Genomic DNA, 125,000 nt, shown 5'->3' with positions numbered 1-125,000 from the left:
GATATAAAACATTTATTTTTATGATTACAGTTATTGAAATTGATTCTGTATTAGGCAATTACTTAGTAATAACATAAAATGGTTAAGTTTCTGTCATTGTCTACGAAAGATTGACAATAGTAACTTTAAATCAATTGCTACATATTGAACATTTTCTCCGAAATATATATTTAACACTTGAATACAAGAAATATGAAATAATATAACAAATCTTTAGAAAATTCATGGCTCATAAAATACATATTGCTTCTGATTTTAAGAACAAATTATCCGAGTAAGAGTACTGAAGATTCATACGACTTACGTTAACTATAACACTTACACGATATGTAGAACATTATGAATGTCATAATATGCGGTAAAATATGCATAACCACAGACTGAATAAATATTTGCATTTGAATAACTACTGCATTAACCTCTCGTACGTTGAGAGAAAGCTAAGAATTTTTATGCAAATTACCTTCAGGTACTCTAGTGCTGGAGACACTATCGGTACCTCGGCGGTAGCCACAATCACCACTCTAAGAGATACCAATCATGCGCATCTCTAGGTTTATTTTTCACAGGCGATATTATTTGGAAAAGCTGATAAGGCAGCAGTGGTGTAATAACAAACAGGAACACTCAGAAGGAAGTGTGTCCTATTTGTTCCCTCATGATTTTGGCAGATTCAAGCCTTTATGAAAGTTCGCTTTAGCGGTCCACGCCATGAGGGCATCTAGAGCAGCCGCTGGCTATTGGGCGTTCCGAAGGAAGGTCACTGATTTGTTGGAGATGGGGTCAAAAAGGCTCAGGACGAGGGCAGGTCGCCTTGTCCTCAGGACGACCAAAATAAAAAGAGAGAGCTTTTGGGGGAATACTGGCATCGAACGAAGGACAAACACTGGGCATTCCTGATTCCTCTAAACATCGTTTCCAGATCAGGTTAACATTATTACCTTATCAGGAGGAATCTTCTCAGATTCTGGGGGAAAATAGCTATCGGAATTAGTGATGAAGGGGTGAAAGTGGTGCAGTTAGGCAAAAAAAAAAAAAAAAAAGTAATGCTATGAAGCTCGAAATCCCGTCGCAATTTACTTTATCAACAGGTGCACGAAACAAACTACAGATGTTCACGATAAACTGCCGGTAACTACAAAACCGATGTGAAAGTGAAGAGTTTCAACTCTACTACTAGCTGAGGTTCCTTCCATTAATCCTTCTCATGTATCAAAACTAAGAGTATCCTTTAGCAGACTATCACGAAACGTTTACATAGTTCAGAACAGCAATCCTGTGATATACGTTTTTCAAGTATGAGCAACAGGATCAGCAGCAAAATTTCTCTAGCATTTTATCGAAAACTGTTTTATACGAGCAAAGGTAAATACTCCGTTTATGTTCAATTCCTAAAAACTAAACACCCACTGAGCTCGTTAAAATGCATTTTATAACGAAACGAGATAACAGATATTGCTAAGCACAAATGATGCATGTATTATCATTAGAGTTTTAAACAAAAGTATCGGTCTACCGGTAAATAAGAGAAAAAAAACATGTTGTTGCAATAGTTCCAATAGATGCAAGAGCAACCATTTTGATACCAACCTCAAAATAGACACTACGGCAAATAACATATTCTGTGGCATTGTTTATAATAGTTACGCTGGCAAAAAAAAATATTTTGTACTGCAGCAATTGTAGCCGGCGTGTAATAAATAAACATTGTTTTGTCTAGGACGGAATTTTTTGCTACAAATTAATTTTTCCAATATTTTACGATGAACTGCTGCCTACGTCATTTCCTTTCGTGTCCCTCCAATGTCTTTTCAGTCAAGTTTCCAATTGCTATTCTCTCCTAGATTTCATGTCTAAATAAGCAAATAACCGCATCCTTGAACTTCTTCATCTGCGGCGCTGGTTAAAGTAACAGTTTTCATCTAGAATAAGCGGTCTCTTTATTAACCTTAGATTTGCGTTGCTCATTAGACGTGTTCCACGTGTCCCGTCAAAGGAAATGTCAGAGTTTGTCTCCATAATCTAGAAAGTAAAATTCGACAGATCATTTTTCAGATCAGTCGTTTCATCTCCATTTCTACCGCTGTAATTGACATATTTCGTTTGGTCTGAGATTTATTTCCCAGATTTGCTATAATCATCCTGCTCTTATTTCTATAATTCTCAGTTGGTTACTTAGAACACTGCACATATATATGCATATACATATACATACACACACACACAGATATATGTATATATATATATATATAATTAACAAATATATATATATGATTAACCATTACGAACATATTCCAAATTGCATCTCAGTCCACTGTATTAAGTACCGTATAAAGTTCAACTGATAACAATGAAAGAATCCTGGCTTTACAAAAGGCAAATTTTAAAAAATGTCATGTCCTTCAGTTAAAGTTAGATAATGAATGAATCTCACTGAAATTCACAAGAAAGCAAAAGTTGCCTGGTGTATGAAAGTGATTTACTGTATAATTAAACTTGATGTCATGTGACACAGAATAAAATCAGCTGGCCAATTAAAAGTCCGGCAATTCCAAGTGGAGATAAGAAATAGAAAATAAGATTCAGGTCAAAGGCCTAGCGCTGGGACCTATAAGGTCATGCAGCCCTGAAAGGAAAAATTAGAATAGAAAGGTTTGAAAGGTGTAACAGGAGGAAAAACCTCGCAGTTGCACTATGAAATAATTAGGAGAGGGTAGATACGAAGATGGCAAAAGGAGAATATGAATGGCGATACAGAAAAAGGAATGAAAGGGATTGCAGCTTGGGGCCGATGGGAAGCTGCAAAAAAGCATGAGTAATGCCTACAGTGCACTGCGTAAGGTGCACTGACAGCACTAACCCTTTAGGGGGAAGTAGAGAGAATGTAACAGACACAGCTGCAAAACTCAATGAGCTGTTTAGATTCAAATATTGATAACGCAAAAGATTTAAATGGAAATGGGAAAATAAAATAAGCTAATGGTCGTGGATAATATATACAAAAATAACAGCCAAGTTTAACCGGCCAACAAGATACTCGAATCATCCAGCGAGTCAGTTGATGAGCTTTTATAATTGGCGCAGCGACTGACACTTGATTTTGTCATTTGCATCAGATTACGATTTCGAAAGATGAATGTGACCGGTATCACCTGCGGTTATGAGTGCATGAGCTAAAATGCTGCAAATTTAACTACATTTAAATGCCCTCCTGTGAGTTAGAGACATCTGTAAAGATGAAATTGGGAAATTGCCCTTGAACACTACGTTCCTCGGTGGTTAAAGGGGCAGAGGCGTGGTAGGTAGGATCTATGTTCCACCTCTCCCGAGGGATACGTCTTTCAAAAGTATCCCTCAGGAGAGGCGGAATACACTTCCTGCCTATGTGAACTCTCTCGAGAGACTGAGAGTTTCCAGCCCTGTGAGTGGCTTATCAACAGCCAATCAGGAGCGTCATAAGGGACTGGCCTAGACATCAAATGCACGGTTGATGTGAATCTACTATACTAAACCCAGTGTCTTCAAGTTCACCATGCTGTCCAACCAATAGGGAAGAGTAAACTTTGGATTTCATAAAAAAAAAAAAAAAAAAAAAAAAAAAAAAAAGTCATGTTCACCGACAATGGAATATTATATTCTCGTTTAACTGGAATCATGTCATTTTGTTGAATGACAAACTGACTTTATTTGAAGAATTTGTCCCAATGTAACTATAACTGGTTCACTTAAGGTAGGATTCTTAGGTAAGCCCTATGCCTATGAGACGTTTGTTTGGCGGGCGCTGATTGGCGGAGCTGCCTACCTCCCGGTACCAGCCAATCAGCGGCCACCAAACAAAACGTCTCGTAGGCATACGGCTCATCCAAGAATCTACCTTAAGTGAACCAGGTATAGGCCTCCTAACGAGGACTGCATCGTTGCATTCCAAATAAACTACGAAATTAGCTGAGAAGTTTATCTCGCATTATTTCGGACCAGTTACAATGTACCCTAGGACGGCACCACATTCTTACAACTATTCAAGAGCAATGTTCACGGTCGAGTAGAATTTACATAGAGAACCTTGAATAATAGACTTCAATTATGTTTATTAAGAGGGCAAGGTCATATATGGCATTCAGTACACCATTTATCATGATTACATTGTTTCTTCAAATTACTGCCTATTGTTTTCAAGTTCTTGGGTAGTATTTCATGAAAGGAGCTCAAGAATATTTAAGCAAATATCCTTCTCATAATAGGAGTCCTATTATCTTTCACGTTAACGGTACATTATTCGGCATGGAAGTATTTAACAAAATTAGCAATTACCGAAGTTCAAAAAATGCCCTTGGATAAATGGAAAAGGTAAATTTAGATAATTTTCTATGAGAGCCTGGAATAATCAGTAACTCTAGAAATCACTTTATTCATATTCCAATACCTCATTTTCCCAAACAATCTTAATGTGCATCCTGTATATTCAGTGAATGGTATATTTTTTGTCATTTTGAGGAATGAATGACTTTCCAGTTTGAAAATTTTATCACATATATAAGACAAGAGCCCTGGATCACCAAATTTTCGTCAAAATCGAGGATAAGGTATTCGTCAGAAATGAAGAGAGTAAAGATGTGTTTCTTTCATCCTTCTGGTAAGAAACCCTTTGCTCTCGGGACACGGGTTCAGAATAGAAATTCATACCATGAGATTTCTTCTCGCTTTGATACTTCTAAAAATGACAGAGGGAATTTTTATGCACACGTCTATTCCCTGTAATCATGATAATAATGTATTAACCTCTGGTAGTGCAATTAACGTTGAAGGACAAATAAGCGATTAAAATTTGACCTTGGTAACCGAAGAGATCAAAATATCGAAACTTGCGCATGCGCATCAAGCCTTACACCTGTTGCAGGTGCCCGTTAAAAAGGTAGAGAGACTGCCCTCTGAACTTCAGTTCTCTCTTTTTTGGCAAAATCATAAGACCACTCCTTATGAAAGGACCATGTAAGTACATCTATACTCTGTTTTTTTCCATCTTTCCATCTGCCTGTGGTGGTCGCGCATGGTAACACTGCGTCCCGGGCTTTAAATAGTTACGCTATGTGTAAGTTTTAGGTAAATAAAAGGATATCTTGGTGTACATTTGCAACTGAAGAGTGTTTTAATAATTTACTTTACGCGAATTGCACCGTGAATATTGGAAATAGGATCAGATTTAAAGCCCGAGACGCAGTGTTACCATGCGCAAACACCACAGGCGGATGGACGGATGGAAAAAAACAGAGTATAGTCCTATTCAACTTTCCTGTTTTTTTAAGATATTCAGTTTTCTTTCCTGTATCTTTTCTTCTTTATCTATATAAGTCAACATGTAACCTCTCTATTTCAAAACTAACAAAAACTTTTAGTGTTTTATAGTTGTCTGGTTATATTAATTATCATTTTAAGATATATTTTTAGTTCAACACGTATTCGAACTTTTTTTGCTGGAAAATCAGTGTTTTTGTATTTAAACTATGCAACTTCCAACGGATCATATAATATATTGGATGCCGTAGACAAAGAGCGTTATGTAGAAAGCTTAAAAACTGCAAGGATTTACAGCCTGGCCACACTAGCGGGCATGCCCCGTCGGGCACTTCCTACCTTACTGCCATCTGTGTATAGTTTCTCTCGCTTCTGAAGCTGTTACCAGAAATCGCATCGTTCTGGCTACGAACTCGGTCGGTCAGTATAGCGGAATGGGTTATGGGGACAGTGTTTGCCCGTTAGTGTCAGGACAGGGCCTTACTGGTTTTGCATAGTATAAGCATCCATATTTGTGAAACTGTTGAATAGACTTCCTGCCAGTTTCATTGATAATGTTGCTCGAAAATTTAAGAGAGGATGTAATACCTCTTTAAATTTATTATTTCCCTTTGAATTATTTTCTGTTAATTCTCAGTTGTATTCACTTGTCTAGCTTTTGTGTGTGTGTGTGTGTGATTTGTTAGTACTCACTTATTGTTTGCATCATTGCACTAGATTTTTTAGGAACATTTCCAATATGAGTATCTGATTCTGTTAAAACTTTCTCAGCATCTGAATTAACTTTTGGCTTTTTACACACAAACACCCGGCACATACAAAACTAATTTTTATCATTTCCTTACCCATATTAATACCTGATTAATAAATGAGTGCTTTTGCGTCATGGAGTCTCTTCACCTACAATTTCACAAGAAAGATTTCACCTGATTTCTGCCCAGCAAACGAAGTGAATATTTAATTTTCGGTCTTTTACACTTTAAAGGGTTCCCGCTGTGAACGCAACTCTGCTAAGGGCCTTGACCCTACTTTTGGGGTCAGGGAAGACCCCAAACGAGGGTGTCAAACTATCATATGGATCGTCAGAACCGCTAAGTAATTCCTCCCCCTGCGACATACCGGAAGGATGTCACGCTTGCTACGATCCCTGCGCCTTGGATCCTCCAGAGCCCTGCAGAAGAGATCCTTTGGCCGGAATTCCTACAGATGATGACAGCCTCGCCATCCTCGCTAGCCTAGATTGGCCTCGGAGAGGTAATCATATGCTTCATAGTTTGCTTTCCATATTTGGTTGTAAGCAGATACACAAATATGTATATAGATACACACACTTACATATATATATACTATATTATAATATATAATATTTATATAATTATATATATATATATATACTATATATATCTATATATATATATAGATATGTATTACTATATTATATGTATAATTGATATAAATTTATAATATTTAAATAAATATATATATACATATATATATTGTAACCATAAAATGTAGATACATAGATTCGATTACTACATGCCTTTTAATTACTTTTTTAAACTGTTTACCCAGGTTGCTTTTCCTTCGGTATTGAAATATAAAGAATACTTACTTAAGTCCATAAATAAAACACGAGGGAAGTGCAAGATTCTGCTGGAATCTTCTCAATGAAAACATGAAAGTTCTAAATGAATGAAAATAATTGTTTCCACAGATCTGCAATGGTTCCTCGAGGCTTTCAAAGCAGCCAACAACAACTTTGAATTTGTGGAGCAGACAACTACTACTTCACCGTTTATCAACCTCAGTGTCGGCAGAAGTAAGAGGAAGGGTGTGGAGAAAGTGGATCCACGACAGAAACAGAGCGTATCTGCAGCGGTATTCGAAGGGCCAATCGTCATTACGGTGAATTGTGGCACAGTGTCCGAAGAGCAGATCGTGGACGTGGAGGATTTCGCGAACGAATTTCGACTTGATCTCGTCCTCTCGCTCTTGAAGAAAGACACGTCAAAAATCCAGTTGTAAGGAATGTCCCTTTCAGTTGATGATAGAAAACCGTTTATGACGACTCTGCTGAAATATTTATAGGACTTTACCCCAACTTCTAAGACGTAAACCATAACCGGTCATTTTACTTAATTTATCTTATGATTTCAATCCAAAAATCTTCCCATGGTTTTTAAGCTGTATTAAGTTCATCATGAAAAATGTTTTAATTTTGATATGCAAATGACTGTATTTTACTTTGATCCTAGAGGGATTAAATTTAATTGGCTGATATTAGCAAGATTTCGCTTGTGTTAGCATTGGAAATAAAATCTAGAACTTTTAATTCGGATCTCTAGACATTTTATCTCCAGTGATGCAAAAAATGTATTTAACTTCACATTGGTCTGAAGTTGATTGCAAAGTTATTTGTTTCTTTTAACTTCTGTAACGACCTGAAGTAAAATTTTACTATTGGGGGCAGAGAAATTGATTGATAAAATACAAATCTCTGATAATTACTTTAATCTTCAGTCTAGGAATACGTCATTTCTCGATCATAAATTAACCACTGGTTTTCAAAATAACTTATCAAAGGGCCTTGCGGGAAAGACCTTTGTTCAAATTACATTTTGAAGAGTGAAACCATGTTTTATCTGTAAAACATGACATTTTTTTCTTTTATTTTTTAGCTTATAGGTAAGATGGGTGAAAGAAGAGTGAGGGTAGTTAGGTAACTAACCATGGTAGGGAATAGTTTAGAAAGTCAAGTATAAGTAAGAGTAATGTAAAGTGTGGTTTATCCACAATTTCATTTGGGTCAGCATGACATTCATTTACAAAATATGATTTTCAGGGAAGCAATTCAGCGAGGAGTAGAGACACTGACCCAAAAGGAAACCCTGGAGCAGAGTCTTCGGGAGCAAAACGTAACCTTTGGAAACAACAGCGCCACCCTCAAGCATCAGTTGGCCTTCCGGAAGACGGACATCATCTCCACGCGATTGGCGAAGGTCGGCACCGTCATCAACGCGGCCGTCAGTGGCTTTGGCGAAATGTGGGTCTTCCAAGCTCGTAGTCGTGCTGTTGGAGCCTTTGGCGGTTCCAACTGCACAGTATCCTCAGGGAGGCTATTCCTCATACCGCTGGATGTGGAACAGTCTCACTGAGGATGTAGTAATGCAAAGGACCCTAAAGGAATTCACCTTGTAGTTTAATCATTTATTTATATTTTTAACTAGTTATATATAAAATTTATTCATTTATATTTTTTTCCTTTTCCAATAGCTCATAACTTCTTTCTGTACTTCCCATTACCTTCTGTTATGAAAGCCATATTCTTTATGAAAGCCATATCCTTTTAGAAACTTGAGTTTCAAGTCAACGGCCCCTGCCGGCTTGTTCCATATGAATAGGGTTCGTCCTCTGAATAATAATAACAATAACAACAACCAGATAGAATTATAATCTCTAGCCAGATTTGCTTTTCCAGGTTCAGGCCGACAAGAGTGTTAAGTGAACACCAATTCTACTTTAAAAAGTAGGAAAGTAGGGGAAAGTAAAATACTCCGGTGGAAAAGATGATGGGGCCTTGCCTTGTTGCGAGTACCCCTTGATAAGGCCATAATAGTTATGGCGAACAATAGGAAGAACTTTCAGATCTTAACGTGAGGGCAAATGATCACCAAGAGATTTCCTGCGTAAAGGAGTTGCAAGTTGGGTAATAATCCCTGTCAATATTTAACAGGCGCTTGCAGAGGAAGAAAAGAATGGCCAACTCCGGTCATCCACACCCCCCCCCCCCCCCCCCCCCTCAACTAGCTTGAGCCTTACACTTTATATGTTGCTTTTACTACATTATCTTCATGTCTTCTTACGGTGGCAAAATATTATAGGTATCATATTGGCTATTAATATTCATGATGCTTATATATACCTAAATTACTCAGTAATCTTCCGACTATACGAGAAGAACCTCCTCCATCATAGCTTAGAGAGAAGGCTCAAGTCAAACTTTCTTATATCCATCTTCATAACTCTTCTTCTACAACACTTTTACATCGTGGGGTTGTCTCATAAAAGTTATGCAAACCTGTTATAAATTAGTTAACTCTCATGCTGAAACATTTGGCCACCTCTCAAGGAGACTGGTTTTTCATCTTCATCGTCACTCAGGTTTATTTTTGAGGGACCTCTTACTGTTCCTCATTTTGTCCATCTAGGACTCGATTTATGAGTCAGTCAGTTTTCACCTTCCTTGAATAACGATCTTACATATTGTAACTGATTTTCAATGCTCACATATATAGATGTATGTAATCCCTGTATGTAGCATCTCAGTTGCATCCCTAAGCACAATTCTGTATTTCTTTATATTTATTCTTTGATGAATGCGCTCGATCAAAGCCAATAGGACCTTCTGTACTTCTGTATGCTGATATCATCATCTCAGATGTTAAACAATGTATTGCACTGGATCTACAATTGGGACAAATCAACGTTTCTATCTTGTTAGCCGTAAAAAATTTCTTTTGAAATGCAATATAATCAGTTTCACCAATAAAAGAAAAACCAATTGACTTAAACTGTTCAAAATGCTAAAGCACTCAGCGAGGAAATCTGCTCTCCAATGTTCAATCTCCTTGTCTCCAATCTCTCGCAGGACTGGTTTACCAGGCATTAGCTCAGTTGGTCTCATATTCCTGGGTGACCTTCCTACCTGTAAGAACAGGTTCAGCTCGTTCTTGAGACCCAGGTTGGCGGTTTGCAACCCGAACGATCCTTATCGAACGCTGGACGGGAGTTGCAATAACGTGGACAACGATCTCTGGGGAGCAGCATTCACGGCTTTCAGGAGAGACCTTGCTCCCTCGTATGACGATGGTGAGCCGAGTTTATTCTCATCAACTTACCTATGTATTTGTTTCCTTTTCGTTTTAGGATAACGTGGAAAAACACGCAAAAGAACCAAATGACCCATTCATAAACAACAGATTTAATAATACCATTTCTATCTGCAAAACCAAAGCATTTTCCACAGGGGTGAGCACTTTCCGTCTGTCAGTCTTGGGAAACGGATTACCCAGCGCCCGGCTGATAAGCAACTCGATGAACAACGTCAGAAGCAAACCCTCCAAATCGTACTCCATCTTGCACGTGACCTACGGTCAGTTTATTGATCATGACCTCACATCTACGCCCCTCTCTCGAGGTTAGTTACCTTTCCCGATATTTCTATCGTTCTTTTCGTTTAAATTCATTTTGCATCATAGAAACTGCTACAATCTCTTTATGGCTGTCGCTTGATGCCCGATTCACACATTGGCGATTCAAGGCCGCGCCCTTCGCAGTGGTTGGTTTTGGCGACATCGCCACCAGTCGCGGTCGTAATGAGCACATTTTCGGCCGTTACGACAGGCGCAGTCTTGAATAGTCAATGTGTGAGTCGGGCATGAAGGTCATCGGAACTTATAGAGGTTTATTTTTGGTTTTCACAATTACCTATGAATCTTGTAAAAAGTGAAGAGTTGTTATATATATATATATATATATATATATATATATATATATATATATATATATATATATATATATATATATATAAGAATAACTTGATCACGAAATATATAAAACGTGGTGCTATGTATCAATAAAGGTGATGCCACGGAGGAAAATGAGAAGACGAGAATTGCCAAGATCTTTCGGTCTACACGACCCTTTACTTGTGCCTCAAGTAAAGGGTCGTGTAGACCGAAAGATCTTGGCAATTCTCGTCTTTTCATTTTCCTCCGTGGCATCACCTTTATATATATATATATATATATATATATATATATATATATATATATATATATATATATATGGTATGTGTGTAATTTCTTGAAGTATTCAGAAGTTTGGAATAACACAATGTTATTATTTCCAGCATCATTCTTCGGTTACCCCGTTTCGGAGTCACCTATAAGATGCTGCTTCGAGGGCTTTGAGACACCCTTCGGCTTACATCCAGAATGCGCTCCTATCAAAATACCTTTCAATGATCCCCTTTACAGTTGCTTCCACCAAGAATGTATGGAGTTCGTCCGATCCGCTCCTGCGAGTGGGGACTGCCAAATGGGTAAGGGTTGGTCGTCTCTCTCTCTCTCTCTCTCTCTCTCTCTCTCTCTCTCTCTCTCTCTCTCTATCATTAAATGGTCATACATATAGATATATATATATACACATGTGTGTGTGAGTGCACATATGAAAGCGCGTTCATGTAAACGCATATAAATGCGAATTTGATGGGTTCATATTTAGTATTATAATGGCCACTCAGGGTCCCTTCTTTTTGTTCTCACAAATTATTTCGTAATTCAAGAAAAATCTCCTAGCCCAATTCTTCATCAGCCTACGTAAAGTACATCAATGCATGACATAAGCAAGGTGGTAAATGTTTAAGGGCTCTATAAACTCTTGCCACATTTATTTTTGATGTTTTGAGGAATGTATCTGCCCGCGCAAGTTGACTATTCAGTTCCTGCGTACGGAGATTAGAGATCTACTTTTAATACCCTTTCAATTTCCTCTTTCCTTCCCATTATGAAAATTCTTGTAAATTTTTTTCTCCCTCTTTCATTTAAGCACGATACGAAAACATTTGCCATTACCAGTCGTAAGGTAACACGTAATAAAGAAAAATAAGATTTTACTTGGGAAGCCTCGCAATAGAGATTGGTTACCAGAGCAACAATGCTCGAACAATCTTGGCTACCGGCGCCATAAAAGTAAAGAAAACTATTGATCAGCTTTTAAAATTTGGAGGAATGTTAATTTCCTGCAAACACTTCTCGCAACACAGAGATGAGTACGGTTTCTCGTTCATTCCTTCTTTATACGAACTTTGTGTTTATTAAGGTTTTGATAATTTTCGTGTCAACAGGCCCAAGGGAACAGACCAATCAGCATTCGTCATACTTAGATGGGTCAGTTATATATGGAGTCAAACCCGAAGAGACTGACGATCTGAGAACCTTCGTAGATGGCCTTCTAAAAATCCAGGTATATATACTTAGATAACTCTCTCTCTCTCTCTCTCTCTCTCTCTCTCTCTCTCTCTCTCTCTCTCTCTCTCTCTCTCTCTCTCTCTCTCTCTACCAGTCGAAATGTAATCTTATAAAGTAAGTTAAACTGTAAGAATAAGTATCCATGGTGATAAGGATTTAAAATGACGTTTTAGTTCTTATAACTAGCTTTTGCACCGAAATCCCGTCTGATGCAGTTTCTTGATCTGTTGATCGAGCTATCCTAAGCTATCTTTATAAAATCGATATATACATATATATATATATATATATATATATATATATATATATATATATATATATATATTATATATGTAAATATATATAATATATATCTATATATATATATAATAGATATATATATAATCTATATAGGATATATATACATACATACATACCTATGAGGTTGTGTTTTCCAAAATTTTCTTGATGTGTCTAGTATTTTACTCTTAAAACGCCACATTGTATATAAATAAAGCACTTCACTAATTTTCGAACAAAATCTAAATACTTAAATCGATTCACTTTTGCGACTAAAAGGTAACAGTCAGAGTTGCTTGAAAGTAAATAAAGTTTACTTTATCTTTCTAGCTCTCCAAGGATGGCCAAGTGCTTCTTCCCAAAGACTCTGCGAGTGGAGGCCAGTGTAACACCCCGGAGAGAATGCAGATAGGAGAATTTTGTTTCAGGGCAGGTTTGTACGAAAAGGATGTTGAATATTCCAACAGATACAGAGAGAATTTGAAGGTTAAAGGCGGGCGAACGAATTACGAAAGAGGGTTTGTCAAGACAAGTTATGGTAATGAACAATACGAATAATGACGAAGTTTAGTTCGAGCTCGCTAATAATGAAGACGAGATCAACATACACAATGTCAGTGATGTAAACTGACAAAGTTACAATCTACAGGAATATTGTGATATTGCAAATGATAATACAGACTTATATTTATACATTTATAATGAACAAAAGGAGAGTAATTTACATGCAATCATTTACTGATCTTAAAATATAAACACAACTACAGAGTAATGATTCTGAAAACGGTTCCACAGGTGACGGTCGAGTGAACGAACAGATTTTACTGACGTTCTTCCAGACGGTCTGGGCCCGCGAGCACAACAGGGTCGCCAAGATCCTGAAGAGAAGCAATGTCGACTGGAATGATGAGAAGCTCTTCCAGGAAACCAGGAGGATCGTGGGGGCTCAGCTGCAGCAAATTACTTACTCTGAATTTTTACCGTCCCTCATTGGTTAGTCACTAAAGAAAGGTAGTTCTCTCTCTCTCTCTCTCTCTCTCTCTCTCTCTCTCTCTCTCTCTCTCTCTCTCTCTCTCTATTTATCTAAATCTTCATCATCACTGTCATTAGCGTCATCACTGGCGTCAGATTTTACCTCTGCGGTGCTAGATGTGCAATGAATTCTTTGTACCCTTATTTGTTTTGTACACTTTTTGTTTGTGTCATTCCTAAACTTTATACCACTTTTCAGTGATTTTCTGGTCTTCCTATAGGCCTCCGTCCTGGAATTTTCATAGCTAATACAGTATTTCTCTGACTGATTACTACTCTCACTTCCTCACCGCATTCCCAAACCATTTCTGTCTATTCTCCAACCTCTAGCCCGCACACCTCATTAACTTCCTTGTTTGTGTCCCGATCTTCCCGAAACACTCCAGCGATGATTTTCAAAACATCACAGCCATGCCTCTTCGCAATACCTATTTCAGGTCCTCCTAGACATACAGGACTTGGATTTTGTTCTCCTTTTACGACTTTGCTACTCCTATTTACTATAGTAAATTCACATCAACCGTGCATGTGATGTCTAGGCCAGTCCCTTACAACGCTCCTGATTGGTTGTTGATAAGCCAATCGTAGGGCTGGAAACTCTCAGTCTCTCTCGAGAGTTCACATAGGTAGGATGTGTGTGCCATCTTTCCTGAGGTATATGTCTTTCAGGAGAAATGGTACATCCATCCTGTCTACGTGAACTCTCGAGAGAGACTGAGAGTTTGTAGCCCTGTCATAGGCTTATCAACAGCCAATCAGGAGCGTCGTAAGGGAAGGGCCTAGACGTCAAATGCACGGTTGATGTGAATCTACTATAGTAGTCTAGCAATGCTTCTCCATTTCATTCAGACGTCTTTTAATCCAGCCCTCCGAATGTAAGTTTCACAATTCTGTATGCTGCGAAGGTAAAAGATTTGATCTACCACCTCCAAGGTCCTCTTAAGAGTGCACGTCGAGCACCGAAAGCCATTTACCCTGTTTATATTTTGCAATCTGAGCATCAAAAACCTGTGAAACCATTTGTTACGTCTGACACATTATGGTGCATCCCTTCTGAACCTCTACCGCTATACCAAAAGATACTTTTTTTCTGTCAACACCGGGTCATCTGCAACATGCAGGCTCCCAGTGACCTTTCTTTCTGCAAAGCACCCCATTGCTGCTATAAGCAATCAAGAACCTGGTATTGATCCGTCGAGAAAAGTCGTCATTTTGTTTTTCATTCCACGGTATTCATACTGAATTCAATCAAATTCTTTCTACCAACCTCTAGGGCCAACTTTGATGGCTACCTCCAAGCTGAACCCGTTAGAGGGAGACCAACAAACAACCGACTACGTCGAGTTCATCAATGCAGCAATCGCCAATAATTTCGCCACAGCTGCCTACCGGTTTGGACACAGCTTAATTGCAGTAAGAAAGAGATATATGAAAGTTGCCTTCTATTGTGAGAAATATTATTGGCATCACGTAAATAAGAGATAGTCCTTAATGTGTGCGTCTCCGTAGGCTTGGAACATATACATACATATATACATAAATAAAGGTATAAGCCACGAAGGAAAGTGAAACACTGGAGTAACTGCAAGATCTTTCGACTCAACGTCCTTTGCTTAGCAGACTGACTGACATACACGAGAAACTGAGAGGACAAGGAAGGTTGGTATAAGTGACAGATAGGGATTATAAGGAGATAAGTACCTAGAATCCAACACACTTTCGTGGTTTACACCTTTATTTATGCATTTATCACGTTCCAAACTTTCGTGATCTAGTTATACACATATATACATGCGTAAAGAGAACAAGACTAGAGATTCTTTTTAGGGAGCAGATTAAGAAAAGTATAGAAATATATGGGAAAAAGTAAAGAACACATGAAATTCAAAGTAAAAAATCTAAAGGAAACGCAGTGAAGTTATAGACTTCCTCAAAGCCTCAGCTGTCGCTATCACCAGAGCTCTGTTGCAGCAGCTGTAGCAAAGCGGCTTATCTTTACATTGCTAGCTCCGAAGACCATGAATTAAACAACAAATACAGGGGAGATTACGAAAAATCTAAGTAATGCAGTAAGGTACGAACAGAGAAAATCTTTGAGGTTAGTAGTTTTAGTCGGGAATTTCTTAATCCATAATAAGTTATTGAATTTGTACTTTGTATTCCTATTCTGTGTGCTTATAAAGCTTAATTTGTATTAAATGAGTAAGCCATTTTATAAAATCACATCAAAATTGGGTTTTGTATTGATCAAGGGGATGGCCCCAATTAGATTTGGTTAGCTCATTTCACACACATACTACATGCACATACTCACACACAAACATATATAAATAATGTGCATATATACATTATATGTATGTATGCATATCACTTGTGGCGGTATCTGTATTTCAAAACAGACAACATTTTTTTCTTATTTCGTATATCTTTGATCTACAAGACTGCAGTTTTGAGAAAGAGATAATTACGAAACCCAAGCTAGAAAACAATAAAAGGGTAACATCACCATATCAAACCTGAACAACTGAAATGAATGCATAATGAGATCGCTGAACGGCCAAAAAATAAACATTTTAAAGTTTCAAGCTTATATGTAAATTCATTTCCACCCATGAAGGTCTATTTAGAATTACTTATGCTCAAGGAAGTCTTGTTCTTATTCAGTAAACATGTAGTAATGGTGCTTTATTAGTGGATCGTAGACTACAGTATCAATTGCAATTCTTCACTTTTTTGTTTTTCCTATTACAGTTGTTCCTCTTTGCCAAAACTGAGATCCACGCCCATCAATAAAATCCTTTTCCTGTGTTGCAGGACAACGTCCTCTTCGTAACGAAATACGGCAAAACTACCCCGAAGGAGTTGTCGACGATGTTCTTCAACCCTTTCGACCTCTACAAGAAAGACGGAATGTGCGATGTGGCCCGCGGAGGGTTGAACCTTCCCCAAAACGCAATGGACCCCCACTTCACTCCAGAGGTCCTTCATTTATTGTCTTTGGTCACGTCTAATGCAGTACAATATTTGATTTTAAACGAAATCTTCAATTAGTTAACTTGAATTAATTTCCTATCTATTCCCCCAAACTTATTGTTACTTGTTTTTATTCATACACATTAAGTTGGTATCATGAATAATCCCATTTTTTAACATTCTATCTTTCTCATCATTTCAGATTAAATTGGACTCTTTTCTTTTAAAACTATTATGTTCCCTAGTTTCCTGGTCTGTCCAGTGACTAGCATGAATTTTTTACAATGAACAGACAATCCTTTTGTGCCGTTACGGACAAAACTTTGAATTTGACGTGTACTTTAATTCAGTCTGAATAAAATTCTTCCAGTGCACAATTATCACTTTTTATCTTTTCGCCTTGGAGCAAGGGAAAGATTAAGCATTTCCGCGAAATGTTTCATGTCGAGAGATGCCAACTGTCTTTCTGCAATTTAAGCGCTCAAAAGTGAATTCCTCTTGGCTGCATTTTCTTTATTCAGCCTGAGAAATAATGATATGTTGCTAGTTTCTGCATCCGATGATAATTGCGTTGGAATCAATCTAACTATTAACACACACAAACAAAATGTATATGCATATTTGTGTATATACAACATACTACATATTATATATATATATATATATATATAATATACATACACAAAAAAAAACTAAATATTATATATGATGATAGAGATATATATAGATAGAATATATAAATAATATATACATGACATACATAGGCATAATATATAATAGTATTATATGCTAGATAATTATAGATAGATAATATATCTAGATATATATATAATATATAATATGATATATGTATATGCATATATATATATATATATATATATATATATATATATATATACTGTATATATATATAATTATATATATATATATATATATAAATATAATAATATATATATATATATACATATATATATGCCCGTATATATATATATATTATATATATATATATATATATATATATATATATACATACATATATGTGTGAATGTATGTATACATGTGAGTGTGCGTATTCCGCACATTTTTCTGACAATTGCTGAATCTAACTAAAGTTCTTATTATTTTAAGGGACGCTAAACGGCCTAATCCAAGGGATCTCATTTCTCTTCTGCAACAGGTTGCAGGAAAGCTCTTCCGAGGCACAAGTCCATTCGGTCTCGATCTCCTCTCCCTAAACATCCAGAGGGGGCGAGACCACGGCCTGCCTCCGTACAACAGATGGAGAGTCCTCTGCGGTCTTCCGAGGGCAAACTCCTTCGACGAACTGAAAGATCAAATGACAGAGGCGCGGATTATGGCTCTCGCGCAAGTTTATGAGTAGGAAACATGGCTCTTTTGATCGGTCAAATTGCTCGTAGAATTCATGAGAATTTTATAGACTTTTTTTATCGCTTTCTTTCCCCAAATACATACACACACGAAGTAAAACTGTTACTTTTCCGTTTAGTAGTTAAGTTGCTGTATATCCATTTCGTTTGTAAGTAGCTTAATGGTAAAATGTTCTTCCAACGCTGAGATAAACAGCTCTGGAGTATTTATAACGCATGACAGTTTGGCATTATCATATAATAAAGTACAATACATTACCGAGTTTGCGTGCATGTAATGTTATTTATGAATGGATGCGAAAAAAAGAATTTGAATGTGTTTCTCTTGTGTAGTGGCTGAGATATAATGAAACTGATTCACTTATTCAAAGATCTACAAACAATATTTTTGCATTTAGTCCAACATTTTTGTATTGATGAGATTAAATTAATCAAGAAAAGGGGACCCGTCTATATCAAAGACAACGTTGAACTTGTACCAAACGAAAAAAAGGTTTTAGCAAGAAAGAAGAAGAAGAAAAAGGGAACTTCGTATGCTTGGAAAGTAGAGTGAAATAGAATCATGGCAGCCTAGATATCCGCATATTCCAGAATGCCAAAATATGAGGAAGAATGTTTGCACGTTTGACGAGACATTTTTCTGACTTTCACTTTACAACAATTCATTACCTAATTACTTTTTTCCTTTTATCCTTCTTTTTCCTTAACTTTAGTGAGTTATCTGCTGACATGTTCATCATCCAGTATGTGGATTAGGTAATTTCTTATGAATCCCTGTCATTCCAGATCCTGGGTCACATTCACATCTTTGGTTTAAAAAATTAACCTACCTCGTGGTGAATATTGGCAATGAATATAATGGTATTATCTTGTTATTATCCAGCCACGTCGACGATATCGACCTGTACGTGGGGGGCGTGTCCGAAAACCCCATACCAGGAGCACTTCTGGGCCACACTTTCACGTGCCTAGTACACAATCAGTTCTACAGAATGAAATACGGCGACAGATACTGGTTCGAATACAAGGATGGTCCAGGAGCTTTCACGAAAGGTAAATATTGCCTTACATTTCTCTCTCGCGTAGGCCTAAGATAGTATTTTGGTGAAATAAGTTGTTTACTGCTAAGAGTATCAGACGTGAACTCGGAATCTTATTAACATTTAATGTATTTTGAATATTATATTTTTCCTCACAGTCATACAATGCGTAGACCACTGGTTTTCCAGCTCAAAAAATACATCAAAGATATTACTGCAGTAACTCTGTTACTTCTATTTTTCACCGTAATAAGCTAATATCTTTTTCCTTCTTTCTTTTTTGAAGCTCAAATCAAGCAACTGCACAGAGTCACTTTAGCAAGGGTCATGTGCAACAATTTGCCTGAGCTCGCCTACATCCAGCGCTGGCCGCTGAAGACCCCTGGTCCCGACAACCCGAAGGTTTGCTGTAAATCCATCCGCCAGTATAACCTGGATCCCTGGAATCCAGACTTTGTGGAGGTGGAAGAAGAAGTAGAAGAAAAGAAATGCTGCGATGATCAGTATGGAGATGATTGTTGTGAAAATGAAAACCAACGGAAATAATGCTGTTGAAGATAAAGCGTTCTTAACTTCTTATGTCATCTTGCATGAATAAATCCAAAGAGAATAGCTTATAAATCACATCCCGTCAAAACCATACAAATGGCTGAACCACAAGAGTTAAAGACAGCAGGTTATAGATAGGAATTCTGGAGTCAACTAATGAAACAACGTATTCTACCCATATCGTATTTTATATATTGGGATCTCATCGATTGTTTGACTTCAATTTACCTATGATCGTCATTCTATAAAGCCGTATTTTTAGTACGAATTCGTATATGTTCAGAGATGATCCAAATTAATTGTAATAGTTACGGATCCTTTATCAGTCGATTTCATTAGTTAGGCATTTTAATCTACCAACCTGCTATCCTTTGTACAGGGATAACTGCATACTTTCATTGCCCCATATTTAACTAAGATTTGTTTTGTTATTACTAATCTACCTCTGTTCTTCTATAATAATAATAATAATAATAACAATAACAATAACAATAATAATAATAATAATAATAATAATAATAATAATAATAATAATAATAATAATAATAATAATAATAATAATAATAATTACCTAGAGGAGACAAACACCATCCCCTATCAACAGAAAGGCTGCAGAAGGAAGTGTAGGGGCACAAAAGACCAGCTCCTGATAGACAAAATGGTAATGAAGAACAGTAGGAGAAGGAAAACCAACCTAAGCATGGTATGGATAGACTATAAGAAAGCCTTCGACATGATACCACACACATGGCTAATAGAATGCCTGAAAATATATGGGGCAGAGGAAAACACCATCAGCTTCCTCAAAAATACAATGCGCAACTGGAATACAATACTTACAAGCTCTGGAATAAGACTAGCAGAGGTTAATATCAGGAGAGGGATCTTCCAGGGCGACTCACTGTCCCCACTACTCTTCGTAGTAGCCATGATTCTCATGACAAAAGTACTACAGAAGATGGATGACGGGTACCAACTCAAGAAAAGAGGCAACAGAATCAACCATTTGATGTTCATGGACGACATCAAGCTGTATGGTAAGACCATCAAGGAAATAGATACCCTAATCCAGACCTGTAAGGATTGTATCTGGGGACATCAGGATGGAGTTTGGAATAGAAAAAAGCGCCTTAGTCAACATACAAAAAGGCAAAGTAGCGAGAGCTGAAGGGATAAAGCTACCAGATGGGAACAACATCAAACACATGGATGAGACAGAATACAAATACCTGGGAATAATGGAAGGAGGGGATATAAAACGCCAAGAAATGAAGGACACGATCAGGAAAGAATATATGCACAGACTCAAGGCGATACTCAAGTCAAAACTCAACGCCGGAAATATGATAAAAGCCATAAACACATGGGCAGTGCCAGTAATCAGATACAGCGCAGTAATAGTGGAATGGACGAAGGCAGAACTCCGCAGCATAGATCAGAAAACCAGGTAACATATGACAATACACAAAGCACTACACCCAAGATCAAATACGGACAGACTATACATAACACGAAAGGAAGGAGGGAGAGGACTATTAAGTATAGAGGACTGCGTCAACATCGAGAACAGAGCACTGGGGCAATATATGAAAACCAGTGAAGACGAGGGGCTAAAGAGTGCATGGGAAGAAGGACTAATAAAAGTAGACGAAGACCCAGAAATATACAGAGACAGGAGAATGACAGACAGAACAGAGGACTGGCACAACAAACCAATGCACGGACAATACATGAGACAGACTAAAGAACTAGCCAGCGATGACACATGGCAATGGCTACAGAGGGGAGAGCTAAAGAAGGAAACTGAAGGAATGATAACAGCGGCACAAGATCAGGCCCTAAGAACCAGATATGTTCAAAGAACGATAGACGGAAATAACATCTCTCCCATATGTAGGAAGTGCAATACGAAAAATGAAACCATAAACCACATAGCAAGCGAATGCCCGGCACTTGCACAGAACCAGTACAAAAAGAGGCATGATTCAGTGGCAAAAGCCCTCCACTAGAGCCTGTGCAAGAAACATCAGCTACCTTGCAGTAATAAGTGGTACGAGCACCAAACTAAGGGAGTGATAGAAAACGATCAGGCAAAGATCCTCTGGGACTATGGTATCAGAACGGATAGGGTGATACGTGCAAACAGACCAGACGTGACGTTGATTGACAAAGTCAAGAAGAAAGTATCACTCATTGATGTCGCAATACCATGGGACACCAGAGTTGAAGAGAAAGAGAGGGAAAAAATGGATCAGTATCAAGATCTGAAAATAGAAATAAGAAGGATATGGGATATGCCAGTGGAAATCGTACCCTTAATCATAGGAACACTAGGCACGATCCCAAGATCCCTGAAAAGGAATCTAGAAAAACTAGAGGCTGAAGTAGCTCCAGGACTCATGCAGAAGAGTGTGATCCTAGAAACGGCACACATAGTAAGAAAAGTGATGGACTCCTAAGGAGGCAGGATGCAACCAGGAACCCCACACTATAAATACCACCCAGTCGAATTGGAGGACTGTGATAGAGCAAAAAAAAAATAATAATAATAATAATCTAGAACATTGCGGTAAGGAAGCGGAAACGAAATACCTACTACCTAATATTAGGCCAAGGTGGAGATACAGTTTACCGCTAACGCATTAGAAATATCCGACGCTGAGTTATCACTTAGATCTACCAATATCTATATTTTAATTACTTTGTCAAGCTTTTCTTATTATGTTTGAGAGTACCCTTAAGCAAGGGAACTCTTCTAAAAAAGTAGGGAGTTGTACAAAGGCTGACACAGTTCATAGTTTGGGAGTAATGTTATACTGTTCGTTTTCTATTATGGATAATCCTATAAAACTAAGAAAACTAAGTAATCATACTTTTAACGTAGACTGTGTTAAACAGTTATTCATTTCCGTCTCCATCATTCCGCCCTCAATATCTCATCTACAAATAGAACTTCCGTAATTTCCATTATGAGATCATGGAATTGAAAGGAATATAAAATTTAAACCAAAAGCCAGGCTCTGGGACCTATGAGGTCATTCAGCGCTGGAAGGGAGGTTGAAAGTAAAGAGGTTTTTTCCCAAGGTGTAACAGGAAGAAGACCTCGTAGTTGCACTGCGAAATAATTGGATGTCACTTTGGCTTGTTATCTACTTGTCACCTACTCCGATGTGCTAGTACTAAACACCATATGGTAAATGTAAAGTAGAAAGGCCACACTAAGATACCGTTTAATAATATAATTTCTCGACCACACAATATAGAAATGTGTGCATAAAAGACTTTGATCCCCGAGGGGCTATTACTAAACACGGCTTCCCAAGGAGCTTCCGCCATGTTTAGTACTAACACCTCGGTGTTAGTACTAAACACGGTACTTAGATGATACTTAGATAACATGCCAAAGTAGCACCAACAATTGTTAGGAGAGGGTGGAGAGAAAGATGGAAGAAAGAGAATATGAACAGAGGTATAGTAAAAGAAATGAAAGGGTTGCAGCGAGGGGCCGAAGAGGCGTTGCAAAGATTCTCAAGTGCACTACGTGAGGTGCACTGACTACACTACCCCGATACCGGGCCTTATGGTATTGTGTTTCACTCCATCCAGCCTTTTGACTTCCACAGCTAAACATTCATGAATCATGATATAACAATAAAACAATATTTAAAAGTTTCTGTCATTTAGGGAAAAGAGCTTAGAGATTTCCTAGAATAATTCAATTGGTTATATTTGGTATAAACAAAAGAATGTTATTTTCGAAAAAATTTAAACCTAACACTTCACTCATAGTTCCTTATAGTTATATGGTTATGTATACTAAACCAATAACAATTTCGCTGTGATTCTGAAGAATCTTACAAAGAAAGGTGGATGATAACAGCATTACTTAATGACATCTTTTCTTGCTAAATGCTTTTATCCTTGAACCGCAGCTTTCCTAGACTCATTCTCTTCAAACACTTCGACCAGATAATTGCCCCATAGACGTATTATAAGAGCTGCGGGAATTTTAACAAATGTCGCAGGTGCCTCGAAGGGCACTTCATATGTCCCCATTGATAAGGATGAAGGTTAAAACATATATGTATGTATATATATATATAATATATATATAAATATATGATATATATATTATATATATATATATATTATATATTATGTATGTATGTATGTTATGTCTGTATGTATGTATGTATGTATGTATGTATGATGTAATGTATGTATGTATGTAATGTTATGTTATGTATTATGTATATAACATATAGATATATATAATATATAATATCTATATCTATATATATATTTATAATAAATATATATATATGTATGTATGTAATCGGTATGTGTGGATGTATGTATAAGTATGTATAAGTATGATATGTATATATATATATATATATATATACATATAAATATATATATATATATATATATATATATATATATATATATATATATATATATATATATATATACTTTAGGTAATCTCGGCCACTAGTATGAAGATGTAAATGAAACCAATGCCCGTAATACAGGGTGATCAAAAAGTCCCTGTGCACCTAATGTTTTATGATACGACACTTGACTGGCAACATAACCCTTAATTAAAATCTGTTTTATTATTTTGTTTGATCCTTAATGAAAACATTATAAATATTAGTACATTTTATTTTATTTCAGATCTTAATTAAGAGTTATGCTGCCACTCAAGTGTCGTATCATAAAACATTAGGTGCACAGGGACTATTTGATCACCCTGTACAAAGACTGAGGAGAAGCAAATAGGAAATAAATATTTCCTTCAAAGGTCTACACATGACAACGACTTCCGTCATTTAATCGTTACTAATATTTTAATAACAGCTCTTATTCTTATTACCTTGTACTTGCCATTATTAACCTCGTATTAATTTTCCAGCATAATTCAATAATCAACGTCAGGTACGATATTTGATCAAAATGATTGTCTTTGCCATTATTATTGTTTCTGCTAATGTTATCATAACGTTATTAGCTAACTTTCACCAACAGACTTATTTTTTCGGGGAGTGCTGCTATTAAACTGCTTTTCTGTACTAGCTAAAATTAGTTCATAGTCCACACAGAGTAGAGTTCGTTGAATTTGCAAAAAATGTCGAAGGGCTTTTGTGTCTTCCAAAATCCAAAATTTGGAGAGAATTCTTTTGCATTTTTAACGAATGTATATCCTGTCCTACTGCTTTTAATCAAATAAGAATCTGCTATTCTTTTCTTGTCTTTTGTTTTCACTTATATCTTCCATAATGCGTTCTGTATACTTGGTGGGCCTATTCGTTTTCCCGGCACGAAATTCCTTTCTTATTGCACAAGAGGATTAATTGTTTTTCCCGAGTTGTTCTCAGGTCGTCGGCGAATACAGAAGTTGCGTAAGTTTTGACAGACACATTTGTTGGAATACATTGCCTATCAGTTAAAGGCTACTGAGTATGATTATGTAAAGTGAACCCCCGAAACCAAATAAATATGTCAAGGTTTAGATATTTTTCTACCCTCGCCGTTTCAAACTTGATGTTCTGATATTTCCATTCTCAGTGCATTCTGCTACGATTACGATACTTCGACTACGTGCTTAATTCTGAAGGATCCAATCCTAAGATCTATAAAAACTATTCCCTTGGATCATCCATATGCATTGCTAGAGGAAAGAATTCTTTGCCTTCTTCCCCGTAAACATAAATTGAATAATTCACTCGATATTTAATTCCACAATTTCATCCGAAAATAAAATTGATAAATAATGATGGAAATGTCCCTACACTATTTGACTACATATTTTATTGATATCGAAGGGAAATCTATATAAATATTATTCTGCACTAGAAATTTACAATATCCTTACATAGTCTTGAATTCCCCTTCCTCATATCCATGGGCTTCTATATAAACAGGCAATCATTATCATCATTAATATCTTCTTTCTGGGGATAATTAGCCTCATAAGCCATCATGCTTCGATGGGAGTTTGTCTTCACTGTTTAGCATGAATTGGCGACCTCACATGGTGACAAGATATGCAGAGGTTATCTAAAGGAAAATTTTTTAAATAATCAGGTCTCATGATGAATCTATCTTCTGAAATAAACTCGAAAAATCCCTTGGTTTGATAATAAAACCATCTCCAGTAACTTTGGACAGTAGAGAATTATCGTCCTCATCCAGACACTCGGTTACAATGCTTTGATGACTGACCCACGACGTACCATACCAAAAGATCATTCCGGACACAAGAGTAAATCTGGATTGACAGCAATATACCATTCTTTCTCTCATATTCAAAGGACAGCGGATGTGTTGTTTCATGTTTTTCTCAAAGTAGGCCGGAAGGAAAATGAAAAAATAGAGAAACAGAAAACTGGAGTAGAATCCTAAGTTTAACGTTCCCCTCAATCTTCTGAAGGAGAAACAATTATGAAATTCGTGAAAAAATAAAAGTGAATAAGAAGAGAGATAGATAGTAAGGTGGCCTGGAAGGCCCTGGGGGGCCCTTGAAGCATCCTGAGAGGAAACCAGTACCTCTCTTGCAGCTCATTGAAATAGTAACTAGTTATACATTATGGTAAGGAGGAGTAGAATCTCAGGAACAGGTAATGGCAGTGTCAGTAATTATGCAAATGCCTTTGAGTCAGAACTATTGAGAAGAGGAAAATAAGCTGTAAAGTCTTAGAACGAGATGCTAACCAAACCTCAGTAGAACGGTAATGTGAGAAAGCCATTAAAAAAAAATATGTAGGTGGCGTCCAGACAGCAGTACAGTAATTAAAATACTTGATGTGACTCCGCTCAAAAATAAAAAATAGAAGCGTACACAAGAACTAATTTCGTTCCAATGAATCTGTTTTCAAGTCATAGGTACAAACAATATCCCAAAATGGAAAAACGGGAGCTCATTCTGCGATTAAGCATTCTTAAAAGAAGGATACGACTCGCAAGGAAATCCAGGAAGACAATATCGACCCCATCCTTTTCCACTTTTAAAAAGTGGACAGTTTACATTAAGCAGAGAAGGAACATCCAAATCCATCAGCCATTAACTGGCAAGTGTATGCCATATGCCACTCATCACATGATCTTGTACTTCAAACATTTGACTCTCCAACATAGCCAGACAAGGGACATTAGTTCTGACTCAGTGCGACACCATATTTCTATGATTAGTATAATATATATATATCATATATATATATATATATATATATATATATATATTATATATCTATATATATAATATATATATATATATGTTATATATATATATATATACTATAGATATATATTATATTATATATATATATATATATACAACTAGGGCAACAATCGACAAGACGATGAAGCTTAAACAGAAGAATTGGGAAACTAGGTATTCATCCTCTGCTATAAATTATCTAGGACAAACAGGTGTTCATGAATGACCGGTCAGGTTACACTTTATTTAATAGCATCTCTTGTTTGGTACAATTCCATCTTGATAGTCTAATTTATTCAAAGGTGCAAAAAAAAGGGCAGGGGGTTGAGGTGAAATAACAGAGCCACAATATAATCTGGACTTGAGGAAAAGGCTCGCTCACGCTCTTTTACTAATGTCACCTGCCACCCATTTTATAAGCCTCTGCTTTGAAACTAAGTCGTTCTGTCATGAGTACTTCATAGCATCTCTAGGTACGTTCAGCTTTGTCGTATATTGGAAATAACTTGATCTGAAAGCATATATTAACAAGAAAAAAGGAGAGAGAGGAAACGAAGGGGGCGCGGGTGTGGGTCAAAATCTAATTAGCTTAGTTATTGAATATGCTTTTATTAAATATGCTTCTGTCTGCATCTTCACTTTTTACTTGTCTTTCCGTATAAACCATATTTCCCTCCTTTCTAAATCATTCTTCGAATAAGACTGAACTCGACATTTATAGTTTTAGAAGAATTCTTTGAAAGGCGAAGTTCTTTGAACACTTTTCTTCTCTTCTTTACTGGGGAAATCCTCTTCGTACGAATGGTTGCATAATGCGATTGTGTAGTCAATTAGTCGATTCCCATACCTGTGAACCCCACGTAAAATCGCATATCTCACCTTCAGCTATTAAAAATACGTCGCTTACCATTTTTTTTATAAGCAATCCAAAGAAATTAGCGACTCCAACGTCGTGGGAAATTCGACTTCCAACGACGAAATCAAAATATTTCTCACATGATTAATACATAAAATTATTGCACCCTAAGAGGGCATTGGAACCCCACTAAATATCTAAACCTTATCCCACCGAGCAAAGGAACCAAGCGAAATGACGTCACAGATAAGAAAACAATAAATGTACCCCGTCATCGTCTCTCCGCCACACTCATTCTCAGCCAGCGGGTTAGGACACTTTGACCAGTGGCGTTTTTCATGACCTCAAGCCTTTGAGCCGAGAAATTTTCCCAATATGAAGACGGGTATAATTTGGCTTCTATCGGCGCTAGTTTTGGCATCGGCTCAGAGCTATGGTAAGCTTGTTCTCTCATATTTATCTGTTTGCTCTCTTAAGCGTTCTCTTCCTTCCTGTATAAAAATGAATTTTGGTGACAACGATTTATGAATCGATTACTAAGATAAATACCTCTATTATTCTGAAGAAATATAGTCTTTGTATGGTCTCGTTAACATTCCTCGTGATAAACAAACCTCTCCTCCCTTATTTGTTCGTCAACTTACCTCTTCATCAACTTGGCCTGTCACACATAAACTCCGTCCTCAGGAGTCATCGAAAACTTCCGAATGAAGAGCAACACCATCGACACCATCGTGCTGGAGTGGTCTCTTGTCGGGGGGGACGTCCCCGTCAGCAAGTACACTCTGATCTACGACGACGACTTCACGCAAGATGTCAGGTGCCCCGTGCAATACTGCACTCACGAGGTCGATTACCTGGACGCCTGCACCGTCTACGACTTCAAGCTCATTCCTCACTTCAAGGACGGCGTCGATGGAGAGACAGCCGTCACGTCTGGCCATACTGTGGAAATGAGTAAGTTCAAGAATCAGAAAATTTGGGGTTCTGGTAACAATGAGTAGATTGACTTGGGGAATCAAACAAGCTGCCTGTGAAATTGTAATCTTAAGTCTCTCTCTCTCTCTCTCTCTCTCTCTCTCTCTCTCTCTCTCTCTCTCTCTCTTCTTCTTCTTCTTCTTCTTCGTCAATATCTACCCCTCATTCTGGATTCTGATGAAGTCCTCTCTCTCTCTCTCTCTCTCTCTCTCTCTCTCTCTCTCTCTCTCTCTCTCTCTCTCTTCTTCTTCTTCTTCTTCTTCTTCTTCTTCAGTATCTCTTCCCCTCATTCTGGATTCTGATGAAGTCCTCTCTCTCTCTCTCTCTCTCTCTCTCTCTCTCTCTCTCTCTCTCTTGTTGGTGAGTAATCTTGGAAACTCAATACTGTTTCAAAACCATATATATATGAGAGATTTATTTTTTTGCAATATCATCAGCCAACTTAAAACCTATTAATGTCTTTCTCCATTTGTTGGAGAATGATAAGTGTTAATGGTGTAAAAACATCTTTGGAATTTCTCATGGGTCAGTGACTGTAATTTCCTGGTTAATTTTGACAACACTATCTGGCTCAAGTACTATAATTTAAGCAAATGAAATCATATTTATTTAGATTGCCACGAACAGTGAAGAAATGCTAATTAACTTTCTATAGTAAAGTGAAAAAAAAGAAATATCTTTTAATGATAAAAGGTGGGGATTTAATGTACGAGAACTAAATCCATATTATTTCTCACTGCCTCTTTAATTTGAATTTAAATTCTAAAAACGCTGCAATGAGCCTCCAGTTGATATGAAACCTGAATGTGAAACAAAATCTTTTGAAGTGAAAACATTCACATGACCTACTACTAAAATGATTTCAAGTCCCAGCTTTGAACATTTGGGGCAGGCAGCTTCGTCATTAGCTTGAAGTTGCACGTAAGTTGATATTGTTTCTCTCTCTCTCTCTCTCTCTCTCTCTCTCTCTCTCTCTCGCCGATCTCCTCTCGGTTCTTTCTCTCTCTCTCTCTCTCTCTCTCTCTCTCTGTGGGTGTGTTCATGACCGAAGAACTAAAGTTCGATCAGCCGATCCGGGCCAGGTGGGCAAAGCGATATCATAAGCGCTTTATTAAAAAAAAAACAAAAAAACATACATCTTTTTACAAAGTAGTGAATGATTTACCTATAAATGCTTGTCACATGTTCCTGGTAACAGGTGACAAGCATTTGCAGATACATAAGATAACATGATAAAAAAAAAATTAATAGGCAATATCCACACTTTCTGAAGTAGTATAAAAGATGGTAATAAAAACAATGGTAATAACAGTCATAAGATTGAGAATAGTTAAAAAAAACTTTGAATATTATAACAATTAGAGAGTAGATTGTTTATAATTAAATTCCAACTATTATAGGGACCTCATTACTCTATAGTCTTCTCTCTTCTCTCTCTCTCTCTCTCTCTCTCTCTACACCAAGCGGTTTTAGAGAGAGAGAGAGAGAGAGAGAGAGAGAGAGAGAGAGAGAGAGAGAGAGAGAGAGAGAGAGAGAGAGAGAGAGAGAGAGAGAGAGTAATCAGGTCCCTATGATAGTAGGAATTTGATTATAAACAATCTGCTCTCTAATTGTTATAATCTTTAACGTATTTTTTAACTAATCTCAATATTATTCCTGTTATTACCATTGTTTTTATTACCATCTTTTATACTACTTCAGAAAGTGTGGATATTGCCTATTAATCATTTTTTTATCATTTTATCTTATGTATCTAGACTGAGTATGTTGTTGTCTATTCATTGTATATTCCATTTATGTTCCTTGAGCTGAAAATAAAATTTATTATTATTATTATTATTATTATTGTTATTATTATTATTATTATTATTATTATTATTATTATTATTATTATTATTATTATTATTATTATTATTATTATTATCTTACAAAGTAGGCCATCGTATCGTGATCAAAATCGGAAGGGCTTAAACATGGTACTCTTCCTCAACAAACGTCTTCGAGAACAGCCTACGCAACTGTTTCTCACACCTCCCTAAAAGCCTTCACCAATCGCTTACCTTTCATCTTCCTTCATCTCTCGCAGTACCCGGGGAGCCGACCAACCCATCTGCATCGAGCTCCAGTTCTGGAATCCTGGTCACCTGGCAGGCACCTGCAGAAAATCCAAACTGCGTCGACAAATACATCGTCTGTGCGAGGATCAAGGGAGATCTGGACACCAATTGCCAAGAGGTTCGTTCATGGCAGTGTCTTTGATGACGTCACACTTTACAAAACGTACTTCAACTATATATATATATATATATATATATATATATATATATATATATATATATATATGTATATATATATATATTGCTTTTAGCTGTTACTAGGTTAATTTTCATATTACATTTACCTTGCCGTTTGTCAGTTAAATGACGTCCACACACACATACACACGTGACGCAATATTAATATATATATATATAAATATTATATATATATATATTATATATATATATATACTTATATATATATATATATATATTTATATATATATTTAAAGAAATCTCACTAATGATCAACAAAACTTACGTAAACATATTTATTATGGAAATTTTCAACTCCATTCTTTTCGTAACCTTTTGGATTCTTTCTTTAGCCTGAGATATGCTATTACAATAGGAAAATATTCATGCAAAATCAAAGGAAATTGTATATATGTAAATATACACACACATTTATATATATATATATATATATATATATATATATATATATATATATATATATATATATTTATATATATATATGTGTGTGTGTGTGTGTTTGTTGTGTGTGTGTGTGTGTGTATAGTGAGATAGTTAGATAGACACAAATACTTCGGCTTAAATCAGCACACTACAAATTTGAACGTAACTTTTAAATGACAAGGTAACAATGGAGATACAAATACCATTTTACCGGTTTTCTCGCGTATGAAAGAAATGTTCGTTTTTCATCTAGATCCTATTTTTCTTCCACTAGTACATTTTACTTCAAACCACGAAGGAACCTAATCCCTTGAACCAGTCAGAGCACCTGGTTGAACCATGACCATCGGTTCAGCGACCCCTTCGACCTCTCAACAAAAAATTATGTCAGCCTAGTGTCAACATCCATCTCGTCTCTCTCTCGATTTACCAGCTTTAATTTCAAGAGAAGAGTTATTCCCGTTTCCCAAATATATTTTACATTCATTGGTGATGTTATAAGAAGCGGGCTTGCCAAGCAGGTTATATAATGTTATTCTACCAAAGTTCAGCAATCAAAACTGAGATTATCGAACAATAAAAGTCGTTATAAAAGCAAGAAGATTGTGACTGTGTCAAGGAAAAGAGCAATTATGCAAAATAGTTGGATTAGATATAAGTGTTGAGTGAAGGTGCTATGTGAAGGTTAGACGCATTATGTGAGAAGTATGATACATAATACAAATTAAACGTGAAATATGAAGGTACTATGAAAATACAAAAAAAAGATATAAGGATTAAAATCAAAAGTACATCCGGGAAGACAGAAACTGTATACGCCACAAGAAATTACTATATTTCGTAAAGAATAGAATAATAAAGTTCATATGGTTAAAATAGTAATCTAACCGTCTGAAAGGTAAGAGATAAGAGAAAGCCTTATGATTGAATTCAAATGGAAAGAAATATATCCTAAAATCTGGGGAAATATAATAAGAAGTTTACAGCATATATTTGCATATTCGTATGTGTGTGCATAAAGTCATCCCTTCTTTCTTTCTCTATTAACTCATACGGTCAATATTTTTAAACTTATTCTTTCATTAATTCCTACACTATTCGTCCATACTTTATCAAGTCAGTCATCCATTCAAAGAATAAACATCTACTGATTTTACATTATACTCATATTCAGTTTATATAATTTCATTGACTCTATTGATATTCCACTTATTAATACTCCTTGACTCTTACTTTAAATATACACTCAGTTATACATTAATTTTCGATTTTATATCACATTCATTCATAGGGCTACATGTTATATTCATTTGTCATCCTGCATCAAATTCATTCTTACATGAAAAATGTACTTACTCGTAAACTTATAGCGCCTTTATTCATGCTATACTCATGCCATTCATTCATTATGCTTCATTTAATTTAACTTACATTTGACATTTTACCATTTCTTTCATTCTGCAGACCTACGACCTCACTCTCCTGCTGGAGGAAATCCAGTTATGCTCCACCTACGTCATCACAATCCACGCCTCCACTCCTACGGGACAGATGGGCCCTGAGTCGGCTGCAGAGGCCACCACATCTGAGGGAGGTAGGAGGTTACTTTATTCTCTCTCTCTCTCTCTCTCTCTCTCTCTCTCTCTCTCTCTCTCTCTCTCTCTCTCATTTTTTTTATTTTTGATGACTTTTAATATTCAGGTTCCAATAATTTTCTTCTCTTGTGTTCCAAGAGCTTTCAGAATTTGCCCCTTCTGGTGAAATTAGCGGGAATCGTATTTCACCTTTTCCTTAGTCAAAATAGCGGAATCCTTCAGCTACCTTTGAGATAAAGAATTACTCAAACTAATACTAATGATTCTGTAATCGTATCAAATATTCCTTTATTCTGAATTTATTTTCTATGAATTTTTCACATTCAAGATCAAATATTTCTTCTTTTTTTTCGAATTTTTAGAATTTGTCTCTGGTGAAATTAACCGTAATCGTATTTCACCTTTTCCTTAAAATAGCAAAATACTACACCTACCTTTAAGATAGAAAACTAATCAGACTGATACTAATAACTCTGTAATCGTGTCAAATATTCCTTAGATATTGGACAGACAGTGATATATTCCATAAAAATATTTCAAAGGGTTATTCCCCTCTTTCAGTTCCAGGTATCCCCGAGAACGTCATCGTAACTCTGTCAACCCAGACGATGATTACCATCACCTACGATGACCCCCTGAAGAATCCTCGCTGTGTCGTAGAGTAAGTTCTAATTTTTTTTATGTATTATTTCATTACCATTCTTTAGAAAATAATACGCAAAACCTATATATACATACATATATATATATACATACATATATATATATACATACATATATATAGATATAGATATATATATATATATATATATATATATATATATATATCTATATCTATATAATATAATATATATATATACTATATATATATATTTGCTTAACTCTATATATCTCTACATATACGCAAAACCCTATATATATATATATATATATATATATATATATATATATATATATATATATATATATATATATGTATATACGTATATATATTTTCATATATATATATGTTTGCTCAACTCTATATATCTCTCTTTCCCTTCCTCTCTCTCTCTCTCTCTCTCTCTCTCTCTCTCTCTCTCTCTCTCTCTCTCTCTCTCGAATTCTCAGCATTTCAATACATTCCAACAAAAGCGTGTAAGGCTTGGACGTCCGCCTCCAGATTCGAGTGATTTCTGTCACCTTACTAAAAAATTCGAACTGTTCGTCTTGCGAAATATCACTCACAGTAATTCCACCATCGAAAAAATCAAACTACATTCCTCATATTACTTCAGACTCAAATTACGCACGTCGCAAAATTTTAAACATCACCAAGCTTTTCACCCGAACGATTCTTTTATCAGATTTCGAACTCGAGGTATGACTATCAGCAAACTCCAAACAAGAACGGTTACTAACATCAATCGTAGTCAAACTCTAGCGACTAAGGTTCTCAGACTGTAAACCCGTCATATTTCCAACATCAAGCTTCGTGCAAGCTGAAAATCGTCAGCAAACGAAGATTAGCATCAACCCAAAACTCTTATTACTGCCTGATAAAAAATAAATTAAATAAATAAATAAAGGAAATCCAATTCTACGTACAACTTATTATTTGCCAAAAATTTGTGCTGAAGAGTATTACCGCCACTAAAATAACTGTTTAATTGTCTGGCTACAAGTCAGATTTATAATTAAAACTTCTAGCCATGTAAATTTTATCTGAAAAATCTATCACACACTTAAAGATCTGATTAAAAATCTTGTTATAAATCTATTTTTCTTCGAAAATCTTGTCACTTTAAGAGTATTTTCCTTGTCTTTCAAATTCTAAAATAGCTCCATAAAGTCTTGCCAAACCTCACATCTCTATTTAAAACATCCAATCGCTAACGTTTCTACTTGAAACAGTTCACATATTCAAAATTTCCTCGCAGAACTTTTCCAGTGATTGAAGCTATTTCAAAAAGCATCAACTCAAAAGGTCACAGATAATATTCTTCGAAACAAATTCTCCAATTCACAGTTCATTCCATCACTAAATTATTAAATTTATTATTTAGCGTTTAAGCAATGCTCTCTTTACTCGAAGGACCGTTTTTATTAACATCACATAACCAAATGTTTTCTTGAATGCCTTCCAAATCATTCTAAAATTTCCTATAAACATATTTTTTCCGAGAAAATCGCAACTGAGAATTTTAACTCTACAGTCTTTGCATAATTATCCTTAATACCCTCCTCACTTCATTATTTCTTTAGTTTTTTTTTAATCACCTGCTAAAGCCTACTCGCCATTATGAAAGCTATGAACATATTTTCCCCATCACCAGAATACCATAGCTTGTCAACATCTTTCATCGAAAAGTTCTCATCACTATCTTTAAACCTACTCTTATCCTTAGATGAAGACATTGGATGACTTGAAATAAATCAGTATCTTTAAAACCTACTCTTATCCTTAGATGAAGACATTGGATGACCTGAAATAAATCACTATCTTTAAACCTACTCTTATCCTTAGATGAATACATAGGTGATTTGAAATAAATCACCATTTTTAAACCTACTCTTATCCATAGATGAATACATCGGATGACCTGAAATAAATCACTATCTTTAAAACTACTCTTATCCTTAGAGTAAGACATCGGATGACCTGAAATAAATCAGTCAAATCCCTCTCCAGATTCGGAGTGATCTACGGAGAAATTGATAGACGCATAAAGACGGTGGACTCCTCCAGAGGGAACGGGAAACACGAGCACACCATCAGCCCCTTGGATGCTTGCACCAATTACTCCATCGGCGTCTACGGCGTCAATCCGTCCGAGAAGAAGGGCCCGACCGCCGTCCAATACGCAGCTACTGCTGACACCGGTAGGAGTTACTACTGGTAGTCCTTTCCCCACTCACTTCTGTGACTTGAGTGTGTCTCGACTTTCCCCTGTGTTTCTTAACCTTTCGACCAACCCTTTCTGAGAGGGATGTTTGTCGTTTCTCATAAAAGGAAGTCGATTACCGCTTTCTTGTACTGACCAAACCTGATTCTGACTTGAGTAAGTCCAGTTTCATAAAAGCCTCCTATTTCAAGTACGGGAATAACACATCTACACATTATAAGTATGTATGTATCTATATATATATATATATATATAATATATATATATATATATATATATATATATCTCCTCCATCACTTCCCATTCAAAGTCGTAGAGATAACACGACCTCATCTTGCAGAACCGTTCCCGCCTCATTACCTGATCGTTGACCCAACTGGACCCGACTCCGTCGATGCGAGCTGGCCGGGGGACCCGACCAACAAATGCGCAGACTCCCTCACCGTTTGCTGGACCGACCACATCCACCCGGTGGAGTTCTGCGAGGACATTTTCGACAGAGATATCATCGACGGCGGTGGTTCGTTCACCATCACGGATCTCCTCCCTTGCAGTAACTACGAAGTGACGATCACCGCACATTCCCCGACTGGTATGAGCAGTCCAACCCTCGCTAACTGGACCTTCACTGATGATATCAGTAAGTTCGTGAGATGCGCCAGTCGGTTCTTCCTGTTAAATTCAATTTTGCGATCGTTATTTGTCTGCGAGGTCAGTCAAGAATGCCAAGAATGCGTCCTTGACTTCGGCCTAAATATACGATTTAAAAGATAATGGTTTCTTATCGTCATATTCTTTCTAGGGAGGTGATCATTATTTCAAAACGTTAAACCACTATAGCATATATATCTGCTCTACTGGTATAGCAAAAGGTAGCATCACTAACAAACCTATTTTCGTTTCTCCTTCGCAGCGCCTGGCCCAGTTGAAAACCTCAAAGTAAAAGAAGTAGAGGTCACCAGAATTGCCATCTCTTACGACCCTCCGTCCGATCAGGCCCAGTGCGTCAAGGAGTACGACACCAGAGTTATAAACTTGGATGAAGGAGGTCCAACTACTCTGGAGGATGGGCCCTTCGTCGTAGGAATCGATGAAAGTCACACCGAGCTAGACGCTTGCACTAATTACGCCCTGCACGTGCGCACAGTTACGCGAACAGGGTTAGTTTCCAACTGGACGATTGTGCAGACTACCACGGGGGATGCTCTGCCTAGCGAGGCGCGTAACTTCCAGTTGCACGACGCCACGGAGGATTCCCTGGCTCTGTACTGGTTCCAGCCAGAGCTTAACAAGAGATGTGCCATTGCTTACCGTCTGTCATGGAACTCCGGAGATGACTCCGGTTCGGAGACAATAGACCTCACCCCACCTCTTCCCTTCGAAGTGACCCACACCATTTCGGGTCTCAAAGCTTGCACCGATTATCAGTTAACACTAATAGCTATCTCAGCAACAGCGGGTGAAAGCGCAGCTGCAACTCTGAGCGCAAGTACTGGTGGTTGTGGCTTATAGTTTTATACTTGTAAAGACAAACAAGAACCAAAGATATCTTGTAAAAAACGAATCAGATGGGAGGCTAGATTTGTTATGCCATCAAAACACTTTATTTATCTTCTGAATGTGGCTGCATAGCAATTGCCTCAGAATTAACATTTGTTTCACTAAACTTTCAATAAAAACACACTTCATCCATTTGTTTGTTTTCTTTTTTACCGGGACCAATTGTAAAATGTTAAATTTCTACTGAAATCCGTCCTATTTAGTACACTTTGACCAGGACCAGAAGTTATTTTTTGTTCCTTTTACTATGGAACTGTGAAACTACGTTCTGGAAGGCTTTAATTATTATGATGTTTAAAAGGTTCAATAAGGAAGCAATGCTACCTTAGTGTGCCAAGCTCTAGTGCCGATGCTTAGCTATTTCTCAGCTGCTTACTAGTTTTCCTTTATTATTTATTGTCTACTTTACCATTTTCCTCTAAAAAGTATTACTTCTCCATTCCTTTGTCTTGACACAGAGGCAATATTATTCTTGAACAATTTGCAAAGGGAAGTTAACTGGCTTTTTATTTGTAGTGTTATTAATATAAATAATTTTAATGATTCATGTTGAATGAGAGAGAAATCTCATCTGAATATTACACACCACTAAGCAATTTAATGAAGTTCTGTTAAATTCCCTAGGTCAAATATATCTGGGCTTGGCTTAAACGAAAGTCACCCTCCACTTTTGTCCGTTCTTCCTTATATTTGAAAAGGAAAATCGCCATAAAACATGGTAATATCATTATTACAAAAATAAAATAGTTTAACCAGACCACTAAGCTGACTATCAGCTTTCATAGGGCTGGCCAGACTATTGTTTCTATAAGTTTAAACGCTCGTTACACTTGCAGTCTGAAGACATTTTAAATTCTACTATCGTCTGTTGTGGAACTACTCATGCCATTACTAAATTCTCAATATTTTATAAGACCTTCTAATGTTTTATGTAAACTACTCGTGCAAAAATAAGCCCACTTTAATGTTACGTCGTTTAAAGATATTTAACAGTGTAGGTGAAGATGTAGTTCATCTCTTAAATCTTACCCCTTTGAGACTTAAACAGCCACCAAAGGATGCAAATTTACAAATCTCAAGTTCGTGGAATGCTACAGACAGGCGCAACAAACTAACACACTAGTAGTCACAGCAGCTCTGAAATGCACTTCCCTTTCCTAAGAAGGCATGTTATTTGCAAAGTATGCAATCATCAGTTATAATATGATATAGGAACATTCTTTTGGATGGATGGATGGTGATGAAATTTAGGGACAAGCCCAAGCGAAACATTTTGTATTACATCTGTAAAAGAACTTAATTACATGTTCTGTAACATTGAGAAAATTCGTGATATTAATCATTCAAAATATTTTACGAGCGAAACAGACTTAACGAGGATATAGACATTAAACTGCTTCTTGTTCCCAATAAAAACACGAAATTACTTATCATATTGTTTGTTTTTTGTTTGCACGGTGTTTTTACGTTGCATGGAACCAGTGGTTATTCGGCAACGGGACCTACGGCTTTATGTGACTTCCAAACTACGTCGAGAGTGAATTTCCATCACCAGAAATACACCTCTCTCACACCTCAATGGAATGCGCGAGAATCGAACTCGCGGCCACGGAGGTGGCAGACCAAGACCATACCCATCACGCCAGTGAGGAGCTACTTATCACATTATAAGAGAACATCTTTACTATCTCTATATATTCTGTTACACGGGGCGGGCATCTATCTATTTGTAGTCTATATTGGTACTGTCTAATTTCTGCTCTACATACGCCTTTATCCATAAAGTTTGCCCCCAAGTTGATCTTATCCCGCACGGGTGGATGCCGTCAATATACACCAAGTTCTGCACTGAGGGCATCAATCAAGGGTGTTTGCAGCGTTCCATTTGGCCCCTAGCTGCATCCACTTTGTAAATAAAAAAATAAGTTGAATTTTCTTCCATCCCTGAATTCTTCCTTCAATTTTACTGTATAGCCCATCTTAACTATTACATCTTAGCGCAGCTGTGGGGTTTTCTCGTAGTTCAGCCTTCAGTTCCTTGGGCTGTATCTGCATATTTTCTGGATCTCTCTATCTCTCTGCCCAACCATTCCAACTCCTCTTTTCACTGAACCAGTATTGGGGAGTTATGAGGGTTTTCAGTTAGAAGATGGACGTGACTGATGTCACTACGCGCGCGCGCGCACACATGAATCAAGGTAAATTTCTCGAAGCCAAGTGCTCGAAAAATTATTTCTCGAAGTGTCAGTTGATTGATCTAAAGATATAAGTATTGTTCGAAAGCCAATATTCATTTTTGAAGCTATTCGAAAGTCGATATTTACTCTTTGAACGATCACTAATAAATATATAACTGTTAAACACCACCACTAAATACCAGTATCTTAACCGTTACTTTATTTCGCATTTTCATTTTGCATTTTATCATATAATTTTGGAAACCTCTAACCCTCAAGATGGATAAAACTTCTATATTAAGTGAAAGGAAAAAAAAAAAGTTTAGATGGTTACTCAAATTAATGACAATAAGACAAAGCAGTGAACAATAAGATATATATGAAATATGAAATAAAAAACAAAAACAAAATTTGCTCGCGTTATTACTGTTGATGTTATCACGAAACAAAGTGGGAATCAACTCATGCAGGAGACGCTGGTGGAACTGAAGCTGCTAAAACAATGGAGAATGTGAAAGCGCATGCGATGAATAGTCGAGATACACCGCAATATATTGTACCTTGTATTATGTGCCTCAATAGAAGTGAGTTTAGTTACCTCGATCTTTATATCCCTTTAGAGTTTACAAAACCCAGCAAAGGAGATATAAAGGCCCGTCCACACGGTCAAGCTTTGCTCGACGAACTTTGTTCGATGTGACGTCAGAAGCGGAGAAAATGCGGCAAAGTTCTGACTTTTCCCGCTGTTTCTCCGCTTCTGACGTCACATCAGACAAAGTTCGTCGACCAAAGCTCGACCATGTGGACGGGGCCTAAGACTCTGGTCCCACAAATGGTCGTATATTAATTTTTGCAACACAAGAACCTTGACATCTTGGTATACATTAGGAACACTGGTATGGTGATGGAACGGTTCCCGGTAATTCACAGGAAGGAGAGAGAGAGAGAGAGAGAGAGAGAGAGAGAGAGAGAAATGCCGGGTTTAAAACCTTGGGGGTCCGTCTAGGAAAGATTGTGACGTTTTTAGCTGGATTCGATGTTATATTTAAAACTGTTCCCTCTATTTTTGTTTAATTGTATATAATACAGTGTGAAATCAGGTTATAAACCCATTCTATATGCGCCGTTACTTAAAACTGAAGAAACGTTCGTGATGACTTTAAATAAATCTATATTCCAGACATTGACAACGATCGCTTTCGAATTGGCCATGGTCAACGCCATAGAACAAGAAATTCCAAAATTCCGAAAGTTATGAGTGCTTCATTTTTGTTGAGATTTTTGTTAAATGAATCAAGGAAGTGGCCTACTCAAACACACTACTTCCCAATACTCATTACACATTCTAATTTTGTACTAAACGTACTACATGTTAGTTTTATAACAACGATTAATACCAAACTTAAGGCATTTTTTCTTTTTATCTAACCCTTAGGGCTTAGAGAAATCTATCCTCCTAGATCTAATAGTACAGGGGTCAGGCGACAATCTATTTGCTACTCTCCAACAATACAACCACCTAGCCACGCTGAAGTGTGGACGTGGCAAAAAAGCCAAACAGGATGGCACCGGTTGAAGAACAAATTGTGCTGGCCGATAACTGATCGTGTAGAAGAGGCCTTTGATGCCACGTCTCACGGCTCCCTACCAGCAGCTTTTCATTCCTTAAACTATGATTATACATAATTCCCGTTGAAATGTGGATTTTAAGTTTTATTCTTCCTCGGCCTACGCAATTTTTTCTCTGCCTAAAATTACACTTTCCTCGTCTCACCAGCCTAATTATAACTTCCTCTCGTGCCCCACTTCCTACTCCTTAATTTTTCTAGGCCTTCGCTCCTCGGCCTATACTATTTCTTAAGGCTGCCATCCTCGGCTCGAGCACCTTCAAAACTTATGTATACATAATACCCTTTTAACCACAAATAACATCGGTACAAAACACTCCTAACAAATTTAACTGCCTGTTAAAGCATAATCCATTGCTTTATAGTTTAAAATTAGGGCAATCATCCTGGCAGGTTAGCTTCAGTCATGGAACAGCTTTTTCACAGATTACTGTTCGTGCTTTATGTCAGTTTCTCAAATAAATTTCTCAATAACTCTAGGAATAGGAATTAAAAGGTTAAACTCGCACCCCATTTAACAGCAACCTTCCTGTTCTAGGCAACCAATGTAATAGAAACCTCAAGCTTAAATATGGGTGCTTGAGCCACCGAGCATTTAAAACCGGTTATTGCTTTTCAGTAATTATACTTTATCGTATTAACGTACTTAGGTTATAGCAAATAGACCCCTAACACTTAACACACAATTCCTTTTCTAACAGCAGTCCTTAAAATCCTCCAAACCTATTTGAATTACCAGGTTGCGTAACTTCCCACTTTCTATTAGTTACATTATCAAATTAACAAACACCAAGCCATTATGTATAAACAGCTACTGTCCGAAGCTACCAGTCCGGGAATGATTACCTCTTACTAGTGACTTAATAACCTTATATCGTGTTAGTTAGTTTCCGATAAAATAAAACTGCGCCACAAGGCTTGGTTAAAAAAAATAAATAAATAAAATAAAAGCTAAAAACTTCTCTTCTGCCGACTCATTTTAGAGTAAAACTGAGTCCCTCTCCCCCCACCCCACAAAGTGCTTTGTGGCTGTCTTGGTAGTACTTCTAATCACTAATAACATAGCTAATTCTCCTATGTTCCACATAACCTAGTCTTAGATATTTGTTTGACCTACAAATTAGCCAAGTACATTAAAGTCGCCACAACCTATACCAAACTGCCAGCAGTTCGATCATAGATACTCGACAGTTTCCAACAATACTATGCAAGAGGCTTGTGTTAATTTGTACCGTTAAAAATGAGATACTTTTACATGTATAATCGTTCATGCTGATATGTATTTCCAAGTTAATTATTTACCTTCAAAGGTTGTAAAATACTATAGATAAACCACATTTTTTATTTTCATTATTCAAATATTTTGTAAAGAACTGAAAACTAAAGATCCATTAATTAATCTTTCAATATGAGCAATTACCACAGACAAATGGCAGGTTTAAAATAATGTAGCATAGCCGAGGATCGACATATGCCTTTTAAGGAAACTTGCAACATTGATAACACTACAAAATTTAAGCAGCCTACACAAAGCTTTTAGAGATCTTGAAGCAGCTTGCAAATCCGGGCCCCCGTGAATATTTTGTTGAATTCTGGTTCTTCCGAGAAGTCCTGACCTGTAACAAAAACACAGGCAGCAGAAAAAGTCTTTATGACATAGCATTGAAGCTATTCCGGGAATTTTAGGCTTAATGCAATTAGAACAGCACTACGAAAACATTTAAGATTCAAAACTGGATTCAGTGGGGCACCTTTACTTGCTCGGATTCGGAAATCAAGTTAAGTTTCTCCCGTCAATGTACAAAGATATCCATAACTAATTAAAGTTACACTAAATTAATATAATTATACATACAACAAATTAGCCTTTTATACTTCACATGCTGCTCTACTAATGAACATTTCAATAATAAAATTTCACTGCAAAGTTTTAAAATTTATAAAAAAAAAATTTACTTTAAAAGATAACCCACATACGACGACCATTACCTTTCCTTAAAAGGAACCCACTGGCCTACTATCAGTTCAATAATTTTTACAGAACCCACTCAGCCGCAATGTACACGCTTGCTTGGGAAGGAAAACAATCTTCATGAATCAGTTTTAACTAATCATAACAAACATACTTTGGGATAATGAATTTCGGAAATAACCATGTATTTGCATTAATAGTCTGATAACCTCTGAAACATTACATGCAATATATCGCAAAAAATACGGACTAGCATAGTAAAGGATTGTCAATAAGTGGGTACCAGAAACAGAACCTTAACTTCCCAATCTTAAGTTAATGTATAGCATTACAAACAAAAAGCCTTGACCACGGATGGTAACCCAAACTTAATGCCTCCGCTCGCCGCTGAAAATTTTTGTGTCCATGAACCTTCCCACAAGGCAGTGTTTCATATCAATTGTCACGAACAGGTTACAAATTAACTGTTGGCAGACCATATATGCACTGCTTGCGTTCATGGAGAGCCTCAAGACATATTAAAAGTAGCGCACACATGGATAGCATCACAAACACATTGTCAGTCTTCATAATATCACAAACCTATTGTCAGTGTGCATTAATATATCACAAACCCACTGTCAAGTGTGCATTAATATATCACAAACCCACTGTCAAGTGTGCATTAATATATCACAAACCCACTGTCAAGTGTGCATTAATATATCACAAACCCACTGTCAAGTGTGCATTAATATATCACAAACCCATTGTCGGTGTGCATTAATGTATCACAAACCCATTGTCGGTGTGCATTAAATATCACCCACTGTCAAGTGTGCATTAATGTATCACAAACCCATTGTCGGTGTGCATTAATATATCACAAACCCATTGTCGGTGTGCATTAATATATCACAAACCCATTGACGGTGTGCATTAATGTTATCACAAACCCATTGTCGGTGTGCATTAATGTATCACAAACCCATTGTCGGTGTGCATTAATGTATCACAAACCCATTGTCGGTGTGCATTAGTGTACCACAAACCCATTGTCGGTGTGCATTAATATATCACAAACCCATTGTTCATAGTTGTTAGCGGACAGCAACACTAATTCATTGCTTATGCTTTGAGTAAGCTAATGTATCAAAACCTACATTTCTGACCAACTTAACTACACCCCTCTGAAAGTAAACAGATTCTAATATTATACCCTGCAAAAAACATCCATAACCTTAAACGGATACTAATATATTTCATAACCTCAAAATTAACAGACTTACTATAAAGAATCCATAACCTCAAAGTTAACATATCTAAGTTTAACAAAAAATAAAAACTTCTTTCTTACATAATCCAGTTAGCTGGCGTTCGTTCTTGCTAAGCCTAATCAACAATCCAAGTTATTGAGCAAAGTTTCATCGGCTAACAGTACAGATCTGTAAATTACCTTTGACAAAGATTACCTAAGGAAAACTTAGCGTGGCTTTAATAATTTTCAAGGGACTAGCTAAGGGTTACACTAGCCTGTATCACAAATGACCCGTGTACTGAGGGGACCTTCATAACCAGTTTTTTTGGTGGTGATAAAGTATATCATATGCGAACCTTACGAATTTAAAAACTGACAAAACCTAAAAGTAAAAACTAAAAATTTAATTAACTTAACCTAATCCCAAACTAATAGATTTTCAGGCATACAAATCTATAAACTATTAACACCAAATACTTTACCTCCATACCTATAAATTAGCCTATTTTAATACTGGAAAATACCTTTCAAATATAACCCTCTTCAATTACCTAAAACACAGGAAACGTACATATTTTCATGAACGGAGATTAGCCAAGCACATTCAAACGCTAGTATATACTTATCCGAACTTTCAAGAAAAAGTAAACCTACCTCTTATCACCTGAAAGTTGAAATAGTTTGCGCAAAACCACCCAAGAATCCTGCATAGTAGGTCGCTTACGACCTACTATGCAAGACATGGGGGCCTCCTCCACCCCTAACAGGAGCGCCGCCCCTGCAGGGGTGGAGGATAGAATAGGGTTGTTCAAGAAGAGTACGTATAAAAGTAAACAAACTCAAAACGGCCAATTTCCAGAAAAAAATGCCACTTACCTGTTTGGCTCAAGATGGCACCTTTTCCTGCTTGAAGATTTATGGTAAAAATGTGATCACGACTTGGGCTACCCTCGTACCAAACTCCTGGAAAAGATAAGAGCGTTAGAATTTGTGCTATAGCAAGTCAAGCAAATTCTGGGAGAGTTTTATTCCAGCCAGGTTATGGATAAACGCTCACAGAAAAAAAATAGGCATAATGCTTATCATGAATAATACAAATACAGAAGTAAGATTCGTACCATACTAAAAAGCGTTGTCAAATTAATGTAAAAGGAACAAGCTGTTTAAGAAAACATTAACACTTATAAAATCTTCGACACTTAAGTAATACTAGGAATATAAAAAGTTAAAGTATAATATACCCTGCAGAAGCCGGGGATTATAGGTAGTTGAACCAACGAGGTGACGATAAGCCTAATCACTGGAAATCCCAAGCGCCATTCCCGGGTGCATACTTAACTGTTGTCTAGTCTCAGGATGAACAGCTTCGTCCAAAACACTCCAGAACAGGATCAGTGACGAAAGAATAAAGAATAGAATATACGCAACACACACAAAAATAATAATCACTTCTCGAACTCCAATTAACTTTTACAATCCCAAACGCTGTAGCGGTCGATAGACCAAAAGTTCTTCTGTTAATTGACCATGTCGTCACGGAGGAAATCTTTTGCCGAGGATCCCAAAGGCTTCCCGGTGTCTCTCTTCCTTGGAACTAAACGAAATCGATTCATGCATATCCTTGAAATCGTTCATTTTTCAGAATTTTATTCATTTATGATTCCTTTCTTTGATCTAGTCTTTCGTGGAACTTTAAAATACAACACATTACGAATAGATTTTTCTTACCACATCTCGTAATTTCTTTTAAAGCTCACGAAGTAGTTCGTAGCATTTTGTAGCATAAGGGGATTGCATATTTATTTTCAAAACTCTTGTGAAATAACTTTTCATTGGCGTAGAAATTTGTCATTATGATATATAGTGAAGTATTATTTATAATATATATATATATATATATATATATATATATATATATATGTGTGTGTGTGTGTGTGTGTGTGTGTGTGTGTGTGTGTCTGTGTGTGTGCGTGTGTGTGCGATGTAAATCTTGATAAATACGTAGTTACGATCCGAAATCAAGTGAACACAAATATTGTAAATGAATACTTCTACTTACCCCTTGCACTGCTTATGTTAAACTAATACCTGCATTTTTATGCAGAATATTAGCGTGTATTTTTCTTATATATATAATATATATGTGACTGAAATATGCAGGGTGCTACTCGCGGTAATAATGTTATCTCAGGTGACCAGTGTAAATGCCTTTGGCAAGATGGTGACCATACAAGCCTTCTACAGTCTTGGGATTAACTACATTCTCTGTGTACGTGTTGAAAATCTACCTTTTGGGCACTTATTCAGAAAAGTGTTTTATTTTGTTCGTTTTCCTTTTGTTTACGTATGTGCATTCCATTCTCCGGAAGCTTTGTACTTCTTTTTAGCTTGTGTAGTCGGAATTCTCTCTCTCTCTCTCTCTCTCTCTCTCTCTCTCTTCTCTCTCTCTCTCCCCGAACTGAAGTTGCTTGGGCCAGGCCACAGGACAGTTAGTGCCTCTTTAATGAGCCTCTCCTTCATTTGTTAACGGCGAATTAGAGATGACTCAACCATTTGAGTCTCGGCCAACAAACAGAAATTTTATCCGGAGTCCCAGCCGTTTGATCTGTGTTTGACATCGTTCGACAAACTCGTAGCTTAAACACTGCACGGTTTGGAAGCTAAATGAATTTAGATGCGTTTTGTTTAACAACGTTAAATACGTCTTTTTCCTCAATCGTTTTCTCTTCTTTTTTTTTTCCTCCTTTTTTCTCTCTGTTCTTTTGCTCATTATTCATAATCACATCGCACTGAATGCCAATTTCGGTAAGTTCTTCCAAATCAACTTTTCATTCTATAATCCTCATTTGTTTCTAATTCTTGGTTCTTTTAGTCTCATGACCTGTTACATATTTTTTTTTATTTATTCATTTATTTTTTATTTATTTATCTATCTCTTTATTTATTTATTTCCTTTCCCCATCTTGTACCTCTGTTCTTCTCTTTCTATTGGTTCTAAATATCTCATTATTTGAAGTAATTTAAAGAGTGAATGCCTTTTACCCTCTATTGCAGTCATACATACTATATTCTCATTTGTCTAACTAAACTATATATATATAATATATATATATATATATATATATATATATATATATATATATATATATATACTTATGTGCGTGCTTGTTTGTGTGTGTCGTCACCATAATCCCTTTTTTCTTACATGACGTGACTTTTGAAGGTTTCAGCTTTTAAATTATCAACAAATCTTTCCGCAGTGAGGTTTCTAACCCCATGACTTTCTCCGCCCTAGCTGCGACCAACATCAGTCAACTAAACACCCGCATTGGTCAATAGAGGCACACTGTATTTTTCAGGAAATGGGCCCAGTCGTTTAACCCTGTGAAGAATTTCCCGTCAAGGTTAATGGAACGGTAACCAAAACAGCACCTGTGCATACTGTATGTCTAGAGGGAGTTCCTGTGCAGTTACGGACTCATCCGATATGCGTGAAAGACGCTGCACCTTATATTCCATATAACCACATGATTGAAGGGACTGTCGATTTCCAAACCTTCTTATTTTGTTGACTTCCCTTTATTCAGTCTTTTGGTTCATCCTGCAACCTGAGTTCCTCATTGGACGAGTGGTTTTCGCGCTCGGCTGCCAATCCTGTGGTCCGAAGCTCGATTCTCGCCTCGGCCAACACTGTATCCAAAGAATTTTTGTTTCGTGATAGAAGTTCATTTCGGATCCCACATTAAGCTGTAGGTCCCGTTGCTAGGTGACCAATTATTTCCTAGCCACGTAAAGATATCTAATCCTTCGGGCCAGCCCTATAGGAGAGCCGATAATCAGCTCAGTGGTCTAGTAAAACTAAGATATACTTAACTTTTTCAATCCTGCAACCTTTAAATGAATTCATGTGCAGTTCTTTGCTGTTACTCGCCGCGAAAATGAGAACAAAATTTAAATGATAATTGCTATAATAAAAAAAATCATGAAAGAGAACCATACCAGTGAATAGTGTACTTGGGGAATTGTACGCTTTTTCAAACTGGTTGAGGTTTATGTCATGTATCAAGTAATGAGGCACAGGAATTTTCAATCTTTTTATCGGCAATTTCTTAGTAGTGCCTTAAATGTTTTAGCATTTTTGAATATATATATATATATATATATATATATATATATATATATATATATATATATATATATAATCTTAATTACATATATAAATAAATTTACTTATACATGTACGTGAGCATATTTTTGCATATACAGTGTAGACGTTAAGCGAATGGCAGTACCAAAACAGTTTCCGAAAATGAATTCAAGAATTCTTCATACATCATCTGAAGTAACAGAGATTTATCGTTTTTTCTACGTTTTTTTTTTTTTTTTTTTTTCCTAGCCAAACAGTAATTAGGAAATCAGTCAACAAGAGAAACGTATTTATCCGTCAAAAATGCCAATGCCTGGAATCACTTAGAAACTGTTTTCGGGCCAGGGCACTCGAGGAGTTAACGACCTCCTTACATGGAGCCATGCCCACCCTGGTGCCCCTCCACTGGGTAAAGTCTAGAGTAGAAACTTTTCGTGGGTGGCGGGCGAGATCGGAGCCGCCTTTTCTGTTGGCCCCGACCTGGTGTGTTTGCGCTCCGTGTTGTCGAACGTGGACGGGCCTTTTGTCCCTATTATATTGATTTTTTTTATTTATTTATTTATCTATCATTTTTTTCGATGATCTGTGCTTTGATTAATCTTATAAAATCTAAATGAGAGGGGTTATGGAAAGTTTGCATACACACATATATACATATATACATACCTATATACATACACATACATATTTATATACTATATACACACACCCCTGCTCACATACACACACATTTACACATATGTTTATATATTATATATATATATATATATATATATATATATACAGATAGATAGATAAACATATTTATAAAGTATCTAGATACGTCCAAATGAACAAGACAGATTTGACTGTCGTGAGCAAAAAAGGTCAATATCCCTTACCATCCCAAAAATCAAGATCGAATAAAAAAAAATGCTTACAGCAACACTCCATCATCATTGAATCCTGCGCGTTCGTTTAAAAAAAACATGCAGTAAGAAAATACCCCCAGAATTGAGACGCGATAACTTGCAACGTCAGGATACAATTTGAAATTCTAATTCTGCTTGCTTGCGAGAAATTAGAAAAACGAGAGGGAGGGATAAAATCTCAGTCCTTTGGGCTTCGAGTGTTTGAAGAAATTGCATCTCCCAGTCCGTCGGGTTTAAACAAGTGCTCTTTGCAGCCAAATTCGAATTCCCCTCGATAGTGATCAGTGAAAATTATTACATTTCTTTCCTGGGGTAGATATGTTACTGGATGGGATTAATAAGGTAATTTTAAAATTAAATACCGCAAGTTTCTGTGCATATATATCATTTGAAGAAGAATAAAACTAATTAAGACAAATGCTACTTTCAACTGCACAAGATATAATCAGTAAGAAAGCTGCAAGACACAGTTATATCAATGACCTTCTAATTTCTGGAAGCGGTTGATAAAGAAGGGTTTTATTTTTCATTACGGGACTAAAGGAAACCTGGAACAACATATCTTATAGGTATCTTGATTCTGTTAAGCATTTCATTTTCAGCATTAAGGTGATTGTGAAGTTGGAAATTTACTCATGACCAGTTAGTTAAGGTATATATATATATTTGCTATAAAACATTTGACTTTGAATCGTCAACAATCCTCATTTTTTTTTTTTAGCTTAAACGGACTGGATCAAGTTGTATTTGATCATGAATAATAAAGTAAGCTATACAGGTGTGATCAATATGAATGGGTTGTGCAGAGCGTTACTAGGGTTACTGGTCGTTCTTGCCATCAAGATATGTTATGTGAAGGTTAAGGGATAGCTGACTAAATGTCCTTCCTAACCCCGTCCAGAAAGAGACAGGAACAGCCAAGCAAATGAAAAGCATCAAAACAGCCTTGTGTTTGTTTGTTTGTATGGTGTTTTTACGTTGCATGGAACCAGTGGTTATTCAGCAACGGGACCAACGGCTTTACGTGACTTCCGAACCACGTCGAGAGTGAACTTCTATCACCAGAGATACACATCTCTCACTCCTCAATGGAATGGCCGAGAATCGAACCTGCGACCACCGAGGTGGGAAGCAAACACCATACCAACCACGCCACCGAGGCGCTTCAAAACAGCCTTGTGAGAAAAAGATAAGTGCAGGCTTTCCGCTCTTACTGAAAAGTCGTTATTTCATTCCACTCTATTATATTGCTATGGATGTTCTAAGAAAATTATAATTCAATGACGACAAGACTTTTAAACAATTCTTTTTTTATTAGGTTAGTTTAACCTCATTGGTGCTTATTGTTTAAAACGATTCCCATCTAGAAGTAATCAAATGCTAATGATCTCTGGACATTTGTGAACAGTTTCCAAGTGCAGCTTTCTGGTGCCAGGTGACCCAGTTTAAGCATCACTGATTTTTAGTTGCATCAATATATGTATATAAAATATATATATATTATAATAATATTTTAATATATATATATATATACTAGATATATATATAGTTTTATATGTCTGTGTGGGTGTTTGTTTGTGTCTGTGTGTGTGTGTGGTGTGCGTGTGTGTGTGTGAGTGGGTGTGTTTCTAACCAATTATGGATCTCGCTCCAAAAAGTGTTCACCTTTAAGTTCTCAACAAATCTCTTGAATAGCAATCTCATGTCAAGAGATTTGTTGGCAACTGAAAGGTGAACACTTTCTGGAGCCAAAGCCATAATTGGTTAAAGACACACACACACACATATGCATATATACTATATCTATTTATATATTCAATTGTATTCCACATAGGAAAATGGAAAGAGTTTTTTCGTAGAAAATACCCAACAATTTCGTCCACCAATAGACCTCATCTTGGAGAGTTTTTTTCTTTAATAAACGCTCCAAGAAGAGGTCCATTGGAGGACGAAACTGATGTGCATTTTCTACGAAAAACTCTTTCCATTTTCCTTTGTGGAATACAATTGAATTAACATATCTTCGTGTCTAAGAAGATACCAGTCACTATATATATATATATATATATATATATATATATATATATGATCTATATATATGTATATATATATGATATATATATGTATATATATGTATATATATATATTAACATTACAAAAAAACACACCACACACACACACACACACACACACATATATATATATATATATATATATATATATATATATATATATATATATATATGTATACAACCAAAAATCAGTAATGATTAAACTGGGTCACCTGGCACCAGAAAGCTGTGCTTGGAAAATGTTCACACACACATATAGGTATGTATGTATAATATATATATATATATATATATATATATATAATATATATATATATATATATATATTATATATATTAATATAATATAGATATATATATATATATATATATATATATATATATATATATAATGTATGTATGTGTCGTGCGAGCGTGTGAGTTTTTCCAAAGAATTTCATTGTGGCTATGAGTGATCCATCTTGATTTTCTTATTCGGGTTCTCTCTCAAATTAATTAACTTAGACGTTGGACATGAAAGATGAGTCACGTTACCAAATAAAAAAAAAAAAAAAAAAAAAAAAAAACGCCGTAACGTGACCTCGTTTTTCTCGTAAATGGAAAATTCAGGGCACATCGAAAATATGAGAACGGGGAATTCTACGGATAGGGTTTGAATTAGAAAATATGCAAAGCTACTGGTAGAAAGTGGGCCTGGCCAGATCGGCAAACAGGACCCCAAAACCATAGAAAAGAGAAAGAAATGTGAGGCAGCCAGGAGGAGGTTAATCAAACACTCCGGTAAACAACGAGGGTATGAGCCCGCGTGTGTTTGCATTTGATCGGGTGTATGAATGAAGAGTAGGAATTTGAGCGCCAAAGCCGAATCTAGCAAACATTTGTCATTAACGGGATTACAACCGCCCCCCACAAAAAAGAGGAGCAGGGAGAGAGACTCTCCTGCTAGTGCCGGTAGTCGAGCTGGATATATAAGACTAGCTGCAGTCAAGGGTGAATCAGAGCTCCGCAGGATCTGAACGGAAGACATGGCTCCTTTATCACGTTGGTTGGCCGCAGTGGTTCTGCTGGTAAGTTCCATTGTATTTACGGTTGTATTTTCGTGTTTCAACCATTTGGACCCTTCTTTTCTTTATTCGAACTGTAAATCAGAATATACGACAGGTCCACGCACCACAACTGTATATTTCTTCGCATAAATCTTCGTGTCCTCTTCTCGCAAAACGAGTATCCACGAAAGCTGTCATGATTTAATGATGCTAAAAATTTGTCCTCTATATGTCCAGTGTTTCATGGGCGGGATAGAATAAAACCCTAAACATCTCCACCCCGTTCGAGTCTTTTTGAGGTAGGAGAGACAGTCAAACTCACAGACGGACAGCGGGACAAACAGAAACATGCTTTCATTAATGCAAAATATTTATCATTTTTCCATAACTATTGACCATGATATTTTACAGTAAATAGATATATGTACGTAGGTATATATGTACAAATACATGTCCACTACCACAAACACGCATATATATATATATATATATATATATATATATATATATATATATAATATATATATATATATATATATATAATATATATGTATATATATATATATATGTATATATATATGCATGTGTTTTTATGTATGAATATATATTGAATATATATATATATATATATATATATATATATATATATATATATATATATATATATATATATATAATATATATATATAAAGAATCCAGGTCTTGTTATCTATAAAATTAGAAGTTCCGAGAAATATCTGAAGAATCCGCTTACTTCTTTTATTGGCTCAAGATATTCAACCGAACTGACAAAAACGACTGAAACCCTTAACCTTTATACCTTTTTTTATTATTGACGATAATTATGTCAAAGCAGAGGTTTTTAAAATGAGCACAAAGTTCGATAACGACCCGTCATTTTTAAGAAATATTAAAAAAAAAAAACATTTCCACTGAACTCCTTTCTTTATATAATCACTTAATTACCTGTCAAGTGAGTCACATAATAAGAAATGAAGATGAATGGAAAGGGTTCAATATTTCAAAAGTTAAGAGGAAGAATGACTGATTGATAGGCTGGCTTCTCTTAAGTGGCGTTGTAATAACTCTGTTTATCAGATTATTCGATAAACCAGGTCACTTTCAGCCACTGAATTTATCATCCAGCATAAGTTACTGCAACTCTACTTCTGTGGAAACTATATTATATTAATATGCTTTTTTTTCAGATTGGTTTTGCAGCAGCCCATGAAATCAAAGGAGGAAGAAAGCAGTAAGATACAATTTGCTTCTTGTTACAAACACATATGCACGCACACACACATTATATATATATATATATATATATATATATATATATATATATATATATATATATATATATATATATATATAATTTATATAGTGTGTGTGTGTGTGTATAATCTTTAAGCTACAAACGTCGTTTACATATATAAAAATCCATATATATATACGTATTACACACACACACGCATATATATATATTATATAATATATATGTGTGTATATATAATATATATATATATATATATATATATATTTCTATATATACATATACATATGTATCTATACATATTTAAACATATGTAGCTACATTTATTTTTATTCAGTCTATTCACTTATGGTTAAATTTCATACACTTTTCGGCTTCAAAATATTGCAAAGCAGATCAGTACAGAACCTGATGTGCGTTGCGCATTCTTACGCACAAAAACGTAAACTGGTTTGCATTTATGATCATGGATTAGAATGAAAAAAAAAATGCTTAATATACTGTTGTAATTCAAAGGAAATGCTTAATTAGAAAAAATACTCAATATATTGTTATAATTCAAAGGTAATGCTTAATACGATAGTACTATCCTTCAGCTTCCACTGCACCAAAGAAGGGCGGTTCGGGGACCCCGAAGACTGTGGAAGCTTTATTGACTGCATTCCCGACAAGAAAGGGGGGCTCCTCGGTCGCTACGGTTCCTGTCGAGGTCGGGCATTCGACGCCGAAGCGAAGAGATGCGTCGACCTTCGGAAAGTAAGTCCCTTTTTTATCCGTTATAATCGGTTTATATCTAATACATCTGGCTAATTTTTGCATCAGTTTGATTGATTTTTCTATTTATCAATTCATTAAAACGATGTTTGAATTGTTCGGCGACTCCAAAACCCTTTCAGCGCCATATTGCACAAGTCTCAAAGATTACCGTTATTTGATTCTTCTGCTTCTCTAATCTCTGATGTCCTTTTTATTTGCTCTGAATACGGTCAGTGAAGTTTATCTACTAAATTAGTAGTTATTAAATGACTAATTTTGTTCGGAATTTAGCTATATTTTTCATATAACGGTTTCTATATTTGGCTCTCATTCTTGTCCTAAAATAAATAAGATTATTCTTACGAAAGTTGAAAATGGTAGTCTACAGCAAACTTGCATTTTATTTGTTTTAGTGCATTGCTCGTATACGTACCATTCACATCAGAGAAAAATGATGCTAATTGAGTTTTTATTTCTAACTTCAAAGGCTAACGGATGCAAACCTCGTACTGCAAGGTCCCTCAACTCGGACCTTTCGCTGTCCCATGTATGTGAGGGCACCGAGGCCGGGTTCATTTGCGCCGACTGCAAGACTCTGGTGAACTGTGTCAATGGTATCGCCTACCCAGAGCCGTGTGGTCAGGGGGACTTCTGCGCAACAAACCTTGTTGACTTTGGAGGCGACGTCTGTTACCCAGACAAACCAGAGGAGTGCATGTGCGAGAAGCCGCATTCGTTCAAGAGGGACCCTTACGAAACGGGACGCTTCTTATTCTGCGAGAAAGAGGCTTCCGACCCGGTGATCTACCAGTGCCCGGACGACCACTACTTCAACTCGACGATCAGCCAGTGCGTCAACACCATGGGACTTCCAGACTGCGAAAAGATCGGCGTCTTTGCCGTTCCTGCCGACTGCAGCGTTTACTACACTTGCATCTTCACTACCACCGGCTGGGTACAGAAACCGTTTTCGTGTAACGAAGGACTCATGTACAACGAGAACAACGGTCACTGCGAAAACCCCTGCAACTGGGACGACGGAAAATTCGCCTGCAGCAAAGAGGGACGATTTGCCGATCCTCTCAATTGCAACCGTTACTACGACTGCGTGGCAGATGAGTCAGACGACGGCTTCCGACAAACTCTGCACGAATGCCCAGAGGAATACGTTTGGGACTCGAGCGCTAACTACGGATACGGCCACTGCGTCCTTGAAGGATCCAGCCAGACACCTTGCCTCCCCCACATGCCTGAGAAATGTAGGATTCCTAATGGTTACTGCGCTTCCGAGGTTGATGGAACCAATGTCGACGAAACTGGGGACGATGTGACCAAGAGTCCTTCTATACAAGGTCTTGTAACTGAGGAGGGTGAAGGTCTCATACCTGGCTTCTCAACAGACGTGTCAGTTTAAATCATATGAGAAGAAACCCCTTGAGGTTCTGCTGAAGGATGGGGTGCTTTGTTATTTAATGTGATAGTTGCTTGTTATTTATTTTGCTTTAGAAATACATACTCTTTGGCTTTACTGATTTATGATTAACCTTGTTGATAAGCAGCGTGATTATAAATTATGAGACTCATTGTACAAAGAATTCTGTAAGTTCTTAATCAATTTCATGATCTTCTCAATCGATTACGTAAGAAGGTGTGATGCTTTTTAACTGTTCTGACAAATTAGTTTTAAAGGAATACGTAAAATGTCCTAATCATATTAAAGAGGAAATATATAACTGCACTATGACAAAGATACCATGAAGGTTTGATTATCAGTTTCTGTTTTAGAAACAATTCCCTGTCTCATGTTCCAATTATTAGAATGCAATTTCAAACGGATTCTTCATAAAGAAAAATAGTATTAAGGGTATACAGGCAATGTTACGGTTCTGAAAAGAAAACAAGCTGTGCTCATTAATATACATTTATTGTTAAACTTCTTTGGGTTTGCATGGCGCTTCGTCCTTTAAAATAACAGCCCAGACATGATTTGTGTCTGTTTTAACAGAATATTGTCTTTACGAATACATGGTAGATTGCAGCAGTTTATGTGCTGTAATATTTTTATCCTTCATAATTCTGTAATCATCCTTCATAATTTGGCTATGAATTTCCATGGTAAGAGCTTTAATCGTAGAACCAAAATTGTTTCTCTAATCAGAAATGAAAAATTTAAGTGTTCAGTGTTGGGTTGAATATAGAATTTAGGCCAAATGCCTAGCACTGGGACCTATGAGGTCATTCAGCAATGAAATGGAAAATGACAGTAAAAGGTTTGAAGGGTGAAACAGGAGGAAAACCTCGCAGTTGCACTATAAATCAAGTGTTAGGAGAGGATGCAAAGTAAGATGAAGAAAGAGAATATGAAAGGAGGTACAGTGAAAGGAACGAAAGTGGTCAAAGCTAGGGCCCGAAGGCACGCTGCAAAGAACTTTAAGTATGCCTACAGTGCACCGCATGAGGTCCATTGACGGCACTACCCCCCTACGGGGAACGTGTTCGATGTTGGTCGTCGTCCAAGAGTTAGGTAGGGATTGTCTCTTCTGGGCACACTGAAGTCTTGTTGGACAAGCAAATAATCACGGCTTTCTTCATACCACGGGAGTTTGCCTGACAACAGCTTTCGTGCCCTACCTCTTCTTGGTCCAAAGAAAGACGAGGCCTTCAACCAACAGCACAAAACCAGCCAGTGCGAATCCAATACCCAAAATGTAAAACGCAGCTTGTACCTGAAACCATTACTAAATTCACTTTAGTGCATCAAATATGCACCGAGGTTTAGTGAGCAATACTTGAATGGTACCGTGTCAAACTTGATGAGTCTAATCCGCATCCGTGACCTATATTGCACCGCTCCACTGAAAAGTGGAACCATAAATTTGCACAGGACTTTCGAAGGTAATGGATATTCGAAGACAAATGAATTGATCGTTAAGGGCTGTTCTTGTTTATGACTGAAAAATAAGCACTGAAAAGGAATAGCATTGCAGTAGCAACATTAGGTGTATACTTGCTATGTTCTCCATTAATACAGTGATCGTCATAATTTTGGATCAACATTTCACAAGTGCGGTTTAAAAGGCAGAAATTTGTGTTTTTCCATCGATACCATTCCTTTTCGGAGGTCCAATTAAGAACAGCACTATTCAGATTTAGCACTTGAGATGCAGGATTTGAAGTTTATAGTAACAGCATTAACTGCGATCTTCGCCTTCAGCGCAAATATACCAAATTCTTCAATAGCTTTAGGAAAATCTTACAGGAATTAAGTATGTGCGTAATGTGAGCTTCATTCTTGACTTACAGAAGTTAAAACCATATTGTAATAAATAATACATTGTAATAAATAATACAACGACCAACCTGTAAACTGGACAAATGTAAGTGATTCTTCTAACGATTCAGATCCTACAAAACAAAAAACAAAACAAAACAAAAAAAACTGAATAATCTCCTCTTACCTGGGCAATGCTAATGACTTGGGGTCCATCGGAGGCTTTTACGGTGATGCAATTTATTTTATAATAAGTCTTCTTCATCTTCTCTATAATCCCGTAGTTCCTTAACCATTTCATGCTTAAAAGGTGAACACTTAAGTTATTGTCAAGTTCGTCCTTCATCGTGAATATTTCCAAATCTATCAGTACTCTTTTCCATATGAAAACCAATGTATCTTCAATCATATCTTCGTGCTTTTGATTTTTCCTTAATTTTAACCTATTTATTTAATTAAAAGTTGTCTGACAAAAATAAATCTGAACTTACATTTCATCAAATTGATACTTTACAATGCTGTTTTTAGGATAAGCAAAGGCATCAAGGTCTATTCGGACAGGATTATGGGCCACGTAATACAAGCATGGTTTCCCGATGGCCTCAAACTGGTTGCTGCTTCCAATGGCAGAACTAGCCGTATCTGGTTGGAAAAGAGATGTCTTTTATAAATACTAAAGCACAAGAAGGGTATCTGGTGGCTGATTTTTCAAGCTCTAAAAGAACGCATTTTATAAAATTGTCCTCACATGGAAATAACTCAGCTTCAAGATGATACGTAAGCCTTCGGTTCAGTGTTCTGAGACGATGCATTCTCTATAAATCTATCAGAGGAAATTATAACATATTGCCCGAACCTTTGCTCGAAAGTGCAAGAATAATTGAATCAAAGGAAAAACGCCAATTGAATTGTTGTCAAGAAACTCACTGATACTACAAGTTATCAAAAATGTGTGTGAATATTGCTTAGAAGGCTGAATAATAACCATTTCTTTCATTTAATACCTGGACTTATCATCAGGATAATATTTCCAGCTCATGTTTCGGTGCAAAACTTGAGGATTTTGGGGGTGAAATTATAGCACGAAAAATGTAAAAGTACACGAAGTGTCGTACCTATCCAAGCATAGGTGCCATCCGCCACTTTCTTCATGAACTTCCATTCCGAAACCTCAATACCGCTGAACGTCTCCATAATGTTGCGAACTCTTTCTCCTACTTTTCCAGAGTTCTCTGTCTGAAAGAGAAAAGTCCTCAAGTCATTATTAGCGCAAAAAAGCTCATAACATCTTACGTATGCTTAAATTTGTACGCTTGTGACTTGCTGAATTTTCATTACACTACTGAATCGTCATCAAAGATTTGAAAAAATAAATAGAACATAATCGGTTGTCACACACACTCACACTCAGCATTTTGTTTCGAGTAAGCTACGACTCAACATCGATTGGAGAAACCATTTTGTTAACTGGGTTACGTCTGGTTACGTCTAATTTTGCTTAATGCAGTGCACTGGAGCTTCACTGCACTTGAGATAATATCCTTTTTTTTTAAATATATCTGAGTTACTAGGATTTACCAGTTTCAACCATTACGAAATCAAGGCAACCTTCTTCACTGGTTCCATGCTTCAGATTTCTTTTCCCATGCGACAAACGATTTATTTCTATATTTCCACAATTTCATACAAAACCCGCCAAAGTAGTTAAAAGGAATGACACATACTCGATCTTCAGAAAAAAAAAATAATATTACCTCACTCGTTAAAGTTTCACTGTCTGACACAAGGAACACAACATTTATGGAATTCACGTCGAGAGTAACTGTAGACTCACTGTACTTCAGTTGTTGTGGATACGGAAACCGACAACAGATGTCAACAGGGAACTAAAATCAAAAGGCACTGAATTCTATATGACGACATAATAATCACTGGAGAATTTCTACTGATATTTTTCTCCCTCATTATATAGCCTTTGTTATTCTATTTAGAACTGAAACATTACTTACCTGCTGATCTAACAGTCTACAGAATATTCTTAAAGCAAACGGACGACAATTTTTCATAATACAATAAAAACCGAAAGCCAATTGAACTATTCGAATTTGCAAAGGCTTATCACTGAGAGCAAACTAAAGTAATCAACTTACCGTGGTATGTGAAATTATTTATGCATATTCAGTACGTGCAAGCAGCTATATAGTAGGTAGGGGCAGACATTGAAGCAAATCTCAACCATGGAATAAATTTGTACAACTACAGCAGTCTTTATGTTATCAACAATTTCACTCGCAATTTTCATTTGGGGTAGGCGTTAGTCAAACCAATCGTAATCATTTCAGAAGAGATAATGATAAAATTCGTAAAATTCAGGAACTCGTTAAATGTGTTAAATATGAAGACGAGCAATGACACTGGGAAATAATTTGTGCACTCTTGAAATCCGTAAGATTCTCGGGACATCTTCCACACATATCACTTATTCCATCTTATCTTTTGATGAGTATTGCTTACCTTTTCATCCTTTCTTTTGCACATATCTTTTAAACAAAGACCATCATTTTTATGTCTCATCAGTAATAAACCGAGCCAATTTAGGTTCTCGTCTTGATAATCCTTTTGATTTTCTCTTAAGTAGTGAATAGCATCAACAGGTGCCTTACTAAAGCTCAAATGCGTCTGTCAAGAAAGTATGAAAGTGACGGTGTACTTTGTTACTCGGTCATAGTCAGAGCCTTTTATTGTCGCTTGCTGTGGTTCTCGCTGGATTATTATCATGTCTGTCAAGGAACTTCTTAATAAGTCTCAAGTCTAGGTCATAGTACTACACCAAGTATTTGCTCGTCAGAATAACTCAAGTTTATTACAAGTTAGCTGAAGAATATTTCACTGTGAAGCGGATAGACAGCTGTATAATAACAAACTGTCCGCTCTCACGTTATGATTTAGTGAAAATTGATTTATTTGCTAGTCAAGGCATACGTTCATATTTACTCTCTCAGACAGGGGGTTCACAAACTGCGGGTCATGACCCCCAAAGGGTTCATGAACCTTTTACTGGGGGTCAAGGAGGATCCCAGATTTTATATTTAGGGATTTTTGCTAGTTTGTATAAAAAATGCTAGTACATCCTTCTTATCAAAATACATGATTAAATCAGTCCATGTTAATAAACATTAATAAGCATTTTTGGTTGTTGTATTGCTCTCTCTGCTGTGATTAATCTTTAATTTAACATTTAAAATGTATCTGCGCCATTGAAAATCAGTAAATTTTCAGAAGGCTTACTACTGAAAGGGGTCACGTACTGGAAAAGTTTAAGAACCACTGCTCTAAGAGCCTGACTGCCTGCTTAGGAAATGTCACTCGCTTACCAAGAAGAAACTGTACGGGCTACTGAAAAGCCTGATAGCTGGAATAACGTTCCTTCTTAACATGTCCTCCAGTGAATTTATGGGTTGGGACCTGTCAGATAAGAGAGATAAAAGCTATCAGTGAAAATAAAATTATAATTAGTACCTCCGTGAGTTACCATTTATCTCTTAATTAAATACAGATAAGCGCATTACTGACCTGAAAATTCATTTCACGTAGAATATGCCGACATCAATTTTCTGTGACCTGCGATACTAACCTGAAAGGAATGGCCAGGAAGGCTGTCACTAAACTCTTGTAGAGTGACCCCAGAACAACAGAGAAGAACATGACGCAGCCTCCTATAACCTGACCTCCGATCCAAGAGGTCCAACAGTCCTCGTCGCTTGCTTAGTGGGAGAGACGGAAAATCAATAACACGAAAAGAAATTGCTTTGGAATTAAGACACTCGGTGCTTACGATGCATCCATTCCTAGACTGACGTACCATGATGCTATTGTTAAATCAGTGACTATCATATGTTTCATTCCCTTCTTTCCTAATATGACATGAGGTAACATTTTTCTAGGATGGTGGCCTGAAGTGTGACGATTTACTAAAACGACATGCTGTGCATAGTAAAATTTTACGGATGTAAGTTCTAATAAGTTAAACGAATTTCTCATATACTGCTCTAGACGTGTTGCCTGCAGCACACCTATGATGAGCAGCCATTTATGAGGCTAATATTGTGTATATTATGTGAAATGATTTCAAGCAAATCTCTTACGCTGGGAGACGATGACACTCATGTACCCAGCTGCGTAAGCCAGAGGACCCAAAACAACACCGGTTGAGGGATGACCGAGCGCCTGTTTGATTTTCATCAGAGCTCCAGTGGCTGCCCCAGCTACCAGGCCGATGCCCATGATGCAAACCCAGGCCTGTTAAGTGATAAACGCTTGATTGCCAATCTTCAGTCCGTCATTCTAAAGATGGTCTTCAGAGCACAAAATCAACATAGACCTCATAATTATGAGTGTTTTTTTTTTAATCTGGCATGTACAGTATAAATGCAAGAGTTAGGTAATATATACATATCGAAAAAAAATACCTGCTAACGTAACCTGGGAAGCAAACAGTTTATTAACTTCAATATGAGTCATGGGGGTATTCAAATCTAAAGTGATCCGTGATAGAAATCATGAACTTTTTCCCTTTAGTATTGTGATTCTTTTCTTTTAACGTTGCAACTGCATGGCATGCTTTGGATGACTTGCAGATAGATACACCTGGAGAGCTGTGAAGATGGTACTATTTCCGCAATATTACAGATAATAATGTGCCACGATAGTGCAAGATAAATAACAATTGCAGTAGAATACAAGTTTAATCATTGCGACAATGCATCTCGTTGCTCTAATCTTACGTCAAGCGTAAATATCTCCAGTAGAAGGAGAGGCTTCATGTAAACACTCGGTGCCTTTGAGATGATGACGACGGGATCAGTGCCGTAGGAGAGACCGAAGTCAATCACAAGGGTCCGCTGCCAGATGGGAGTGAAATCTGTTGGGGACACGTCTGCCTTCTGCAAGACATCGACAAAATGGTTCAGATACTGGTTAATGAAAAAGTGGTCTATTCAAATAGCAAATTCACTTTATTCTAGTTAGAAAAATTAGCGCAGTTTCATTGCCTTCGCTAACGAAATTGGTAAGAGATTTATGTTTTCACCAACACGTGTGTGTGTGTGGTGTGTGTGTGTGTGTGTGTGTGTGTGTGTGTGTGTGGTGGAGGTGGGGAAGGTGTTCTGTGTAAATTAGCTGAATATCCCAAGAACGGAGAACCTACTTTTTTTGCAGCTCTCTTAAAAAGATATGGATTTTTGGCAATTTAAAAGCGTATTCGTTTTTTATAATGATAAGTTCAAACTGAAATTTCCTAGCTGCTAAATTTGATTTTTAGGTCAAAATTTAGGTCAAAAACCGAGGTCAGAGTCAAGGTATCTATGATTATATCAGTTTCTTATAAACAAGCAGAATTAACCAAGAGATCGTTTGGTCACGGTCATCTCCATATTTGAGGCGCTGTCAGACTTTATAAAGAGGACTTTATGGAGGTGGCAGAATTGGGAGATAATAAAAAAAGATAGGTTATCCTATACTCCCAACAAATGGAAATAAAAGGTTAATCAATATTTTGGAATTATGGTAACCCTTTGATAGCCGATTTGTATCGTATAACATATTGCAGACGCAGTTTTCCCGCACTGGTATTGTTGAACGACCATGAATATTAGTACTACTATTCGAATAAGGCTAACAGTAGATATCAGCAAGATTACCAGTAGCCCAAATCTACCCCAAACTAAGATTTCACCTTTAGGGAAACTTTCTGGTTTGATGCGCATTACAAAATTGATGATATGTATTTTACTCTGGATGAAAGACGATGTACAATTATAGTACTTGAATAAAGGAAAATACTTATTTCCTGTAGACAAAGGTTGCGGCCTTTGTGACAATGCAAGCATCTTTTAGAACTCAAATGAGGGCAAGGCATCAGAAGATACCGAAAGCAGTTAACGGCAAGAGGAGTTACAGGAGTTATCGCTACTATGCGCTATAAAGTCCCCTAATTTATAAGTAGACCTATACACGCGAATACAAAGCATTAAACAGCCTACCTTCTCATAGAGATCTCCAACCATTCCATTCCACTTCCCATCAGCAAATGCCCCGAATCCGTCGCTACGAACCAAAATATCTGTGAAATTCAGTCGCTGTTGTATCTCCCTCGCAATGTCTGCTGCATAGCCGTTGGTCTCCTTCAGATGGGTAGCTTCACCTTCATAATCAAATACTGTCGGCTTCTGCAGAACGAACAGGATGATTAAAGCAAGGAAAAATACTCTCTCAAAAACGAAACACTTGAGAACCACACCCGGTGACCCTTACCTTGAGACAAGATATTCGAACAGTTCTGCCCAAGAGGTTGAAGGATACTCCCGGCCACAGCGGTCGCAGGATTCGCAGCCCTAGCGAAGTCCACGATCCTGAGAACTCAAGTTTCCATAGGCCATCACCTGGGGCTTCTATGGCAGCAATATTCACCCATCTGAGAAGACGCAAATCTTACTAAATCTATGAATACTTCTTACTCCAAGGTAAGTCATAATCTGTCCCTGATTTTCCCCCGGCTTGGTTGAATCCTTCAGTTCTGTTCAATTTTGAGTTACAGAAATTTCTTTTGTTTTCTAACAAAATGAAGTGCTAAAACAGATACTCACAGCGCTCGTACCGCAACATGTATTGGGTTTTAAGCTCCATTAGTCTTTATAACTGTATATCGCTGAAGTAATACACTAAAGCTATTAGATATTATCCGGAGCATCTGAATTAGCTAATACCCTATTCTGTAGCCCATAAAACGACGAAAAACACCTAGTAACAGGATGGACTATATCGGGCTAATTAATGCTTTCGCATAAACCTTTTAAATTCAAGGAAGATGTTTGAAAAAGCTCTTTTGTTAACTAATCCTTCTTTTCTCTCGTTGTGTATTAAAATTCTCGCTTTTTTTAATCGCGATAAGTCAGCTAGATATTTTTTATTTACCTCAAACCGAAATTAGGAAAATACGGGCATGACCTGCCTACCTCAGTAAACCTTTCTCGGGAGGAGACAACGAAGAGTCAGAGAGAAGGGATCTCCCCTCGGCTGCGATGAAGAGGCCTCGCATGCCTTCCTTCAGGGAACTGGACACAAGATCCATTGCTTCCAGGAAGTTCGATGGAACTGAGGGAGCCGTCAAATTACTCAGAGGACCGTGATTGGTAAATCCGCCGTTATAAATGGTTTCATCCACCCACAGCCAACGTGTGATCTACAGAGTCAGATGGCAACAGATAACACCCGTTTTAATCTACCGGGTTATTATTCATATACTGTCATGAATTCTATACTGGACATATTTTCTTTCGAGAGAACGTTCAAAAGCAAAGATTATTTCAGAAGCCAGTGAAAATACTTATCAGTAAAGCGAGGCTATAATTTCATTGCGTATGATTGTTCGAACGGGAATTTGTACCAATACTAGGGTCATAGAATTAAACTACTGTTGTTAAGAATTACTTACCATCGCATTTAATTTAGCAGAATCATAGTATGAAGCGGCCTGAGAGGAAGAAACGTTTGTCAGTCAAATAGGTAATTGTTTCTAACACTGTTCAATATAATCTCCTTCCAAGTCTGCTAATACTCGTTATTTCACTTCATAGAATAAGGATAAAATTCTGAAAGTGAAGGTGTAGTTGAGATGAGTATAGAATTTAGGCCAAAGGCCAAGCACTGGGACCCATGAGGTCATTCAGCGCCGAAATAGAAATTGACAGTAAAAGGTTTGAAAGGTGAAACAGGATTAAAACCTTGCAGTTACGCTATGAGTTTAGTGATAGGAGAGGATGGAAAGTAAGATGAAGTACAGTAAAAGTGGTTGCAGCTATTGTTTGTTTGTATGGTGTTTTTACGTTGCATGGAACCAGTGGTTATTCAGCAACGGCACCAACGGCTTTACGTGACTTCCGAACCACGTCGAGAGTGAATTTCTATCACTAGAAGTACACATCTCTAACCCCTCAATGGAATGCCCGAGAATCGAACTCGCGGTCACCGAGGTGGCAGGCCAAGACCATACCGACCACACCACTGAGGCGCACGTGGTTGCAGCTAGGGGCCGAAGGTACGCTGCAAAGAACCTTAAGTAATGCCTACAGTGCACCGTATGAGGTCAACTAACGGCACTACGTGGGTGAAGGTGTACATAGGGAGCATGATAACATCACACTCAGATAAGATAATAACCTTTCCTACGGAGGACGACATCCAGGGGGCATCCCCGTACAGGATGATCTCAGTTGGAATCTCGTAATGCGATTTTTTTAGGGCGTCCCACAGACCCTTCTCCGTCAGAATCTGGGCTGCGATGTTCCCCCTCCACAAGGATTCCATTAGGCACAGGTCTGTAGGTAGTACATGTATGGTCATATTATGAAAAAAAATATTTATAAATAATTGTTCATCATGCAAGACCAATTGAGAAGCAAACAGGATCTTAATAAAGTTAATAAAGGGCGTAGACACACACACACACACACACACACACATATATATATATGTATATATATATATATATATATATATATATATATATATATATATATATATATTACTGTTAATACTAGTCTGTGTGTATGTTGGCATATGTCTATGCCCTTTATATTATTATATATATAAATATATATATATGTGTGTGTGTGTGTGTTGTGTGTGTGCGTGTGTGTATTGATTATATATATAATGTATATCACACATATCCACATGTGAAAAATAAGAGGCGGGGTGTAGGTCCTGACCGGTTTCGACTTTATTTCCAAGCCATTGACGAAGGACGGTATACTATAGTATTAGAAGTCACAAATATATATACTTCAGAGACAGTACTGACTTCTAGTACTATGTATCAGTCCTTCGTCAATGGTTTGGAAATAAAGTCGAAACCGGTCAGGACCTACACCCCGCCTCTTATTTTTCACATGTGGATATGTGTGATAAATGAATCACGTGCTAAAGTGATTATAATCGTATAGATATATATATAGTCACATACGCGTATGACTTTTATATATCACAAATATCAAAGAAAAATATAGCTTAATATCCAGTTAACTACACCTCGGGAATAACTTACACTCAAGGGGAACCATAATCACTGGGTACCTTCTCACCGCAATTAGCAATTATTATTCCCCTTCCGTGTAAGTTATCTACCGAGGTGTAGTTTATTTGATATTAAACGATATTTATGGCTTTTAATCTATGACGTGTATATATATATATATATATATATATACGTGTATATTGTGTCTATATATACGAGTATGTATATATACTATATATATATATATATATATATATATATGTATGTGTGTGTGTGTGTAGTTTTCTATTTCAGTTCTGATTTATTTATTAATTACATACTCCACTAAAAGTAAGCATTTATTTGCACGTCGTTACGTAGGTGCAGAACCGCAAATATAGGACAATAAACGCCTACTGTTTAGCGAAAATAAGCCAAAAAGTGCTTTAAAACTTACCTGGGTCCCTTTGGAAAACAATATGGAGATTGGTCGGCGAGAGAGTACCAGTCAGGTGGACAACTGACTGGATTAACAGATCTCTATTATCGCCTGCGTTCACGCATCCCGATGCGTAGTTGGTCCGCGAGCGAATATGCTCTCTGACAGATTGTTGACCCGTGGACTGCCGGATACATGCTGCAAGAATATAGAGGAATTCTTTAGTTATATGTGAAGAGTTACTGAGATAGAAAATAAAACATATTATTCATAACTGACCACAGAATTTCAGTGATAATAATAAATGTCCTGTTTCGGCTGTTGATTAACTTGCGGTTAGCATGTTATTGTGTACCAGAAGCATTCACCAGACATTAAAATATCAGAGAAATCAATGTGTTATCCTAAAGGTTCACATAATCATGTAGTATTTGTGTTGGAGTTTAGTAGTCCCGTTGTAATTACAAATAATGAAAATAAAAATCACTTGCCAGTTAGTTTGCACAAGTAAAGAGATTCTCAACTTGTGTTTTTTGTTATAGACTAAATGACAGGAAATATTTTTTCTTAAATGTCTGTGGTTGAAAGTGGGAAACTCCAACATTGTGTAATGTTATGAATTAATATAATACTATAGTAGATTTACATCGACCGTGCATCCGATGTCTAGGGCTGTCCCTTACGACCTAGACGTCAAATGCACGGTTGATGTGAATTTGCTATAGTACTGTGTTTGTATGGTGTTTTTACGTTGCATGAAACCAGTGGTTATTCAGCAATGCGACGAGCGGCTTTACGTGACTTCCGAATCACGTCGAGAATAAATTTCTATCACCAGAAATACACATCTCTCACCCCTCAGTGGAATGTCCGAGAATCGAACTCGCGGCCACCGAGATGGCACGCTAGCGCCTTGCCGACTACGCCACTGAGGCGCTAATACTAATACTGTCATCACTTAACAATGAAAAATTGTAATCTCTTGGTCAGTGCTCAGTCTCTTCCTTTCTTCCTTATTTTATGATTATGTTTGGGTAGTGATAACCGAAATCACACTGTTCATTTGAAGTTGTTTAGTCTTGTAGCATTAGTTTAATTTGAATAAGATAAGAGAGCGAGAGAGATAACCGAGTTGGAAAACCATTATATTCGAGATATGTAGACAAATTTTATGGGCAAATAAAGTTCCTGTTATAGGATTATAAAGAGAGAGAGAGAGAGAGAGAGAGAGAGAGAGAGAGAGAGAATATCTCTTGTTAGATTTTTAAAATCTATTCATTCGAGACACGTATACTCTATTGCAGGCACATCTCAAAATTGGTTCGGGGATAAGATATTAATCTCCCACAAAACAAGTGATAACTGGGAGGTTTTTAGCATACATACCAGCCAAAACCACTAGCCGTATTGTGGCCAAAACCATTGCTTCTAAGAAATCTGGAACGCTGACAGTGGCGGTGAGCCTACTGCATCTGCAAATAAATAAATAAATAAATAAATAAATAAATAAATAAAATTAATGAATGAAGAACAATTACACATAAGCACTTATTATTTTCAGTAATAGTATTAAGATAAAGGTATATCATTTTGTCCTTTAGTCTAGTATGCTCTTAACAGAACTTAATTAAGAGGCCATCACTTATAAGACGGTAGGAAACTGTGCCACCAGAAATAAGCACCGAGACGGATAAACCTTCAGGTTATTTGCTTTAGTACTTACTGGTCTTTAAGTCAGCCCTTGGCTTCGACTGAATGCACCGGTGATGACACATCACTTCCTTTTTAAGCTAACATTTCACCCGTACCTCCTCCACTCCCCCTCTCTCTCTCTCTTCTTCTTTGTGGGTAACTGATTGATTGATTGTGCGCTTGGAGGCTCGGATTTGGTTGCTTGGCCAGAGGCAATCGACAACTTTTCAGTTCCTTATTTTTCATAATTGGCCACCTTTCTCAAAATTCAGCGCTTACGGAAATTCCACTTATACAAGTAACTTGTTAATTTTCCATAATTTCGTATAGATACAGTTTTCAGAATGCTTAGCGTAAATGCATCTATTCCAAGCAAGAGGTATAATGTAATATATATATATATATATCTAATAAAAGGAGCCCATAAAAAACACCAAAATTGTTAGAGAGAAAAGTACTATATTTCAGAGACTGCTGTCTCTCTCTTCAGGTATATGAATGAGAAAAGTTTACCAGAAAAGGTGGTATTTATACCAAGAGATTCGTCCACAAGTAAGCCAATTTAGGTCACCCCCCCCGCTGATAATCCTTCCTTAATCTTCTTAAGCGTTGGTTGAATGAACACTGCGTCGGACGATGTCGGATGTCCAATTCCCTTTTGAGAATGTTCATTAGCTGAACTTCTCTTTTATTAAGGCCGATTCCATCATTTGACTCTTGTACCGGCAGTTGCTGCTATAAATACACGTGACATATTCCAGTTTATTTTCTATGGTTATGTTCATTTTATGATGATTGAATAGCCGAGTTCTGTTGTCCATACCTAACTGACCGTTTTGTGTTGTATTAATCTCTGGGGAAGTGATTTACCTGTAAATCCGATGTAAGATTTTGGTCACAGTCCTGGCATGGGATCTCATATACCCCAGAGTCTTTGGGCGATGTCTTTTGTTGGACGTTAATCAGGGATTTGGCTAAGGTATTTGGGTAGGTAAATGCAAAAGGGTTGATTTCCCAAGGGTGTGAGTTACTCTCTTAATCGTCTCCAGGTGGGGAATTTTTTATTTTATTGTTGGGTGTGTCTCTGGTCTTGTCTTTTTTAGGGGTCGGTAGAAAATTACGTTTGCTTTTTGAATTGCTTTCTCAATTATATGGTCAGGATACTTTAAAGATGAAAGTTGCTTGCGAATTAGTTCAAATTCTTTTTCCAGGAAATCTGGGGAACAAACAAATTCGTAAGGCTCTTAAGAATAGAGGTTGCTAGCTAGACCTATCTTGATGGTATTAGTCATGATAGCTAAAATAGTGAATATATGAAAGTGAGAACGTTGGTTTTCTGTATAATGGTAAATTTGTATTCTGTCGTGTCTCTGATTATTAAAACATCAAGAAAAGGAATTTGTTGTCTGTTTCCCATTTCAACTTTAAATTTGATGCTGGGCACTAATGCGTTTAATTTTTGAGAGGAATTCATTAAAATTACCCCGCCACTTATTATCCCAAATGTTAGTATGTCATCCACGTATCTCATCCACAGCATGTTTTTGGGTTTTATTGCATTTATTACTGTAGTTTCAAAGTATTCCATGTCAGATGTGGCTAAAATAGGACTTAAAGGACTACCCATACTACACCCCCGAATTTTTGCTTGTAGAATGATTCCCCGAATGAAAATATACGTTATTAGATGCACATAATTCAACTAACTTTATTATTTTGTCAAGTGCCAAAGGGAAATGATCTGAATAGGGGGATAATTTTTCCCTTAAAAACTGAAGAACGTCCTGTACTGGTACTTTTGTGAATAGGGAGTCTACGTCAAGGCTTAAAAGTTTTTATGTTGTGAAGTGGTATATGTGCTTCTCTGAATCTTTAAAGTATCCTGACCATAATAATTGAGAAAGCAATTCAAAAAGCAAACGTAATTTTCTACCGACCCCCTAAAGACAAGACCAGAGACACACCCAACAATAAAAATAAAAATTTCCCCACCTGGAGACGATTAAGAGAGTAACTCACACCCTTGGGAAATCCAACCCTTTTGCATTTTATACCTACCCAAATACCTTAGCCAAATCCCTGATTAACGTCCAACAAAAGACATCGCCCCCACAAAGACTCTGGGGTATATGAGATCCCATGCCACAGGACTGTGACCAATCTTACATCGGATTTAGCAGGTAAATCACTTCCCCAGAGATTAATACAACACAAACGGTGCAGTTAGGTATGGACAACAGAACTCGGCTATTTTCAATCATATAAATGAACATAACCATAGAATAAACTGGAATATGTCACGTGTAATTTATAGCAGCAACTGCCGGTACAGAGTCAAATGATGGAATCGGCCATTAATAAAAGAGAAGCAGGTAATGAACATCTCAAAGGGAATTGGACATCCGACATCGTCGACGCAGTGTTCATTTCAACCAACGCTTAAGAAGATTAAAGGAAGATTTATCAGCGGGGGTGACCTAAATTGGCTTACTTGTGGACGAATCTCTTGGTATAAAATACCACCTTTTCTGTAAACTTTTCTCATTCATATACCTGAAGAGAGAGACAGCAGTCTCTGAAAATATAGTACTTTTTCTCTCTACATTTTGGGTGTTTATGGGCATTTAGATGGAATTCTGTGTTTTTATAGAACACTTTTACCAGTCATTATATGGATTCTGTATTATATAATACTATATATCTATATATATATATATATATATATATATATATATATATATATACATATATATATATATGTATATATATATATATATATAATATTGTATGTATATATATATATATATATATATATATATATATATATAATGTTCATATAATGGTACATTAGTGAAAAGTGATTCAACATCGTAACTGACCATTAAAATAGTCACCATCCTGGTACGACTTTCAAACAACAATTATCAACCAGGAGATGGTGACTATTTATGGTCAGTTACGATGTTGAATCACTTTTCACTAATGTACCATTAAATGAAACAATTGATATTATTTTAAACAAGATTTTTATCAGCAATGATACTCTGTTTTACGGTTTTAATAGGACTATTTTTAAACAATTTCTGGAACTTGCTGTGCAAGACTCCATGTTTGTTTTTAACCAGCAACTCTATTCGCAGGTCGATGGAGTTGCTATGGGATCCCCTCTGGGCCCCATTTTTGCAAACTTTTTTATGTGTGACTTAGAAACCAAAAAATTTTTAAATCAATCGATGAGGTCTTCCTTTAACAAACCAGCATACTACAGGAGATATGTAGACGACACTTTTGCTCTTTTTAAGTACCCTTGGCAAAGCACACAGTTTCTGGAATATATTAATCAGCAACACCCAAATATTCAATTTACGATGGAGGTGGAGAACAGAGACAGTTTGCCATTTCTTGATATCAATATTACAAAAGAAGTAATTCTGAATTCACCACAGCTGTCTATAGAAAAAAGACCTATACAGGTTTAGCTCACAACTATTATAGTTCATGCCAAAGAACCTTCAAATTAAACACCATTTACACTCTTGTCCATAGAGCATTAAAATATTCGTCTAACTGGCCAACTTTCCATAATGAAATAGAAGTTTATTAGGTTTTTTTCAGAAAAATTCCTATCCCAAAGACGTAGTACTTAGAGTTATCAATAAACTTTTTAACCAAATTTCTCCAGCCACCGTTGCCCAACTTTGATGTTCCTAAGAAACTGTTCTTTGCTTCCATCCCTTTTGTGTTTGATACAAAATTCTCACGTAGACTAAAACAGATCATTGAACAAGAAATTCCCTGTCTTCAGTTAAAACTTATTTCTAATAATCCATGCAGGATAGGTTCATTTTTTCAGCTGTAAAGATCGCTTGCAATCCTTCATGAGATCTAATGTTGTATACAAATTCACATGCCCTGGATGTCCGGGCTCTTACATCGGATCTACTCGTAGGCTGTTGCAAGTGAGATATTGCAGCCACATGGGTTTCAGTTTTCGTACAGGCCAGAGAATTAAGCAACCAGAGTTTTCTAACATAAAAATCATGCTGCTATATGCAAAATAGAGGTCTTGAAACAGCACTTCTCTATTATTGGATATACAAAGGACCCAGATCATCTAACTACTCTGGAGTCATTACTTATCATAAAAGCTAGTTCCCTCTTTGAACAATCACACCACGGCTTCCCCTCTGTATTTGGCATAACTGACTTTTTGTTTGGGACGTCAGGTTTGCAATTCCTTCTTCGTCTTTTGCCTTGGATGGTTGGTGTCTCAGTTCTCTCTCTCTCTTTTTACAGTGTTTTAACGTATTTTTTTTTAACTTTTAACTTCTGCTTTTCTTTTTAAACCATTAATTTTTAATTACCTTGTAATTTTGTGAATTCCTTTTTTATAATGTATTTACTTTTATTGTTCACAGACTGATGATGCACCGAGAATTGTGTGCGAAACGTTTTTTAATAAACTATGGCAATCTACTAATGTATCATGGTACCCCCTGAAGTATTATACATATATATATATATATATATTATATATATATATATATATATATATACATTATATATATATTATATATATACATATATATTATATATTATATATATAATGTATATATACATATATATATACATTATATAATGTATATATATATATATATATATATTATATATATATATAGAGAGAGAGAGGAGAGGAGAGAGAGAGAGAGAGAGAGAGAGAGAGAGAGAGAGTTGAAAATCTCTACAGCCGAAGTCAAAAGTTATGAATATAACTATCCTCATTTCGAGAATGTCATTGCATTTTTCTGTATTCTAACAGATGACCTATATTTTCTCTGTGCTTTTTTTATTTTACAGCGCCAGAGATGAACAAACGTTCATTTAGATTCATAGGAAAATCCCATCACCGGCGTCTGAAATGTAAAAAAAAAATAATATTAATTCAAATTTCTCTTTGTAGTAAAAACCCGTTTTCTCGAGTTAACCCAAATGCTTTTTTTTTTCTTTTTTTAGTCTTCTCCATGTTTTCATTTTTATATTTGGTTTATGATAGAAATTTTTCACCTATTTTTGGCCAAAAGTTGAAATAAGATATCGCATTTGAAGGTTACGAAAGGGCATTAAACCCGACGTTGTAAACAATTTAGTTACGCCATTCTATGTCTTCGCAGAGCTTACGCATTAGATACATCAATTTTATTTGTGAGTGAACTTATTTGACCACCTGTTTGATAAGCGTCGTGTAAAATATAATGATGGTTAAGAAACAGACAGCGCAGATTATGCACTTGAATTAGAGTTCCAGCTACCCATGGTATATTGGGAGTCTTCGGAATTTGGTTTCTTAATGTAGATCAACAGAATAATGCAGTTCTAGAATAAACCACTATGTATCATAAGTATAAAATTCTATGAATAACAATGCTACATAATTTCTTTTCATTAGGAATAACAAGTTTTCTCGGTGATCTTTAAACTATTAAAGATATTTGCTATTCAGATCTCGTGAGACGTTATCAAGAAAATGAAATAGTAAAGCTAATTTAAAGATTCCACGGCAAACTATTAAAATAAATATAAATCACGGTTACTAGCATGAGGAGAATTATAAATTCGCAGTTCTTTTTTCATATGCCAAAATTTACTCTAAGTGGTTAAGAATTCTTTTCATGAGACTAATAGTCTAATAGCTTACTGTACCGTAAGTACATAGCAGATTAAATGGTAGATCCGAGATAGGTACAAATAACTGATTGTATACGAATGATTACGCAGGTTAAAACTTTGAAACTTATCTTGGAGATTGTGACATTTAACATATAAGAGAAGTTCTCTTGCCATTTTCTCATTAAAAAAAGCCTGCCTAAAATTGAGTCGCTTCCTTAACCACCATGAATAACGTAGTAAGACTGTTACGTAAGAGTAAGATCAAGACAACTAGCCTACAGTTCCTCGAAGAACGAAAAATGACTATACTCTCTTCCTCTGATCCAGGATCATGCTCAGATCCATTTTATCGCATTGATTGAAGAGACCAGTATACTGTCTCACATCGGATATACTACGTTCCTAACTGCCTTTACTTATTTATTACCTTGTATTCAATTTCTCTCATAAATATTTTTCCCGATTCATATTGGATTTTGGCAGCAGTGAGAACTGTGCAGTTTTAAAGGCTTATTTTGTTTTAATTCCGTTCATTGTTTTCTCGTTGTTCGAATGCCTTTTAAATATAATCCAAAACTAAAATAGCAAAACCGATGAGATAAATGTTCATAACGAGGATACTTCGTAGTGATCTACTCGCGGTTGTGCAATTCAAGAGCCATCTGCTATTTTAAGCTTATAGGTGGGAACTCATTGTTTCACTTGAAATGCACGTAAGCCCGTCAAACCAGATCCATTCTAAGGAGATTGCCCATGATAACCTATCTGAGGTTGCGGTGAACCAAGCATTGTGTGTGTGTGAGCGTGTCAAGCGGGGTGTCGGGAGTGTTATTTTATAGTAGCCTACTGTTGTACTAGTGTACGTTCATTTGTTCCAGTGCTGAAGAGTTCACATGCACTGTCATATATGAATTTTATATAAGTGCTCATACTACGGAATTATGAAAAATAACTATGATCTGGTCATGCTACGTTTTGACAGGTTAGTTTTATAGATACCTAGTTATGAAGAAGTATTTGGACGCAATTTAGCGATAAGCAATTTTTCTTCTTTCAGAAAAGGAATTTTTTTAGTATCGTAAATTACAGACAAGTGGCATCCGTACTAAGGATAACAGTAGTATTGGAGGAGCGCTGTCAGGTTATAAATCCACTTTCATTTCTCAAGCAGAGTTTTGATACAGCGTTTTCCATTTTTTCAATTATTACTGACATTTTTTGTAAGAAGAGCTTTCCTTTTGTCAATGACTGCGGAAGGGATGCCAAGCCTGACCCATTATTATAACCATCGCCCTTAATTAAGGTCATGCATTACATAACTTCGCAAAAAAAGTGTTTAATTATAGGCTTGGTTTATTATATGTGGCGCAAAACTCATCAACATTTGGACTCTTATCATCTGCACGTTCATGTTCTAGTGCTAACCATTCAACATCCTGACTAATAAAAACTCGCCTCTCTAAATTTGTTAGCTTTCTCAATCCAAGATGCTTTGATCACTCTCTGTCTCTCCATAGAGCTGTAATCGTTCATTTCACTTGCACATACTATTTGACATCTTTTTATCTTTTAATTTCTTTCGTTTAATCCATTTCAGTTCAAGTACAGTATACTTGAAAGATATTCCTTCAGCACCCTTCATGAATGCAAATTCACCTTACAGTATACTATTAATCACCGTGAAAAGCTGTAGCCTACTTTATGTCGTAAAGAGGATGAGAAGCAACAGTATTTCATTTGACATCCTGATATTAATTCAATTTGCATTATAATTTATTTACTGACAGGAAATAAAAGGAACTGTTACGTAGGAAGGCGTCAGTTTTCTTGAACCATGACATGTCATCCAGTCCTGCTCCAGTTTTCTTTGATTTTTCAATTTTCACCAGTTCTTGTCTTCGGACGTTTTAGATAACCTTAAATATCTTCCTTAAAAAATCAACTTTGGAACCGTGAAGACCTTCATTGATCAAAGCTTCGGCAAACATTACATATTCATAGCCATGTCACGCTTGTTCCTGTTCATGTAATGAGCGTGCCTTATATCCCACAGGCGTTTATATTCCCCACATATTTCCAAAAACGTGGAAATTTCATCAGGATCCCACTGATCGCACATGTTTGCGTTAACTGTCCAGCAACGCGGCAACTTGGCGCTGACACGGGGACGGCTGTGGCCGATATAGTTAGTAAAGTAGCCGGGACATCAATTAACTTCACTTTCCACTAGCCTGGCAAGTGGCAAGCTTACTAGCTTTTCACTGACACTGGGCAAGTAGAGGGGTAGTTCACGGTTTGCTAGCACTGGCGGCTGCTAAGCTAGCCCCTTATCAACGAGCATTAAGTACTAGTCCTAGGGAAGGTATATAGAATAAGCTCCCTTATTCTATATGCCTTGGTCCTATAATAGGTATAGGTTACTGGTTGTGTAAACAAGTCTCGTCTTTAGCAGAGCGTATTTCAAGACAACATAAATAAACAATTGAAAAATACTTCTGTTATTCGCTTCAAAGAGGAAAATGGCATTCTTTATGCGTAACAAACCTTGGTTTCATTTTATTTGCATAAAGTCTGTCTCATATATTGGCGATAGCAAAAAAAAAAAAAAAAAAAAAAAAAAAAAAAAAAAAAAAAAAACTAAGTTTGCTAGACACGCACTCAAACAACTCATTTGGCAATATGTTATATCATTTAACCCTTAGGAGCCGGGTAAAATAAAAAATTTAAAATAATTTTCCCTACCTTCCGGAGAATTTGAAAATTACTATTTACAACCTCTTGTGGGGCCTCTTGTACAAGACAATCGTAAATGTTATAGGCTACATATGTTTTTGTTGAAAAATAATTTAATTTTTTCTTTATTTTAACCTTATACAAAGTACAACTTAATTTCGAATATATAAAAATTGATTTCTACGTAGTAATTTATTAGATTATCATAGTAAGGAAAATACAGTTGCTTTAAAAAAGGAAACAGCAAGGAAAGGCTCTTGGACATGCAAGTGCTAGGGTTACGCAAACGACTCTGCACGTATTCAATTTCTTTTTATAAGAAAAGTGCTATTCCAAATAAAAAAAAAATATTTATGGTAGTTTCTCTCTCTCTCTCTCTCAATATCGTTCCAAAGCTTCAGAATACAAAGAAATTACCTAGCTGGCCTCTTGTGTTGTTGGTCTGTTTACAAGACGCTTTCCGATATGCGATATGTGAAGCTACGTAGGCCTACCTATTGAAGTGCCAAGTTCTTTACTTCAATTACAAAATCCTTCAGAACAGTAATTTTTGGAAATACAGTATTCAATATTATAATAATGGCTATAAAGGTAAGTTTTTGGTGTCCTGATCATCCGTAATTGTACTGTATACTACCTACTACCAAGGTATATAGAATAAGGGAGAGCGGTACAGTCACTTTGGTCGCGGGGGTAGTTGTGGGATAGTTCCGTGATAGGCCTGGAGGACAGGGTGACAGCGATCAAGGCAAGTACTACCTTGGGAACAACTGAAGTAAGTACCTTGGGTCGAAGGTATTGGGGATTAGGCCTGTAGTGTCATATGTCCTTTTCACTCTGTTATCTTCTATACGTTTGGTGTTCTTTTGAATTTATATAGATCACTGGTCAAATACAAAATCATGGATTGACAATGTTTGGCTCTCTAATATATAATAGAAACTTTCGATTAATATGATTGATAGAACTTAAAAACTCGATTAGTATTTGACCTGACAGTTATTTACAAAGGCTTATTTATAATACATTATTTAATAACCTAACGTAAATATACATAGATAACAGAAAACAGTATCTGGCTTCATAATATAAATGAAAAATATTTAACAAAAATGAAAAAAAAAAAAATCTTTTAGCATTTTCACGGAATAATTTAGGTAATTTACGCCTTTTTTTTTTTTTTTTTTTTTTTTTTGCCTACTCGATTCAGTTTGGCCATTCAGAATCTCATCCTCAAAAGCAATCGAAATGACAAAAAAATAAAAAAAATATATCACTTTAAAAGGCAAGGATACACGATTTTCAATATGGCATGCCAAGTCGTATGATACTCCATTGCCTGGTTTGGGTGCATTTTCACCATTGTATGTTTTATCCCATAAGCATGCCTAGAGTTTTTTCTGTCATAAGGCATCCTTGAATTGAACACATCAAACCAGGGGTGAGCAAGCTCTATAAAGTCCCTTGTACTTTCCCAGAACATACTCTTCAAAAGTCCCTGACTTTCATGAAATCTAAAGCTTTAGATTTTTTTCCGAAAGAAGCTGTACTGCTTTCCTCTCATTCATACGTTGCGTACCTTGTACATATATGTGTTACATTTATGCTGCAGGTCTCTTTTATATGCACTTTCTTCAAAATGTTTACTGCATATGAGATGAGTAGTAGGGTTAAATTTGTATTTTCTCTTGCAACGATGAACCCATTTCCATCTTGTTTCCTCATCATGAGGGAATCGGAAAAAGGTTACCTCCTTTTTTCTATTTGAATACCAACCAAACACGGCGCAGCTGTTTGGCATTATTTAAATAATAATTTAGATTATTTAAAAAATCAAAACTATGGTTGTATTCGAAGAATTTAAAACTAAAACTAAATCACTGCAGAGATGACTGAAGTGACCTATGATCTACATTTGAATGAAACAGTACCTGAGTGACTTTTCGCCCTGACCTGTCCTCCAGGAGGTGCGGCTCTTGGGGGGATAAGCCGCAACCCACCACAAATGACTCTACCTGACCCATTCTATATACCTTGCCTACTACCTAAGCTAGCACTACCGTAGTGCGAGTCGTGGTATCCTTACGTCTCGTCCACGTAAACCTATTGAAGAATTAATTTCAAAGCTGTTGCGCGAGATTAAACAAGTATGTGTAACCAAGGAGTTTGTTTAGCGTATGTTAAATTTTGTGTAGGCCTAGGGTATCGGATTGTGGCAGGATCACAAGCTAAAAAAGAAGCAGGCAAATCCCCCCCCACATAAACCTAATCACTCCAGCTGCCCAACTCACCCTCAGTCACACTTTCTTCTTCACACTACGGAATATGCAGGACAATTGACCTCCCTACACACAGATACAAAAAAAAAAACAAAAAACAAAAAACTCTCAAAACACATGTACTTACCCACCACTCCAGATACTCCGGGCTATCCTGTGCTGTCTGCCGGTCGAGGTCGCAGAGATACCAACCACAACACAACACCCAAGGACTACAACCCAACAACTCAACAACAACACACAACAACCGAAGAACACAACCACAACTCAACAACACAGCAAACAACCAAGGAACACAACAACAAACAAGGAACACAACCCAACTCAACAACACAGCAAACAACAAGGAACTCAACAACAAACAAGGAACATAACCACAACAAAAGACCCTGCACAAACAATCACTAACACAAAAAAACAACACAAAAAGGCAACACACACACACCAACTAACAACACCAAGGAATCACAACAACACAAAAAACAACAACACAACTTATCTGACCAAAATGCCTTCAACACACTGCTGCTAACACTACTGGTTAAAGACTGTCCAAAAACTAGCTAAAGACACAGAACTCTAACAATCAACAGCACCAGCAGACAGCCCAGCACTCACCAACAGCCAATCCAGTCGTCAACGATCCATGCAGTAATTACTCCCTCTCTCTCTCTCTCACACACACACACACACACACACACGTTGTCAAATGGAACTCCATAACTCCTCCATATTTCCTCCCCTGTTACATTTGACAACGTCTCCTTACACTCACAACACCCACACTAAATAGCCTTCCGCAACACCCGCGGATGTTTAGACGTAGGACCCCTGGATCTTGTTTGAGGGCCCACATGCACACTCTCAGTTACACCACTATCAACTTGTCTCAGACCACTTCCAGTTAGACTACCATTACTATCTCCCTCACTACCATCCTCCCAAATCCCATTCACTGTCTCATCTACCCCTTCCAACTCTTGTCCGAATATCTCTTGTAACTCTGCCACCAAATCACTACCACGTTCATACAGGTACACTGACATCCACTAGCTATGTGCCCGGCCTGTCCACACCTGTAACACTTAATATCCCTATCTTTCTTACACTTGCTCACTAAATGCCCCGTTTGCCCACACCCGAAGCACGCTCCTAACGCCCACCGACATTCATTCTTCCTGTGTCCTGGCTTACCACATCTATAACACTGATCTCCTCGCTCACGACTAAGTGACCCTACTCTTCCAGCACTCGCACTCCTATCTCTTTTTGGGCTAACTACACTCACGTTACTTGCCCTAACGCTCCTATCTACCACTCGCTCTGCCATTCGCCTCGGCCCTTCCAAAACTGCCTCCCTATAGCTTTTAAACTCTAGTACAACCTCAGCTACTTCAGTCCTAACACTAACACTTCTACTCTCTTTCATACGCCTATCTAACTCGTAATCTTCTACTATTTCTAAAATGTCCTTCCACGTCAACCTTTCATTCGTCCATCGCATTTTCTCCTTACGTTTCAGATTTATAAACTCATATACACTCTCTGGTACAGTCGCCAACAAGTTCCGCACTAACTCCTTGCACTCATTTATCCCTTCGTCCCCAAACTTTTTCCTGGCCAATGTTTCTAACCTACAGATATACACTGACAACGACTCACCAACATTCATTCCTGCCTCTTCAAAATCTTGCTTTCTCCTATATCTAACGCTACTCTTTTTCCTCTTTGCCTGTTCTACAATCCTAGCTTTTACACTTTCATACGGCACATTCCCTACACTCATCATTACCCCATACATACTCAACAAAAATCCCACCAAAAAGCTACCTAACTCTCTTGCCCCGACTCTCTTGTTATCCCCATACTTTGCCTCACAATACCTCTCATATTCCTTTAAAAATTCCCCTACTACCATATTCCTCGTATTGTGTACATCGGGGTACCTCTCTCATATACACAGCCTTTTGTACTTCTTGCTCACTCTCACTTTCACTACTTCCATTCTGACCCTTCTTTCCCTCTTCCAAATACAGCAAGTCCACTTCCATACTCACGTCCATACTCTTGACTACGCTCTTCTTATCCTTCTTCTTTTTCACCTACCTGTGTCCACTCACTGCTATCTAAATCACTCTCAGCCCTTTCCCCAATGTATTCAGTCCTAGTCTCTTCCTGTCCGTCACCCTTACTAACCTTCTTTCCCTTAGTCTTCTTCTTTTCCTCAGCCCCCTTCTTATTCCCGTCCTCAGGTTTATCCTTATCCTGTGTCTTCCCCTTCTTTCCCTTACCTATCACAACCAAATCACCTTCGTCACTCGTACTCTCATCCACTCGCTCTTTCGCTTCCTTTACCACTCCTGGCCCGTCACAAGACCCAGTAGGCCTACCTCTTACATCTCCCTCTCCCATGAATCTCTTCATCATTTCCTGCATCATTTCTTGCACTGCATTCATCATTACCCCAAATTTTTTTTCCATTTTCTCAACCATTCTCTCTTCCGCTCCTTTCACCTCTTTTTTAATTTCCACTTTAGCACTCCTTAGCATTCCTCTCATTTCCTCGAACTCGCTCCTCAGCTCCTCACACTCTACCCTCCACCTCTCATTCTCCACTTCCAACCTTTCCTTAGCTTCCCTCGCCAACCTCAGCTCCTCCTTCAACCTCTCCATCTCCTTCAACCCTTCCATCCTCACTTTCTCCACCAATCCACAACCCACTACCAGGGTGACCAGATTTTGAAAATTGAAATACGGGACACTTAAATTGAAGAGGTAGTTGAACAATATAGACACAACTTATGCGAAGTTATGCACACAGTGACGCAGGCAAAGTCCTTCTCAGCCTTCTTTATTGACTTTTCTTTTGTCTTAAAGTGCATTCCTTGTAGATTTTGTTACAAACAGCTGTTCATTACATGTGTCAAAGCATTAGAATATTGCAATCAAGCATGTTTTGCAGCTTTGAATGATATTAATAACAAAAGTGACTTGCTGTAATATATTGAATAAATTGCAGACAATAAAATACATATGATGAAAACCTTTCAATAATCCTTTTAAAATTATTTTCCTCATTGTTGTTAAGTTATTTTTCATTTGTCTTATTTTGCACTAGATCCAACTGCTCTCAAGAGATGGTGTTTGGTTTGAGCATATGTGATGAACTCCGAACAGGACAGTGTGAAATTGCACTTTATCTGTAGTTCTGACTTTATCACTGCACTGGTTCCTACACCCACCCCATCGATGGCCCATCAGAGAGAACACTGGCTCCACTTGATCACTTGAAGGGGGGATGGTCAGTACAAATTTTGCTAGTTTTTTTTTTTCTAGATATTGAAAATATGGGACAAAAGGTGTCCCGGGGAGGGTCGATGCGGGACATGGGACAAATGTCATAAATACGGGACAATCCCGTAAAATACGGGACAATCCCGTAAAATACAGGACAATCCCGTCAAATACTACCCCTGCTCACTACCCCAATTGCCCTACGTCTGCCGCACCAACAGTCCCTGTCCGGCCGCCAAAAAATAATGTGGTGGGATCACAAGCTCAAAAACAAGCGGGCATATCCCCCCCCACATAAATCTAATCACTCCAGCTGCCCAACTCACCCTCAGTCACACTTTCTTCTTCACACTACGGAATATGCAGGACAATTGACCTCCCTACACACAGAAACAAACAAAAAACACAAACATAAAAAACAAAAAACTCTCAAAACACATGTACTTACCCACCACTCCAGATACTCCGGGCTATCCTGTGCTGTCTGCCGGTCGAGGTCACAGAGATACCAACCACAACACAACACCCAAGGACTACAACCCAACAACTCAACAACAACACAACAACCAAGGACCACAACAACACACAACAACTGAGGAACACAACCACAACACAACAACACAGCAAACAACCAAGGAACACAACCACACAACAACAAACAAGGAACGCAACCAAACTCAACAACACAGCAAACAACAAGGAACTCAACAACAAACAAGGAACACAACCACAACAAAAGACCATTGCACAAACAAACACTAACAAAAAAAACACAAAAAGGCAACACACACACCCAATAACAACACCAAGGAATGAACTCTAATAATCAACAGCACCAGCAGACAGCCCAGAACTCACCAACAGCCAATCCAGTCGTTAACGATCCATACAGCAATTACTCCCTCTCTCTCTCTCTCTCTCTCTCTCTCTCTCTCTCTCTCTCTCTCACACACACACACGTTGTCAAATGGAACGCCACCATATCTCCTCCATAGGATGGTCAGGTCTACTCTGGCGTAGTAGACTGTTGACAAGGAATGTGTACTAATAATGCGCATTAGGCCTATAAGCACGAATTAGCATTTTCTTGGTCCTTTGTTTTTGTTAGGCTAGACTACGTAGTATGCCTTTGTATAATGATGGTTATGAGTTTTTAGCCGAGGCTAATAGCTTAACTAGTACATAGTATTTTTTCTTTTCAGATAATTATTAGGCTATTAGATTAGGCAGTGTTAGGCCTAAGTTGAGTGTGCTAAGAAATTTAACATGTTCGATGGATTAGGCCTAAGAAGAGTGTGGATTTTATATTGGTATGATCTAACCTTAAATCATTAGCTACAGCATTTTAAACTGGAAAATATGATTTTCTAGCTTTCATTTGCGCTCAGAATATGCATACTAGCGTTCAATTTGACAAAAAAAATCTATTACTTCTAGTGATGGGCCAGAGGGACCATACCCCTGGGCCTATGCCTAGGGGAAAAGTTTTAATGACTTGCCAGAAGAACAATTGAATGATTCAGTGGTTGTGCAGGATCCTTTTTCCTCATACCAATAGATCCTCAGTTGCACGGTTCCTTCGATGTGTATTTATGTTGAAGGTGCATTTGGCTCGTGAACAGCACCTCAAGTATTCACAAGGAATTTGTTGCCCATAGGGGGATGATGATGACTTTTAGGAACAATTCTTTTTTACTAACTATTGGTTTAAGTAGGCAACTCTTTCAACAGTATTCCAAAGGCCAAGGATCTGTTGCTTTGTTAGGCTGTCAGTGCTTGATGATTTTCAGTAGAAAATCATTCTCTGTCCGAGGTTGAGGGCAGACTCCTGCAATTTGCAGCCTTTATCTCAAAGAATTCAAGCCCTTAAAAAAAGCTTCCTTTGTGATAATAGCTTTCTTTGTTGGGCACATGGCCTTACTAGAGAATTTGTCAGATTAATGTGGAACAATTACAGTGTGGTCTCGGCATAAGATTGCAACATACAGCAAATGTTTTCAGCCTTCTTAATCCAGGACCATCATTGTCGCCAGGTTGTTTTGGAGGGATGCTGAAACCTCATGTTAACAAGTTTATTCTTAAACCTACTTCCTGGTCTTGCTTTTCCCCCTCTGGCTAATAGCACAAAACAGAGTTCCAACAAGTGCAGTGACACTACACCTGGTAAACCTTACACAGAGACGTTAGGGTGGTGGAAAGACTGTTGAAGATTCCTGGTAGGTTTATCCCTAAGAGGTTGAACGCATGGCTATATGAAAAGTTTCTTCAATGCAAAACTTCGTCATATACTAAGTACTTTGCAAATTCCTTTGTCAGTGCACAAGTTGACAATAGGGTACTTGGCACGTATCTGCATAAAGCATCTTTTATCACAGGACATCCCCTGGGGTTATTCTATCATCTCTGTCTACTTGTGGATGACCCAATGTTAGACCTCTTTACTACATGGTTCAACAGAAAATTAGAGGTCTACTGTTCGTTGGTGCCAGATCTGTTTGCTGAGGTGGAAGACGCCCTTCAGCATACTTGGGACAACCTGGAAGTTTACTCCTCCCCGCTGTTCTGCCTGGTCCATCATGTCCTGAACAGAATAATGGGTTCCAAGAATCTCAGGATTACCCAAGTAGCTCCTTTAAGGCCCCTGGATCTTTTATCTCTTCTCTCAGCAATGCCAAAAGAGAGTCCCCCTTAACACAACCCTCTCCCCCAACCACATGTGGAGAGGTACCACCAATTGCTAGCGTCCTTATCTCTTCATGTCTTTAGACTGTCCAGCATCTCTTACGAGTGAGAGATCTTTCTTGCAGAGCAGCGGCTCAGATGCCCGGCTACCTCAGGAATTATTCCTCTGCTGTTTACAAGGGCAAATGGGCCAGGTTGCCTTGCAATAAATTCTTTGTCTGAAATACGTGGACATCACTTCACCCTGAGAATTCTCTATGTTGTTCAAGAGCTTTGAGCAGTCTTGTTCTCCTAGGAAACACAAACCTCCAAAGTGGGAACTTACTCTGGTGCTGAGTAATCTCACTCGAGCCCCTGCATCATTTGTCAGACATGGAATTGACTTTGAAAACAGTTTCACTTCTGGCCTTGGCTTCTTCAAAAAGAGTTGGAGAGGTCCATGGTCTGGATTATGACTTAAACAAACCAGGGTTTGGGAGTCTGCTTTAGAATTTGTCCTGGAATTCGTGCACAAGACCCAAAATCTTTTTGTACAAGATAACAGATTTGCCTCATTTTCTGCTCACTCCCTTCAGAAGTTTGTTAACAACAACCCTTAAAAATTTTTTCTTTGCGCCGTCAGAGTACTGTGTTGTTATCTAAACAGGACTCATCACTGAAGACCGAGGAGTTGTGGATGTTTTGTTAGCATGAGACGAGCCAAGAAAGAGTTTCCAAGAATACCATTTCGTTTGGCTACGTGAAATGTTTAGGCAAGCCTACTCCCCATCATCAAGTTCTGTCATCAATACTGTGCATTGCAGAAGCATCATGTATGTGATATCAGAGGCATAAGTTCCTCTTTGGGATTTTAGAACTTGTCTGTTCATAGAATTTTGAATCCTGGTTCCTGAATTCATCAGACCACTTCACTTCCTTCTACCTGAAGGATATTGCCCACAGTTCCTTAGACACCTTTACCTTGGGTCCGGTGGGGGCTGTTCAACAAATTGTGTAGCTCATCCAGTTCCCCTGGTGTGACAGTTCTTATCTTGTCTAAGTTGATAATGTGGAAGAGAGAATAAGGAAGATGATTGGTCTCTTTTTCTTTCCCTTTTTTCCTTTCTTCAATACCTATGGGTGGTTTGAAGAATAGACACATCATATGTTGGAACTGGCTTGATGCAGGTGAGCGTTGCAATCATACTGTTACCACACTTTTCAAGTTCCATACAACATATACAAATCTGCTTCTTTGTAACTTCTACTCCTCGTTACATTTTATTTGAACCCAGTGGACTGGGTGTTAGATACCCCCACATCTGTAGCATCTCTGAGGTTTAGGTCCTCTTCATGAGAAGCCTCATTTCTAAAGAATGATCAGGTGTGCCGAACCTGCAGTTGGTTAAGGATTCTCATACCTCCCTCCAAGTCTGAGTCTATCCTTATATAAGACTGAATATTTGTTCTGGATATGTTTGTTTGTTTGTATGGTGTTTTTACGGAGCATGGAACCAGTGGTTATTCAGCAACAGGACCAATGGTTTTACGTGACTTTGTTCTGGATATGAACAAATGACAAATTTTTAATTAATTTGTACTTTTCATAGTTGACAAACCTGAGATCTTAACATTGAATGCCCACCTGTAGCCATCCCTCTTATGTCTTATCCTCGGTTAGAAGAAAGACTAGGTTCAAGCATTGGCCCTTACTTGCTTCTACCTCCACTGCGTATCGATGACAGATGCCACAGATTCCTTGTATATACAATTTTTTATTGCTTTTAACCAGTTTCCAGCTGGAGCCAGAAGATTTAACCTAATGTTAAGACCTCAGGTTTCTTAGCTTTGAAAAATATGAATGATTTAAAAAATGTCATTTTTCTATTACTTTCAGGACCCTCAGGCATGAGCAGTAGATGTGTTTCTTAGCCCAATTATGCCTTTCCCCTTTAACTAATATAAGGAAAGTATTGAATACATTTTGAGTACAAGAATTGCTCAATGACTCCCTGAGAAAGCCATAGTAGCCACAGAGGTGTGGAGGGATCACAAGCTAAAACCAAAAAACTCTCTAAAACCACATTTGTACTCACCACATACTTGACACACTCAGGGCGAGGAGCTGTGCTGTCCACTGGATACGGCCGTCATAACACAATACACAAACAAACAAACAAGGACTACAACCATACAACAAAAGACCACTGCACAAACAATCACTAACAACATCAAAGAACAACACGACAAGTCAATACAACTACCTACAACACCAAGGAACCACAACAACACTCAACAACTCATCTACAACACAACAGAACTCACAAGTTTAACAACCCTCCAACACACAAGCACAACAACTTCAGCAACACAGGCACAACAACTCTAAGCATACAATATCAACAATAATTCAAACAACAATTCAAAAACACAATATAACTGACCATCAATGCCTTCAATACTGTCTCCACTGAAAAAACTCGCCAACAAGCAATTCAATCATTAACCATCCATCCACCAATTATGCCCCCACCCCCCCACCCCCCTCTCTCTCTCTTCTCTCTCTCTCTCTCTCTTTCGCTCTTTTTCAGAAAACCACAAACACAAATACATACTACACGATCTTAACAGTGATACCAACCATGAAACTCTCTCTCTCTCTCTCTCTCTCTCTCTCTCTCCGGCGTCGGTGACCCTGGTAGTTGTGACGCCAGAAAACCCACAATCAATCAATTAATCAATCTCTCTCTCTCTCTCTCTCTCACATAACCCTTGAAGACGTCAAATGCAACAAACAGATCGTTCCTCCATATTACCTCCCCCGTTACATTTTACGTCTCCTTACACTCACGACCCCCACACTAATTGCCTTTTGTAATATCCATGGATGCTCTGAGGCAGGCCACCTGTTTCACGTTTGAGGACCCTCATACACCCTTTCATTTACATCAGTATTCACTTCCTCCAAACTACTTTCACTCAGATTCCCACTACCTTCCTCACTGCTATCCCTCCAAATCACATTCACTATCTCATCCACAACTTTCAGCTCTGACCCCAACACCTCTTCCATTTCTGCTACCAAACCACTCAGTTCATTCATAATTATTTTAAAGTCTTGTAAAGACTCATCCATACTACTAACCACCTACTTATTACTCCACTCCCCTCCTACTGAAATCTCATTCACCCGTTAATTCAAACCCTTGTTTGCCCACACCCGAAGCATGCTCCTAACGCCCACTGACATTCATGCTTCTTGTGTCCTGGCTTTCCACATCTGTAACACCGCTGTTCTCGTTCACGACTAACTGACCATACTCTTCCAATTCTTGGACTCCGATCTCTCTTAGGTTTTACTTTACTTTCGCTACTTGCTCTCACACTCCTATCAACCAATCGTTCTGACATTCGCCTCAGCCCTTGCAAAACTACTTTAGTTCTAGTGCCAATGCTTCTACTTTCTTTCATACTCCTAACTCATAATCCTCTACTATTTCTAAAATGTCGTTCCACATCAACTTTTCATTCGCCCATCTCAATTTCTCCTTACTTTTTAGATTCATAAACTCATATATGCTTGCTGGTACAGTCGCCAATAACTTTCGCACGAACTCCTTACACTCATTTATCCCCTTGTCCCCAAACTTTTTCCTAGCTAACGTTTCTAACCTGCGCACATACATTGACAACGACTCACCAACATTCATTTTTGCCCCCTCAAAATCATGCTTTCTCCTATATTGAATGCTACTCTTTATCCTCTTTGCCTGTTCCACAATCCTGGCTTTCACACTCTCATACGGCACATTCCCTACCCTCATCATTACCCCATACATACTCAACAAAAATCCCATCAATTTACCCAACTCTCTTGCCCAAACTCTCTTATTATCTCCATACTTAGCCACACAATACTTCTCATACTCTCTAAAAAAGTCCCTATGTCCCTACTACCACATTCCTCATACTTCTCACACCGGGGTACCTCTCTCATATACACCACCTTTCGCACTTCCTGCTCACTCTCACTCTCATTTTTGCTACATCCATTCTGACCTTTCTTACTCTCTTCCGAATATAACGAATCTACTTCCATACTCATATCCACACTTTTAGTCATACTTTTCTTACCCTTATTCTTCCTACTTACTAATTCCCACTTTCCACTATCTAAATCACTCTCATCCTGTACCTTAATCTCAACTCTTCTCATTTTCATTCATTTTCTTTTTATCTTGCCCACCATCCTTACTAATCTTCTTCCCTCTAGCCCTGTCCTTACTCTCAACTCCCTTCTTACCCTTCTGCTCCGATTTATCCATTCTGTAACTTCTCTTTCTTCTCCTCATTTACCACAACCATATCACTTTCCTCACTCACACTTTCATCCACTTGTTCTTTCACTTTCTTAATCGCTCCTGGCCCATCACAAGAACCAGGATGCCACCCTCCGACCACTCCCTCTCCAAAAAAACCTTTCATCGTCTCCCTTATCATCTCTTGCACATCATTCATCCTCACTCCTAACTTTTCGTCCATCTTCCCAACCAATCTCTCTTCAGATTCTTTCACTTCCTCTTTCGCACTCCTCAGCATCCCTCCCAACTCCTCTAACTCGCTCTTCAGCTCCTCACACTCCACCCTTAACCTTTTATTCTCTACTTCCAAATGCTCTTTCACCACTTCTGTCAACCTCAACTTCTCCTTCAACCTATCCACTTCAGTTACCCCTTCCATACTCATTTTTCTTCACCAATCACACAACCCACCACACCAACCGTCCTGCAGCTGCCACACCAGCAGCCCCACGTTGGGCGACAATAAATAATGTGGCGGGATCACAAGCTAAAACCAAAAAACTCTCTAAAATTACACTTGTACTCACCACATACTTGACACACTCAGGGCGAGGAGCTGCGCTGTCCGCTGGATACGGCCGTCATAAAACAATACACAAACAAACAAACAAGGACTACAACCATACAATAATTCAACAACAATACAACAAAAGACCACTGCACAAACAGTCACTAACAACATAAAAAAACAACAACACAAGTCAATACAACCACCTACAATACCGAGGTACCGCCACAACTCGCCAACAACACTCAACAACTCACAACTCTAACAACTCATCTACAACACAACAAACTCACAAGCTTAACAACCCTCCAACACACAAGCACAACAACTTCAGCAACACAGGCACAACAACTCCAAGTATACAATATCAACAATAATTGAAACAATTCAAAAACACACAACATAACTGACCATCAATGCCTTCAATACTGACTCCACTGAATACCTTTTCTGACTGGCTGCCCAGAACTCTGATCACAAACTCACTGACTGACACGGCAACTGCACCAGTAGACAACCCAGAACTCACCAACAAGCAATTCAATCATTAATCATCCATCCTCCAATTATCCCCCTCTCTCTCTCTCTCTCTATACCAACCACGAAACTTTCTCTCTTTCGATGTTGTCAAATGTAACAAAAACATCATTCCTCCATTCACTTTCTACCCCCTCAGAAGATCTATTATATTTTTCCATTAAGGAAAAACTAGACTTGCACTACCGAATTCCATGTGGTTCCACTAACTTCTTCATCCCACACTTAACTGCTTGGAGATGCTCAACCACCTTCTCCCAGTAAGGGGATTTTCAAAAGTATCTTAGATTTTAACCTTAATCTATTGGAAAACTAATCATGGCCTTGTATCAGAAACAGTTATTTGTGTATTACTCTGTGTACTGTTCTAAAGGAATTTTCAGCACCTGTTCCCATGTATACATCAAAGATTCTCCACTTTATACTTTAGAAGCTGAAGCTCCATGATTTCCTCAGTACGTATTGCATCATGGGTAACTGGATCTGTCTGAGATGTTGAGATCAGTCAAGATTGAAGCCCTACGTTTCAGTATCAATCTCCATGGAATTTATAGTTCTAAAATTTTATATGCAGTCTTTCAAGATTCTTGAATCAGTTTCATTGACATATTTATTATGAAACACTTTGTTAGCTCTATTAGCAGTTAAGAGTAAGTTTACTATAAGCACTCTCCACTAAGGCTATTGTAAAAGGAATTCTATTTTATCTTTTTGCCTTATAGCTGAGAATGGTGTTATAACAGTTTTTCAGAGAACTGGAAGAAGTTTAATATTTAACCTCTCCAGTGGAGAAGGAAGAGGAAATACTTCTCTGTCCTGTTAGGGCAGTTACAATTCATTTAGATAGGTTAGGCTTGGAAGAGGCAAAGTTAACCTTTTGTTTGTCTTTTCAGAAAACCTAGAATGTCAAAGAATGCAATATTCTCTGTGGCACATGTAATCAGGCCAGTGGATTCCGAGCTATGCAGTTCTATACTTTTTACCTTTATTGAAGGTAAACATTTATAATGTGAGAGGAACTGCAATTTCATTTAGTTTTATGACAAATTCATTTCTTTAGGTTGTCATTAATGGGGTGCAGTGGAAGTGCAGTTTTGGTTATGCCACTCACTAGTGACCTTAAGTAAGCAGAATTGCATCTGAAAACGGTAAAGCCCTTAGTCCATCCACTACTAGTACCAGGTAAAGTATATTGTACAGAATCATACCTTTATATCTTAAAGGTATTTAATTTTGGTGGAATGTCGGTTTTGGGGCTTTTAGACCCAGGCACAGAGGTCCCTTCATGTTATTTGTTTCAAATTGATTTCCTTTTGGCTGAACTGAAGCAATGTTCTTGACAAGGCTGCTCTTTGCTGCACACATACGAGAGCCTTGCTTCCTGAATGGAATCCAACTTCTAGGGGCATTAAGATCCAAAAAGGATTCCAGATCAGGTAGGAATGTTTTGGGTTTCATGCAAGAAACCTTTAGCTTGATTGGCTGTGCAGATTGTCTAGCTGCACTACCCACCATTCTCTTCTGTGTGGGAATCGGGTATTTTTAACAGTAGTTAAGATTCATCTTAGATAATATGGGTTATCAAGGAGAATTCTGATGAGCTAAAGCATTTCAAACACACCTGGTGGAGAACAGGTGACCTAGACAATCTTATAAGTCACTCACTCTTTTCTTTTGTTGGAGTGCCAACTCGCATATTGGCACGGCAATATAAACTATCTTTAACAGTAGGCAAGTATCCAAATAAACTTATTATGAAAATATGTACATTTTTCCATGAAAAGTAAAATTAAACACATCAATAAAAAGGAAAATAATGCCAAGAGCTGTTCAGTACACGGAATAAAATAGTATAAAAAAACTTAATTATTGCTACTTCACAGTGGGCAAGAAACAACAAAAAATATATAATTGAAAGGAAATTTATTGTAGCTTGGCATGGTATTAGAAATTAGTGTCTTTATTACTTTTATTTTTGGTATATTTTCTTTATGGCAAAGTATAGAAATTCTTTCTAGTTAACTTTAAAACTTCATTTGGCAAACTTCCTTTTTTTAGAGATCATGAACACATGATGAATTACAAGTATTCACTTAAAAAATGACACCAAATGATTGTATTGTAAATTTTACAGACAACAGTCAAAGGAAACTATTTCTTTGCACATTTGCAGGTAACAAATTTCTTGGTTCTAGGGCCGATGTGATTTGCAAAGGTTAAGTGAGTCAAAGGGTTAATATAACTTATACAAGAATTAACCAGAGTGGAAAAGGAAAAGAAACAAACATTAGTACCTGTTGAACATATGCCAGTTTATTATGTGGACACCGTGACCATACAAGGACAAGATACAGGATACAGGAGGGGATGCTCATGCCTTCCTGAAACCATATGAATGGCTGGTCCTTTATTGTAAAGCCTTGAGCTGAGTAGTACCAGAACACACATCTTACATGCCTGAATTATTGTGGACAGGGGGTTGTGATTCTGACTAGTGCTCGTGAGCCTGGTGTAGATGTAGAGGTAATTATGGATTTGTACAAGTAAGGTCCCAGCAAGGCATTGTGGGTCACTTACCCTCCAAACAGTTTGGCCTCTATGGTTCCTTTTTACCTTTGTTTTCATTATTTTCTTTACCGAGATACATTAGGTGACAAGATATAGTACAGAAAGGCAGAAGTGTGGAAAGAGGAGCACTTTACCCCAATTTGCAAAGGGCAAGCCTTTGACGTAACATCCTGGCACAACACCTGTGAATTGTCCCATGACAATAAGCCCAATAGCATACCGATGCAAATAGGTACCACCCAACCTTTCCGCTAATAAGTAAGGCTTGCAAGTAACATGTTTTGTGCACTTAAGTGACATAAATTTTACACCATCAGGTGAGGTGAACAAATAAAATCTGAAATACATAAAATTGAATATATATAATATATATATGTATATTATACATTTATCTACTAAACACTATATGAATACTAACATATTCAAAGTTAAAGTCTGTCAACAGAAAAACATCTGTTAAGTGGTTGGCACAAGTATTAAGGTGTCATGATTTAGCTTGAGGCTGGTCCAATGATAATGACATTTTGTATTTTGAAATACATTTGCACTGGGCTGCACATTCAGTCAGGAAACTGCTTCTCAGCAGTACATACAAACTTACTCTCATATTATGTAATGAAAATAAATGTGGTTCATCAATAAATATGACTGCATAACTCAGTCTTGTTTACCTATGGAACACTACAACCTTAAGAAATTTAAGACACCGTGTATGCACATCATAAAAATCTACCTAATCTTTGGTTCATCGAACAAGCCCAAATGCGAACAATGGGCACTCATCACATCTTGACTCACATCACTGCCTGAAATAGTTCCAGTGCCCTACCCAATATGGGGAGAGTCAAAGACACTGCTGCCAAGTGTCAGGTTCACTCAGCAAATATCATCACAAACCACCTTCTTTATAGTTTTCATCACTGGGTGATGTACGGACATCTACCACACCGGAACAATTAACACTAAATATCACTGGTCACTCGGCAAAGAGGAGCATGCCTAGGGCCCCCTCTACCTGCAGAGGGGCAACCACAAGCAGCACATTGAAATGCAAACACAGTACACTGCTTTCACAGCACTGTATCTGGGAGGCAGTGAAGGCCTAAAATTAATGGGTAACAGTGTTTCTGGATTCTAGTACACACTCTGGACTTCAAGATATTCTTAGTGTTTTTTTTATATTTTTATATCTTTTGTTACTTCACTTCCGTGTCTTCTTCCATGGGTTCTTCCTCATCATTTGGAGTTTCAGTGGCTGGACTTTTTGGTGCAGGTTCAGGACTCCTGTAAAGAAACAATAACACCATTTAACGTCTCTTACCATTGAAGGTGATCATTTGAAAAACTTAGGAATTCATTTGTAATTACATTAGTTTGATTTCCAGATGTCACGCAGTTCATCTAATCCTATTAGATTTAACAAGGTTCACAATCATGCAAAATCCTTGTACTGTATTCACCACTATGAAGTTTTTTGAGCAAGTCTTAACATAACACTAAAACATTTTTCCCATTCCATTCCTACCCATTCATTTTGTATGAACTAAAAATCTCATTTTCTTTTGTCCACAATAATGCACAATGAAAGAAATGGCAGAAAATATCCTTGGAATATTTATTAAATTATAAAATACTATGGATCAAATATCCAAATACTTGGGAATTTTTAAAACATAAAATTCAGTATAAACATTACATACTGTGATTGTTGACTCTGAGGATCAACTTTCAATGAGGCCATTGCAGACACAGTTTCCTGTTCTTCCTCTCGTCCCTGAGCTTCTAATGCTGACAATGCAATTGCTCCACTTTGCCTTCTCACAACTGGCCAATGAATACTCTGTGGAATAAAATAAAATTTCATCTATATAGATAGGGCCATCTGACAATACTACAGAAAAACTACAGGTGATCAGTCTTTAAGATAAGAATTTTTAGAATTATACACAGTTAAAAAGGGACCTTATTATGACATCATAAACCTTTTCTCACTAGGCTTTAGCACAGACTGGACCTAATGTTGTAAGTGCTTAGCTTTTTTTTATATGAGCTTTCCAACCTGGTGATGATGCTTTATTAAAAATACTAATTGGTAAGTGAATAAGGCCAAGATGTGACCAAATTCAGTGTAAGGAAGCTGCCTGCCTGATTCCTGGCTAACAATTTCCCTGATCTGCAGACTGGACATTAGTTAACATGATCCACAAGAACACAAGCAGAATGCAACCAGTGGTCAGAATAACTATTCTGCTTCCTCAGCAATATGTTTCACAACAGAATAGCACTGGATAAGATTATTAGGCTCAGTGAAAGCCAGTGATCCATGTAGCAAGACTTATGCAGGGGTACTGAAAAGGGTAAGAGTTGGATTTTCTATGAAGTGGCTGGCACATCAACAGCTATGAGTTTTTCCTCTGGAGTGAACATTCATGAATCGCAAAGTCAACCCTGATTGCTCAAAAACAATTACGGAGCTGTAACTTCTCAAAATAAAGGTTCACCAACCAGCAGATTTTCTCTCAATATGGATTTGGGTCAACATGTAACCTGTTCAAACCATGGTAGAAAATCTATATACTTTCGTCTGATGGGCCAAAACCAAAATAATGGAAGCATACGTGTTTGCATGCTTAGCACTTGCAAGTCCTATTCAAAGGAATAGAATGTCTCAAATGTGTAAAATCATAGAGAGCCCTATATTTGTTTTCTCATCTATTGTTGTAAGACACATAACTGGCAATGCTGTTAGTGCATTTAGCCACAAATCTAGCCATTTACTCTGGACTGAAGTGTTAATCTGAGTTGGTATACTCTAGACTGAGGTGCTAATCTGAGTTAGTATTGACACGAGTCATTTATGGCCCAGTCAAGTGACAGGAACATTTTCATGAAAAATTCATTCAAATATTATGGCGCAAAATAATAGTACTCATATGAGCTTAACTGGGAGTTCCATATGCAATTATTTGGCATCATTAAAAGCCCTGCCACCCATCAAGGCTTAAAGGAAATACATAACTTCTGCTCCCTTACAAGCAACCTACTTTGCTTGTACTATTACTTTTGTTTCTGGCTCCAGACTTAACTATGCCTTATTATAGTGTCATAAAATAAAAATTATTTGACTAGACAACACTGATGTCCTAAAAATGACAAAGTTTTTATCACTTTGTATTTTTCATAAGTAACATACCTGAGGTTTTAACAATAGGATAAGCTTCTTGCACCAGCTGGAAACAGGTTAAAAACAATCAGATTGTAAAGCAAGGAATCTGTGGCATCTGGCAACTCATTTGTATACAAGTTGGAAGGTAGTCACCGATCAAGCATAGAACCTCATGATGCGCTAGTATTTCTTTGACCGCCTTGGAGAGTGCGTGGTCGCTTTTGCTCTCCTCTCAAGCTGGTTGCTTTGTTTGCCCATGATTTGCTTTTGTTTCATTGTTTTGTGTAAATTATGTTGCGTGCTTTGTTACTGTTTCAGTGTGTTTGTGTTGTGCTTGTTGTTATCATGGAGCCCTCTAATTTTGCAAAACTTCGTCAACGCTTGTGTCCAGGCGTTCATTGTTTTCTGTGCTCCAGGTTTTTGGCTATTACCATTACTGATCCCCATACGACTTGCAGTTGTACCATTACTAATCCTTGTCTGGAAATGTCGTTCCTAGCCTAAGTTGCAGTGGAGGGCATTTAACAAGAAGATGGAGCATCATAGAGTTTCTACTTGGCCTTCTTGGGAGGGTTTTTCACCTCCTCATTTGGAAGTTTCAGCATCCCTCTCTTCCAGGGGTGTCCCCCCCCCCCCCCCATCGGTTGTACCGCTGTCTCCTTCCTTTTCTTCCATTGATTCGTCATTGGGAGTATCGGGAGTTGCACCAGATGAAATTATGTTTACTGTAGCCCCTTCTCCCGTGGGATCTATTGTCCTTCCCAAGAGGGAGGAGGCTACGCCCTTTGTTTCCTTTATTTCAGATTCCAAACCAAACAAGATGGTTGCTGTTTGGGTGTCTCTAGGCCTACGGGGTTCTCCCTCCTTGAATGGCTTTCTTTCACATTTCTTGGCGGCTCGTGACCCTCCTCCCACCCCACTGGTATTCCACGCACCTCCAGGCCTACATTACTTTGGTTCATGAGCTGCCTGTCTGTGCCAACGTCGACACTTGCTGGTTCATCCTTTATCGCTACACCAGTGAGGCCATCGACCAGTGCTACCATTCAAGATGTCGTGATGTCACTCCTAGCATCCTCTCACCCTATGACATTATCTCTTCCTCTCGGTGAGCCATCATAGACGTTTCAAGCTGTGTTTGAGAGGCTGGACTCTGTTTTTTAAGTTAGGTATTCTGCTCTCTCTGGCAAAAAGAGTCGAAGAAGGAGCGATTCTTCCCCTCCCCCTTCTAGCAAGAAACATTGTAGAAGGATGAAGCTCTCTCCCCCCCATCTCCTTCTGCTTCTTCATCTCCCATCTCCTCCTCGCCCTCAAATTAAAAGGAGAATTACAGACTTTGCAGCGTCTCTCCCATACATGTATGTGTACATGCTGGCGGGAAGAGTGATTTGCCGACTTCTCTACACAGCTGTGTTTCCCCCTTACACGTACATATTTGTGACGATGGAAGAGTCGCAAGTCAAAGGAGTGGTTAGCCATTTTCTCTACACAGCCGTGTCTCTCCCTTACATAAGTGTGTTCATGAGCGCGGAGGTGTCGTGAGTGACGAGAGTGTTTCGCCGACTTCTCTACACAGCCGTGTCTCTCCCTTTCATGTACATGTTTGTGATCATGGAAATGTCTCTCCCTTTCACGTACATGTTTGTGATCATGGAAGTGTAAGCCCCTTATCTCAAACATCTCCGTCTCCTGTACCTGTTCCGGTCCATCGTAAAGATGATAAGGTTCCGATTAAGAAGTCAAAGGTTCCTGCTATGACTCTGTATCATACGTTTTCCAAGGATTCTTCTCTCTGCAATGTTGAGGTTGACAGTCGAGAATATCTTGAACTGGAAGACGAGCTCTCCCAGACTGAAGCGAAGGAACTTCTTGGACAAAGAGTGGATTCGAAACTGAAAATAAGCATCCTTCAAGTTTACTGACAGCAAGAAGTTGTCTCTTATTGCTGACAAAACTGTCCAGGACCTCACCATCCTGAACCTTGTCCTCCTTACAAAGTGATTCAAAGTGGAAAGGTTGATCACTGATCTCCAGTCGCCTGCAGCCTTTGGACCAGGAAAATCCAACTGTAAAACCCTGGAGAGCTAAGTTCTTAAGGGAGCCGTGAGTATGGGTCAGATTGAGAAGGGGTCTGTCCAAGAGAGTGGGAAGAGAAGTTGAAGGGTAGTAGATACCCCACCCGTAAAACATCTACAACCCATTTCTCCGCTCCAAACTACTGCTATTTGGCCCTATGGCCTTATGGCATCCCCCCTACCTGTGGCACAGAGAGGGAGAGGCACCCCTCTGTCCCTTCCTCTAGAGCTCCTCCCAGCTTTGAAGGGGCAAGTTTTAAAGGGACGCTGATGCTGTCTTGACTTTGATGGAGTAGAAAACCGAGGAACTCCAGAAGTCTAGACAACTTGACAGGAGTAGACAGTATTGTCTGCCATTGTAGAGGGGGAGGAGGAGGACAAGAACAAGCCTCTGATTTGGATACTGTCTGATGTACTAGCCTATCCTTGGTATACACTTGCCGCCGGCCGATCACATCTTCCAAATGAGTTCTAGGGAAAAGAAGCTGCAACTCAAGGAGATCCCCATTATGGAGAGCCAACAAGGACTCCAGATCTACTGACCCCGCCACCTTCGACAAGGCCACGTCTCTCCTGGTTAGGAAAAGGTTAGCCCACAAAGTTGCACTAAGGTGGCCTTGATATGAAATGATGGACCTTCAGATCTACCCTGATCCAGGGTCAAACCAAGTTTAAGATGCATTATGTCCAAATTAGGGTGACAGGAATTCAACTGAATCACGTTAGTGGAATAATACAGATGCTCTCTACTACAGTATACGTTGATACACTACAATACAGTACTTTTACTAGTAAGTACTTTATTGAATATTATACAAATGTAGTGCAATAGTTTTTGAAGAAAAAATCCAATAGTGACTGTGAATGTTGGCAAAGCTAACATTGGTATGAAATAGGGCTATTGTAGCTACAGTCAGATACCATACTGCGTATAATTTAAAAATTGTGTTACAACATGCACTAAAAGTGACAAGAAATATAGTACTACCAAACTGCTTATGTACTGAAATTTTTAGGAGCTAATTATATAGATAAAATTTTTGGTATATCTTTACCATATGCTATTTTGTACAAGTGTTTTCTATTAATATTCTCCAGAGCCCTAAAATGACAAATTTTTAATTCATTTGTATTTTTCATAGCTAACAAACCTTGTCTTTAAATTAGGATAAATTTTCTGGTGCCAGCTGGAAGCCACTTGACATATTTAGTCTACTATACAGTGGACCCCCCGTATTCGCGTTCTCCAGATTCGTGGACTCACACATTCGCGGATTTCTCTGGGGAACGTTTCCCTGCATTATTCGCGGAAAATTCGCGCATTCGCGGTATTTTTCTATGATGAATATCCACAAATTCCTGTTTTTTTTATGAATTTCATCATAAAATACACTTTTTGTGATAAAACTATTAAAAAACCAAGTATGAAAATTTTTAGTGGGTTTTTCTTGAGTTTTAACTAACAAAATAGGCTGTTTTTAGCATTTTCATAGTGGTTCCAAACATTCGCGGATTCTAACTATTCACGGGGAGGGTCTGGTACGCATCCCCCGCGAATACGGGGGGACCATTGTATATGTATTTCTAAAATACTCTATTTTACTTTAAATTTTCTACAATCTATTTTGAATATGCTGAGCAATGGTTTGCATGTCAGCTGTTGATGTTATGTAGACATGCCTAGACTACAAAATTATTTAGGCTACTGTAACTACAGTCATGATACCAATCACACAGATGCATGGTACTGAAATTTCCAAAGTTTGCAACAAATTTCTTTCAACTGATGAACATAAACAAAAATAATGCTTCGTGGTAGGTTTTACAAGGTTTTCCCATACCTACCTACATGCTTGTTTATTTTTACTGTAATTTAATGTCATATACTATAATATTTCTTAATTTTGCATCATGTTCTGTATGGTATTATTTTAAAAATGCTGAACAATAATACACTAAGATTAATAACACTGCTAATGATATGTAAAGCATAGAGTTTGTAGGTAAGGTAGCTATACTTTGCAAGCACATTCGAGTATATTTTCTATTGATATATCCTACTTAAAGTCCTGCCCTCGTGATGCACGAGCATATTTCAGACATTGATGCGTATATACTACCTATACTAGTATAAAACCATAATTTAGAGCAATCTAATACAAGATGACAAAACTAATCAGGGAAATGAGAGCAAAAGTCACAATTAGCTTTGTTGCAACCAATTTGCTCAGCTATGTTATAAACATTATTTCAGCATTTTTCTTGCCTTCCCTGGCACTTACTTCTGCCAGATGTACATTGTAAGTGCACAAAGCAGGTGGACATTTTATTCCTTAAAATTGCAGCAATTGTAAATGGTCATAATTGTGTTGAATAGACGAAAAAAAAAGAAACAAATATCAAGAAACATTATGTATAAAAAAGAAAAAAAATATCAAGAAACATTATGTATGATTCTGTCCTCTAGACAATAAATAATTTCTCTCCACTCTTCTTTCAGTATATTTCTGCTGATATCCAGTCAAATCTAGGTCTTTATCTACAATACTTATTTTTCCATGATTTCCTATGACTTCCTCTAGGTCTCCAACCTGCTAACAACATAAATACACTATTGTTTTCCTGACTAACGTTTACTCATCCCTTCTCATCACAGGACCAAACCATTTCAATCTTTGATATCTGTCTTTTTTTCCAGTTGCTTGATACCATAAACCAATGGCTTGTGAATGTTTATCATTAATCTACAGTCAGGAGCTATGCTGAAATGTTCTGAGCTTAACTAGTCTTCAGTCAAAGCCCTAGTCATTATGTAACATCTCCAGTAATAGCACATACTAGAGGTCTGACATAGTTTTATATAAGGTAATAATTGTATTGCAACACTATAATACTAATTATATTAAAAACACAAATGGAATAGAGTGGAAATCCTCCTAAACAGAATCATCTGGATCAAGAATGTTCTGGATAACTGGATTTTCTGGGTAACTAACCATAGGCCTAAATATAGTCTAGTTTAATATAAGAATTTTTGCATAGATGGATCATATTAAATTGGAACAATAATTCATTATTACCATGTTTTGAGAATACAATAACTATATTACCATGTTTGGAGAATTCAGTAACACTGTGCATATTAAATTGTAATAATGTAACTCTTAAATTAATGATTACTTACTTGTACAGCAATGACATTCTGTAAGGTATCTACAGCACTCTGGCAAGGTGGTCTGCTCATCTCTGACTCACTAATGGGTGGAGCCTCATCACTAGTTAATGCACGTACACAAGCTTCTGTAGCATCACAGATGCTAGTTAAATTATAGCCTCCTTCAAGAGCCAAGACAACCTGATGGTTATAAATTAATTACTATAAATAAAATTACTATACAGTAGTTTTATCGAGGTAGAAATAAAAAATTAAGACAGCCTTTAAAACAACTATCAATTTATTTAAAGTCAAGCCCCCTATTTTTCATATGATCAAACATTCAGTCATAAATTAATGCTTCCAATCATTAACTCAACGTTTCATAGCATTTTCTTTAAAGTAATAACGACTGTTACTGAAAAAATTTAACCATCAAAAGAATATGATCATAAAATATATTTAGCCCTTATACACCGGAACTAAATAAACAGGAAAAATGACTGGAACTAAATAAACATAGAAAACAGAGAACTAGAACTTAATTGAATTTTCAATCAGCCTTAAAAAGAAAATGACACAAAATAACTCATATTTCATAATGGCTACCAGTGTTGCACTATCAGTATAAATCTTTCTACTTTTATGCTGGAATAAGGGAACTATTCATATTACCTTTAAAAGAAATTGCACAAATAAGTCTCTAAGCATAATCAATAAAAGAAATTGCACAAATACAGTAGAGACCCGGTTCACGACCGTATTAGAACTCGACATAATCGGATTTCGCCACTAAATTTCCCATAAACTTTGTATCTATTTTCAACCAAAAAACCAGTTTCCGACCCCCGACCATATGATGTTTGTAAACAAAACTGTTTCCGCCAGCCGCCGCTAGTTGGCGTCATCCAGTGCTACCAAATGTAGCATAATTTCATGTTTTTTAGCATAATTTGACCCAAGAATTGGAGCTTAGCATAATTTCTTTCACACTTAGGGTTCTAGTACAATTTTAGAATGTATTTTCACTAAAATTTTAAATAAAATGCAGAAAATTCCTCAATTTCATACACAGCTATAGTGAATGTATCTTCAAGTGAAATTGCCTCAAAAGCAGCACTAACAAATGAGTTAATTGCTAAGTTTGAACCCAACTAAGGAATGTTAAATTTTGTGAATATAAATAAATACCCACAGTGGCATGACAAACGATCAGTAGTGTTAATAATGTTTTTTCTTCATGAGTAAAGAATTACTTTTTTTCCTTTTTTAAGTTTTATTTTTTTCAGTAGTTATCAAAATTTTAATTATGTCTGAAGTGATTTTCACACAATTTTCAAGTATTTATTCATTGTGTATGTGATCTGTTAAAGAAAAGTAGTGTTTCAGTGACATGATAATGATCAAGTAATAAGTACGTATGTTTTCTTCTTGAGTAGAGACTGGTTTGTTTGTTTACCTTTTTTTAGTTTTAATTTTCAGTAAATATCAGTAAATAACAAAATGTTATATTTGAAGTAATTTTCACACATTTTCAAGTATTTATTAATTGTTTATGTGACCTGTTAAAGAAAAATGGTTCTGATTGGCATGATAATGATGCAGTAATAAGTAAAATTTGTTGTTTTTCTTCACATTTGTATATGTGCTCTTCACACATTTATCAAATAGTATAATAGTGATTGCATATCAAATAGTGTACTAGTGATTGCGTATGTGATCTATTAAAGAAAAATGTTGTTTTATTACGAGTTTATTAACATGTAATGATCATCAAATTATTAGTTATAATATTGTCTGTTCGTCACTTTTTATCATTTCACCTAATATATAAATGTTTTAAATTTCCATTACATCATTGTTTTAGCTCAAATGTATTAGAGAAATGAGATAATGATAGATTAATAGCATAATTCTGGCACAAAATTGCACCATATTTGGCATAAATTCTTGCTTGGACCGACTAGCATAATTTAGCAAAACGGTTGGTAACACTGGTGATGCCACTCAGCATTGTTTAAAAATAGTCCGCAAACTAATGGGTTTAAAACAACATTTCAAACGTTTCGTGTCGTTGATTGTACACCTTGCGTGCATTTCGTTTGCTTTTTCGGTGGTATCAACTTTATACGCAGTTACCTTTTGATTCATCATGGGTCCCAACATTACTACTGCCTATCTATTAAAACCTTTTGCTATTGTTAATCTCTAAAATAATGGAAAAGTGTTTACATGGCATCTCGCGTTTTCCTTCTTCAAAATGTTTCCATCATTTCCAACTCCAAAATAAACCTTAAGTTTCGTCTATCCTCTCCTCTGCATGAAAGTGGTGAGCGAAAAAAGATTTAATCAAGCACCCTTGCTTGATTTTTTTTCAAGCGTAGACATATTCTAAAACCATGCTCACACTTGAGGCGCGCGTTTCAGTAGCAAATGCAATAGTATTTAAGTGTTAGGTTTGGAGTGAGTGAAGGCAATGTTACGTACATAGGTTACATGTGCGGTTCGGTAGCGAATGCAATCTTAAAGCTTTGTTAAGCTTGCCGGTAAAGAAGAAGTTAGTCATAGTTTATATCAGAGAAGCCACTATGCCATATTAAGTGATTAGTAATTAAGAAATTAACCCTCTTACGCCGACTGGACGTATTTTACGTTGACTTACAAAAGTTTTTTTTAAAATTGGCGGAAAAATACTTGACAGGCCTACCAGCCTAAAACTTTTGAATCACGCGCCTTGGGGGATGCTGGGAGTTCACGGATCAAGGTGTTGTTTTGTTTACAATCGTTACGCAGGCGCGCAAGCGCGAATTTCTTTCTTGCCTCACTAAAAAGTATCTGTGACATATCTCGGAAATTATTTCGTCACTTTGACATAATTTTTGTACCATTGTAAATTAGCCGTTACATGAAGTATTATATATGAAAATGTGCGCATTTTTATGTAGAATACAACAATAAAATACTCATGATTGTAGCTTTTATCAGTTTTGAGATATTTTTATATAAATAACGATAATTGCCAAAATTTCAACCTTCGGTCAACTTTGACTCTACCGAAATGGTCGAAAAATGCAATTGTAAGCTAAAATGCTTATATTCTAGTAATATTCAATCATTTACCTTAATTTTGCAACTAATTGGAAGTCTCTAGCACAATATTTCGATTTATGGTGAATTTATGAAAAAACTTTTTCCTTACGTCCGCGCGGTAACTCTTCCGAAAAAAATCAATACATGCGATTGTGGTAATGTTTGCACCATTTTAAAATTAGCCATTATATAAAGTTTTATATATGGAAATGTGCACAATTTCATGCACAATACAACTAAAAACAACCCATGGTTGTAGCTTTTATCAGTTTTGAGATATTTTCATATAAATAACGATAATTGCCAAAATTTCAACCTTCGGTCAACTTTGACTCTACCGAAATGGTCGAAAACGCAATTGTAAGCTAAAAAAACGCTTATATTCTAGTAATATTCAAGCATTTACCTTCATTTCGCAACAAATTGGAAGTCTCTAGCACAATATTTCGATTTATGGTGAATTTATGAAAAAAATAACATTTTCTTTACGTCCGCGCGGTAACTCTTCCGAAAAAATCATACGTGCGATTGTGGTAATGTTTGCACCATTTTAAATTAGCCGTTACATAAATTTTTTATATATGAAAATGTGCGCAATTTTATGTAGAATACAACAACAAATAATTTAAGGTTGTAGCTTTTCTCATTTTTGAAATATTTGCATATAAATCACGACAAATAGAAAAAAACCACGTTGGACGGTCAACTTTGACTCTACCGAAACTGGTCGAAAAACGCAATTGTAAGCTAAAACTCTACAGTCTAGTAAATTTTCAGTCATTTATCTTCATCTTGAAACAAATTCGAAGTCTCTAGCAAAATATTTAGATATATGGTGAATTTTAAAAAAAATCTTTCCTTCTCTCCGCGCGCGGATTCTCCGCCACAAATCTCCGAAATACGTTACGTCCCATTCTCAGAATATTTGCTCCGTTTCATATAAGGCATTTCATAGAGTTTTATATATGAAAATGTGCGCAATTTCATGTAGAATTAAACAAAAAATATTTGAAGGTTGTAGCTTTTCTTATTTTTGAAATAATTGCATATAAAAAATATATATATATAAAAATTCGACATTCGGTCAACTTTAACTCGTCAGATATGGTCGAAAACTGCAATTGTAAGCTAATACTCTTGAAAAAACCCAAAGTTATAGTAATATTCAATCATTTGTCTTCATTTTGGAAGAATTTGGAAGTCTCTAGGACAATATTTAGATTTATGGTGAATTTTGAAAAAAATATTTGTTTACGTCCGGGGCGTACGAATTCATGCATTATCTTGTGATAATATTTTCTCTGTGTTGCTTTTATCGTTTTACAATGTGTTATATACCAAAATGATCGCAATTTAGTGTAAATTACAACGAAAAAAAGGTAACTTGTTACCTTTAACCGTTTTGCGCACAGCGCGATTTGAATACAATTATATATGAAATTTTGTTTTTGCGCTATCATATATCGCATTATTTATAAATGATAATGATAATTTTTTTCATTTCTGATGGTTGCATACTAAACTTCAGCCAATGACAAAAAAAGGAGCCAAAAATGAACTCTTAATCTTGAAAACTAAGCGCGCTGTGATTTTTTGAAAAAAATATTTTTTCCGCTTCCCCGCTCACTCCGAAACCCCTCCGGCACACAGGAGACAATTTTTTATTTACCACTCCGGCGTAAGAGGGTTAAGAAGAATCTTTTATGTCGTACTGTAATACGTCAATGTTTACGTGTAAGATTTGGTACTGAAACCAGTTACATACGTAACATGTTCGGTTCGGTATCAACGCAATCTAAGCTTTTTAAGCGTGCCGGTAAAGAAGAGGTTAGCGTTAGGTTAACTCAGAATCCGCTACGGTATACATTAATTATAGAAATTAAGTAGATTCTTTTATGTCTACTGTAAAAATACGTCATTGTTTACGTGTGAGATTTGGTAGTGAAACCACTATCACATACGTAACGTGTGCCATTCGGTAGCGAACGCAATCTTAATCTTTGTTAAGCTTGCTGGTAAAGAGGAGGTTAGCCTTAGCTTAATCAGAGAAGCCACTATGGTATAGAATAATTATAGAAATTAAGACGATTCTTTTATGTCTACTGTAAAAAGACGTCAATGTTTACGTATGAGGTCTGGTAGTGACACAGTTTACATATGCAATGTGTGCGCGGTAACGAACGCAATCTGTATGCTTCGTTTATAAGCGTCCTCATAAAAAAAAAAAGAAGAGATTAGCTTGATATTAAACTCAAGAGATGCTGGTACGTAATGGTATAGTAATTAAAGACATTAAGAAGATTCTTTTACGTTACTCCATGCGTACATATATATGTACCATGCAGTACCATAAAATTAAATTGTCAAAAGTCCAATAAGCTTGAAACCAGCCCTGATATTGGACAATTTGCCGTAAAAGACGCACCTTTTTTATAAGGACATTTATGAAACAAAATCGTTAGTATCATAACATTACATTTACTGAAAGATAATTTTCAAGCGATTTTGTATACAGTATTGCAGTTGACTCCGTAAAAGATTTACCATAAATTATTATCGAATGTAAAAGTTTCTAGGCTTATAGCGAGATATGGTTTCTTTACTACCATAGTCCCGATATAAACCACCAGGGCTGCGCTATGGTTTGTTTACATCCTTAAATGCCGACTTACTGTAGGCAAATTTTTGCAAGTTTTTGATAAATATAAATTGGGTTTAATTTTAATAGTTTATTAATTTACTGTAATAATTAGACTTGCTTTTCAATGTTTTTATTATGTTAGCAACACGTTTTATGCCTACCCACTACACTACGTTCTACTTACTATTTACCTAGGTAGCATATGGAGTTTGGTCAACAGTCAGTTGGACACTGGCTAGTTTTCTTTTATACAGTATATTATACATTTAAAATTATAAATATACGTTTAACATGATATTTATTTAACTTTTAACTTATTTAGTTGTAATTTACATGTAATGTATTGTATAAAAAGGCAAGGTTAGGGTAATATCTGATGGTCAAGAACGGATTAATCCATTTTCAGTTATTTCTTATGGGAAAACTTGATTCAGTTCTCGAAATAATCGAATTTCGACGCTCCTTCTGGAACGAATTATCGTCGAGAACCGAGGCTCTACTGTAAGTCTCTATGCATAATGAACAATAAGCATTTAGTAAACCTATCAGAATAGATTTCAATACAAGATAATTATACATTTCATGGACTCGTCATGTAACATAGCAATTCTATAAAATAACCATATACCACAAAATGTTGGTTTCTTCATTTATATGTCTGTGAACTAATACTGAATAAGGATTAGTACTTTGTCACCTACATTTAATTAAAGACAAATATGTACATAGTAATTAGATAATACAGGAAGCACAATGTTCACCTTACATCTGAAGACACCCTAGTAATGGCTGTATCATGTGAGTGAAATTTTAACCTCAAACTATCTCATTCATTTACTGGATAACCCTTTACTTCACGATTTAATTTTCTTAGTGGAATAAGAAACATAAACACTTTCATATGTTTGTGTCAAGCTGTAGGCTATGGTCTCCACAGGGGCTACTACCATCCCTTTGGGCCCTAGTACCACCCACATTTTAGCTTGTTACTTTGCCTCCATTCCCACTTCCATTCTTTCTCTTGCTGTCCCACCACTCCCACATCCCCTTTTCACTCATTAGCATTAAATGGCCTAAAGTGCCCCATTGCTTGCATAGATGAATTTTCTTAAATCAAATCAAATAGTATGGCTATGATATGTAGTCTAAGGATGAGTAAAATAAGTTAGCCAAAGGACAAAAATTCTCAGTAGTACTTGGTAAATTATACAAGGCCTTCAATCTTTATAAGAAAAAATAAGCACTGTTTTGTCCAATTGGTATGTATACTCTAACAGTGTTTGAAATATATTAAATAAATTTTCTATTAATTATTTTTAACATTTAAGATGGATTTCTCAATGTAATACTTGTATAACCCCATCATACAAAGATGCACTTGTAGTCTGTATACACAAAGGTATGAACAATCAGACTAGTCACACGCAACTTTAAGCTGAACTAAACTTCCAGACCAGTTTTAGACATTTTAAAGCTGAACTAAAGTCTGTTTATGCTAGTTACAAAGAATAACAAAAGGTTTGTAATGAAGAGCCCATGTAAATTGTAGCAAACAAAACACCATACTTTTATGCTTTAAATACATTACTAATTCAAGTATGTGTTTTACATCTCATAAAACTGCTTCAAAATAAAAGGGCAAATGATTCTCTTACCTTGCCCCGTGCAAGTGTCATTAGCTGTTTGGTCATGTGAGCAAAGCAGCTAGCAGAGACTTTGTAACCACCAAGTGGAGAAGGATGACCTTCTGCTGCATCAAATCCTGCACTCACCAGGATTATTTCTGGATCAAAATCCTGTAAAACATTAATATGTAGAATACCATAATATCACAACCTGTAATTTTATTATGAACAATGTATGTGTTAAAACATCTTCTTCTATCACTGAAGCTTTAACAAAATACTAAGTGATTTAATAACCATGAATACAATCTGCATATATTCCTGCAATTCTGAGATATGTTTCAGGAAATCACGCTGTAAACTGGAGTGTGTTTAAATTTGTATTTTAGCCCTTCATCTATAGCACTTAAAATACAAAACCAAAAAAAAAATGGTAATTTTTAATGAAAATAATACAATTGTAAAATACAGCAGTTACCTTGGCAATAGGCATTACTACAGTTCTAAAGGCAGCCATATATTCAGCATCCCCCATTGGTGGATTTAAACCACCTGAGAAGGCAATGTTTACGTTGAATCCATATCCATCACCTTCGCCCACCTTGAATAGAAAATATTATTGGTCATGTGTAGCAAGTAGCAACCAGAATTTATGTAAACACAAAAAATTACAGTGACTGGAATGTTAAATATTTCAGAAGTTGATATCAAAACAGATGACTAATTACAACTGACCTAAATTAGAGCACTGTAGTTAGTACAAAGATAGTCCTAACATACCTCTGTTGGCGCTCCTGTCCCAGGGAAAAAGCTTCCATCATCATATCGATGCACGGAAATGTAAAGAATATTTCTGTCATCATAAAACATGGACTGAGTTCCGTTCCCATGATGGACATCCTGAAAGAAGTAAACCAAACACTATACACTGAAACAAATAACTTGAAGCATAAAACATCCAAATTGAAAAACTGAACTAGACCAGAGTACATAAGCAGATTATAACAGTACTTACCCAGTCAATTATTAGAATTTTTTCAATATTGAGCTTCTGATGCAACTGTCTTGCTGCTATAGCAACAGAATTAAAAAAGCAAAAGCCCATTGCCTGTTGCCGTTCAGCGTGGTGACCTGGCGGTCTAACTAAGGCAAAACCATTTCGTAGCTCTCCTGTTGCAACTGTGGAGATAAATATTTAAAATTCATTACAAAAGTACAAAACTATCTTGATTTATAATTTCATGGTTATAATTTTTTTCCTGAGATTTGAAGGAATTGAAAAACTGCTTTAACTGTAACTTCCAATGCAAAAGTTTTAATACAAGCAACTGCAATGTACCTACCTTTGAATGCCAAATCTATAACACAGCCTGCAGCCATTCTTGCCGCTGATGATGTATGGATTTCATTCCAAGTTGTGTCTGAATCTACACCCACACCACTACAATGTAATCTTACAAAACTTTTAATAGGTAACTCGGCAAATTTGCTGGGATCTAGTCGGGATCGATTCCAAGGATTGGTACCTGAAGTAATGATGTAAGCTTTAAATTGTTCTTATTATGATCCGTAATATAGCATAAGATAACATGACTTAAAATGAATATGCAGCTTATAATTTTAAAATTTACCCAAATTTATGACAGTCCAAAAATGCTTTGGGTCTAATGACATCTTAAAAATTGCAGAACTGCTTACCAAAGAGCAGTGTGTGCGCTTCGCTGTGACAAGACTGTATTTCTTCAAGGGTAGCTTTACGTGGTCGTGTTCTATGGCAACGATGAATTAATGCTGTTTCTTGTAGTCTTGCCCATATGGACTGAAGACGACCTCCATGTTCAGGGTGATGTGAATTATCTCCACAAATGCACTGATGCTTTAACATCAGATTGTCATATGCAAAACCTGTTGTTGCTCCCTGTCAAATAGTAAAAAAAATTTGTGAACTGAGTACAAACTTTAAAAATAAACATAACTTATATACCTACTGTGTAATTCTCATACATCATAATGTTAAAAATTCAACTGTGGGCATATTACCTACTATCCAGTAATTTTGTTGGATGGTGAACCTCCAAAAACAAAACTATTTTTATAACAACTTTTACAAATACTTTAGTCTTTGATATTGTCGTTTATTTCGTCCTCAAGGAGTTTATCCCTCCGTGCTGTGCCAGAGCTATAGTGACTAGACTAATACCAAAGAAATATCTTTTAGCCTGGTCTTGTAGCTGGGTATTGTGTCGTAATGTTTAACACTATGACACATGATGGAGTATAATGGACTCAAAGATATATATGAGGGCATTTTCTCTTATCTTCAGCGTGTCTGAACCCAGTTTTCCAAAGTCAAAACCTGCAAGAATAAGTAACTACATGCGTGTCAGCCACCTTGTTTACGATTGCGCCGGTAAAAGATCAGGAGCCATTACCTCTCGTCAATGTAAAGTGCATATATGAAGCCAGTGCTTCTCACAAAAATTGCTTTGATTCTCAATTTTTTCATTGAGGATCATGGAAACATCTAAACTTGAAAGTACTTTTTTTTTAAAACCCACTTATAATTCAACAGTTTAAACTGTGGAACAGGTTTAATTTGTGCATGAAAGCCAAAAACTGGCCTTTGTTTTGGGACCACATGGTCAGTACTTTCATGTGATCTCTGTTTGCTATTTGTGAAAACTGCAATATTTGAAGAAGTCTTCATTCTATTTAGAAGTTTAGCTAAAGAAATGTTCCACAATTTAGTATTTAGATAATCCTTTCAGATAACGATGTCTACAATAGCACAGGTGGTACCCTACATGATAGCCTAACAGATTCACTGAGAATAATTTAGGCTAAAGTAGATGTTGTTTGTAGCCTATAACCTATGATTACATATCCTAAAGGTAATTCAAATAACCTGGATTAGGTAGTAACATAAATTATGGTAAGTAAGACACTTCCTTTCATGGTCCTAAGCAGCAGCCTAGTTTTACACTGAGGACCCAAGGACTTGATAACAGGCTACAGATCTTTTCCCTTTATAGCCTACATATCTAAGCATGACCTAAATACTAATCCAAGACTAGGCAGTACCTTATATTAAGTTATAAACTTCTACTAAACATCCCATTATTGGATTAAATTGTTAGCCTAGATCATATAACCTAGGACTAGATGAAAATAGTAACCAATGCCAGATGAAATGGCAGTCTGGCTTTAAGGCTACATGCTAAGGTAATTGTGTTTTACATAACCCATACTCTTAAGTGTGAATTGCAAAATCCGGATTCGGCAGTAGCCTAGATTAATGTAAATGATACTGTTTTATATAGCAGACCAAATAACCTAAGACTGGATATAAAACAACAACCTGGGTTAGGCAAAAATAGTAGCCTAACTATAAGGTTACATATTAGTAAGTTGTGCTTTATATAGCTTATATGTACATACACTGAAATTGGATCTATAATAATCTGGATTAGGCAATACCCTATACTACTGTACTAGACTGAGAAAGAACAAATAAGCCTAGGATTATATGTAAATAGTATACTAGGTTTAATAAAAAATAACCGTTTTTACTACTCAGTAGCCTATCTGTTAAGCTACATACTACTACGGGTAAACAATCCTTTATCCGAAATCCTTAAGGCCAGGTGTTTTGGTTTTTGTATTTTTTTGGATTTTGGAACTGTGAGGTCGGAGCATAATCAAACGTGACTACTGCCGCAAAAGCATTTTATTTTTTTTATTTTTCATGTTTTTTTCATTATAGTTTATTATTCATATTAATATGCTACTAAATGCGCGTGAGATAATTAACATCATCAATAATAAAATTGTGGGACAATTGAGACCATATGTTCACTAACACCTTTTCAACAAACCATTCTGTGTAACACAAAAATATACACATGTATGTATTTGAACATTACCATGATTGTGATTATTTGACTGCTGATGCCAAAAAGTAATAAGTAATTTGCTTTATATGATTATTTCTCCTAAAAAAAGAATTTAACACTAATGCTAACTTTAATATGGTGGTATGAAAATCCCACACAGTGTGGTGTATGATAAAATATTTGTAGAACTGCAACTGATGACGATATAGTGACAATAAAGAACAACCCTCTTCAAGATCAATATGATGAAATGTATTTTATAGTTGTACTTATTGTTAAAATTTACATGTTGAATTGTAACTCAACTTTTTTACTTTAACAAAAAGTAAGACTATAAAATAAATTTTCATCATATCGATCTTCAAGAGGGTTCTTTATTGTCCATCATCAGTTGCAGTTGTACATTTGATCACCATTACACACTGAAATTTTTCATACCACAATGTAAAAGTTAACATTATTGTTAAATTCTTGTTTACAAGAAATAATTATTTAAAGCAAATTATTGAGTAATATTTGCCATCAGCAGTCAAATAATCATGATCATGGTAACATTCAAATTTAGTGCTGTCACGACATATGTCAATAAATAGAACAGAAGTAGAGGGCAGTCATTGGATAATAGATCTCCATGGCAACAAGCCAGCCAATCAGGCTATAGCTATATTCTGACTAAGAAATAATGTTTGCTCATATGAAGTTGACAATGACGCATGTGTGTTTTAAATACATACATTAATGTAGTTTTAAATAGTGTATGTATTTTAAATGAAGAATAAAAGAATTCCTTCTCATTAATTTGACTGCAAAGTTGCTGGTTCAGATCTTCCACAACAAAAGCATTTATATTTATTTCTATTTTTTTCGCTTCAGGAGATACTATTTATTAACACTGCGTTGACATACCTTCAAAACAAATTAATATCTTTAATCTCTCGAAGAATGTTTATCCATTTCTGTTTACCTGCTGGTCACAATCTTTATAGTCCATGTGTCTGACAACAATTTTTTTTCTTTGTCTTCCAAAGAGTATTACCCGTACTGCACATTTTTAAAAAATTATGAACATACACACACACACACACACACACTGTGTGCATATGTACTAATATCTACTGGTTAAAGCAACTCAAATTAGCGGTATGTTTTCCTGGGAGAGAGATTATTTAGGACACTAAGGTTTGAGAGATGTATAAGTATTTTATTATCTTCGGATTTTCTAAGGTCAATTCTTGGGATTTAGTAATGAAATAATCTTAGCAGCAGCACACCTTATGAATTGACACTACTCTCCACAAAAATGTTTTAGGTTTTCACAAAATGTTTTGGGTTTTTAGAGCTTTTTGGTTTTTAGAATTTCAGATAAAGGCTGGTGTACCTGTAAGCTCTTATGTAGCCTATACATTATCCTTAAAAGTTTTATAAACCTAGAACAGGCAGTAGCCTAAACAGAAACAGCAAGGCTGAGTATTAGACAAAAAGGTAGTCCTGGCTACATAAAACAGAAATCCAGATTATAATAGGGTAGAGGAAGACGGGGATACCAATAGAAATTGTTGGGTTAGAAGTCAGCTTAAAAAGAGGAATAGAAGTCTCCTCCTTGGGGACACAACATTACTTTCAATGGGCTGGGGTGGAAATAGTCTCATCCCTCTGCCTTTAAAGGTGTTCTTTCAAAAACCAGACCCCTCTCTGGAAGATTACGTGCAGAAGGTCTTGTTAAAGGGAGACATAGAGGAACAGGCATATATTTGCCACCAAGTATGTCTCTTCGGTGTTTGCAAAAAGGATTCATCCAAACAAAGAGTGATCCTCAAGCTATCAACATTGAACAAGGACATTGTTTGCCAAGATATGTACAGGTTTAAAGTCATGCCTTTTGGGCTAAATACTGGACCAAGAATTTTTACAAAATTAGTAAGGGTGGTTGCCTGGGAACTCAGAAAAGATGGAATACAACTAATAGCTTACCTAGATAACTGGTTAATCTGGGGGCCCAAAAGTGCTTGAAAAACCTATGAGCAGTGGTAAACAGACTCCAGTCAAAAGGATTTATAATAAATGGAATTTCCAGACAGCAATTACAACGTATGATGGGTCTGCTGCAGTTCACATCAGTTATAGATCCAATACTCAGATTGAAACTGAAAAACGTGAACAAATTTTGGCTATTGCATGCAAGAAAAAAAGACACGAGACCGATCTAATCAAACAAACCAGAAAGTTGGAAAGATACTTTGCCCTTGGACCCAGGGCAACCTGACTCCTCCATCTGTACGAGTAACAATACACAAAGATACCTTGTTGACAGGTTGGAGAGGACATTATGAGGATCGTCAGGTGGCAGGGAGGTGGTCAGTTTCTCTGAGGAATTGTCACAACAATTTCCTGGAGCTGATGGCTGTCTTTTTGTCTCTCAAAAAAACTCAAGCCTCCAGAAGAGACAAATTCTGTTGGTTCTAGATAACATGACTGCAATGTCCTGTATCAAGGGACCAAATCACGCTCACCTCCTCTCAATATGATAATGCTAGCTATCCTTCGAATGCACAAGTAAAGAAGTGGCACCTATCTGCAATTCACCTCACAGGGTCTCTCTATGTATTAGCAGACTCTTTATATCAAGGAAAAAGACAGCCTCAATAGTGGATGTTGGACAACCACTCTTTTCAAGCAATAGGCAACATGCTTTCACAAATGGACGTGGACCTGTTCGTTACATACAAGAATCACAAACTCCCAGTATGTGTCTACAAACTTGGACAGTCAAGCAGCAACAAGAGATACCTTCCTACAAGACTGGAACAAGTGAAGAACGATATATATCTTTTTCCTCCATTGTCCCAGATTTTGAAGGTTTTGAGCAAACTCCTAACCTTCCAAGGAACAGCTTACTTAATACAATTAGTCTAAAACTAGCCAAACAGGCATTGGTTCTTATTATGTACTACTTCAACAATGGGTGAAAAGATCAATTCCACTATCATCTGCTGTTCTATCTGAGAAAGTAGAAGGGAAAGTCGTTTACGCTTCCTCCTTTCTGAGTCTAGACCTTCACTTATGGATTTTTTAAATACTATTACCTTCACTTATGGATTTTTTAAATACTATTATCTATCGTGAAAACTACTCACCCAACATTGCTAGTTACCTAGAGCAAAAATTACAGACATCATCTATCTGGCAATACCACTCCGTATGAAAGATATGGTTAGATTATATCCATACTGAGAACCCAGTCGGGATTTCTATAGAAACACCTAAGTTTTGAAGACAAACAACTTACGGTTACAAAAATCATGGCATACAAGGAAACATTAACGGAACACTTGTTTTATGGATTCAGGATTGATTCCAGCATTCCAGCACAGAAGTTGTCACTTCCCTTCTGCAGTCTTTTGTTCTACAAAGATCTGCTCTAAAAACACATAGAATTTTTTGGTCCCTGAACAAGGTACTCAGACTTCTATCTACCCCTCAATTCAGCAGACCCAATGCAACTGCAACTCATGCTACAAGAGGAGATCTTCCTGATTGCATTAGTATCGGGCCCGTATTACTGAATTGGGCTCTCTTAGATGGGGACGATACATCATGCAAACTGCTGATAATCAATTATTATTGTCCTCCAGCCCATCATTCCTGGAGAAGAATGAGGATTCTTTAGGAAGGAAATCACATATTCTTATACAACAACTCAGTTTAGCAGATAAACCATTTATGCAAGATTGTCATGGCAAACATCCCAGAAGGTCCTACACCCTTGTACGAATAAACCACTCTCTCTACAAGGGTTAAGAATAATTTTAGTGTCCCTCATTAAAAGGCAAACCCACACTCCTTTCCTAAATCACATGATATTAAGAAAGTAAGTAGGTTGTTAGCCTTCTTCGGAAATGTCTCTTTCAAAGAAGCTCCAAATGTGAAGCGTAGTCACCAGAAAAGTAGTCTTAAAACGTTTCCTGCCACCAGCTCAAAAAATTTAACTACACTGTGTATCCGAAAGTGGTATGGTTAGTCCTGACCCCATAGATGCTGCAGAGGATATCAGAGGTCTTCCCAATGGGTGGGTATGCTAACTATCACTGGGGAAGGTGTAACAAGAGTGCAACCATACCCAGCATACTTAGGCAAGTCACTAAAGAACTTCACCCTGAAAACCTAAGTTTTTGTTTATTTCCTTGTGTTTTAATACCAAACCTTGTGGCTTTACCTCAGACCAGAAATGCCCAAAACTTGTGGCTTTACCTCAGACCAGAAATGCCCAAAACTTGTGGCTTGACCTCGGACAAGAAATGTTTTACTTTTTCTCTTTGGATTGTTTAGATTAAAATTTTGAGAGCTTCTTGAGGATGAAACAAGCGACTACACTGTCAAAAGCCAGGTTTTGATGCAGGAAACCTATTTTTTGGTACGTAGTCGCTGTTGAGTCCTCAAAATCTTCCCACTTCTCTGATGAAAAGACATGGGATTTGGGCAAGGGATCATCCTGTGCTGACCAACAGAGAGAGAATAATGGCTTCTGGTCTTTTACCCGCCCAGTCATAAACAAGATGGCCAATGTGCATGCGCTATACATAGTCACTTCTTGAAAGTTTTGATGGAAAACTGGGTTCAGCCTCACTAAAGAAAAGAGAAATTGCCCTTTTCTCTTTGAGTCCACTATACTCCATTCCTTATCATAGTGTTTATCATTATGACACAAGACCAGGCTAAAAGATATGATATTAGACTAGTCACCATGGAGCTCTGGCAGACAATGGAGGGCTAACTCCTTGAGGAATCAGCAGTGACTACCAAAAATAGGTTTTTCCTATGTCAAAACCTATTTTATCATTCATTTCTAAATCACCTGCTGATGTACATTTAAAATGTTGAGCTCATTGAAAAGTTAGATCCTAAGTCCCTAATCAAATGTAGAAGTTTTGGGCAACTGTCATTTAATGTCAACCAGCAGCTCTTAACCATCAAAACCAAGTAACATAGGTTATACAAATAAATTTTGAAATATATAGTGAACTAACCTGTTTGTTCATACTCAAAGGTTCTTGTGGCGATCCCTGTGGAGAAAGGGTTACAAGTGGCGAACTTAGGGCTCGAGATAAAGGTCTTGCTATGTGATTCCCAGACCGATGAGGATAGGTAGAACCTGTAGCCAATAAAACAAAACACATGGGTTACTGCTACTGCATAATATACAACATAAAAGAACTTTTAGTAAAACCTTTACTTATGAGAAAACTATACCTGTATGGTAAACAAATTCAAATCAACTAAAAATTTCAATGATAGTTCACCTGAAACTTCTAATAGTACAACACTTCATAAAACTTACCGGACGTAGAGTGTAAGGATGGTGGTTTTGTAGTTAAAAGTTCTCGTTGGTGCTTCAGGAACATAGCCCGGTCACGTTGTTGCCTCGCTATAGAGCTTTCTTCCATCTTTCGCTCAGTCAGATCTATAACCTGGAAATGATAATCCCTTAAATAATTTTTCAGACAGATATTTACAAGAAAGTAATTTGTACAGATAGCATAAAACATGACCTATTGAGTTTTATTGGGTAGGTAACATTCATTTTTAAAAAATGTAAAAAAATTAAGTAATATACGTATAAAGTTATTAGTTCTTTCAAAATACTTACCCATTACAGTGCATCAATATCACACCAGTTCTTTGCCATAACGATTATAATGCTGCTTCTACTTTCCTTTCTCATTCTTTCTGATACTATTAGTATTACTGATTACATAACTCTATATGAAATAGGCAAGTACCAGACAACAAGTTTCTGAAGATGACTCCAATACTGTTTTAAACACTAAAGACTTAGCTAATAATGAATAGTAAGTGACCTTTGAAGCTTTTCTAGCTTATCACATGCCCTTAACAGAAATTAATCATTTGGCTGTCCTCGATAATTTGCAACCTTGTACAGTATGAAGTTTTACCTTGAGTATTTTTATATTAGTACTGTACTGTTCATATTATTTTGTCAAAGAGTACTAAAAATATTAGATCACACCTAGATTTATGTCCTATTTCTATCTATCTGAAATCTGACATGCTAACAACACATACTGTAACTGATTTTATATTTATTCCCCCTAATTTACTTGCAAAAATTAGTCCCATTTTAGGTTAGACTTTGTTCTTCAAAAAATAAAGAATTATAAAACTACTGTATTTGAAACTCAAAATATATTAATTTAACAACTAAAATAATCCTTCTGCATGCAAGAACCCAGTTACTAACACCAGATATAAAACTGTTACCAGAATACCCAACACAAGTAATTTTATTTAGCTCTGAACAATGGGTTGTTAACATATTTCTTCCTTATTCTCTGACCTGTCACTTTGAATCCCATGTTAGAAATACAGTCATTTTCAAATCATTTGTTAAGTACACTTCATTTAAAACAATAAGCTTTTCTGAAATTTTATAAAGTGCTTGCTTAATTTTTTATAATGTAACCCATTTTTGCAGAAGCAAATAAATAAAATGTACTGTAGAAAATTAGTATAAACTCACCTCTGGCTCTTCTTCATGCAGAACTTCCTCCTCTTCTTCCTGCATGCCAAAGGAGTTGCACAGGGAGGACAAGACAAACAATTAATTGAGTCAATTTGTGGGCTAAATACATTTGGAAATTCCTATAAGGTTGGTCATTTGAGACTTGCAGGGGAGATGAAGAAGCATGACTTCAAAAAGGGAAGGACATGATACATGCTATAAAAAAAAAGAAATAGGGACAAAATGTTCCACACATTCAGTTCATGTACAGTACACGCACCTCCAGAGAAGGACTTACCAAAGGTTTTGAGTGTTAAAAATGTGGCCCTATATTCTAAGGGAAATTGCTATGCCATGGTGCCAAATTTAACTTCAACGAAACATAAAGGCTTTAGTTTTCATTATGCTCTACAGAAATAAAAATTTGTGTATTTTTGTTTTGCTACGGCATGAATCTCCAAGTTTTGAAGTGGGAAAATATTTTAAGAGCTCATTAGGTACCAAGGACATTGTCAGCACAACTACAATTAATTTCCCTTTGATATTTTAGGACCAATGTTCTAATATGACTGACAACATTAAGTACGTACAGTATTTAAATATAATATAATACAGTAAAGCTAAAGATTTTGCATTGTAGCGCCCATAATTGCCTTAAGTGACAATTATAACTATGTATATGTACATTAATCATGCAAGTAAGTATCAATGTATATTGAACAAGTTATGAGAGTACTTGAGCTTTCATATCTATAGTATAGGCTCATCTAAACCAGCATTAAAGACGTATTGCCTAAAATAATTCATCTGGCTCAATTTGCTAAAGATGAAAAACCTGTTGTAGGTGACAAACAACTCAAATGAATTGAAAGTAGGTTTAATAGTGTAACAAATAGCTTTTTAAAAAGTTAAGGAAGGTTGCTAGCTATTATCCTCTCTTAGCATGCATCTGCTTTCAAACTAATTTTCATTTTTTCATTTGTGAATTCATCATTTACGTATATTTGCAGGGTCTATTCCAAAATGTCGACTCACTTTATAACATAGAATAACCCGTTGCTCTTTGCATATTTCATTCTTGATTTTACTCAATTAAATTGCTCATTTCATTCTTGATTTTACTCAATTTAATCATTACCCCATTTTCCATAAAATATTTAAAATATATTTTAAGACTGATTTCTCTCCATTACTTTTCAGAAATTGCATACCAATTCTAAGAAAACAATACCTATTTAAAGGGCTGTTATCTAAATGTCAATTTCAAAGCCATAAAGAGTACTTAATGGCTTCTGAATGTTCAGTTACAGGTACTGTATTTTTACCTAATGGTTTACATTACATACCTATGTGAATTCTCATGAGAAATTTTGGAGAATTTAATGAACAATTTTTATCTATTATGTCTCACTCCATGGTTTTGTTACATCTATCAACAGACTAATGTTTTGCTCATTTTTCTTTTATTAGACTAGTGTTTTGCTCATTTTTCTTTTATTAGTTATCTTGGTAGTACATACTGCCAAAACTTAGTGTTATTGAAACATTATTACTATTATTCCTATATACTTTTGTATGCATGGGTATATATACAATTATTTATAGACTGGAGTTGTTGCATATTGTCAAACATGCTTCATAAGCCAACATGGCATGATGGAAAATATGCAAGAGCTCCTGTCTCCATTATTTTATTCTTGTAGAATTTCCTCTGTTAAGCGTTTTTGTAAAAATGATTGCTGCCATTAGCTGCAATTTCTTTAAACAGCAATTTCTAATTTCCTGACGGGTATTTCTCATTTAGGGGAGAAGTCAGATCCCAAAGTACATTTAGGTATGCTTTATTATCTTCTAATACGTATATAGTACTTAGTGTTTCAACAAATAATAACACTATTCTCTAATTCAGCTCAGGGCCATACACGGAATATGCATAGTCCATCTTGCCATTCTAAAGGGGGTCTGAGTATTAATATATATGTGGAAGTTAATGTACAATGGTTCAGGATAGTTCCTGGTTGTTGACTGGTTGACTTTTCTTATCCATTGTACCAATGGCAAAGTAGTACATAATTCTTTATCTGTTATGCTACCTTAGGGAAGGTTATTTGGTTTTGCCACCCTCTCTGGCAACCTTTTAGGTATTTTACTGAAGTTATCCAGCTCTTGTTGGTTGTGATAAGTGGTTCTTCTTTGGCTGGACATTGAGAAGATGAGATAATGGGAAACAGTTGGGTAAGAGCATATCTGTAATATTTGGGTTTGTCTTGTAAACAGCTTTGTTGAGTGGCTAGTACAAAAGGGCACCATTATGAGCCGAACTAATTACTGTTGTTATTATCATAATTATTAAAAATAATAAAGTAGTACGTATATAGTTTAAACAGACCACTACATCACATTTCTTGACTCCCACACAACTAGCCTAAGTTTTTTTGCTTTTGAATGAAGGGATGGAAATGCAGCACGACAGTATTGAAAAAATTTGAAAACTCCTTTCCTGATTTCTTATTTTGTAATGATGATACGTCTCCTTGTTGACATGTGATGCAAGCACCAGTAACATAATTTTTAATGACAACATATTCCTTTTTTTCATGGCATGTGTGGTAATAAGAAAAAATACAACAATTAATCATATCAACGAGAATTACCTGCATCATTGTTAACACTGTAATCAGCCCACTTTTAATAAATAATAATATATTATTCAAAACATTTTTCTCACGCTGCATTACAAATACTAATGGGAATATTTATCATAGTAGGTTTCTGATAAACTGCATTGAAAAATTTTGTTAGTGAATTAGCAAATGAGAGAAAGTAAATATAAAGCTAATAAAGAACACCAAGTAGGTATATGTGTATATACGCCATAAAATGCTGCAACATATCAAAGAAATACAAAAATTTCAAAGCACTCTTAACTAATATCCAACATAAAGATAAGAAGCTTCAGAATAAAGTTTTCAACAAATGCAGATAATCCCTTAATAACACCCAACTGCTTCCTTGAACTTTTAATAAATTTTATTACAATAAGGTTAAAAACACTTAAACACTGGATACAATACATAAATACTATAAAAGTGTGATTAGGATTAATTCAAAAGGTCATCTTTCATGATTTTATGAGAGATTTTTCCTTTTAATTAAAAAGATCACCCATTCAAGTTTTATTAAAGATTTTTCCTTTTAATTCAAAAGATCATCTTTCGTGATTTCAAGACAAATTTTTCCTTTTATTTCAGAAGATCTTCTTTCATGTTTTTTATGACAGATTTTTCCTTTGTGCAATTTGATATCTGCAAAGTAGCACCTGTAATTTTAATCTGTTTTATTTTTTTCCACTGTGCTTCAATCCCAACTGGTCCAACTTCTTTCCGTTTCTCATCACAATCTCAAACCATTTCAATTTAGTTTCATCTTATACCTCTATATCACTATGCTTCTTCCATGTTTGTAATAGAATCTTCCCAGTGCTTTGTAGACATGAATCTCAGCATTTTGTATTCACATCTTTTCAGAATCTCCCCAGTTTTATTTTAAGTGCTCATGTATCAGCTATAAACACAAGCACTAGCCACAAGCTTCACAGTTTTTGGCCTCTCCAACAAAGGATGTTCTGCTGTCTAACATCAGTAAAATGCTCCTTTTCTCTATCCTTGCCTTATAATCCAATGTGACAATGAAGGTAACAGAAATGCTGTATATTTCCTCCAAGGTTTGCTACACTCCTCTCAACGCAAAGCACAATATCTTCAAAATTTAACTCCTCGTAACCATTCGTTTTTTCATTACAAAAATTATATAGTACTGTAATCCACTAATATATTAATTACAACAGTGTGCTTCAATAGGTTAAAATGCACGCCAAAACTCCATGCTCGTTAGATAAGGAAAATTTATGTCTAAATTATTAAGAAACAGACACAAGTCTTTAACAGTAACTATCACATCACACAAAACAGTTTAAAATTAGTTACATACAAGTCTTCCAATGGGCCATCCTAAGACAAAATGAAAGGTGAAAATTACTCACTTCAGGAGTTTTATCTGGAGCAATAGCCTGAGCAACAGCAGCTTCAGTTTCTTCTGCCACATTTTCCACATGATTTTTGCTTGGAGTTCGTGACAATACTGTTTGTCGTATGTGCTAAAATGAATAGACAAAAAATGCAGTAAGATACATGACTGATGGAAAATGTTAATCCTAAAATAGTCTGTAGAGGATAACATTCACTAGTATGTGGCATTTTAAAAGGCACTGTACAGTACAAGACAGGACTTTCCCTTTTATGGGTGAGACCCAGAACAAACATTTCACAACTAAGTAGCCTTTACTCAACCTCTTATCCACCATCAAAAACTGTATGAGTTTTTCATTTAAAAAGTAATGAAACATTTTCTACGAAGATTACTTTTTATAAAAGTTCAATATGAAGTGAGTAATACTACTATATGTACTTTGCAAATTAGAAGTACGTATATTGATAACATCAAAGGGGTTAGGAGATTTTGTATAAAATCTTAGGTTGACATTAGCATAAATTATAAGTTGATGATATGATAAATTAAGTTTTTGGATTGTAGTTCAATATAGTAATAGTTCAACATAAGCTCCCACAATGTTAACATCTAAGCTTGTACTTTCTCAAGAAACACCAGGCATCACATTAGAACACCAACAACTACCTGGGACATCATTTATTTACTTTCAAAGGACTACATTTAAAAAACATTTATCAGTTCACACAAACACCATACCTGTTTCAACATGTGTTGGTCCATAGTATGTTTTGCATCATATTGATGGACAGACGGAGGTGCGTGAGGGAGGAACGTTGGAGGGGTGCCTTGTAACATGGGATGTCCCAGAGGTAACGGTGAAGAGTGTGTTCTGCTTAGTGGGCGCTGCATGGTACGACTCGGCCGTATCTGAAATTCCGAGTACTGTGATGGAAGGATAAAGTAATCTTTAAGTTTACATTTGAAACAAATGATAAAGCCAGACAAATAAAATTAACAGATCAATACTGGTGAAACAAATAAGTTTGCATTCTGCAGTGTACACTTTGCAGACTTTTATTGTAATACATTAAAAAAAATCATGTAGAAGCATGAAAATAAATAATATACAC

The 125,000-nt window shown here is 36.7% G+C and overlaps 5 protein-coding genes and 1 long non-coding RNA gene across 25 annotated transcripts in view; 3 read left to right on the top strand and 3 right to left on the bottom strand.

Moving 5' to 3' along the window:
* The first annotated feature begins 4,903 nt into the window (after positions 1–4,903).
* Positions 4,904–19,647, top strand: LOC135215503 (chorion peroxidase-like). Its single transcript, XM_064250298.1, has 15 exons — positions 4,904–4,989; positions 6,278–6,546; positions 7,007–7,313; positions 8,135–8,335; positions 9,941–10,161; positions 10,319–10,489; positions 11,204–11,395; positions 12,200–12,318; positions 12,933–13,035; positions 13,398–13,595; positions 14,908–15,047; positions 16,449–16,613; positions 17,785–17,984; positions 18,879–19,048; positions 19,322–19,647. Coding segments are annotated over exons 1-15 (2,718 nt in total). The 5' UTR covers positions 4,904–4,987; the 3' UTR covers positions 19,582–19,647.
* A 7,420-nt stretch (positions 19,648–27,067) lies between these two features.
* On the top strand, positions 27,068–37,538 carry LOC135215119 (tyrosine-protein phosphatase Lar-like). Its single transcript, XM_064249575.1, has 8 exons — positions 27,068–28,098; positions 28,350–28,619; positions 30,727–30,875; positions 32,843–32,972; positions 33,535–33,634; positions 35,645–35,835; positions 36,199–36,498; positions 36,772–37,538. The coding sequence occupies exons 1-8, from the start codon at positions 28,038–28,040 to the stop codon at positions 37,368–37,370; spliced, it is 1,800 nt and encodes a 599-aa protein (XP_064105645.1). The 5' UTR covers positions 27,068–28,037; the 3' UTR covers positions 37,371–37,538.
* Positions 37,539–42,371: 4,833 nt separating this feature from the next.
* Positions 42,372–45,927, bottom strand: LOC135215118 (uncharacterized). The gene is made up of 3 exons (XR_010314578.1): positions 45,674–45,927; positions 45,309–45,395; positions 42,372–42,839 (listed from the first exon to the last, which is right to left on the bottom strand). It is a non-coding gene; the product is annotated as an uncharacterized LOC135215118 (long non-coding RNA).
* A 6,626-nt stretch (positions 45,928–52,553) lies between these two features.
* On the top strand, positions 52,554–56,164 carry LOC135215502 (uncharacterized). Its single transcript, XM_064250297.1, has 4 exons — positions 52,554–52,628; positions 53,816–53,859; positions 54,477–54,636; positions 55,124–56,164. Exons 1-4 carry the CDS (start codon positions 52,587–52,589, stop codon positions 56,048–56,050), a joined length of 1,173 nt encoding a protein of 390 aa, XP_064106367.1. The 5' UTR covers positions 52,554–52,586; the 3' UTR covers positions 56,051–56,164.
* A 2,230-nt stretch (positions 56,165–58,394) lies between these two features.
* Positions 58,395–65,036, bottom strand: LOC135215856 (glutamate receptor ionotropic, delta-2-like). The gene is made up of 9 exons (XM_064250810.1): positions 64,921–65,036; positions 64,220–64,379; positions 63,949–64,134; positions 62,692–62,850; positions 62,053–62,206; positions 61,542–61,671; positions 61,282–61,372; positions 59,023–59,143; positions 58,395–58,549 (listed from the first exon to the last, which is right to left on the bottom strand). Exons 1-9 carry the CDS (start codon positions 65,034–65,036, stop codon positions 58,395–58,397), a joined length of 1,272 nt encoding a protein of 423 aa, XP_064106880.1.
* Positions 65,037–93,417: 28,381 nt separating this feature from the next.
* LOC135215498 (histone deacetylase 4-like) overlaps positions 93,418–125,000 on the bottom strand; it is a 434,451-nt gene continuing 402,868 nt past the window's right edge. For 18 of the 20 annotated variants that reach the window (XM_064250273.1, XM_064250276.1, XM_064250284.1 and 15 more), the window contains 14 exons: positions 124,627–124,812; positions 123,902–124,015; positions 119,878–119,916; positions 118,678–118,807; positions 118,367–118,491; positions 111,148–111,367; positions 110,793–110,975; positions 110,465–110,628; positions 110,230–110,349; positions 109,928–110,050; positions 109,480–109,620; positions 102,124–102,294; positions 95,399–95,538; positions 93,418–94,982 (listed from right to left, as the gene is read on the bottom strand). In XM_064250273.1, coding sequence (XP_064106343.1) covers positions 94,895–94,982; positions 95,399–95,538; positions 102,124–102,294; positions 109,480–109,620; positions 109,928–110,050; positions 110,230–110,349; positions 110,465–110,628; positions 110,793–110,975; positions 111,148–111,367; positions 118,367–118,491; positions 118,678–118,807; positions 119,878–119,916; positions 123,902–124,015; positions 124,627–124,812 — 1,944 coding nt within the window. In that variant the 3' untranslated portion in view covers positions 93,418–94,894. The remainder of the gene's footprint in view (positions 94,983–95,398; positions 95,539–102,123; positions 102,295–109,479; positions 109,621–109,927; positions 110,051–110,229; positions 110,350–110,464; positions 110,629–110,792; positions 110,976–111,147; positions 111,368–118,366; positions 118,492–118,677; positions 118,808–119,877; positions 119,917–123,901; positions 124,016–124,626; positions 124,813–125,000) is intronic. The other 2 variants (XM_064250277.1, XM_064250278.1) reach the window with 2 other exon arrangements.

This window comes from Macrobrachium nipponense, chromosome 5 (assembly GCF_015104395.2).
Source record: "Macrobrachium nipponense isolate FS-2020 chromosome 5, ASM1510439v2, whole genome shotgun sequence".
Lineage (NCBI taxonomy): Eukaryota > Metazoa > Arthropoda > Malacostraca > Decapoda > Palaemonidae > Macrobrachium > Macrobrachium nipponense.
The sequence above is the reverse complement of the archived record's forward strand: the minus strand, read 5'-3'. Positions and strand labels throughout refer to the sequence as shown.

Coding starts and splice junctions, on each gene's coding strand:
- LOC135215119 (XM_064249575.1), top strand. CDS start 28,038: ATGAAGACGGGTATAATTTGGCTTCTATCGGCGCTAGTTTTGGCATCG. Junction 28,620..30,726: donor TGGCCATACTGTGGAAATGA/GTAAGTTCAAGA, acceptor CATCTCTCGCAG/TACCCGGGGAGCCGACCAAC. Junction 33,635..35,644: donor AATCCTCGCTGTGTCGTAGA/GTAAGTTCTAAT, acceptor ATCCCTCTCCAG/ATTCGGAGTGATCTACGGAG.
- LOC135215503 (XM_064250298.1), top strand. Junction 10,162..10,318: donor TGCTCCCTCGTATGACGATG/GTGAGCCGAGTT, acceptor CATTTTCCACAG/GGGTGAGCACTTTCCGTCTG. Junction 17,985..18,878: donor GCTCTCGCGCAAGTTTATGA/GTAGGAAACATG, acceptor GTTATTATCCAG/CCACGTCGACGATATCGACC.
- LOC135215856 (XM_064250810.1), bottom strand. CDS start 65,036: ATGGATCTTGTGTCCAGTTCCCTGAAGGAAGGCATGCGAGGCCTCTTC. Junction 64,135..64,219: donor TTCGAATATCTTGTCTCAAG/GTAAGGGTCACC, acceptor TTCGTTCTGCAG/AAGCCGACAGTATTTGATTA. Junction 58,550..59,022: donor TGGCACCTATGCTTGGATAG/GTACGACACTTC, acceptor TTTTCCAACCAG/ATACGGCTAGTTCTGCCATT.
- LOC135215502 (XM_064250297.1), top strand. CDS start 52,587: ATGGCTCCTTTATCACGTTGGTTGGCCGCAGTGGTTCTGCTG. Junction 53,860..54,476: donor ATCAAAGGAGGAAGAAAGCA/GTAAGATACAAT, acceptor ACTATCCTTCAG/CTTCCACTGCACCAAAGAAG. Junction 54,637..55,123: donor GATGCGTCGACCTTCGGAAA/GTAAGTCCCTTT, acceptor CTAACTTCAAAG/GCTAACGGATGCAAACCTCG.